The sequence below is a fragment of the Borostomias antarcticus genome, assembly GCF_949987555.1.
Source record: "Borostomias antarcticus genome assembly, chromosome: 12".
NCBI classification, from domain to species: domain Eukaryota; kingdom Metazoa; phylum Chordata; class Actinopteri; order Stomiiformes; family Stomiidae; genus Borostomias; species Borostomias antarcticus.
Window position 1 is genome coordinate 8,447,271 of NC_140245.1, and position 130,000 is coordinate 8,577,270.

The window sequence follows — 130,000 nt, forward strand, 5'->3', positions numbered from 1 at the left end:
CAATCAATTGTAATTAAATATGTGTGCATGAGCACTCCAACTACAGACAACAGCTTGGTAACATGACAGACACAGCTCGATGGGGATCACCAACAGCGTAGTTATTGACTGAACAACAACATTATTTCCTCTCTCTCTGGTTGAGCTGTCTCTTAATAACTCTCCTCCCTCCCTGGTTCTCTTTCCTGCCACAAACAACTCCACTATCGCTACGGAATCAAATCTGTCAAACGGCAGCTACTTACATAGTTGGACTGCACTCTCCGCCAGTGTCCCAGTCCACAGCAATACATCAAGACATCGGTGTGTCAGAGGGGAGCACAGGCCGCTGCCAGGAGAGCCACTGGATCTCTGGCCGGATCTCTCTCTTGTCTGTAACTGGATCACTGTGGATGCCTCATAGCTGCAGGGTTAGGGCTGGTTACCTCATAGCTCAGGTGATCTACTAGAGGGGAGAGCCACTGGATCACAGTTTTAGGTCCTACAGGTTTCCATCGCTGCTTGGTAAATAGATATCTAAGGGATCCTTTACAGAACTTTACAGATCCTTCACTGTATCTTCTGCTGTGTTCTCCTCTCCGGACTGAGACGGCGTTCCGCGGAGTGGCAGGTGATTCCGGAATGTCTCTCGGCTCCTTGAAATCCTCTGCTTTGCAGGGAGTCAGATCCGATCCCGTCTTATCCCAGAAGTACAGAAATGTGTGTGTGTGTGTTCAGCTCACCTGCCTCAGGGTGCCACATTGTCTCATCCCCTCTCCAGTATTAATTTACTGCCCCCCCCTTTCCCCCCCCCCCCTCCCTCCACACACACTCTGGCATTCACCTCCCTCCACCCCCCCCACCCCCCCTGCCCCCTTAAGCCTCCAATATGAGGATGTTACAACACAGTAAATGTCATCCTCCTCTCTGGCTCTCCCGCTCGCCTCTATCCAATCAGAGTTGTCGCTTTGTTCCACGTCTGTCTCACACTCTGTCCCTGCCAAGCCCACCCTTGGTGCGGCGGGAAGAGTCCATATGCTGAGATTTTAAGGGATGTGTATGTTCCTCTGAGCTCCTTCATCCTCCTCCTCTTTCTGTAGCTCATCCTAATCTCTCCCTCTCTCTCTCTCTCGCTCCTCCTTCTTGAGGGTTCCTCTCTCTCATCAGGGGTATTCTTGCTTACCTGTATCACTCTCTCTCCCTGCCTGTGGAGACTATGGCACGTGTGTGTGTGTGTGTGCTTGTGAGTGTGTGTTTACAGGCTGCAGCCGAATGATACTGCTGCTACCTCCCTGTTGCCATGCTAAAGCAGGTAGGATTCCGCTAGCGCAGGAGACACACCGCCTGAATTCAAATGTGCCTCTAGCCCCACCAATTTACAATGCCCCCCCCCTCCCCCCGAAACGATCTACAACACCCGCCCAGTACTTCATCTGTCTGCCCTTTATTTTGCCCTCTCTCTCTCTCTCAATTCACTTCAAAGGGCATTATTGGCATGAGAAACATATGTTTATATTACATTCTCTCTTTCTCTATCTCTTCACCTTTCTCTTTAATCCTAACCCTTCACCTGCTCTCTACCTCTTTCTCTCCCCTGTCTGCTTCTGTTCTGAGATCTGGGAAAAACACTGTTACTTTAAGCCAATCACAGCCATCTTGGGGGGCGCTAAGCTTTGTGTGTGTGTGTGTGTGTGTCTTGTGTCGGGGCTTGAATCTGATTGGTGCCACTGGAATTGAGCGGTGCCAATGGGAGGTTTATCTCAAAAACGTTGAGCCAGACTAACCTAAGAAGGTTTGCTTCTCTGTTTTACTACCCTTCGTTTTCACAATGGAGAACGAGAAACTATATCAAGATATCAGAAATAAAAAGAGCAAGTTGTCTTTATCATCGGCCATGATTGTCTTGCATCATTGCATCAGTAATATACTGTATGACCTGCAGTTCAGCATTCACTCAGTAAAATCTATAGAATTAATACAGAACAAAACAAGAACAAACATTTACTTATTATTTCATAGAGATCATACATCGAAGTAAAGCATTTTAACATCTCTGTTGTGAAACTAAAGAATAAACAATGTATTTATAAAAATATGTAAAAGGTGGTGCAAACTGAAAAAAAGAATATGTATTATATCAAAATTAATAAATACAGAAATTGCATTCAAACATATCTACAACGAAAGTGGGAGTATATGTCACATTATATACCAATACTTCCATATAGAGAGATGGTCTTTTGTTATATTGCATGAATTTGTAAAAATGCTTTGAAACCATTGACTAAATAGCCAATGCTCTCAAGCTTCAGTATCAACAACACTGAATTCCCCATGAACACAAACACATGTATTCAATTGTCCACAAAGGACCTGTGTAATTCTATCTATAACCGATTGCATCAACCTCATAACCTCAGAACATACTTCCCCTCCCAAATATTCTCAACTTTCTCAAGAAAGTGAAGTAAGCGTACGCCAGGCACACCAGTAGATTCTTCACAGCATACAGCACGGGGGTCACGTAGCCAAACACAATAATGAGGGCGATTCGGATGACAAGGAAGGGAAAGTCCTGGGTAGCGAAGCCTGCGGAGGCCAGCAAGGCATTGTGTGGTGCGATGACAATCCTCAGCGCGGACAGAGATGCCAGGATGTAGACGGGAAAGACCCAGCCTGAGTAGAAGACCGCGGGCTCCCCCGCCACACGCACCATCTCCACCGTGTCCACCCAGAACAGGAAGCTATGCACCAAGATCTCTGCCCTCATGTCCTGCGCCCACAGGAAGCGCAGCGGTCCTGAGTGGGAGTGAGAGGATGAGTACAGGTAGGCGGAGCTAGCTGCTCGTGAGCTGGCCACCGAGAGGCTGTACTGGTCTGGGTCCGCCCTTTGCGCCGTGCCGTTCCTGGTCTTTGCCCGGGCAGGCGACCCGTTCTGACCCCTGTCAGAGTACAGCTGGCCGGCCACGGTGCTGACCTGCTCCAGGTGGGTGAGGACCGGCCCGGACATGTCGACGTCCACCTCCAGACTGTCCACTGGCAAGGACAAGAGGACACAAGCTACGTCAGTCTCTCATCACAAGGTTACGGCAAACTCAGTCCTGCTGGGGCCGTTTTAAAGAGATATAGATTTAAAGAGAGATAACACACTCAAAAAAATCTAAGTTTGCCTGATGTGTGTTATAATTTCATAGGAAATAGCAGTATTGTTACTTAAAGAGCCTGTGGCTTGACTGGTTATGTGTGTGCCAAGACAGCGGTACAGTACCTTGTCCAGTGAGACGACACGGCCGAATCCTCTCGATGACGTCCACACAGATGAGGGAGAAGAGCACCAGAGAGACGGGCAGCTCACAGAAGTGGTCATATCTCATGTTCCTATCAACCTGCACCTGGAACAGCGACAATGACAGACACAAATGAGGAAGAACGAGAAAAAAAAACAATTATACTGACTAGTATTTTGCCCATGGATAAAACACAAGCAAATAAAATACAATTGATATGACCCCATGTCATTTTACTACCTTAGGCTTAGCAATAAAACACATTACAATGTCACTGAATGTCTTTAACACCAGCTTAAGAAGTGTATAAATGTGTCAGAAATGTTTTGCATCGAAGTCTGGGTTGTCAGTCACTGTTATGTATTCAGCTACTGTAGCACTAGTGTGGAAAAAAAATCACAGTGTGACAAGCTGAGTGTTAAAATTCCTTCTTCATTCCAGCGGATATCATTAAAGTCTCGGTTATTGACCAACTGATTGTTCTGAAGGTGGGTTACTGAGTATCTAAGACTCTGTCATGGTCCTGTGACCAAGTCTATTTCCCAGCAACCTTTACTCCATGCTGCTATGTGCTGTGTCCACAGTTCTCCTGCAGTTCTGACAAGACAATGTAATGAACTGATTGTCATCATGCCTTAGAGAATGATATTAAATAATGGTATGATATGAAATTCAATAGAATTCATTAATTAAATTATCTTTGCGACAAAATATGCCACAAAGGTGACATTACTGTACCTTAGAGCTGGCTATCAGAATAGCAAAACATGGTAATGTACATAACACCACATACGCCAATGCTGTTGGTCTCCTGAAAGAAAACATTACTTTTAGTTGTTGGTAAATTTCTCACTTTCTAGTGAGAGAAAATCCACACACACACACACACACACACACACACACACACACACACACACACACACACACACACACACACACACAGTATATTGCAGTACACTTGTATTCATACTACAAATCAACACATCAACATCCATACAGCCCATCTCTTTGTCTAAAAGCTTTTCTTCCCCACCAACCTCACTCACCACTGTGTGATCTCTGTGATGCACCTGTGCCGTTTCATGATGAGGTATTTGAGCGGGACCCACACCAGCAGGGTGACGGAGGTCACGTAGGCGATGGATGTCGCCACTACCAACCAGTAGGCCGTAATGTCACCTTTCACATGAGACATGAGCGACGCAAACCTCTCCATGAGCACGAACACTGGCACGCTGAGCGCCGCAAACTGCAGCGCCTCGTAAAGGATGAGCTTGATGGTCCGACCGGAGGGCATCGTGGTGAGTGTGAAAGCCCTCCTGTATCACTGTGTCCTCAGGGCTGATGGCGTCAAGTGTCCACTAGCATCTCCCTCGGGAACCAGCCAACCTTGCGCTGGACTCTGCACGTTCACACTGCTTAATGTGCGCTGGCACTCATATACTTTTACTGCCCAAGCAATGAGGCGGTAAGGCTCACCTTTTTATGGCGTCACAAAAAGTAGCACTCATGTTGTCAATTCTGAGGGGAACTTTCGATATAGAGCCTTGCCCTTGAGTTGTGAAAAACTCCCTAGTTAGTTCACCCATTATGTTAAACTAATCAAGTATTGTAGGCTACATTTGGTGTGTGATATTCAATGGTTTAGAGAAAAATATCAACATTTAGGAACATTTACTAGATTTACCAGATGCATCTATCTCCACCTAGTGGATAAAAATAAGCAAGACACTTCTATTACACTTAACATGATTTTATTTTATGATTTTATATGTGCCTATGTGCTCTCATTTTGTACTTGTGTTGTGTGTGCTCATGGTTATGTCTGTTTTTACCCTGTTTATTGTGATAATTATTGCATTTTTACCACCTGCTTTGACTTGTACAGCACTTAAGTCAATGCGAGTTGTTTTTAAATATGCTTTAGAACAAAATTTGACGACTTCAATTAGGGCTACCTCTAACCCCATCTTTTAACAATTACACTCCAACTTTAATCCTCCATGTAAATGTAAAAGAAAATTAAACTTTCAACAGAACTGTGTACATTTGGTTCTAGTTTTATTGTGAATACCAATTCATAAGTATAGTTAAAAGAGATACATACAAACAGGGTACGTTGAACAGAACCGTTACAATGTTTTACTGTACGATGCAGCATCTCATTCCTGTACATTAAGGTAACATCAGGGCTGCGTCAGACCCCATCTGGTGGTGCAAATAAGTGGCATCGTTATGATGACTTAAGAACTGGCTGATGGGCCGGAGGTCCCCAGGCTCCTCATTTCACCTGCTACATTACCAGTCGGACATTGGGTTTGACCCTCTGAACAGGTCGCACTGCAACTGAGTTTAGGTTACCGTGCAGCCAGGACCCCAGCGAGGACCTCAAACCTACACTTTCAGAACGGATTACTCAACCCGGCCTGTAATGCCACTCAACATCACTGTCTCCGCCCCAGTGCCTCAGCCAACAAAAACGAGGGCTACATTAGAAGGGGGGAACCATGAGCTTTTACAATGGAAGTTATTTTCCAGAATTTCAGGTAAATTGAAATGTCTACAGGCATATACTGAACTATACACACACCTGATGCCTTCCATTGCATTAAAATCTTTAGTGTGGAAATTAGTTCATAGTTGCTTCATTAAGAGTAATAAATATTCACTAGGGTTCACGGTTATGCATTTGCCTGAAAGGGTTTCGGGGGGACAACTGTGAAACGGGATGGAGATAATTCTCGCATTTCCATTGAACCCTTCTCTACAGTACAAGCAGCTCCTGGATAACACAAAGGAGACGGAGAGAACGCCTCTCACGGGGGCAATTTAAATATACAAGTTAATTAGGCAGAATATTACATTCCTTATTTTCCCTCTCATTACATATTCTGTAATGCACTGTGCATTTAAAATATCATAACAATAATCATCAAATATATAAATTAAAATGCACTACAAAAAACATAGTATCAATTTAACACTGACTTAAAAGAGACACTTCTTCATTGCAGCCAGTCCGGTGGATCCAGAGCTGTAGCAGTGTTTGGTAGTACAGGAGCCGCCCCCCCCCCCCCCTCTCCTGAGGTGGGAGCGTGAGCCAGACTAGTACCCTTGTTTCCCATCACCTCGGATGACGAAGGACATCATCATCTCAGCGTAGTGAAGGGAACTCCCTTTTGCCCCTGCTTAAGAGCCGTCCACAGCTTTCATGTCAATCAAGGTAGGAAGGCGGGAAATGAATGATGAGTTTGAGCTCGACCCTGCAACCTTCCAGGCCCTGTACTGTCAAACACCAGAACATGTGGAACTTAGAGGACTCACTAGTACAGTACAATATATACAACATGTGCATGCTTGAATTCTTCATTTCGCTTCTCTGGAAAGTGGCTCCAGTCTTAAGTACTTGTAAAGTTATGCGACAGTAACACTGAATGAAGTAGCTTAATGTTGCCGTCATCACTCGACCGAGTAGCGTCCTTTAAAAAAGCAAACCAAGTTGAAAGAAAGACCAACGATGTTGCACCCCTTCCTCTTGACTTGGGGACAGCACCCTTCTTGACTTGGGGACAGCACCCTTCTCGACTTGGTGACAGCCCTCCCGGTGGGTTGTCATGCTGTGGCGCACCCAGGGAACCCTCTGTTTTGTGTTGAGAATAAGGAACAAAGTTGAAAACGGGTCTGAATCAAAGTGTGTGTGCGACTGTGCGTATGTACAGAACCTGCGTGTGTGTGTGTGCTGTGTGCTGTGTGTGTGCATATATGTCTGTAGACTGTAAATCTTTGGAGTGTGTGTACTTTTTATGTATAGTGCTAACAGTAATGTGTGTGCGCATGTTTCGGGTGTGTGTGGACCTCAGGGGGTCCTATAGAAGGGCTTTCTCGGGGTGGGGGGTCTGCTGGGTGTCTGAGGGGGGCAGTAGACTCTGGCCAGGGGGGGCGCCGTAGCTGGGATGACTCTGGGCCATGCCGGCGGGTGCGTTGGCTGTGTTTTGGTAGGACTGGATGTCTGCCGGGGCCATGCTTCCTGGGGCCGGGCTGTAGAGGGGGGGCTGGCCCATGTACATGTGGACGTCACTGCCAGGAGGGAGACACAGTCACTAGCACCCGACTCTGACAACAATGGACTCATCTTTTAGATACCGATTCAAGCAAATATTATTTGTAATGACTGATTATTTATCAGTGACATTGTAATGTGTTTTATAGCTAAGCCTTATTATTTATATGTTAAAGCCCAAGTCTGCAATCGAAAAGTAAATACATTTCTTTTGTTTTTGTCAGACACTTGCGCAAGGAAAAATAATGATTGGAACTTGAGGAAATAAACATATATTTCTGTCTGTCTGTCTGTCTGTCTACCAATCAATCAATCAATCAATCAATCAATCATTGGATTCCTCTCGGCCTACATAATCTACCTAGCCAGTTTGCAGTACCTGTATGGGGAAACACTGACATGACTATAAAATGAAGCGCGGTGAGGAGAACACAGAACCCTAGGGGGCGCTGTTGTATGGTAAATAACCACGCAAAATTGTATTTACTTTTCAATCAGACTGGGGCTTTGAGATGCCAAGGCATTTTAATGTGGTAAAACAGAAAACCAAGAAAGATGTATAAAAATGGATATGTTTATACGTAGGTGTGATGCTAGAATGCCATAACAACAATGTAAGGCTAAGTGTACATGAGGGGCCAGTTGTGGTTGGACTGTAAATGTATTTACCACTTAGATAAGGTGTCACATTTAAGGCTCACATTTAAACCAAGAAGAGTTAGCAGAAGGAAACCTATGTATTTTGTAGTTTTAACTGGACACTAGACAGGCCCCTGTCTTGTCTGTCATACCTGCGGGACAGTTGTGTCTTACCTGGGGGCAGGCTGTCCTGCCATGGGACCTCCCTGGACCTGCTCCATAGGAACACTGTAGCCCTGCACCCCTGTGCTGCCGAGCGCATACGAGCCCCCTGCGGACTGGCCGGGATACACCTGGCCCGCCCAACACACGGGGAAATGCAGTTGTGCTAAAAAGCAAGTTACCGGTGGAGAGAGTGTGTCTGTGCTAAACCTGGCAACCGGTGGAGAGAGTGTGTGTGTGCTAAACCTGGCTACCGGTGGAGAGAGTGTCTGTGCTAAACCTGGCAACCGGTGGAGAGAGTGTGTGTGTGTTAAACCTGGCTACCAGTGGAGAGAGTGTGTGTGTGCTAAACCTGGCTACCAGTGGAGAGAGTGTGTGTGTGTGCTAAACCTGGCTACCAGTGGAGAGAGTGTGTGTGCATGCTAAACCTGGCTACCAGTGGAGAGTGTGTGTGCATGCTAAACCTGGCTACCGGTGGAGAGAGTGTGTGTGCTAAATCTGGCTACCAGTGGAGAGTGTGTGTGCATGCTAAACCTGGCTACCAGTGGAGAGAGTGTGTGTGGTAAATCTGGCTACCAGTGGAGAGAGTGTGTGTGCTAAACCTGGCTACCGGTGGAGAGAGTGTGTGTGCTAAACCTGGCTACCGGTGGAGAGAGTGTGTGTGTGCTTACCTGGCTACTGGTGGAGAGTGTGTGTGTGTGCTAAATCTAGCTACCGGTGGAGAGTGCGTGTGTGTGCGCGACCCACCTGCTGGGCCCCGTTGGCCGGCTGCTGCTGCTGCTGCTGGATGTAGTACTGCTGGCTCTGCAGCTTGGCGTACATGGCGTACACCGGGTCCTCGTTCATCAGCTTGGCGTACAGAGACATGGCCTCCATCACCTTTACGTTCAGGTCCGACAGCTCAGAGTGCTTCCTGGACACGCACACACACGCACGCACGCACGCACGCACGCACACATGCAGTGGGCAGGGGTCCTCAATTACCATTGTCTATAGATGATCTCATGAGTAGTGTGTGTGTGTGTGTGTGTGTGTGTGTGTGCGCGCGCGTGTGACTGACTACCCACAAATAGAATGCTGACATTTGACACTTTATGAGAAACCTAAGCATTATACTGTACTCCCACAAACATATCACAATATCACAAACAAGAGAAATCAACCTATTTGAACTACCTGTCGATGTCCTCCAGCTTCTGGTCAATGAGCGGTCCCATCTGGTTACAAGCACCTGAGCAAGCAAACAGCATCTATCAATATAATGGTGAGCAATGCTAGCAGTTCCCCTGCTACCGAGCCTCCATCCACCTCTCAGACCTGCAACATGATGTCTAAACCCTGACCCTCTCTCAACATGTCTAAAACCCTGACCCTCTCTAAACATGTCTAAAACCCTGACCCTCTCTCAACATGATGTCTAAAACCCTGACCCTCTCTCAACATGTCTAAAACCCTGACCTTCTCTCAACATGTCTAAAACCCTGACCCTCTCTAAACATGTCTAAAACCCTGACCCTCTCTCAACATGATGTCTAAAACCCTGACCCTCTCTCAACATGTCTAAACCCTGACCCTCTCTCAGCATGTCTAAACCTGACCCTCTCTCAACATGTCTAAAACCCTGACCCTCTCTCAACATGTCTAAAACCCTGACCCTCTCTCAACATGTCTAAAACCCTGACCCTCTCTAAACATGTCTAAAACCCTGACCCTCTCTCAACATGTCTAAACCCTGACCCTATCTCAACATGTCTAAACCCTGACCCTCTCTCAGCATGTCTAAACCCTGACTCTCTCTCAACATGTCTAAAACCCTGACCCTCTCTCAACATGTCTAAACCCTGACCCTCTCTCAACATGTCTAAAACCCTGACCCTCTCTCAACATGTCTAAAACCCTGACCCTCTCTCAACATGTCTAAACCCTGACCCTCTCTCAACATGTCTAAAACCCTGACCCTCTCTCAACATGTCTAAACCCTGACCAAACCCTGACCCTCTCTCAACATGTCTAAACCCTGACCCTCTCTAAACATGTCTAAAACCCTGACCCTCTCTCAGCATGTCTAAACCCTGACCCTCTCTCAACATGTCTAAAACCCTGACCCTCTCTCAATATGTCTAAACCCTGACCCTCTCTCAATATGTCTAAACCCTGACCCTCTCTCAATATGTCTAAACCCTGACCCTCTCTCAACATGTCTAAACCCTGACCCTCTCTCAACATGTCTAAACCCTAACCCTCTCTCAACATGTCTAAAACCCTGACCCTTTCTCAATATGTCTAAACCCTGACTCTCTCTCAATATATCTAAACCCTGACCCTCTCTCAACATGTCTAAACCCTGACCCTCTCTAAACATGTCTAAACCCTGACCCTCTCTCAACATGTCTAAACCCTGACCCTCTCTAAACATGTCTAAACCCTGACCCTCTCTCAACATGTCTAAACCCTGACCCTCTCTCAGCATGTCTAAACCCTAACCCTCTCTCAACATGTCTAAAACCCTGACCCTCTCTCAACATGTCTAAACCCTGACCCTCTCTAAACATGTCTAAAACCCTGACCCTCTCTAAACATGTCTAAAACCCTGACCCTCTCTCAACATGTCTAAACCCTGACCCTCTCTCAACATGTCTAAACCCTGACCCTCTCTCAACATGTCTAAAACCCTGACTCTCTCTCAACATGTCTAAACCCTGACCCTCTCTCAACATGTCTAAAACCCTGACCCTCTCTCAACATGTCTAAACCCTGACTCTCTCTCAACATGTCTAAACCCTGACTCTCTCTCAACATGTCTAAACCCTGACCCTCTCTCAACATGTCTAAACCCTGACCCTCTCTCAGCATGTCTAAACCCTAACCCTCTCTCAACATGTCTAAAACCCTGACCCTCTCTCAATATGTCTAAACCCTGACCCTCTCTCAATATGTCTAAACCCTGACCCTCTCTCAATATGTCTAAACCCTGACCCTCTCTCAATATGTCTAAACCCTGACCCTCTCTCAATATGTCTAAACCCTGACCCTCTCTCAACATGTCTAAACCCTGACCCTCCCTCAACATGTCTAAACCCTGACCCTCTCTCAGCATGTCTAAACCCTGACCCTCTCTCAACATGTCGAACCCTGAACCCATCTCAGACCTGCAGCATGACGTCCCTTGACTGACCTTCAAGCTGTAGGAGCTCACAGGCGTCTGACTGGTTGTCTGTGGGGTCTGCACTCTGGATCCTCTGCAGAAGCTGGTCCATCTTCTCCTGAATGGTAGTCAGAGGGCCAGGGTTAGGGTTTTGGACAGTCCACATTATATTAGAAGAGAGCTCGCTCGCTAGAAACCCAGTCAGTTTTAAGAACAAAGGCTGGGAGAATGTCCTCAGTCTCTCTAGTTGTGAGTGAAGCGTTTAGAGATTGACTTGTGAGTCTACAGATGTGCATATGTACAGGAGTTGGAGGAGGTTATAGCAGCAGTACATCGTCTATGTAGACTGGCTCAGGTGCAGTACATGGTGATAGTAACTTGTCTATGTAGACTGGCTCATGTGCAGTACATGGTGATAGTACATGGTGATAGTAAGTTGTCTATGTAGACTCACTGGCTCATGTGCAGTACATGGTGATAGTACCTCGTCTATGTAGACTCATTGGCTCAGGTGCAGTACATGGTGATAGTACCTCGTCTATGTAGACTGGCTCAGGTTCAGGCTCGATGGTCTCCACTTGGATGTCCTCACTAAACTGGACAGTCTTCTTTTCCGTCTTCACTAAGGATCCAGAATAGGCAGTAGACAAAAACATTAATAAATAAAGGACTGGGAGTGTGTGTGTGTGTGTGTGTGTGTGTGTGTGTGTGTGTGTGTGTGTGTGTGTGTGTGTGTGTGTGTGTGCGTGTGTACTTACTCATCTCAGGCTCCGCAGTGAGGTCTGCAGTCACAAAGTTAGAGGGGAACAACCCCACTCCCTGGTACGTTTCCCCCTTCCACCAGTTGGGGTCGCTGCAAACAAAACAACCACCACATTAGCTGCTGATTTGGGGCTAATCGCCTTAATATCTTTTCAAAACACAATGGAGGAGAAGGTTTTGGGGGAGGAGCCTCAGATCCCCTCCCTCCTACGTGGTGGGAGAAGGTGAGGAGAGACCGAGCCAGGGTTTGGGGAAAGACCACCAGGGGGTCACGCGGCTCCGGGACGAAGTTCACCTGTCGTCCAGGATGGTGATGATCTCGCCCGACTTGAAGGTGAGCTCGTTGTCCTCCGCCGCCTCGAAGTCGTAGATGGCGCGCACCTTCCTGCCGTCGGCCTTGTGGGAGGACAGGAGTCTGGAGGAGGCGCTGGGGTAGAGGCCGGAGAGAGAGGTCTGGGGCTGGGACCGCTGCTCCTTCAGAGACAGCTCAATGGCTGGGGAGAAAGAAGGGATGGAGGAGGACAGGGGGAGAGAGAGGGATGGAGGAGGACGGGGAGAGAGAGAGAGAGAGAGGGATGGAGGAGGACGGGGAGAGAGAGGGATGGAGGAGGACGAGGGGAGAGAGGGATGGAGGAGGATGGGAGAGAGAGAGGGATGGAGCAGGACGGGGAGAGAGAGGGATGGAGGACGACGGGGAGAGAGAGAGGGATGGAGGAGGATGGGGAGAGAGAGAGGGATGGAGGAGGATGGGGAGAGAGAGAGGGATGGAGTTGGACGGGGGGAGAGAGGGATGGAGTTGGACGGGGGGAGAGAGAGAGGGATGGAGGGGGATGGGGAGAGAGAGAGGGATGGAGGAGGATGGGGAGAGGGATGGAGGAGGACGAGGAGAGAGAGAGAGGGATGGAGGAGGATGGGGAGAGAGAGGGATGGAGGAGGATGGGGGAGAGGGATGGAGGAGGACGGGGGAGAGAGAGAGAGGGATGGAGGAGGACGGGGGGAGAGAGGGATGGAGGAGGGGAGAGAGAGGGATGGAGGAGGACAGGGGGGGGGAGAGAGAGGTATGGAGGAGGACGGGGGGAGAGAGAGGGATGGAGGAGGACGGGGGGAGAGAGAGGGATGGAGGAGGACGGGGGGAGAGAGAGAAGATGGAGGAGGACGGGGGAGAGAGAGGGATGGAGGAGGACGGGGGGAGAGAGAGGGATGGAGGAGGACGGGGGGAGAGAGAGAAGATGGAGGAGGATGGGAGGAGAGAGAGAGAGATGGAATGGAAAAGAGAGTAAGGTGAAAAGATTTTAATATCATCCATTGCGGATAATGACATGCTCAGTTTTATCGTCCAGATAATGGCGTGCTCAGAGCAAAAGATTACGTTTCAGTTAAAGATTTTTAAATCACCCATTGAGTTTAATGGCATGCTCTGAGGAAAGTGCCAGCTCATTAGGAAAGGGTGTTCATTTAACTGAAAACCAATCAACAGAGCACTCTCTTCACCTTTTGCCAGGTCCTCCTCCTCCTTCTTGTTTGTTGAGGTGGAGGGATCTTTAGCCACTAACGCAGGGCTGGCTTTGGCTTGCTCTGCAGCCTGCAAACAAACACACACACACTCACACATCAGAAGTTCAGAGCATTGAATAGCATGGTATAACATAAGACCAGCCTTGACCTTGCCCAGAGCTGTTCAAGCATCACTGAGCCCTGCAGAACATTGCCCAACCAAGTCGAAACCCTTATCCTATTAACCAACAAGTCTAATCCCTAACCCTAATAACTCTAATTTCCTTCGGGGATAAATAGAGTCCATATCTAACCAACCTGCATGCAGTCCAGCTTAGTTCTAACCTGATTAACCAACTAGGGCTGGCCCGAACACCATTTTATAGGCTTTGAATACTCATTGGTGTTAACGAATGGATACCCAAATCTACTTGTTAAAAATCCCCTAGGTGGAAGCATTGCATAGTCTATATTATTAAGCCTACCGGTGACAAGTGGAGCAATGGGCCCCTTGTTATCCAAACCAGCAACATTTGCCGCCTGCTATTCGTGGATTGTAAGTTTGCTAGATTGTTTAGCTTGCTAGCTGAGTATAGGTTCACGATTTAATCATGCGTGTGTTTATTTGATCATGTGTGTGTTTATTTGATCATGTGTGTGTTTATTTAATCATGCGTGTGTTTATTTGATCATGTGTGTGTTTATTTGATCATGTGTGTGTTTATTTGATCATGTGTGTGTTTATTTGATTATGTGTGTGTTTATTTGATCATGTGTGTGTTTACTTGATCATGTGTGTGTTTATTTGATTATGTGTAGGCTTGTGTCAAGCTGCCGGTATTGCGCAATAGCCTGCCACATGCATGCAAGGAGCCTGCTCTGAGATGGAGAGAGACGGAGAGAATGAGAAAGGCTTTTGCCCATGAGGGAGGAAACACAAGCAACCTTTTCAATCAAGCTGATTCCGAGTCACTCAGTGTAACGTTATGGCGACTTTGGTATCGGTACCAACGAGTACATGGGCGCAGTATCAGCCCCGATATCAATAGTATTGAAGTTTGAGCTACTATTGCAAGGTTTTGTTGCAAAAAAAACTAAACAAAAATGAAGCTCCGAATACTGAATTAAAGTCGCACTGAAACTGACGTTTGAGATCATCCAACTTCCTTAGTTTGACGTATTTCCGAAGCAAACAAGCTATGAGGGTGGGACATATGTTTAGAGGAATTTGATTGGAACATTAACAAGTGGACGGGTTTTAAGAACTTTAGACAGATTCGATAGAAGGATAGCGTTGATTGACGGTTGGATGTCGTGAGATTATTGGCCTAAAATCTAAGGTACCTGTCATTGCACGTGACGTTTTGGCATACATCGTTGAATAGGTGAACACTATGACCAATTATGTGAACCAAAATGGGACAGAATGCTTTTTTCATTTCAGTGCGATTTTAAGCTCAGCATACCAACCTACTGAACGAATAGCAGAATACTCGAATTACTCAGTCCAGCCCTATAACCAACCAAGTCTAAACCCTAACCATATTACTGTGCAATTTCCCCCCGGGGATTAATAAAGTACTACTACTACCTGGGGATTAATAAAGCACTACTACTACTGCTGCTGCCCTAGCCATGGTCCTGTCCCCCCTAGCCATGGTCCTGTCCCCCCTAGCCACGGTCCTGTCCCCCCTAGCCACGGTCCTGTCCCCCCTAGCCATGGTCCTGTCCCCCCTAGCCATGGTCCTGTCCCCCCTAGCCATGGTCCTGTCCCCCATCCCCCCTAGCCATGGTCCTGTCCCCAGCCACGCCCCAGAGCCAGCCAGCAGACCCACCTGGGAGCCCACAGCAGGGAAGGAGACCCCCTGCTCCCTCAGGTTCTTGATCATGGCTGAGATGAGGCTGAGCTGGGGGTCGTTACGGAAGTCCTCGGCCCACTCCACCATCAGGGCCTTGAGCTTCTCACACACCTTAGGGTGGCCCTGGGATGACACACACAACACACACACGCACACACACACGTTAACCCTAACTCATTGAACAACAACACCCCAACTGATACACTTTTCCAAGATTCACTTTGGCCTAACGAACATCATAAATAAATGATAAATAAATTGTGTGTATTATCCAGATTTGCACAATACAGGTACCATATACAATGAAATGCTTAGCTGTGCCCAATGAGGGTTCGTCCTATTTATAATTGCAATTATTTGTAATTTTTCTTAGAGCACATCAAGGAGCCGGTAGTAACATTTCACTGTACATTGTACATTGTACCATATACATGTACATGTAAATCTGCATCTGACCCTGAGACAATGCTGGACCGACTGAGCTAGTTGGGCAGCTTTGCTATGCACCAACAGAACATCCTATTAGCATATCAATATAGCCTAATACATTGGACAGTAAATACAGACCTTGTTTAAGACATTGCTGACTTCACTGGCAAATTCTCTGGAGCACACTTCCAAATGGAAGATTTTCCCACAGTTTGAAACGCAGGCACCCAGTAGCTGTGTGGAGTGAAATGGAATTTTTCTTATGAATAATGTGCTTGAAACACAGGGTACCATTGACCATTCAAAAGACTGGGTCAATTAAGACAAGCAATGATTTCAGAGAACATAATGACTCAGCCAGTCTGAGGTAAAGTGCCATTGCGGCTACAGGCCAGAACAGTAATGAGCAAAAGAAGCTCCTTCTGCTTACAGTCAGTGCCTGCATGGCCACATGTGGATCCTTGTGATTCACTCTTCTCATTATAGACCGGAGACATTCTTTAGGCCTGGAATAGAGGACGTCATAGGTCTATGTAAACAAGCCCTGAGCATGGGCCTATACACAAGACTAAACACAGTCTACAAAGAGTCTACGATGACAGCTCCATTTTGACCAGTCCCAGATATGGCTTGAACCCGAACCTAACCCTAACCCTGCAGATATGGCTGGGACACTATTTTGTATTGGAACTGTTTTTTTTGTATTGCATTTGCACTGTCCTGTCCTGCACCCTGTCCTATGTCGTCTACAACAGCGTATGCCATTACCCTAGACAAACTCGTAGTATGTGTGTACCATATACATGGCCAATGAAACGGATCTTGAATCTTGAATCTAAACCTAGCCATCAAGATAGGGCAGTTTGATATTCTTCCCTTGTCTGATGAAGAGCATGGTGCTCAAAACGGAGACTGTGCAATAAATCAGTGGAACTGGAGCATAGCAGTGTACAAGCTGTTCTTTCTTTTTATCTGATCACCTTTGGCTCAGTACCTGCCCTATCTGGTCGTGGATGTGTGTCTTACCTCCCACTCATTGATATTCTTATAGGGTTGAAAATTTCAAGGAATTTCATTCATCGATAACTGTTAACCTTAACAAACAACAGTCAATTAATTCATAAGAACGTCCTACGCTGGACTGCGCTTTGCTTGCTTCATTTTTCTGTCTTCTTCCCTTGTGTCGTTGAAATTTCCCGGCATCCCAATTAGCCTTCACTATGTGGCGTGGCGCCCTCATGTGCAGAGTCAGACCTTAAATCATGATTACATTTCACGCAACTCCCGTTGATAACGGGAAGTTCCGTTCCATTAACAAGTAATTAATCGAGTAACCAAATCTTACTCGAGAAAATTCTTATCAGCAATTAATCAAGAGTCGATTAACTGTTGACATCCCTAAATTCTTCTCTTCTTCCTCGTGGTTTACTCAGTTACATGACTGAATGGCTGACATACCTCACATACGTTCCTAATCAATGATCTATTATCTTCAAGTAAGGGTTAGGGGAGGAGAGGAGGTTGCATGTACATGTAGAGAGGTGTATTCAAACAGGGCTTAGACTTGGTGCCTCTTTGTGTCCTTGGGGAAACGAGGACTGTTACACTGGCTAACTGACGATAAAGCTGGTGTACGTCTGCCTCAGATAATGGCTCGGCCAACACCACTGTAACGAATTCAGTTGAACTGACCCTGTGCGTGACTGTCCTATCTTATCACAGATGTCCAGGATGAGGCCCCAGTCCTCAGCTGTGTTCATCTCACTGGTCGCTTTCTCTGAAAGGAAGACAGACATCACTGTCAATGTCCAAATCAACATACTGTTATTTTCCCATGTCAACATTTAAGTCTAACTGAAACAGTCACACAAACAGCTATCTCCTCTGAATATCATATCCTCTGAATCACTTACCACAAGAGGGGAAATGGTGCATAGCTCTGTGGTTTGACCTCAAACCACTTCCACATCCTAACATCCATATCCTAACGTCCACTAACGGTATTGCTCAATTATAGCTAACTCATACTGTGTGGATGCACAGATACCAATCTTCAGGCTCTTACACCAACCACTAAGGTCTTACACTACATAGCTCGGCTAGTTTTCTTTACGTTACTTTAGCTGACAACTTCAAGATAATGCCCCTGCTAGCAAAACAGCCTAGGCCATGGTTTGCCTAACAATCTATGCTAGCCAGTGATAATCTCTATACAAATTGTTCTCTATTTGGCTAACATTAGCTATAAGGGTAACTTGCTTAAGGTAAACATGCTCAGGTCTTCGTGATAGTAGCCATAGCGAGCCTGGATAGTTACTCGTATCAATTAAAATCACCTGGCAATAGCTGGTGCCTGAAGATACACAGCCAGCTAGCTAACGGTGCTGCACTAGGACCTAAATCATTATATCTCGCTAGCTTGCTACAATATACTAGCTATGCATATGTTAGTTAGCTAGCTAGCTAGTTGTTAGTGCTAGCATAGTCTAGACAGCAAACGGCTGTCAGTCAACGTCAGATGGGTACACATGGAGCTGCAAGAACAGATTAAAATTCAAGACAATAGTTACGATTAACGTTCATAATATAAGGTTATTACTAGAATATTAGCTAGCTGGCGTACTAACTGAAATGTTATTGACAACGCCTTTTGATTATAGACTTCTGACGGGCTTTAGCTAGCTAGACATAGCATAGAGCCCCCATAATCTAGCACTAACGGTACTGGCAAAACACAAACAAAGCTGGAGCAATGCTAGCTGGCTAAGCTATTTGGCTAACGTTTGATAGCATAGCAGGATAACATCAGTCCTAACTTACCAGCATCTTGGTCAAATGGATTAGACGTGAAGAGAGGCATTGCCAAATGTTGACTATCACCGAGTCCGCCTTGTTATTTTCTCTTCTTTGAAGTTCCCTTTCCGTCAGCACTTATTAACAGAATAAAAATGCATAGCATAAAATAGTGGCCGTAACGTTACAGGATGAATCTACACAGCCTGTCGAGGAGAATCGAGATGGCCGAGCATTGTGGGTAATTGGGGTAGACGCAGTAATCGCTTTGTGTTGGCCGATGATGATTTCTCTATCGTAACCATGTAAATATGATTGGCGTCCACTAACGTACAGCCGCTAATGAGGTCTGTGCAAGTCATCAAACTAGACTACTCTGTCATCAAATACCATTTTATTACCGTGTGATGATGATCACATGACATGTTGTGCTACAACCATGGAACTCTGACTGAACTCTGAACTGCCCCACGCCCACCACACTGTAACTCTGACTTATCCATAAAATAAAATAGAGTCGTACTTCTGACAGCACTGCTGGTTGTGTCTTTTATTTTACAGAACTATGGCAGTCTAAACTTGATCTCTATTGTATTAGAAATGTAAAATAAAATCCCAATAAATTAGAGAGTATGAGAGAGATTAGGACAACATCAACATGTTCAGCTTTCACTTAGGCTACACTCTCAGACTTGACCACTGGGCCCCAGAAATTATGGCATAAAAGCATTAAAGCACATTATTCCTTTGACCAGATAACGGTAGCCTACAGCTTTCTCTTCTAGACAACCCACCAATGCAGACAACCTGGCTTCATCAGGATTTCCCTATAGCTACTGTACCTCCTGGTGGTGAAAATAAATATCAGCTACCCTCACAAGCATAGTACTGAACACAAAGTTATTAAAACCCATGAGGAGCAGGGAGTGGTATTAAAGTTGTCTTTTTATTGAAATGTCATGGCATGAGTGACAATGTTTTAACAGTACATTAACTGGAATAGTAATAATTTAGTAGTAGTAGTAAGTAGTAGTATTAATACTACTACTTACTACTACTACTAAATTACTACTATTACTATTACTAGTAGTGGTGGTGGTGGTGGTGGTAGTAGTAGTAGTAGTACTAGTAGTAGTAGTAGTAGTAGCAGCAGCAGCAGTAGCCTAGTAGTGGTAATACTGTAGTAGTTCCTTATTGATCCCTGGGGGGGCTGCACTGTTACAGTAGGAATATACAATACAAAGGCAACAAAGAAGCACAATGAAGTCCAAATACATTTATAATAGATACAAAATATTACAAATAAATCCAAATATACATGAGTTCAAATAGCCTAAACAAGAGTCAAACAGTAAGTGCATGTTAGATAAATGAGCAGCCTGCTATGTTGGTACAGTACATGTCCTGTCCAAAAAGCCTTAAAGCACCCTCCGAGCTGACTCAGGTCCTGTCCAGCCAGTCATGGGATGCATTGGACACTCTGATCGAGGATGGTAAGGACATCCGGAAGCACTCCGTCGAGCACAGCGGCAGGAACAGTCTGTGACTGAATCAATCAATCAATCAATCAAAGCTTTATTTGTATAGCGCATTTCATACCCAGAGGCAACACAATGCGCTTTAAAGAGAACAAGGGAGGTGGGCATACGACCCAGCCCTAAATATTCCAGAGGGAAGCAAAAAATCCAGTATCACCCGAGGGCCAGATAAGTGAGCTGTAAAAAATTCTTCCCTGACCCCTCTCAACAAGGCTCCTGGAGTATGTTTGTCTACCGGCTAAGAACATTTATAAAGCAATAAATTACATTAAATTACATTTAGCATGAATGTGCTCCTCTGCCAGGGCAGGGCAGGGTGTCATGTACGTAAAGGGTGGGAGTCATTGTTCCATGATGGCCAGCAGCTGGTCCAGCATTCTTCTCTCCTCCACCACTCTCACTGAGTCCACTGCATAGAAGATAGCATTCGCTACAACACACTGGTAGAACATGTTCCGAAATGTTCTACATATCACTACACGCACCACTCAACAAAGTCCTCTACTAGGCCTCTGTAATTCTTCTCCTTTCCTCCTCTTACACATCCAATAATAGCATCTGATAACTTCTGCAGATGACATCCCTACTAGCACAGTACGTAAAGCCGACGGGACACATTGGTCGTAGTTTGGTTTGCGACGGTACCAACAGCGGACCTAGCTGACACGTGCCTATACAGTCGCAAAATAACCAAAATAACCGATCAGGGAGACGGCAACGTAGCTGCTGCTGAAATCCGTAACTACGATGTAATTAAATGACGTGACAATGCTGTTACATTACAGTCCCACCCTGACTTTATTGGAAATGTACATTTGTCACAGTGGTCAGAACATTTGTAAATTACTTAGGTTTTAAAATAAAGTCATAGTTACAGAATTGTAATAATGAGGAGCAATCCTGCATGTCTGTTTTGTGTGTAATTTCTAATTTACAGTTAATATTAACACTAAAGATTTACATTTGCATTACATCTTAAATGATGTTGAGAGACTCGCGTTGAGGTATCTGATTAGCGGGAGAACATTTACGCTGAATTATTAACTATGGCAAATGTTAAAATTTAAAACATGTAAATAAAACATGTAAATAATGTAATGTAATGTAATGCATCATCCCCAACATACGCGGCAGCAGTGAGTAGGCTAAACAAAGCGGAGAGCGCCGATGTCAAGATGGTATCTCCTTCTCCTCTCTCTCTCTCTCTGGACCACTGAGAGAGAGTCAGGGAGAGAGAGAGAGATGTCCTCTTCTCTCTCTCTCCTCTTCCCTGGCTCGGAGGAGGAGGCGGTGGTGGTGGCAAATTATAAAAACTAAATAAAATAAATTTTTAATAATAAAAACTGATTCTGATTCTAATTGTAAGCTATAGTGATAAGATAAGATATCCATGTTAGCATATAGGAGTAGGCTACTGTTACTATAGTTACTGTTAGCACTTCAAACTTCCACTGTGTCATCAGCTGCTGGCCCCTCTTCGCAGAGCAACCGACGTATTTTCAACTGGAGGTTTCGCGTCGCTCTGATTCAACCAGGTGTTATGCGGAATTCTGTGACCATCAGTGATCCGGTGGCATGGATGTATTAATAGAACTGGATACAGCCACTCCATTCACTGACCGCTATCAACAATGAAGCCCTATTGAACCGCGCCATCTTGGCAAATTTGTAGTCATTTGACCATTTCCGGTGACTTTTGTACTTGCGCAGTTGTGCTTTTCTGGCCTTCCGGTGACTTTTGTACTTGCGCAGTTGTACTTCTGTCCTACGCGCGTCCACGGTCAACGTTGGCACCGCTTCTAGCTATCGAATGGCCGACTGGTGTAAGATGGATAGCCTAACGTTAGAGAGATAAATGTAGGCTATGGTTATGTTAATAAAGCTAACAATGATGTTGTAACATGCATGCAGCACTGCCGATCTGAACGATTGATTCATTATTACCATGGATCGGTATTGGGATTGATCAAGGGCGAATGTGAAATAGCAGCCACGAACTCAGCGGGTTATCCGAGATGCGGTAGCAGCGGCCAAAGCTCCTGCTGGTGGGGAGTGAAGCTCTTCAACTCGCCGGTCACTGGCTCCCTGGAGGAATTTAGCCTGGCTGCAATAACGTTATCGCGAACGGAATGAATACCATCTACTAGCACACAAAACATGTTCAGTTAAATTTAACCTGTTAAAACTAAGATGCCTGGATGAAAAAATAATTTCTCCAATGGATATATTTTACAAAAACAGGTTAATATGATAGCCGGTTTTCATTGCTAAATCATAGCGGGGAGAGCCGGGAACGTGCGTGGACGCGCGTCGGACAGAAAAGCACAACTGCGCAAGTACAAAAGTCACCGGAAATAGCAAAATGACTACAAATCTAGCCAAGATGGCGCGATTCAATAGGCCTTCACTTTAGATTTCAGATCCTGGGGGCTTGGGTCCGGTGGTCACTGATTTCCGCATGTTAATACACCGACGTCTGTGATCACCGAAATGTGTGACCACCGGTCACAAAATCCGATGTTCACACATGTGCGTTAATACACAGAATACAAAGTGTTGCGCGTTGAACTCGGGCTTCGGATAGCGCAGCAGACGCTTTACCGCGCTGCGAAAGGATTTACTCGCAGCCTTTACTGAAGTCTGAAACGCTATCAAGTGTCCATTTTTCACATTCAGTGACAACATCCTTTTGGTGGTGCAATTCTTTCTCCTCTTTCTCGGGTTCAGATTCTACATTATCAGCATTAAACCAAAATGTAACATCACGTAGGAACTGCTTGAAACGCAACAGTTTAGGTTCGTACCAGTCGTTGTGGTCGAACTATTTTTCATCTTCGGGCAACAGTCACTTGCAATTCCATAAACTCAGCTAGGTAGCCTACCCATCTGTTCATGATGAAAGCCTCCCTGTCTAGCCTGTTTTCTTACAGTTATTAGCTATATTTGCGAACTGAAATCTCATAACTTTCCTTTCACAGTAGGCTATCGGCTGGAGGGTGTTTAAAAAAAAAGAAGAAGAAAAAAAAGTAGTGTATATACATACATACATATGTTGAAGTACATGGAGGATCGTGGAATTTCACTGCTGGTATTCACAACCAATGTCTGGTATTGTGACATCCCTAATAGACAGATATTTCAATTCATAGTTGAATGTCAGTCTAAAAATCGCATGAAAATCACAATTTTACTTAAATCATTGTTATGTAGGAAAAAAAGCAGCAGTCTGGAGAGAGTGAAGAAGCACAACAGCCTAGAGAGAGTGGAGGAACACAGCAGCACCCTATGTTTCACCATAGAGTGACTTTTTTTAGTGTTCCCCGTTATTTCAATTAAATTAAATGAATGGTGCATACAGATTTACAGACTAGGCTAAGCCAAACCGTTAACAACATCAGGTAGGCCTATTGATCAGTCCCTCCAGAAAAACGCGATTATGCGATCGCATAATTCATTAGGATAGCAGCCAGGTTATTACATTATTATACATTCGCTATATTTACTTATGTAGACCCTGCTGGCTGAGCTTTGAATGAGACATCACGACGTCCTCGCTACTCAGCAATGATTAGCCTACTAGCCGATTGGCTACAGCTGTGTCAAACCCAGGAATTGTCCGCCCTACCCGTGATGCTAATTTCCGCCATATTAAACTCCATTCACTTATGCTAAAACGTTAGCGATATTAAAGTCTTCCAGTTTTGGCAATAACACTAATATTTATTTTTGGACTGACGGGGGTTGTTACGTCACTCCAATTTTAGGAGACATTGAATATTCATATCTAGCCAGCCCGTGAGAGCCGTTGTAGGTAACGTTACTGCACCTGAACCTGAACGTAGGCTAGGCTACACTGTAGAGTGATAGAAGCTAGCTAACGAGATAACAGTTTGCTAGATAACCTCATCAGTTGACAATGTGCCACAATGGAAAGACGGGTGATGTTAGATAACATTGGCATTATTTGGTTTTCATGTGGCTTCTGCCTATAGCTTACTAGCTAACCCAATGTTACTTACAATAGCACTAGTCTGGAAAGAGAAACTGCTCCTGATGTCTCTTATTTTCTTCGGAGGAGGAGCTGGCATGATGGATGTAAACGTCTTACAGGGCTAGTGTGGCTAGCCTGTTCAACGGCTGAATCCTGTCCGCCTGTTAAGGCTGTTGCCTGTTGGTCTTCAGATACAGTGAATATTTGAAAAAATAACTCTATTTCAGCCAATCAAACGTGAGTATGCCTAAATTAAAAATTAAAAAAGACTGGATGGACAAATTACTTTGCATTTTATCAGTAGGTGTCTTCTGGTCCAGCTCATGTCCATGTAGGGTCTGGGGAACTGGGTCACATCTCAGTTCTGGTCCAGCTCATGTTCATGTAGGGACTGGGGAACTGGGTCACATCTGGGTTCTGATCCAACTCGTGTAAGAGAGGGGTCAGCATGGTACTGGTCCAACTTCATAAGGCTCTCTTTATACTCACAAACAGTGCCAATCGTTTGCGTTCAAACTACACTCTCCTGCTGTCGGTCCCTAAGACTGAATACTGATCTTCAATAATTATACTTCTTAGTCGCACAGAAATGAAAAAAGCATTCTGTCCCATTTTGGTTCACATAATTGGTCAGTGTTCACCTATTCAACGATGTTTGCCAAAAAAATACAAAATTATACTTTTGTTGTAATCTTATATCAAAGTATATAATTTCTTCAATTACGACACCAGGTACCTTAGATTTTAGGCCAATAATCTCACGACATCCACCCTGTCAATCAAAACGTCAACTACTCTGCAGCCTCAAGTGTTGAATATCCCGCCCGCTCGCTCGATAACGATCCAATGAAATTCATCTAAACGTATGTCCCGCCCTTGCAGCCCGTTTCAGGCGGAAATACGTCAAAGTACGGAAGCAAGATCTTCTCCAACTTCCCTTTCGGTGTATCTTTAAGATTCAAATCTAAGACCTGATACTGCTACGTGGCTAACAGCTGCTAACAGCATTCATGGGATTGGTTGTGGTCATGTTCACTGATGTTCCTGTCTCCTGCTTGAACCGTTACTGTATATTGACAGAAGTCAGTTTCAAACATTCCCAACTAAAGTGTGTTTTATAATAAAACAACTGCCACAATAAATGAAGCAGAAATACTTTTAATGAATACAATACAATACATGATAAATGAAAGGAAAGAAAAAAACAATTTGAAAAAAAATTGATAAGGAGAATTTTGTGCCAAAATTATATTTGCGCATGAAGGTACATTTTTGAGTGCATGGCCCTTGACCTGCTGGTTCCACACGTCTGCTCTGTGTGTTCCTGCTGGTGTCTCAAAGCTCTACCTCTGCTAGCAGGGGGACCAAGCTGCAGAAAACATGGCTGACCTCCACAAGAGGTACCTTCACAGTTGACAGGAAATCGCGTGATCTCAGCAACGGAAGTTGGTGTTCCTCGTGTCGTTTTTGTGTGAATCTGCATTGCGCATGTAAAATCTAAACTAGAAAGTACATTTCCTGCAGAAAAAGTGAGGTGGGCTAGCTGACCGCAGCCAGACTTACAAATTACTGCAAGTAGTACTACTGTATAACTACTAAGAACTATAAATATAAAAACTACTATACATATTACTGCTAACTACTTAATACAACTTCTGATAGTACTACTATAATGACAACTACTATATAAAAACTAGGCTACTACTATAAATAAAGTACTACTGCTAGTACTAAGCTACTAATACAACTATTGCTAGCACTACTATAACTACTAACTACTATTAATATAAAAACGACTATAGACTACTATAAATAATGCTAGTGCTATTATAACTACGAATACAACTACTGATAGTACTACTATAAATAGCAACTACTCCAAACTACTAATGCTTGTACTACTACTAATACTACTTCTGATGGTGCTAAAAAATAAATATAAAAACTACTATAAATACTACTGCTAGTATAACTACTACTACTACTACTCCACTGGATACTATATATATATATACATATATACATATATATATATATTATACGTGGGTGCCCCGTGCACAGCTCGCTCAGTTCTTGGTGCAGGTGAAATCAGGATAATCCGATAATTCAAGTAGGAAGGAGTCACCGCGACACAAGGCTGGTAATTCCGTACTTTTATTAATTAAAAGAAACGAACAACGCGTTTCGCCTATGGCTTCATCAGGTTCGTGCTGAGAGAAGAACACAGGTGCTTTTAAAAAAAGGATGATCTGGGTGTGGTCGGTCCAATCAGCCGAACACCATCTGGATGGCCACAGCAATCAGCCAATTAATTAACAAACAAGTAATACTACACACAATATTCATAATACATCACCATGTTAATCACGCCATAAGTGATTAACATTCATACAGTATACTAGAAACAGCCACCCTTATTCACAATCACAGTAATTTTCCTTGATTTCCTATACCGGACATCATTATCATAAGGACCAAAAAGTGACTGGAGTGACAGCATAGTCTATACCAATAACCTCTGCCAATAACCTATGTCTGGAGGGTGGGTGGTGAGCAGGGAAGAAGTGTCCCTGTCTCTCTTCTAACAAAGGAATATCTGCAGAGAAAGAAAGAAAAACAAACATTAGTGTCATTATAACAAAAATGAACTCAAATCTAATGTTTCATTGAGGCCATGTGGTTCCATAGAATTCAATGTAAAGATCCAAAATGCTTCTCTTTTTAATAATTTCTGAACCAAATTCCCTCCCCTTGGGTTAGGAGTGATCCTCTCTAACCCAATGAATTTCAGAGAGGCTGCAGAACCATGGTTTCTGTCCCTGTAATGTCTAGCAATGGCATAATCCATGTTCCCATTCCTGATAGCAGCTTTGTGTTCTGCTATTCTGAGCTTCAAGTTCCGTTTAGTCTGTCCTACATCCACCAACCCACATGGACACTTTAACATGTATATCACATGTGTCGACATACAGTTTATAAATTCTTTAATTCTGTATTTCTCTCCTGTCTGTGGGTGAAAAAAACTCTTGGTGTTGTGTGTGTGAGAACAATGAGTACATCTCCCACATCTGTAGTTCCCATATACTTCCTGGGACAACCAATTGGTGGGAGGGGTGGGCTCCCTGTACATAGAAGTAACAACACTGTCTTTAATATTTCTACCTCTCTTGAAACAGAAACTAGGGGTGGATTTGGCTATTTCTGTCAAATTGGGATCACAATTCAAAATATTCCAGTGTTTTTTGATAATAGTTTTTACTTCGTTGGAGACATTACTATATTCAGAAACAAATATCGGTTTCATGGAATTTTCTTTCTGTTCCTGGGGTCCCGGTGTCAGTAGGAGTTGTCTATCCTTTTCCTTAGCTCTATCGTATGCTTTATCAATGGTTTCTTTTCTGTACCCTCTACTAGCAAATCTGTCCTTCATTTCTATGGCACTAGTTTCAAAATCTGATTCCTTATTGCATATGCGCTTTAATCTAAGGAATTGTCCATAAGGAATATTCTCTACCATCGACTTAGGGTGGTGACTATTAGCATGTAAAAGGGTGTTTCTGTCAGTATCTTTTCGGAAGATGGAAGTGTCCAACGTCCCCTTCTCATTGACAGAAATTAGCAAATCTAAAAAATGTATTTTCTTTTTGTCATATTCCATGGTGAATCTTAGGGAGGGATGTGAGCTGTTAATGAAATCTTTAAAACCAAACATGGCTTCTTCCGGACCAGTGAACACTAACAGGATATCATCAATATATCTCTTATAAAACAGAATACTGTCTTTAAACGGGTTTCTAGGGTTGAAAAATGAAATTTTCTTCCCATAACCCCATAAATAGGTTGGCATAGTTGGGCGCAAAAGGAGAACCCATGGAGGTCCCTTCAATCTGTAGATAAAACTTCTTGTCAAACATAAAATAATTGGATTCCAATATGAATTTCGTAAGGGTCATCAAGAAGTCAACTGGAGCTTGTTCCATAGGTCTAAGGAAGTACTGTATGGCCTCAATGCCGCCCTCATGTGGTATATTAGTATATAAACTTTCAACATCAAATGATACCAGAAGAGCCTCTTTGGGTAAGGTTATCTCTGTCAGTTCTCTCAATACATCCCTGGTATCTGCCACATACGAGGGGATCAGATCATCCTTTTTTTAAAAGCACCTGTGTTCTTCTCTCAGCACGAACCTGATGAAGCCATAGGCGAAACGCGTTGTTCGTTTCTTTTAATTAATAAAAGTACGGAATTACCAGCCTTGTGTCGCGGTGACTCCTTCCTACTTGATATATATATATATATTTATATTAAACTCAGCTATTACGTTAAAATAAAATGTTGGCTTAGGTTGTTTTGATTAAATGGGTAGTGGGTTATTTTGGATATTTAGCCTTATTTGTGGTCTGTCTACCATGAACCCGAAACATAGAGACCATAATTTCACTGATCGTTACAGTATTTAGCTAGCTGCAGTTTCTATGCAGGCTCTCAATGGTCTACAATATCTGTCAATGGGGCATACATGAATGCATTGAAAAACTATGATGAGTGTGTTTTTTTGAGACGGGAAGCACAGGGTGTAGTCTTACTGACCTCAATATGCTCTCCTGTGAAATGTATCGCAATCCGAATATTTGTAGGTGTTTGGCATGACTTGCACATTGTCCTCTGTGGGCAGAGTGAAAACAAGCCCCAGGGGAGTTTTTATATCCAAGCCATGCCAAACATGTAAAAATATTCAGATTGCAGTACATTTCCAAAGGAGCACACTAACCCATTAAGTAAATAAGACTCCTCTACTTAATCAAAACAACCCGACTGCAATTTCATTGATATTTGATATTGATATTTGATTTTTAAAATGATTTATCAGAATGTATCAAAACGCGCACATCTGGTTTTCCAATATACTCTTATACACGTATGTGTGTATGTGTGTTGTGTGTGTGTGTAGCATATGCACATGTTTATTTTAACATAATAGCTGGGTTAATTTGGATTTTATATACGCAATACAGATGTTCAGACAAAAATGACAAGAAGAAGACCAGCTTACGCTGCTGAGGTCACATGATGTCCTGTCAACTGCGGAGGTGCCTCTTGTGGAGGTCAGCCATGTTTTCTGCAGCTCGGTCCCTCTCGCTAGCATAGGCCAAGCTTTGAGACACCATGGAACATGCAGAACAAAATTGTGTGGAGCCAGCAGGTCAGGCACCATGCATTCAAAATATCCCTTAATTTTGGCACAATAATAAGAGCATAAAAGAGAAGGTGAAGTGATGTTGGGGTAGGGAGGGTTAGACTGAGAGAGAGAGAAGATGGAGAGATGTGGAGTGGAGGGTAAGACTGAGATATAGAGTGGATGAAGTGTGTGTTGCTGTCTGTCCGCTCCGTTATCAGCCATGCCTCAACAAAACTCACAGCTTCGCCTGGCCAAGATCCAGTCTGGGAGACGCACACGCACGCATGCACAAACACACAGACACATGCACGCACAGAGACACATGCACACATACATGTGCACACATACACACAGATATGACCAAATTTAACACACAGTGATGTAGCCTACACACCTCTACCATTCCTATCTATATTACCTTGACAGTATTGTACCTAAATCTATGGGCTTGACACATCTGAGAGCCAGTCATGTAGGAGTATCTGCTCCAAGTCTGGCCTCCTGACTGGGTTTGGAGCCAGGCACCACCTAATCAGTTCCTTGCAAGCTACAGGATCAGACATTAGAGAGATGATGTTTGAAACCAACATGGGATTGCCCGGTTTTCAGTTCTATGATATACTATCTGTATTGATACAACGTAAGCTTGGCATTTGCTTAGTTTACGCTGTTCCATACTGTTCAAAAAGAGACATCTAAGCTCTCCTTCAAGCAACTCTTACATTTGGACACCCCTTTCTGGAAGCTCAGGCGTCCAGCCACAATCTCATCCTCTGTCTTGAATGGCAGATCCCCACACACCAGGTCAAAGAGCAGGACTCCCAGGGACCAGACGGTGGCTTCGCGGCCGTGGTATTTTCCATTCAGAACCCACTCAGGTGGGTAGAAGTCATCAGTGCCTGAAAGAGAGAGACGGAGAGAGAGAGTGATTATGCCATATCCCTATGTCCATGGTGCATCAGTCCAACACCGTTCAGTCTCCTGCTTCCCTCACCCCAAAACTCTCGGTAGAGTCCATTCTTCAGCCGATCCCCACAGCCAAAGTCAATGAGCTTGACCTTCATGGTGTCGATGTTAATGAGGAGGTTCTCCATCTTCACGTCCCGGTGGAGGACACGGCGGTCACGGCAGTGACGCACCGCCATTACCACCTGCTTCATGATTGTCTTGGCGAGGTGTTCGTCCACCCGGCCCCCTGTCTGCTTGGTGTACTCAGACAGGTCCATGCATGGGATCGGCCTCTCCAGGATCAGGATGAACATCTTGGGCTGCTCGAACCACTCAATGAGCTCCAGCACGTTCTCGCAGCTGGGAGGCTCGCTCACGATCTGCATGAGGGCCACCTCCAGGGGCAGTCTGTGTGATGCTCCAGGCTATGGGGGGGAGAGGGGGGGGGGGGGGAGTAGGGGTGACAGGTGAGGGGGGAGGTGGAGGGACGGTTGAGAGGTGGTGGACCAGGTGAGGGGTGAGGTGATGGGAGATGGGAGATGGGGGTCTACTTATGGATTGATCCCTTAGAAGCTACAGTGTGCATTTGAAGATGTATGGGTGGAACCTACTTCTATAGGTGGAACTCCAGCATATATTTGCTTGGAGAAGAATTTAAATTGCCAACTGGTTCTTGCTATGGTGCTATACGCAAAAATATACTGTACAGTGACCATACTTACGATTCTGATGAAGCGCTCCGATCTCTGCTTAGGAACGTATTTAATGGCCACCTGGTCGACGGGAGGAGGAGGGGCACATATTTGAATATTCAGCCCAAATCTAATGGGCCATACTGACCAGTTACCCAGTAGGGACTCTTTTACATTTCTGCGGACTTCTTCAGGCCAGGACATACTAGATGTACAGTATTTCCAGGTATGTTATTTAATGAAACAACTTATTTGCAAAGGGACTAAATCTGTTGTTATTTAGCAAATGGTTTTGACACTTTGACACCTCGTTTAAACACAAAAGCCGTGGTGTGGTGTGTTTGGGGCAGGGGGGTGAGCAGAAATGCAGAGGAGGAGGAGGAGAGGGTGAACCTGTTTGCCGTCTGCCGTGCGCGTTCCTGCGTAGACGGATCCAAACCCGCCTTCGCCCAGCAGCTTCCCCACAGAGTAGCGGGAGGTGAACCCGTCTGCAAGACACACCTCCCAAGATCACTCAATCTCCCCTTCAACCACTGTCATGTGACCTCACATTGATCATCTACTCATGGAGAGACCAGGATGGATGAGTCTCTCAACATGTGAGGGTCATGGATGGTTGAGGTCCTACCTGTGCATGGCAAGTTGCGCTGGGCCTGGGATGGCTGGTCTGAGCTCTGGTTTGTGGGGGCAGGGCCTCTCTTTCTCTTTTTGGAGCATTTGAAGGGTGTGTTCTCCTCCTCCCTGGCCCTCTTTTGACCTCTCTTGGCCTGGTTCTCCCTGAGGGGAGGCAAGATGGTCTGGTTCTCCCTGAGGGGAGGCAAGATGATCTGGTTCTCCCTGAGGGGACGCTGCAGAAGCTGGATCATGGCCATTGCTCTGGTCTGCACAGGTATATTTTAATGTTTGTTTTAATTAAAACAAAAATAAATATACACATTAGTGTTGATACTTCAGTTTTATATTTCTTCAGTTGTATATTTGTTAGTCATGTAATTAGCGTAGCATATTACACATTTTAATTTCCTTTTCAATACTATTAAACAAATGAACTCTGACTGATAATACATATTTGCTTTACATTTGTTTTAATCTAAACATGCAAGTTCTTCTTCGTTCAGACTCACTTTGATCTTAATCAACCTCCGCCGGATACAGTGTCCAATGTCCTTCAGCTTCCTAGCTACGGGCCAGTCAGGGCGAGCCTCTGTCTCTGTTATCCGAGGCTTTTTAGATGGACCTTCGCCATCGTCCTTTAATTGAGCTCTGCGCTTTCTCTTCATCCTGAACTATTCTACATTCATTAAAACAGACATGATTTTCACTAGAACATTCTGATGCCATGTTAGATCTGTCATTTGCCATTTCACACTAAGGCTGATCATCAAACATTTTAACTCAAGGTAGACTAAAGGAGTCTACAATTAAGTATTTCTGCAATTTCATATTTTCTTCTTTCTTTTTTTACTGTCATTATTCATCCCAGACATTTCCTCATATCACTAGTATATTTTTATTTCTGATTTACTGATGTCTTATTCAAATACATACAGAACCTACCATGAGCTGTAGATCTGGGAGGTCATATGATCATAACGTGTGCATGTCAAGTTAGACCATGATCATAGAATGTCCACTATTATGACGTCATAATAGCCATGCAGTTTGCGTCACCAGTGTCAATCAATCAGTCCCTCCAGAAAAACGCAGGCAAAAATCCTTGATTATGCAATGGAATATGCGGGGGTTTTATGTGATTTTATGCGTTGAAAATGCGGGGATTTTCTGAAGTTGCGGGAACTTGCGAATATTGCGAGAATATGAGAAAAATGCAAGAACCTGTCCTGTAATTCCGTACACACACCACTCTAATGCATATAGCCTACACTACGTCTTCGCATGCTTCACATGGAATGATACGAGAAATAACAAAACCATAGCCTATGCGAGAGCGCCGAGACCAGGTAGACGTATAGACTAGCGTCATGATTGAAGGCAGCCTAGGAAGCATTGGAATTTATAAACAACCCCCGATGTCTGGTCTCTGTGGTCGTCCAGGTCATTTGCTATTTCCAAGTTTATCAGACCAAACATTTTGCCCATGTCTATGATCTGATGTTTATTGATTTGATCTCAATATAATCGATGCAGCTGTACTTTAGCCTAGTACTCTTATTGGCTATTTATTTCCTTCATTCATGATGAGAATAGCAGAGGACTTTGAACTTGATGCATTAAACATAAATTGGTGCAATTCACTAGAATGCAGGAAATGAGATGTCTGACACTCATAATCTCATGGGAGAGGACCACCAGACCCCTGCTTTATTTGTGTTCCGTGAAAGTGGGACTGCTGGCAAGGTGTCCCTTAATTTTCCCCATTGAAGGTGGCAACCCTACAAACGAGGTGAAAAACATTAAAACTTGAAGCAGAAAAATGTGGGAAGTATGAAATCAAGCGAGCCCTGCATATTCCACGTTTTTTGCGCGGAGTTCAGTGATTATCGCAGTGAAAATGCGCTCTTTCTAAAATTATGTGACCCTTGCATAATCTGCGCCTTTACACCAATGATGGGATGATGGCTTGTCTATCTCGCATTATTAGAGGTAGCCTACTCATTAAAGATATCAACATGTTGTTTTACCAGTTCATTTGTGTTGGGCTGATTAGCCTCCATAAGCGCTTTTATTTCATTGCATTTACGAGTGAGAACACCCAACTTCCCTCGCCGCGTTGCCATGCGTTTATAAAGTTATTTTTCTCTCTCTACCACCATCTCACCAATAGTGAGACCAATGCTCCATAGTTTCTTTACTTATTTAGCACTTTAGGGTTAGTATCTGAGTATCTGAAGTCCTGTGTGTATTGTCTGAACAGGAAAGGAGACAGGAGACAGCCCCTTGGGAGGGCCATGTGTTGCTAACCGCTCGCTCTGACACAGCTCTGAAGCCTCACATATTGTGGTCAGTCAGGTAGTGGCCGGACAGGTTGTCCGTAATCCAGGTTACCAGGGGGGCATCCACCTGCACTGCCCATAGCTTGTCTCACAACAGTATGGGAGTGGGCCCTGTGTAGCGGGTACAGAAGACGATGGCGTCGTCCATGCTGATGTGAGCCTGGTGGGCAAACTGCAGAGGGTTCAGGTCTGTCTTCACCGGGGATCTTCTGAGGTGAGCCAGGACAAGCACTTCCAGGGTCTTCATTAGCCTGGTATGACCATCCCGATCTAGCAAGCTCACTGCTTCGCTCCGCAATATCGCGTTAGTGAAACAGAATGTGAGCTCGCGAGAACGGGATGGTCGTACCAGTCTTCATGGTCTATAGTCATTTAGGAATATCACCTGTCTCATCTTATTCATTACATTTCCCCCAAGGTAATCGATTAGATCAATATATAAACAGTAAAGGACACGCAGGTTTTGTGTTTCTCATTTTATTATTTTATTGTAGCCTATATTGAGTGATGTAGTGTGTTGTACCAAACCAGTGGCCAGTGTGGTCATTTATTGGAAGAGGTAAAGATTAGGGGGTGTCACTTGAGCACAGGAAAGACATTCAGTGGAGAACAGTCTGGGAATAGCATTAGAGAGGGAAATCATATATGTATGCTTATGATAACAATTGATTAACACTATGCAAATTAGAAAACATGATAACATTTGTAATCTGTTACAGATGTTTTTACATACGGTATATGGCTTAACATTGAACAGAACATGTTTCATGAGGGATATATACTATAAGTACATAAATATTGTACCTGTATCGCTAAAATATATCAAGCTTCATATTGGCAGTCTAAGGCCTAAGAAATTCCTCTGCATAAAACAGCAGCATTGCTAACATTGAGTGTGCATTCTCAATAAAGATTTCCCCTACAGACATTTGGCACTTCAACATTGACATGATAGAAATATACAGTAGCTTAATGATCAGAACAAAGAAAAAACTGTGACAAGCACTGGCACAGTCGTGGGCTCTGGTGCATCTCATAGGACACATGAACGGACGGAGGAGTGCCGTTTTAATAGCTCCCGACAAAAAGACAATAGGGTACTGGTTAACAACGAAAAGCAGAGGGAAATACTTTGTATTCAGCTTATGGGTTCAAATTCTAACATAATCTAAAACCTAATCTCAAACCAGGTGTTAATTAATAGTTTTGTATTCCAATATTATGATATAATGATATAGATTATTTTCTCTGATTTCCTGAATATATTGTGAAAAGTATTTACATATAACTTTACAACAATGGTTGCACCAAAAGTTGCCATCTACTGTAAGTGTGGGTATACTGTATATCCTCTTGGTCCTGTGCTTCATGCTTGTCTTCTTCTTGTGTTCAGGAAAACAGGAGGAGAATGGTAACAGTTATCTGTCTGTGTGGAAGACTGCAACCATGATACAAATGTCAGTCCAAGTTGTGGTCCCAAAGGAGAGGACTTCTCAGAGTCCTAGGGTAATGTCTGTCATCATGTTCTTCATCATCTCATCCCATCTTCTCAGAGTCCCAGGGTAATAGAGAGGTGAAGTCTGATGTCATTTTGTAGGTTGAAAAGTTAGCATCACCGCAATTTGGTTCTGAGTTCTAAATCCCTCTTGGAAAAATGAATGGGATTCATGAAAAATGCTGATAATAAGGTATGTTTAACAGAGACTCTCAGACTGGAGTACGTTTTGTTATAAAAGTTAAAATACATCACTGAAGATAGGTTTTGTGAATTTTGAAGCCTTTAGTTGGTTCTGAGATCAATGTTGCTAGTGCTATGCTAAACATTTTTTGGTATTTATTCAGTTTGGGTCGCCTCACGTCCTCTAGTGCTATGAAAAACATGGCTGCCATTTGACTGCTGTAGTCCAGTTTCAATTATGGTTAGCATATCTCAACAACATCAACATCGAAACTAAAGGCTTAAAAATTCACAAAAAACATCTTCAATTATGTATTTTAACTTTTATAACAAAACATACTCCAGTCTGGGAGTCTCTGTTAAACACATACCTTATTTTCAGCATTTTTCGCGAATCCCATTCATTTTTCCCATAGGGATTTAGAACTCAGAACCAAATGGCAGCGATGCTAACTTGTCAGCCTACAAAATGATGTCATCACCTCACCACTCCATGTCTGTCAGTTTATGTTCTTCATCATCTCATCACATCTTCTCCCATCTTGACTGGTGCTATAAAACTGGTACTGTCACTGTACAGAGAAATACAAAAAACAACTTGAAATTATCCATTTGCATGCCAGGCTAAAATCTGTCAAAAATAGTCATATATCATCAAGACAGAAGATAAAAAAGTCAACATTGCAAAAAGCAAACAAACATCCAATCCACAGCTACAGTACTGTACTTACACTCAGAGCTACGTTCACAGATGAAGCCGATACGGTCAGTGCAGTAGAAGTCGTTCCAGTTGGCCTCGTGGATGAGGCCAGCGCAGTCCTCCCCTTCCTCATGCCCGTGAGTCCAGTTGTCAGGCTGGCCCGGCTTCCACTTCCTACAAGGACCATCATACACCACAACTTCAACATTCTTGAAAAGATACAGTTGTATTTCCATACTGCCTCACTGTTTCAGGGTCTCCAAGTCACAACCTTGTGATTAGTCAGAACCTTTGTTACTCAGAAATTGTATGATTGACCAATTTATTGACTGAAGTCTTGTTTTACTGGTTGATTGATTAATTGATTAATTGATTAATTGATTGATCGATCAATTGTCCAACTGATGCACTCACGAGATGCTGGGCAGGGTTCCATCCACCCATCTCCACACATTCTCCTCCTCTCTGTCTGTCAGGCCCAGCCAGAAGTAGCCCTTTCCTGATATCTGCTCCCTCATCCACTCCTGAGGTAGACGAGGAGAAGGAACATACGCAGTTTCTAATATTCAATATCCTATTCAGAAAAACATATGCTGTACGAATATTCAATATGCTATTCATAAGTTTGCCTATAGCGTTTTGTAATGAAAGCATTGAGACTTTAGCATTTAAGTCAGAGATGACTCCTGGTCCTTCTCTACCTGCTCCTCCATGTCATTCATGATGACCATCAACGACGTCCTGTTGAGACAGAACTCCTCGGCCTCGTTGAAGTTCAGTCTCTGTGCGCCTGACGAGAAGTAGTAACATCTGTCCCTGTAATTTCTCCACTGTGATGGGCAGCCTGAAATATGAATAACAACAACTCTCACTATGCATGTTCACCAAGTAATGTTGCACTCAATGTTGTCTATCTAATATGTTGTTTTGTCTGTATAATGGCATTCCAATTTTAGCGTTAAGAGTTAGGGTTCATGACTTACCTGGGGTTGTGGTGGTGGCCAAAGGCGCCTGGATCTGCTTAGACACTGAGGGAAGTGGCTCTGGAGGGGGAGGGACAGTTGGAGGGACCACCACCTGACCCTTGAGTCCTGGTAACCCTGGAGGTCCTGGGGGGCCAATGGGCCCAACAGGCCCAGCAGGGCCCTCCACCCCTGGGGGCCCGGCTGGCCCTCTGGGCCCCTGAGGTCCCTGTGCTCCCTGAGGCCCGGGTAGTCCATCCCTGCCTATGAGTCCAGTGGCTCCAGGCTCTCCCTTCTCACCAGGGCTCCCTGCCCGGCCCCCTGATCCCCTGGAGCCTTTGGGGCCCGGGGTTCCCCGAGCTCCGGGTAGACCCTTCATCCCTGCGACCCCTAGTGGTCCTGCAGAACCCTTCTCTCCCTTAGGTCCCTGCACCCCTTCCACCCCCACGCCTCCTCTCTCACCCTTCTGGCCCTGCTGGCCCACTGGGCCCTGGGGGCCCTTGTCTCCTCTGGGGCCCCGAGGCCCCGGGGGACCTGAAACATAACGGGACAACAATTACTGAAACAATGCCAGTCTGAATATATATCATGAAGATGAATTATGTACATAATTAAGAGCACGAGTCTTTAAAGCCTCAGTCTGCGATTGAAAAGTAAATACAATTTATTTTGTTTTGGTCAGCCCCTTAGTGTTGGTGAGCAAGGAATCTATCTGTCTACTGTGTCTACAGTATCTACCTATCTACCAATCAATCAATCATTGGACTGCTCTTGGCCTACAGAATCTACTTATAGCTAGTTGGCGATTATCGTTATGGAGAATAACCGCCCATTGGGGAAACACTGACATGACTATAAAATGAAGCGCAGTGGTGTGAACGGCCGAGCCCTAGGGGGCGCTGTTGTATGGTAAATATCAATTGCAGACCGAGGCTTTAATGCGTGTATGCCCTTCCCATGTCCGGCCCCTTACCCTGCAGGATGGTGAAGTTGGTGATGAGCTGCGAGTGTTTACTGTCCACCAGCTTCATCTCCTCCATGACCACCGAGAGGCTGCTGACCTCTTTGTCCAGCCTGGCGGCCAGCTCATCCTGCTGGGCCCGCAGCTCGCCGGCGTCCGCCCTGGCCTCCGCCACGCTCCCGTTGAGCCCCAGGAGGAGGTCCGAGTGGCTCATGGCGGTCTCGGCGCACCAGCGCAGCCCGTTCAGGTCCGAGCTGATGGCGCCGAGCAGCTGCGTGGCGAAGCTCACGTTCCCCGTGACCCGGTCCATGACGGCCTCCTGGCGGTCCAGGCGGGCCTCCGTGTCGTCGAACCGGCCCGACGTGGCGTTGTCGTGGTCGCGCTGGCGGTCCATCAGCTCGCGCAGGCTCTGGTCGTGGCCCTCGGTCAGCGCCGAGGCGTTCTGGACCTGTCCCGTCAGGGCGCCGAGCTGGGACCCCATGTCCTCCAGGGCCTCGCCGTTGGCCCGGGCCAGCGCCGAGCTGTTGGCCGCCAGCACCTGCAGGTTCTGGACCTTCTCCCTCAGCCAGTCGGCGTCGGCCTGGCTCTGCCGCGCCATCTGCTGGAGACCCTGGTAGTCGTTCTTCAGCTTCTGCACCGCCTGCCCCGCGTCCTCCACCGTCCTCTGGAGGGCGCCGAGGAGGCCGCGCTGCTGCGCCTGCGTCAGGTTCAGGGCGTTGATGCTCACCTGGGCGCCGCCCTGCTCCTTCACCCACTCCTGGAGCTCCGTCTGGAGCTTGGCCGTGTCCGACTGCAAGCTGCCTATCTGGACTTCGTACGAGGCCAGGGTGCGGTTGACCCGCCTCAGGGAGGCGGCGTTGCCGTCCAGCACGCTCTGCAGGGAGAAGTGACCGCTCTGCATGTCCTCCCCCGTGGCCTGGAGCTGGTCCAGCACGGCCCGGTTGGTGCTGGCCCGCTGGGCGATGTCGTTCAGCTGGCTCTGTAACGTCTGGAGGTCCGATTTGAAGGACAGGATCTCACTGGTGGCGTTCTCAGACTTCTCACCCGACTGGTTGTCTAGGCGACGGAGACACAATACCAAACATTACGTATTTCTACAACAGAGCATGATATAATTTAATGACAGTGTCATGGTTGGAGCTGAAAATATATAAAAATGTAAAAATACATCTGATATTTAGTCATAATAACACGTGAGTAATAATATGACTCACCAAGTTTCTTCAAGTCCGTCTCCACAGCTGCGATCTTCCCTCCATAGTTCTGAACGCCCTCAGACACGCTGTCCATCCGCTGGACCACTGAGACACACACACACACACACACACACACACACACACAGGGACAGAACAGCTGAGTCACTGAGACACACACACACACACACACACACACACACACACACACACACACACACAGCTGAACCACTGAAACACACACACAGACACACACACAGGGACAGAACAGCTGAACCACTGGCACACACACACACACACACACACACACACACACACACACACACACACACACACACACACACACATAGGGACATAACAGCAAAATCACTGAGACACACATACATACATACACACACACACACTCACTCACACACACACACACACACACACACACACACACACACACACACACACACACGTTTGAAAGCACGACGTGAGAATGGTCCAGGAAGCAGGAACAGGACAGAAAGGGGGAGGTAACATGGAACCCTTTGCAAACTGCACAGCCTCTGTCATTGTGCTGAACAAGATCCTCCGTAAACTATACGATACGATAGTACTTTATTGTCAGCAAGCTGAAATTATTTTTGCATCCATGGCACCTTCGTACAAGAGTTACACACATGTGGAGGACACACCAAGACAGACATAAAACACATCCAGAACATATCCACAGAATACAAAAGGCAACCAGTTGGAAAGAGGTTGACCTATTCTGGTTAAGCAGACCAATAGACTGGTGTACAAAGGAATTCTTCAGTCTGTTGCATCAAAATTTTGGGACTCTAAAGTGGCTCCTGGAGGGTAACAGTTGGTATTCTCCGTTCAGAACATGCAAGGGGTCAGAGGATATACTAACAGCTAATCTAAGCATGCTTTTGGTCTGAGCTTCTGTGAAGGACTAGTAAAACACTCACGTTCCCCCCCACCCACCCCAATGGGTACAGACACTGACACAGGAAATGCATGACACTTAATTTCCTGTGGCATGTGGCAAGCCATAGGTGGGGTCATAGAGGGGTCTCTCCTATGGTTTTGTTGCATGTGTCCTGCAGGAATGCTGCCTGTCTGCCTTTGGTTACAAATCTGATCTCTTCCTTTCATAAATCGGTGCCCTACTGTGACGGAGGTCTCTAAATGGGGCTCATGGCGAAGAGGAAACCAAAGCCCAGCAACTTAAGAACTCATATAGCATGAGGACCCTATCTGAGCTAGTCTACACATTCTAGCCAGTCGAAAGGGGATGCACTGTGATTTTTGAACACTAGAGGGCGATAGTGCCCCTTACACCTCTTGTTAAGGAAACTGCAAGCAGAGATCTTCCAGCATAGCACTGCAAAACATCAATGCCTTTCAAAAGCATATCATTACAGCTTCTTTGCCCAAATCAATTATCACATTCAGCTGTGATTAATGAAAAATACATATCGACAAGTTTGATCACTTATAATAGTTAGGCTTAGCGACAATCATGGCGTTTCCTGAATGTGTGTTGTACAGCACAAAAACTCTAGGACATAACTATTCAACTCAGGTCAAATTCCCTTCTGCATCTGCCCATCTGTGCTTAGTGTATGATCCACATGTGTTGTTGTTATTCTGTCAGTATGGGGGCATCTCTCAAGCATGGAGAAACACAACTGAAAAACATCCAAGGCACTCATTGTTATCATTCCAGACATGTCTAGCATTAGCAAACAACAACAAACATGTCTAGCATTAACAAACAACAACAAACAAAAACACAGAGGTTCAGTTCAAAGGCCTTTTGGTCAGTATCAGCTGGGTCGGGCCAGTGTGGGGGAGCCAGTGTGGGGGAGGTCAGATGGACTTCTCTGTGTGTCTCTGTGTAGTCCAATTCAGTCCAAATGTTCCAATATATAGTCCTTATAAACAGTTCATTTTAACTCCTTCATCCATTCCCTCACGTTATAGCTCCCATATTATGATGAGACTTGAATATGACAAGACTTATTGAACGGGTTTATGTCAGCAGTCCTGACGCAGAAGTTTGTGCTTGTGAATAAATATTAGGGTGTGTGAATGTTTTTACAAATACGCCAACTATCTGTTCATGACCCGCATGCTGTCACTCTGTAACATCACCATCAAGAGACTAAGGCCTGGTTCATAGTCAACGCAAGCTACGCTGACGCGGCCGTGAAGAGGAACTTTAGGAAGATCCGTGGTGAGCCGAGAGCGGCAGGCCTATGGGCCGATGGAACGCTGCTCTCTCTCTCTCTCTCTGAAGCGAGAGCGGCAGGCCTATGGGCCTATGGAACGCTGCTCTCTCTCTCTTTCTCTCTCTCTCTCTGAAGGGAGAGCAGCAGGCCTATGGGCCTATGGAACGCTGCTCTCTCTCTCTCTCTCTGAAGGGAGAGCGGTAGGCCTATGGGCCGATGGAACGTTGCTCTCTCTCTCTCTTTCTCTCTCTTTCTCTCTCTCTCTCTCTCTCTGAAGGGAGAGCAGCAGGCCTATGGGTCTATGGAATGCTGCTCTCTCTCTCTCTCTCTCTCTCTCTCTCTCTCTCTCTCTCTCTCTCTCTCTCTCTGAAGCGAGAGCGGAAGGCCTATGGGCCGATGGAACGCTGCACTCCAGGACCAAGTTGGGTGAACGGATGGACTTAATTTTGTCCTCTTGGTTGAAGTTGATTGCGCTCTAAAAACATGAAATAATAAAACCAAAAATACAGCAACGCAAAGTAGATGAGATGGTGGTTGGGAAGCAAAGGGAACTGTTTAAAGGAATTCCAATATACTGTACCTGGCTGAGTTCATAGTTTACAACCATTCATCTCTTACAAAATAAATAAATACTGTAGATGAATAAATAAATAATAAGGTTAACAGTAGTAGCATAATAATATAACATTGTTATCACAGCAGTGCAGATTGAGATTAGCCTACAATTAGAGATTGGAATAAGTAGACTATCTTTTTGGATTCCAGATTATTTTAAAAGCAGGGAATGCACACCAGACATGGAACACAAACGGGGATGGAAATGTATTTAGTGGTGATTTTTGGCATTGGTTGGATGGCTGCATTTTAAACTCACAACATTTCTAGACTATGCTAGCCAAGAAAAATACACCCTTGATTGCTATAGCTCAAACTCGCAAATCACCTGTTTGATAGGCTCTTTAATGCTGGTGTGATATGCGTTTTCGTACGTTAGTGTGATAATTTGCCCGTTCGAAAACGTAGCCATGGACATCGGCGCTAGTGTAATCCAGGCCTGACATTCTCTCTCTCTGACTCTCTCTCTCTCTTACTCTCTCTCCCTCTGATACACTCTCTCTCCCTCTCTCTGTCACTCTCCCTTTCTTTTGACACTCTCTTACACTCTCTCTCCCTCATACACTCTGTCTCTCTGACCCTCTTTCTCTCTGCACACTCTCTTTCTCATCCTCTCTCTCTCTCTGACCCACGCTCAATTCAATTCAATTCAATTCAATTCAAGGGGCTTTATTGGCATGGGAAACATACATTTTCATTGCCAAAGCAAACATCACCCAAAAAAATCGCAAACATGTTTAAGTATAAACGTAAATACAAATAGGTGAAGTGAGTGAATAGGTAAGTGTAATATTTACAAATGTATTTAAATGGTAACTTTTCTGTTTGTATATAAAGTGTCTATGTATTGATCAGTGCAGTGATACATACTCTCTCTTTCTCTCTGACACGCTGTCTCTCCCTCGCTCCTCTCTCCCTCATGCTCTCCCTCTGTCTGTACGGTATTCTGGCTTGTATAAGACATATTACTATTCAGGGAATGACTTACTGTCTACTCTGAACCTGGTTATGAAACGTTTGCCAACTGGGAGGTTATCCAGACAGGAGGCTGACCCTGGAGTGGGATTGGGAGAGACTGTTCACATCACAACAGAGACAGCTTTTTCTGAAAACTTTGACCTATATTTTCAGGGAAGGATGAGCTTGAGACCTAAAGACTGAGATGTCATAAAATGGCCAGTGCTTGAGATTATAAAGAGTTTGCATTTACTTTTTTGAAACTGAAGTCTCAACACTTCTGCGAACCCACAGCAAGCCACAAATAACAAAACAAACGTTCAAACTGGACATGGCTTGGAAATGCAACTGTTTAGTATCGGAAATGTGAGATTCCATAGCGTTAAACAAACATATAGCCAGACCATGCAGAACAATCACTGCAGCAGAAGGCACAATGTGAACACAATGTGTTCTGGACACTTGCAGCCATTTGTGAGTCAACCTGTGGTTCACGGGACAACAAATTGCTACCAAGCCATAAAATTTCCTCTGGGGTAGTTAAGTTGAGCTAGGGTGGTCGCTCCCTGCAAACTCATCTGGGAGGCATTAGAGCCAAAACATCCAAATCACCAGGGGCTCTGGTACAATATCACAGGCTGTTCTGCTGAAAACCCTGACAGGATTGATGACAATTCAACCCCCCACCCACCCAGAACAACACAACCCACATGGATGTGTACTTCTTGTGATCTGTTGCATTCCATTGTGGGGGACATAATATTTGGAGATGTTTCCTGTGTCACTGGAACATGGTTGCATTGTGTCAAACAACTTGTGGCATGACTGAACTTTAAGGGAGGGCTCGGTTGTAAAGCACATCTTCTCTCAGACGATGGCTCATCTCTGTACAATATCGACTGGACACGAGAGTATACAGTGAATTCTGTTGAGGAAGTGTCAGTTCAAGAGGTGCATCCATCTCCGAATAACGAGGGCGGGTCAACCATGCACATCATGGCCTAGCCACCAGAGGGCGCTGCGCGGGATTGGAACGGCCATATCTCGACATAGGAAGGTCATAGAGACACACAGAGTTTAAGTACATGGCTCTAGACCTGTGTACTTTAACCTGTAACTGTTTTTAATTATTATTATTGTACATTGCATTTGTTTTGTTGATTTGTGTCTCTGTCTAAACTCGTCATCACTGTAAATGAGGGAAACCTCAGTGCTTCACGAGTATAAATAAAGGTTTGAAATTAAATTAAATGCAGTAAGACCAAACATGTCCCGTTCGCACGCACGTGCACACAGCCAAAACAGGGCACGGGATTGAAACGGCCATAACTCCATGTGGGAAGGTCACAGAGACACACGGTTTGGACTGGCAGAAAGGACGTAATGTACACAGCAATACCAAACATGTCCCGCCAAAACGAAACTTTGCGCGAAGCCAGCTCCCCTCCAGCCACGCAGTTTGGACTGGCGTGTGCGGGGGTAGAGCCCCGAGTGCACCGAACTACCCCCTGCCACCTTCAACCCAAGGGGGACGCCGGGGTAGAGCTGCTCGAACCCAGCCGGCCATTGACCTCCATTCATTTGAACTTGAGCTCAGGAGCCAAAATATCAGTTTTAGATAAATAGACACAATGTACAGCACACTGTACCACAAAGGCTCCTGTAATGGAATTAAATCTGATCGAAAGTAAAAAGATTTGCCAAGGTTCGCTTAAACAGGTTAAGTCTGGTTTATTGAGAAAACATATGAGCGCAAGGACTTCAGAGAGGAGACGCACGTAAGTGGTATCCAGCAGAAGTGCCGTAGTCTGGTCTTGAGCAGCCTTATATTCAAGCAATACACAGGTATGACGCTTCCAGGGATGTGATTGACTAACCTATCTGTACACGTCATAATAAATGGCGGACATCATCAACAGTGGTTGAGAATACAGACACGTGACATGAGAAAAGGCGGTAAATCTTGCAGGGACAATGGGACAAAGGATGGTTATTCTGGAGCAGACAACGTCTAGGTGTCTTGACCTCCTGGAGAGGTCATCCTGTCATAAATTATTAGCACAACTATGTGAAAGGTTGAGGGAGGTAGTGAGGTGGTGAAACTACAATTTCTATGACACTCCACAGGCACTGTGCACTAATACTATAAACATGGCAACGGTTGCAACGGACTCTGACAAGACTTCTCTGGTTTCTATTCCCCATCAGCGCTGCCATTATAAGACAACATCAGACTTACCTGATGCTTCCCCAACTGAGACTGAACCAAAAATACAATAAAGTTGTAATTGTATCCTGGAGAGTGATAGAAGGTAGTGTGCAACGCATATTAAAAGAGCTATTCCCCCTGTCTTCTGTGGCACACTTACCTTTGAATCCGAGGACGGCCACGGCTATGGTCAGCAGCGCACACAGGCCGTAGAGCAGCGCTATGGCAGCCCGCAAGGCCCAGTCGTTCTTACATCTGGAGCATTCTGTCCCCTCCTGGATCCCTGAGGAGAGCAGCAGACACGACAACACCTCTGTCACCAGGAGCTAGACGTTCAAGAGCACTGCTAAAAGGTACAGCTATATAATTAGGCATAGTTATTTTGAAAAGAGGCACTTCACTTTCTTATGAGTGTCGATAGAAACCATACACCCTCATTAATAGGCATAATGCTTCTCTTTATTCAAGTAGAATTTGTCTTTTTATTCCATTACACACCCGTGTTGGCTATACAGTTATAATCATAACCCAGTCTCTGTCATACTGTGTGATTTATGCTATGATTTATTTTTTAATGAGAAATGTGCTAACGGCTAACTAGCCACCAGTCATACTTTGACTACGTCACTTGCAGAGCTTGCCAGTGTGTTGCTGAGTTAGGTAGGTAGGTATAGGTAGGTAGGTAGCTTGCCAGTGTGTTGCTGAGTTAGGTAGGTAGGTATAGGTAGGTAGGTAGTTCGCCAGTGTGTTGCTGAGTTAGGTAGGTAGGTAGGTACAGTACATTAGGTAGATAGGCAAGTAGTACTTAACTGATCCCCAAGGGGAACTTCAGCCTACGCTACTGTATTTTAATGTTGGTGGTATGCGGTGTAAAAGGTTGGATAACTATTGACTTAGGCTACTTAAGTGATCATGTAAAAATGCTTAGAAGCAGAATCATAAGGGTTAGAAGCATTAGGCCTACTTGAGATAAAATAAAAACAACAACAACAACAAAACAGTCCAGATAGCCTACTGTGTCTTTCAAGCACATTCCCGTCTGCTTACGCAAGAACTATTACAAATAGAATGTCAAGACGTTGATGTCTGACGAGGGCAACAGAACAATTATATTGATTGAGCCTCTGTAGGTCAACGTATGGTGTCTTTGAACCTGCTGTATTCTTGGTAATGTGGTAAACAGACCTCCCCAGGCAGTAGTATCTCCCCCAGAGAGGCTCCAAACATTCCACAGCTTGTCTCACATCCTGGTTTGACTTCCTCCTCTTGAGGGCTCTTTCACACCTACCCTGTTCGGTCCGTTTTAATCGAACCATGGTACGTTTACTCCACAGTACGGTTTGTTTGGAGAGGTGAGAACATGCATTCAAACAATCCAAACATGGTCCGCCGGAAAAGACGGGCCTTTCCGGTTCCAAGTGAACCAGAGGTTCGGTTCATTTTAGGTGAGAATGTAATCGGACTTAATATAGGACCAGATACGGGAAGTAAACCAAAGTACAGTGCATTGTGGGTTGAAAACGAATGTTGACACTTGTCAGAGACAAACAGACAGACGCGCTGGTAACTAGCAGCAAATTGAGTTGAGGACAAATGTGGTGAATTCATGTAACGTTAAATAAATAGCCTACCTCACTCATCTTCCGTGTAATAAATAGGCTACACGGAGAACATATTGTAGGGATCCATTTTACTATTTCTACTTATGCAGAGTTGAGTTGGCTCTAAGACTAAGAATTTAATCACGGGTAACGATGCTTGCATTTTTATCATATAGTCTACATGACAATAAAACTTGAAACTAGGACTTGCTTTCCTTGGTCCTTTCTGTGTTTTCTGGTTTCTGTGGTCCTTTACCCTCTTCTACGTCGGTTCTGAATTGTGAAGCAATAAGCCGACATTGTTCACGCGTCTCGTGATGAGCTTCCACTGTTCTTATTTGATTGGAATACCAGATCATAACAATAAAAGCTATTATCACAATAGCAATACACTGCTGTTGAGCCATTAATGTCTGCCACAATGTGATTTTGTGACAGAAAGCGATTTTCCCTTGGACACTTTCTGTCTAATAGATGAATGACCTGTACGACTGCGTCTCATTTGTTTACAAATATCGGTTTGCTTAACACAGGACCGTGTGAACACTAAACTAATGAACAATGACCAAATGAAAATATTTGTAGCACTTGCAACTTGCTCTTGAATTGGACCAAGTTGATTGAACTATTGGGTGTGAAAGGTCCCTCAGAGACCTGGCTTTAGGTGGGAGTTTTGCACCAGCCTAGCCTATAGCCAGCCATGGCATCCATGTTGGGGCTGCAACTGAAGCCACAGGCATCTCCGTTCCCCTCTGGGAGGGTCGAGCGGACCACCGGGGAAACGGGAGAGGAGGGGGGGGCTCACAGCCTTGGACCTACAGTATACATCTGTGAAAACATCATGGCTAACCGCCTCAAAGGGGCCTGGCCGTGGCCCCGGACGTGGAAGGGGATGCTCCTGGTGGCTCTCTGTGTGAACTAAGGGTCCCACGTTGAGGCCAGAGCGGAGTCACCATCAGAGACCCCCCACTGGGTCTGACCACACACTATTGGCCTCAGGCTCGGGGTCAGGAACAGAGCTGACATCGTATTTCAGAAAGAGAGCCACTTTACGACAAATGCCTGCACTTTACATTAGGCTCCTCCCCTGCACCCAGCTGCTGAAAGTGATATCTCACCTCCAATGTGTATCTGGCTTGAAGGACAGGCCTTGAGAATCTGAGAATGCCTTGGCCTTGTCTATCTAATTCAATTTTCATCAAATGCATTACGAAATCCATGTCATCATCCATTGATAATTATAATATTGATGTGCATGAATTAAAACCTGTTGACATGTTGTAGGCTAAACAGACAAGCTTAGTCAAGTCTCCACACTCTAGTGTATACAGTAGCAGTCTTTACATCTCGCTTAGGTTGACTAGCTAATTAGATACAATTATATCTAATATCTCAACCTCTCTTGTCACACAGAAACTTGATAGAAGACCACAACTTCAAAATGTCACCCTTGTTTGTGCAGGACAGACAATTGTTTGACTGTTTTTGAGGAGGAATGTTGTTTAGAGGACCCATGATTGCTAGACTTTTATACTGAGGCTGGTCCTCAAACGTCGCCCCCACAGCGTTGGTCAGTTCCTCCCTCTATCCTCTCTGGACCAACCACGGCTGTTTACTGGGAACGTCATGCAGACATAGGCTCTTCAAACTCTCATTACTGCAAATGGAAAGACTTTTATGACTGGGGGGGAGAGTTGAATCGTTATTGTACTACAGGGCTGAATTATTATTGTACTATGGCACCTCAATCGATAACAGATACTGTAGTAGTAAAATGGAAAGTTTAAGATGATCGCTTAGGCCTTTATAATTATCTGTTTTACATGGGGATGAAATAAGAGTATCTGAAGTGTGCATTTAAGATATCCATAAATATACTGTATATAAATATACCGGATATGGTTTCATAGATATAACCCTACAGTAGGGTTGGATAGATACCCCTACATATACAGTATATGGTTTCATAGATATACATAGCTAAATAAACCAGAAGGCAAAGAAATGTATGAGCTTCCTGTGCTGGTCTTCTGTCCAATGTAAAGTAGACCGTCAGACAGCGAGCGTGTCATGTTCATAAAAACATCAGGCCCCCCGCTGCCTGTGTCTGTGTGTATAAAATACCACAGTACATAAACATGCTGACACATACAGATCATGAGCTAAATGAAAACACTCCGCTGCTAAACCAACTCGCAAGGCGGAGTGTGTGTGTGTGTGTGTGTGTGTGTGTGTGTGTGTGTGTGTGTGTGTGTGTGTGTGTGTGTGTGTGTGGAGGGGGGGTAGGGAGCTCAGGGTTTGTGAGCTCAGCCAGAGTGTTCCAATCAACAAGCTGGATTCTGGCCATACCAGCCCCGAGTGGTAAATAAATACCAGCAAACCCTGGAAGGACCAGAGAGGTATGGTGGAGAGGTGGATTCCACACATGTATCTGGCTAGCGGCCCTCTCCTCTGCTGCTTCAGTGGAGAACAGGCTGCATGACCAGATGCAGAGGAATTAGGCCTGCCAAAGTAAGCATCATTATGGAACACTGACAGAGAGTCCACTGTAAGGACACAAAAGCACTTGTGTGTATCAGAAATGTGAAGGTATGTTAAGCGTACAGTATGTGTATGTATATGAGGTATGGGTCCAGGCTTCCTCCAAACACTGTGAAATATTAGCAATATTAGCCCAGTTGATACTTCCCTCGCTGTGTCTGGTTCTCTTGTAGGCTACATATGTTAAAGGGGAACAAGGATGTAGAAAGAGAGAGAGAAATATGTCGGTAAAACAGCTGTATTTAATTTGGACTCAGGAAGTTGGTAAAAAAAAAGTCCTAACACTTTTTTTCTTCTCTTATTCCATGTACCTGGAATAGGACTCCCAAAACCTGCCTGGTCACTGGGACTGGAAATTTCCATGGCAACACAAAGAAAGCTTGTACAGTCTCAAGGGATTTTTGTGTGAAGAACTGTTGTGTAAGGAAGTAGCTCTGTGGTATACTGTACTGTAACTGGCTGTAAGATTGTCCACTGTCAGACATAGTGGAATTTATACCAGCTTAGCTTCATGTCCTGTGCACATTGGAAAAACCTGGGTCATTGAATGATGCAACATGTTTACAGTTGCAGGCAGTTCTACTTTTAATAGCATAAGACACAAACCATGGCATTGTGGTGCAGACTTCTGCCCAGAGAAAAGACTGTCAACAATGTAGAGTAATAACATTAAAAATATAGATTGCTTTTACAAGATTTCTGCTAGAATGTATTTTGTTTGCTATTAGTTCAGGAGAGTACAACAAAACAGAGTAGGATGGGGAATACATGATGGCATGGAAAGGAACTGTTTTCTACTGTGTTCTAGTGTGGAGAAGAATATGTCACTAAAACATTTCCAAAAATGTTGAATTTGATTCACTCCATGCTCAAATCATGTAGGCTTAACTTCACATCGTGGGAAAAATCATGTGACGGAACATTTCCAGAACTCTTGCGGATGGCAGCTTACCTCTGCTCAACACTGTCAAAAGGACACTAGACTAAAACTACCAAGATACTGTAGCAAGCTGACATTAGACCAGCGTTGATACAGATAGATAGATAGATACTGTAGATAGATAGATAGATAGATAGATACTGTAGATAGATACTGTAGATAGATAGATAGATAGATAGATAGATAGATAGATAGATAGATAGATAGATAGATAGATAGATAGATAGATAGGTAGGTAGGTAGGTAGGTAGGTAGGTAGGTAGGTAGGTAGGTAGGTAGATAGATAGATAGATAGATAGATAGATAGATAGATAGATAGATAGATAGATAGATAGATAGATAGATAGATAGATAGATAGATAGATAGATAGATAGATAGTTAGATAGATAGATAGATAGATAGATACTGTAGAACGGGGGTCAGCAGAGCCCACTTCCTCCTAAAGTCCACCTCTATTTCCCTGGTCTTCCCCACGTTGAGCTGCAAGTGGTTCAGCTCAACGCCACCCAACACATTCCTCCACTAGGCCTGTGTATTCCTCCTGCTGTCCTCCTCTCACACATCCAACAATAGCAGAGTCGTCCGAGGACTTCTGCAGGTGACATGTCTCTGAGTTGTAGCTGAAGTCCGAAGTGTAGAGTGTGAACAGGAAGGGGGACAGAACCGTCCCTTGGGGGGCTCCAGTGTTTCAGAGACCACTCTCTCTGACACACACTCTCACAAAAATTTGGTCTGCCAGTCAAGTAACCTGCCATCGGTGTTCTGCATTATTGACCGTAGCTTGTCCCAGGATTGGGAATACAGAATTCCAGGATACAGCCTATGTTGTTGTACTCAATCAATAAGAATTCCCAAGCAAATGTGACATTGTTCAACATCAGCTTGTGGTGTGGACACCTCTTAGCCATCATTACATTACAGCCATTTAATAGACACTTTTATCCAGTGACTTACAATAATTGCATTTAATATAGTAAGTCAGTGTAACTACTCGCCAGAACTCACAAGTGCATCTCCTTTCTAAACAAGTGACTAAGAGCTAGAGCTAAAGTCAAAGTGCAAGAGCAGCAAAATACAAATAGCATAGGTGCTTAAGAGGAAGGGTCCGGGTAGTACATCATGCTCCTAGCAGGTCTGTTTACCATCAATACCATCACCGGCAGATACCCTGTGGTCTCCATCTCTTATGGTTGTAATAACTACTCCATCTCACACTGGAATGTTAAAGTAAAAGGTAAACACTCTACAATAAGGGAAGTCGCCACTGAGACAAATTACTAACCCATTAGGGTGCTCAAATCGCTGAGCTAGCTTAGCATGCAACGCTAACATTTTTTTACTTGCTGCTAACAGGTTTACAACACTTCAAATAGGCCCAATTCTAGAGAGCATCTGGTGCTGTTTAAAACACAGGAAAATCAAAGGATGCATGTGCAACATTTGATACATCGCCCTTTTCGTGCCAGTCATGCAAAGAACAAACGTCTGAAATGTCAGATCTCTTTACAGTTACGATGCAATAGATGTTTTTGGGGGAAAATTCATAAAACTCTCTCCTTGTGATGTGTAACAAAGCTATGGCTGTGGTTAGAAGTGTGTGTGTGTGTGTGTGTGTGTGTACAGTATGTGTGTGTATGTGTGTGTGTGTGTGTGTGAGACTCTAAAGACCGTCCCAGTCCTTAATAGTGTCCCTGGCAGTAGACTATAAACTAAGAACCATACTGAGCCATACAACCCCCCGCCCCCCCCCCCCCCCGCCCACCCTCCCGAGAAACAAGCTAGAGAGCTCAACATCTACCTTCTCCAATCTAAGTCAAAGTCAGCTTTGAGTTTGTCTAGAATACTGTGGGCCATATTATGGTCTATTTCTACCAGGTCTTGGACTTGAGGCCATCTCAAAGAAAGCTGTTCTCTGTATTTGTAGAAAATCATTCCTTGGTTGAACTCTGTATTGTACCCTGTACTGTATTTGTCCTTCTCTCCTCCCCTGCTCTTCCTGCCATCAAATGACAACAGAAAACTGTTATTTTTCTGAAGAGTTAACAAGAAGTCAAACCAATTCTTGGACACTGGCACAGTTACACAGATGCACCTCTGTGCTGTATTGCATGAGGCGCAAATTCTATGGGATGTGAGAGAGAGAGAGACAGAGAGAGAGAGAGACATCTTGAACATATTTAGGTGCTTGTCTCTGGGACTGACACTGATATGTCCATTGGCTGTTAAGCTCAGCGAAGAACACGCAATCCTTTGAGGATCTTCGAGGGAGCACATCACGTCTGTCATGGAGAGCTTTATAGCTCGCTTGATGTTATCTGAGCAGTCCGTCTGTCTGTTCCATGTTAGGAAAGTGCCAAAAGGCAAAAACTGATTTTAAACACTAGATAAAACTGTTATGGACAGACCATTAGAGTAGCATTTAGGTCCTATGATGGGTTGAATGTGGACTTCATTATGCGGTGGTTTCTAACCCATCTGTGTTTTGTTAGAATGTGACAGACTATGACAAATAGGTGATTTATCTCAATCTGAAGAGACTGACTTGAAAGCATACAAGTGTGGATCACAAACACAGTTAGTCCACTGCAGTCGTGCTGCTTAGTGATGCAGGGTTACCAGGGGTACCAGGGTAGGTGTTTTCCAGTCAGCAGTTTCCTAGTCTGCTGTGACTTCCAGCAGTGTGTGGATCCACACACTCGTACAGTATATGATGTGACAAATAAAGCTGATTTTGACTTAGACTTTGACTCTCATCTGGACAGGGCTGGTAGCATTGTGATTGTCATGTTCTTTGATTTCTCCAGTGCCCTCAACAACATAGGCCCTTAAAGTCTAGTTATACTTTCCGCGTCCGCAAGTACGGAAAGGGTCCTCAAGGGTCCATGTGGTCTCGCGATACCAGACTTTTGAGATCTCCGCCTCCGAAAGTCTGGAGAGATCTCCATTGAAAGCCGTTGCTAGAAGCGCCAAAAACCGACGCTACCAATCAGAGCTACTGCCTACATCTCCAATAGGGTGAAAGACCCGCCTTCCTGGAAATGATATCCTCCAAACAAACTGGAGTGGAGAATTAAAGCAAAACATTCACCGCCCTAAAGGATTGGATTGTTTTTATTTTCAATCTCTTAAATTGTTTCCACCCACATTTAACAATGAAATCTGGACAAATGTCTTCACTCTCTAGTTGAGCGCAGTGTTTAGAGGCGGACTTGTGAGAACCACTTTCCATAGTTTGTCCCCCCCCTAATTAGCAACGGCCAAATGATGCCAAACATGATTTAGAGAAAGGCTATCTTAGTTACCAAACATGACTCATGCCGGGCTCAAATACAGGATTTTTGGGCCGATATTCCCCGATTCACCATTCCTGACAATCGGAGGAGAAATCTGGTTTGGAACGTTGGTCAGTACCGATGTTCGGCCCAGATTATCTTATAATGTGAGGGGTTTACAGATCCAATCTTATACTTCCTGATTGGCTTGCAGATTCATCAGGGCGGCCCCGATAATATCAAGCATGTTTGATATTTAGATTATTACATCACTACTTTACAGGCGAGATCGTTCGTAGCTCCCTCAGGCTCGATAATATCCTGTAGTGTGTGATGAGACATTATTTTAAAATCTTGTCATGTGTTGACAAGATTGTTTGAGATTCCAGAGAAGAAAATCTTAAGATTCTCCTTACTGTATGTGCATGATGCAACCCGATTTTGAAATAGGTTAGGATTTTTAAGATCCTGTAGTATGAGCCCAGCATTAGAGGAATACTCTCTTAAAAACATGACTTAGAATGCTCTCTTTAGTACTGGGGGGCCATGTTACCAAGGACTGGGGGGTTATGTTACCAAGTGCCTCATCAATACAATTATGCTGGGTTTCTACTCTAAAGGAAAATAGGAGTTTGAACCAAATGAATGCACTCCTCAGTTCAATAGAGTTGGAGTTTTATGTTGGAGGTTTAAGCTTCGGTTTAGCAGGTGTAAGCTCAGGTTTAAGATAAAGACTAGATAGATAGGTAGATAGATAGGTCTATCTACCTGTCTATTGATCTATCTATCTAGCTAGCTATCTACATTCAGTAGCTTCGACCTCCAACATGGCCGACTGATGACGGGCTGTGAAAACCCTCTATAGTGCTATAATGGCTGACAGCTTGTGTTCCTATGGGGCTAGCTAGCATAGTGATGTCACATGAAATATTCTAGAACTGAACATCAAGAGATGCTGACTCAAGCTCTAAGGCACAGCTCTTTCACTGAATTTCAACACAAAAGAGCAAGGTACTAATGCACTGTACAGTATGTGCTTACGTTTTCATTCCTGCACCTGGTCTTATGTCTTTATTCAGTGGAACAGAAGAAAACTCCCCTCGGTGATGGACTCCTTCACTCTGTTACCATCATTCACATGCATGCACTGTGAACAACATGGAGGCTATAAACTAGTTTTGTTGGCCTGTGTGCTGATAGGGGTTTAGACCCCCTCAAGCACTCTCTCTCTCTCTTTCTCTATCTCTCTCTCTCTCTCTCTGTCTCTCTCTCTCTCTCTCTCTCTCACACACACACGCACGCACGCACGCACACACACACACGCACGCACGCACACACACACTTCACAGAGAGAGAAAGAGAGAAGGGGGGGGGGGACTGACTACTCACCAGAACTCATAAGTGCATTTCCTTTCTATACAAGTGACTAAGACCTTAACCTAGTGCTTAAGTAAAAGTGAAAGAACAGCTGAATACAAATAAAATAGGTGCTAAGAGGAAGGGTCAGGGCAATACATTAATTCTTGAAGAGGTGAGTTTTCTCTCTGCAGCAAAAGATGACCGACTCCGCTATCCTGACCTCAGTGGGCAGTTCGTTCCACCAATGCGGGGCCAGGACCGAAAAGAGCCATGACAATCGGCCACAGAGGCAAGAAATCGGCTCGAGGCAGCTGAGCGAATTGGTTGGGCAGGGGTGTAGGGCTTGACCATGGCACTCAGTGTAGAGAACCGAGTAGGGAAGTTGTGTGGGACAACTTGGGGCAGTTGACCACCAGGCGAGCTGCAGCTTTCTGGACAAGCTCCAGAGGTCTGATGGCCAACGCCGGGTCCCCAGCAAGGAGGAAGTTGTAGTAGTAGTAGTTCAGGCGGGAGATGCCAAGAGGCTGGAGGGCACCTGCACCATTATGAATCTTCCTAATGTTGTAGAGCAGCAATCTGCAGGAGCGTGTAACCGATGCAACATTTGCCAAGAATGACAGTTGGTCATCCAGAGTCATACCCAGATTCCTTGCAGTCCGAGTTGACGTCACCACTGTATCGTCAATCGCCATCCCTTCCCTGGGAGGATCAGCAGCTCAGTCTTGTGCAGGGCTTAAGGTGGTGTGTCGCCATCCACTCCGAGAGTCAGCCAAGCATGCAGTAATGAAAGAATTGAGAGATGTCGTAGAGGTAAAAAAAAAGAAAAAAGAACCCAGAACTGACCCTTGTGGAACCCCTGTAGTCAGCCTATGAGGTTTCAATACAGATCCTCTCCATGACACCTGGCAGGAGCGGTCCATCAGGTAGGATGAAAACAGGAAGAGTGCTCCTTGAGGGTGGAGAGGAGGATCTGGTGGTCCACCATGTCCCACACTGCTGATAGGTCCAAGAGTATCAGGACAGAAGAGAGAGAGTTTGCTCTCCCGGTGTGAAGTGTCAATGTTAGTGCAAGGAGGGCTGTCTCTGTCGTGTGACCCACCTTGAACCCGGACTGGTGGGGGTCCAAGAGATTGTTCTGGTGGAGATACAAAGACAGTTGGTTAAAGATGGCACGTTCAAGTGTTTTAGATAGAAAGGATAGAAGAGAAACCACTCGGTACTTTTTGACATCAGAGGGGTCAAGTGATGGTTTCTTCAGGAGGGAGGTGACTCTGACAGTCTTGAAAGCAGAGGGAAAGCATCCTGATACGAGAGATTTGTTGATGAGCCGTGTTAGGAAGGGAAGGAGTTCAGGTGCAATAGACTGAAGAAGAGGGGAGGGGACCGGGTCAAGGGAGCACGTGGTGGGGCGGATTGTAGTAAGGTTGAGGGGAGGAAGATAGGGGGGACACGGAGAAGGGAGGGAGAGTGGAGAAGGAAGACATGGGGAGTAGGGATGCAAACAATTCATCCAAAATCGATTCATTGATCGTTAAGGATTTGTTCGAGCATGTGAAATTTACTTGATCTACTATCTTCATGATTTTGCCTGAAAGTGCCATGTGGTTGGAGGATTGGAGAGATACTGTAGAGAGAGAGAGCGAAGCAGCCATCTCGGGAGAAATGCAGAGAAATCAACAGCGGCATATTTTGAAAAATGAAGCGGGCCAAGCAAAGCATTGTGTGGGACTACTTTGAAAAGAAAGGACATGAAGGCACTTCCAAATATTGTGATGCCGTGTACACACAACAACACAACGTCAACAGCAATGCTTTATCACTTGAAGAACGTTCACTCGGATAAGTTGTCTCTCCTCCTCGTCTCACCTGCAGCAAACCCACCATTGGCTCAGTGTTTGCGAGGAGGAGCTGTGACGCGCAGCAGGCAGAAAAAAATAACCCAGTCCGTCCGTAATAGCGTTGTTTAAGAAAAAAAATGCGTTTGGTATTGTGTGGAAATGTTGGTATTTTAATTACAATTGATCGATTGATTGATCGTTAAGGGGTTCGGGTTAGGGGTTAGGGTTTTGCAACCCTAATGGGGAGGGCAGCGAGGGGGAAGGTGGACAGGTGTGGCTGGTGTGTGGAGCGTCGACCAGGGGCTGGGGAAGAGGATCTGATATTGTTAACCTTCTTTCAAAGAAGTTGGCAAATCGTCAGGGAGAAGGGAGGGGGGGGTGGGGGTTGAAGGAGTGAACACACAGAAAGTTTCACAGGTTTGTTTTAGGATTGGAAGCATAGCTCAGAGTTTTAGAACGGAGGAGCGCAGCTTTAACAGCAGATGGGGAGGAGGAAAAAGTGGAAAGATGAGATAGAAAGTTAAGAAGGTCCTCAGGGAGTTAGCCTTTTCTCCTTGTACAGTACGCCACTCTCACTCCCACCCTTCACGTGCTTCTAGACGTCTCTGGATTATCACTGTAAGACTAGTGCATTAGTATTGAGTTCCTGTGTGGGTCAGTGATTGATACTGCCTGTCAACGCTTGAGAAGATGATTGCTTTAAAAAAGAGATCCAGTTACAAATGATCTATTTACATGTACATTGGGGGCTTGTGAAGAGAGAGGATGTAATACACTCAAGTGTGTTTTATTCTAGGACCTATGTAGCAATGTAGGTGTGATGTCATGTTTCTCAAGCATCTATTTGTTCCACTTATTTATATCTTTTGGCATAAAAAATGACTGATTGTGAAACGTAAATGTCTTGTCTTTATTATTACATTCTGGTTCTAAAAAAAACATTTCCAAAACAAATATGGAATCGGTACACTGTTGTTGATGTTTGAGGGTTATCATTGATGACTTAAGGGTTGAGGCTACTGTACAGTACTTCCCAGAATTCACTAACACTGAGCACACTTCACTGAACACATTCTGTATAATCCAAGAACATTCTGGAACTTTAAATAACTGAAACTAATCCTGTTAGATCACAACAACATACTTACATAAACGACAAGTCTCAAAAGACAAGTTGTATTGCAGGGTTAATCTCTTAGGCCGTCACAGTGCAAACCACTGCTGTTGTTGTTGGAGAAGCTGTTTCAGTCTGCACAGGCCATCTGGGCTAGGTTGGTCGGTGTGGTCAGGCCTGCTGGGTGGCCCACCATAGTGGTTAGATACGGATTCAGCACACACACACAGACACACACACACATTCTACACACGCACACGCACACACACACACACACACACACACACACACACACACACACACATCGCTTCAACAGGTCCGATTATTGGCACTGAGTCTACACAAAGCACTGCTCTCCATCTCTTTATCCCACTCACTCCCTCAGTTTCCCTCTCTCTACCTTTCTCTCCCTCTCTCTTTCACCACCCCCCCCCTCTCTCTCTCCAATCCTCCTCCGCATGGCACTTTCAGACAAAATCACGAGGTGTATTTAAGAAGCCCCCAGGGTGCAGGTCCGGCCTGCCATGCCAGACTCAGTTGGTCAGGAGTGTTGGCCCAGGGGATATGAACCCAGGTTAGGGACATGGTGGGGTTGGGCGGGGGTGTTGACCCAGCGGATATGAACCCTGGTTAGGGACATGGTGGGGTTGGGCGGGGGTGTTGACCCAGGGGATATGAACCCAGGTTAGGGACATGGGGGGGTTGGGCGGGCGTGTTGGCCCAGGGGATATGAACCCAGGTTAGGGACATGGTGGGATTGAACCCGGTTTAGAGTAAGGGATGTGGTTTTCATACACACATGTGCCAACAGTACAATAGGGTAATGATGTAGGGTAGTGTTACGTGTGATACTGAAGTTCTGAGGTGTGTGTCGAACGCACAGGGCAGTTTCCCAACACACGCTCCCCGTACCGAGGCTTGTATCATTGACAAACGGAGCTTCAGTAGAACCGCGTGATCAGTTTGTTTTGAGATCCTTACTTTGTGGGCCTACAATATGGTGGCAGTAAGAAAGCATATGGATAGATCGGTGGAGGAGGAGCCTGTGTGTTCCTTATGCCGGGCTCAAACCACTATTTAAAGATTTTCGAAATCGGATTGCATCACGCACATAAGGAGAATCTTAACAGATGTTCTTCTTGTGAATCTTCTTGTGAACATGCGCACACTACGACGTTTGAAAATAACGGCTCATCACACACCACGGGATATTATCGTGCCCGAGGGAGCAACTCAGCAACGAACCACTGCCGTCTCTTGTAAAGTAGTGACTTAATAATCTAAATACCAAACAAGTTTGATATTATCGAGGCGGTCCCGATGGGTCTGCGAGCCGATCGGGAGGTATAAGATTAGATCTGTAAACCCCTCACATTACAAGATATTCTGGGCCGAACATCCGTACCGACCAACGTTCCAGCGTCCTCGTAGGAATGGCGGAACTAGGCGACCTACAGAGGCAGAAGAACAGAGTCCTCGAGCTGCAGATAGGTAGGGTCAGTTCCCTTTATTGCCCTGTAGGCGAGCATCAAGGTCTTGAATCTGATGCGAGCTGCAACTGTAAGCCAGTGAAGGGTGTGGAGGAGCGGGTCGCATGGGAAAATGTCGGTAGCTTGAACACCAGAGAGGCTGCAGCCTTCTGGATACAATGTTGGAGAGATCTGAAGTGAGTTGCAATAGTCAACCACACTCCCAAGTAGGTCCACACTCCCGTTCAAGATTGCCAAATCACTGATTCCAAATCAATTCCTAACTCATGCTATAGCCCATCCTACACACGGGTGTACTCTGGCTGGAAGAACTAGGGCCAGTATTTTCACTTTCAGCAGATGTGAATGACAAACACTTGACTTGACGTGAAATTATTGTAATAAGGCTAAAAGGCTGAATCGATGGAAAATCTATGTGGTGGGCTGATTTTCACAGCTCTAGCTTCCATTTGCATATCTCTTTGAATTAAATAAAAGGGATGAAACATAAGAAAGAATAATATTGAAAGGCCTCGTGGCAGTTAGCCAGTGTAATCACGGTGGGCGCAAGAGACGTAATCAGCCTCTGTGATCGTCAGTGGTACTCTGACTCTGAACAGAGCAAAGAAAAACATATCTTTCATTTTCACTTTCTGTCTCTTTTTTCACAGACAGGAAGCACAGAGTTGATTTTGGACATCTGCAGAGCCAAAAGACTTTCATTAATACCTCAGACAGCCATAGCGTTTCTCTAAGGCTGTGTTTTACTGGGAGGGCTAAAAGAAAATGGAGTCTGGCTAACATATCACTAGCATATGTGTTATTCTTGTGTCCCAGCCAACACCTACCGAGAAGGGACAGCACACCGTCAGTCTATCATTTGAGAGACACCCTATCGGATGACAGCTTGTTACATGGGTGTCATTTAGACTAGAGGGCCAATGAACCCTTTGGGTACAGTCATACCAACAAGTCATACACCATAGAATTGTGCGGTGTAGCCAGTTATGTCCAATGTCAGTTTTTCACCATTAACATGACTGAGCGATACCCTAGGCGCACTGAAACTTGGAAACGTCATGTTTCATTATTTTTGCTCCATCTACAGCGACTTCTACAGCATTGTTAATATCAGGCACTTCACTCATGTCTCTGACCCCTTCTCCACTTAGATAATAACGGTCAGTTAGGCGGATACGACGGAGGTAATAGCCACAGCTGGAACACATCTTGATTTGGGAGCCACATAACCGGCGAAGTCTGTAAAATCCACACTACTTAGTCTGCAATGTCTGGGAGGATAGTACACAGCCCTGGCCTGCTGCCAGTGTGCCATACACACAACAACGCAGAACTCAGCAGCGCTAACGCGTGCTAGGAGGGGGGGCGCCATGACTCACTCTCATCGCGATTCTTAAGTCACTCAATGTTATCGCTAGCTTCAAAACATGGGTTAAGTCAAAGAGCCCTGAGGGCAGGATCCCATGTGGTTGACCTAGGGTTGACCCTCCACTGCTGCCCTCAGCAGAGACCTCCTGGCTGCTCTAGGATGGCCGTCTATCATTCCCACAAACCAGGCTCTTTCCTAGCCCTAACCCTAACTCCTCGGGGTTAGGGAGAAAAACTCAGCACATCTGGGAGGAGATATGGGTTACGGTGAGACTCAAGGTCACGTGAGGAGATATGGGTTATGGTTAGGGTCATAGGAGGAGATATGGGTTATGGTTAGGCTCAGGGTCATGGGAGGAGATATGGGTTAAGGATTATTTCTCTACTGTAACTCTCCTTCTCATTGTCTCTCCCTCTCTCTTTCCTTGCTCTCCTCTCTCTCCACGTCTTTATTGAAAACACAACCGTATTATCTTTCATCCGAACGGCAAAACACAAACTCTGAGCATGCTTCCCCTAGGGGGTAGTTATAAGCGTCCGCTGGTAATAAACTCCATTTAAATTAAAACCACCCTCTGTTTCCACCCCCTACAAGCATCTGAATGCAACAGCTCAGCAAAGATTATAAAAAGAAGAATCCAAATAAAACTATGAAATGCTCTGGAGCAATACTTTTAATTAGATGACTGCCATTCATTGTTGTTTGTGGTTGGTTGGTTGGTTGGTTGCAATGGTTGTTGTAAGAACCCATTCATAAACATTCATCATGAGATTCAAAATAAACGGATGCTATACTGTACATCCAGTTAGTCATACTGTACCATCCAGCCTTCCTGCTGGGATCCCAGATAGCAAGCGGATGTGTAATAATACTGGGCCATATATGGGCCGGAACTAAGCCACAAAGGCCAGATCTGGCCTGTATATGGCCCAGATCCGCTTGCTATCTGGAATTATACACACTCTGGCCCGGCTTAGCCAGCCTGATCATGAGAGCTCTGATTCTGTTTCTCTCCGCAGATCCGCCCGGCCACGTTCTCCTACCACCGAGTTCCACCCGGCAGATATTCACTGTGCCGTTCATAGCCGTTTATCTAATATGGGGTGGGTTTGATACGACGACCATTCCCACTACGATGATAAGATGACTAGCCCACGTTGTGTTGCTTTGATTGGTTATAGGTCTGTCCAATTGCATCCAGAGGCATTTTGGTCTGCGGACGCTGATAACGACCCTTGGGAATCGAAAATAAACTCCAGACGATTTGCATTTTTGTGTCTGGCGAAGCAGGCTACCGTCTCTCCCTGTCTACTCAGGACGTCATCAGGTATCGTATAAGTACTCAGGATCTTAGTGATTTCTGGAGAACTAAGTCTAGGAGGAACCGTTTGGAATGCCTCTAGGAACACTCAACTCCCCCCCTCCAATTGAGGGGTTATTTCCAGGGGCCTCTTTACACCACCCTCCCATGTGGCAGCCCCAATGACCTTTACCCCCCCCGATACACTCCAACCCCCCCCCCACACACACACACACACACTCCAATCCCCCCAACACACACATTCCTACCCCCCATGCACAAACTCCAACTCCCCCACACCACAATCCAACCCCCCCCCCAACACACACACACTCCAAAATCCCCAATCAATACTGTCCAACACTCCCCACACACTCCAACCTCCCCAACACACACTGCAACCACCCCACGCACACAAAAACACACTCTAACCTCCCCAACACATACTGCAAGACCCCAACACGCAAAACTCCAACTCCTCACACACAATCCAGCACCCTCCCACACACACACACACACACACACACACACACATTCCCTGTGGTTGTGCTGACACAGCAGGGCCCAGGCAAAGCTCCCCTCCTCCTCTTACCTCCCTCCCACTCCACCCAGAGCCCTCTCCCTCCTCCTGCCCCTACCTCCGCGGAGCGTACAGGCTTCCTCTGAGTCAACCTTCCTCAGAAGAGGCGCCACAAGAGGCCGTTTGGCGGCTCCTCAGGTCGCCGGCGCTCCCTGACGGATAACGGACCTCTCGCGGCGAGCAGATGTTTAGCTTGGCCCTTAGCATAGGCTCCTGCGCTCCACCCTTTCCCTATACTGGTGCGGTAGTAGAGCGGAGCACACCCATAAAAACACTTCAACCGCTCCATAAATGTTCACTGCACACAAACCTGTCCCGCTCACACTGTGAGCGAATGAGGTGTCAGCAGGCGGATCGTTCACATTTCCCGATGACACCCATAACAAGAACTACTTGCGTGTTGACAGTGCACTCGGAGATGTATGACCAATCACACGCTGTCTGAGTTTGTCCCCCTACAGCTAAGAACACCCAGGATGCTGTGATTTCCTGTCCCACTGCCTTTTACTGGTGTTTTTTGGACAGCCAGACACAGTACATACTGTATACGTTCTTGACTGCAATAGCAAGTTAGTCTGGTTAGTCTTTCCCCAAGTCTTTTTGAAAACTCAAGGATGACACTACAGTGGATCAGTAGGAGCCGGTGGAATGTTAGATAGCATGTCTCAGTGTGGACTGATGCCCAGCGTCACACTGTGCAGTTAGATGGGGAAGAGGAAACCAAGACGACTTTCTATTGGCTAAAAGGTCATATCACGTGATAACTGAGGAACAGGGAGACCTCCTGTTGGTGGGATTCCTCTTGACTAAACAGTGAATGACTATTACTTACCAAACCTCTTGTAGCCAAAGGACTGCACCTCCTCCTCATCAGCAAAGTCGTCTGCGGGGAAAGAAAAAAGATCAGCCAGTTATCACACGTCTTAAAACAGCATGAGATGAAAACATGTCCAAATGACACTAGAAAGACTCCAGAAAGGGTTGTCCAGTGCATCTTTAAATTACACTAGATGTTTTGAAATATAAAATAGAGAAACCATTGTGAGATGAATGTTGTTGTTTTTTTATCAAAATGGATAGAAAACATGGATACCACAAAACTGTCAAATTATTTTGACAGCTTAATTTGACCAGCTGGATTGTTTCCTCAAACCACAATCTGGACAAACAAGCAATACATGTTTTATCGCCACACCGCAAGTGCTTTGTTAAGGTGTATTTTCCAGTGTGGTGTTTCTGTTTACACTCACACAATAAGTAAGTCGGTCTGTCTCACAGAAACGAGGAACGATTTGTTCCAGGAAGACCCTCCCTGGAGTTCTGTTTGGCTCTCATGGTCTCACAGACCCCCGACAGAGGGTTCTTTTATGTGGCTGCCATGCTCGTGGGAAAGGAGAGGGTTTCTATGTCACTGTCCAAGGCCAGTGAAAATAAAGAAAGACCACATGTCCCAGAATTCTTCAGACTCTGTCATACCAAAAGCATCTGTGGGATGGTTGCGGCAGAGCAGGTCCATAACAGACCCCAACAGCTGCTGACATCAGGACCACCTGACCCTGTAACAGGGGTCCATAACACCTAATATTTCTAAAACTCAATGTTACTGTGTAGGACTGAAACACCCCACAGCGGTAGTCACAATCGTTTTTGTACCAATCATCATTGATAAAAAATGTGGTAACTGCACTCTCGTTCCACAAGTGTTTCCTGTTTATTTTCTTGTCTCTCATTGAAGCAATAATGGAATCACAAGAATGCCTGGCCATCTGAAAGCCCTTCTCAGGGGATGATTTCAACACAGTTCACAAGACTAAAATGAACTAGATGGATTATCCTCCAAGACTGAAGTCAGTTTCCGGTCTGGAAACAAATTGCGAAAAGCCCTATAGAACTGTAAAGAGGCTTTACCTGTGCTATATCATGAATATACAACAGCTCTTAACAAGACTAGATCAGATTGCGAATACCCGTTATAATTGTTGTATAACCTGCAGTCAAAAGGGATATCTGTATGACTACTGTGGTCATGTTGATTGTGACACTAGACGTACAGTAATGCCGGGCTCACACTACAGGATATTTAAAATCCTAACCAATTTCAGTTCGGGTTACAGTACATCACGCACATAAGGAGAATCTTAACAGATATTCTTCTTGCGCATCTCAAACAAGCACACACAACAAGATTTGAAAATAACGGCTCATCACACACTACAGGATCTTATCGTGCCCGAGGGAGCAAAGAACCACTGGTCTCGCCGTCTCACTTGTAAAGTCGGGACGTAATAATCTTAAATATCATTTATATGTTTGATATTATCGGGGCTGCCCCGATGGGTCTGCGAGCTGATCGGGAGGTATAAGATTGGATCTGTTAACCCCTCACATTACAAGATATTCTGGGCCGATCATCGGCCCCAACCAACGTTCCAGACCAGATTTCTCCTCCGATTGTCGGGAGGGGTGAATCGGGGATAAATCGGCCCAAAAATCCTGTAGTCTGAGCCCGGCTTAAAACAACCCTGGAACAGACTGTTGGCTTGCTAACTATGCAAACTGTTAAAATATCAGATACGCTTTAGTCAAATGAACACAATGGTTGTGCTTGAGACCACTTCCACAGGGTGGCAGTTGAGAAACAATTAGTTTACCCTTTTACCTTTCTGCCCTGTACACCACAATGAATTTAGTTCCTGTAAAAGACCAGGCCTATGAACTGTGGACCATACTACCCAATGGCTCTGCACTGGTGATAAGCAGTTAAAGAAATGGAATTAGGCCATCTGCTCAAGCTTTAAAGGATCAGTGTGTAGAATTCTGAGGCAGAATTTTGTGCAGACTTGGCAGAAATTCCATCCATCTTCATCTGTTTATCTGGAGTCGGGTCGCGGAGGCAGCAGTTCCAGCAGGGGGCCCCAGACATCCCTTTCCCTGGCAGCATCAACCAGCTCTGCCTGGGGAATCTTTAGCCGCTCCCAGGCCAGTGCGGAGATGTAGTCCCGCCACCTATTCCTGGGTGTACCCCGTGGCCTCCTCCCAGCTGGACACGCCTGGAACACCTCCCTAGGGAGGCGCCCAGGAGGCATCCTCACTAGATGCCCGAACCACCTCAACTGCCCCTTTTCGACACAAAGGAGCAGCGGCTCTACTCCGAGTCTCTACCGGATGACTGAACTTCTCACCAGATCTCTCAGGGAGACCCCATCCACCCTCCGGAGAAAACTCATTTCGGCCACTTGTATCCGTGATCTTGTTCTTTCGGTCATGACCCATCCTTCATGACCATAGGTGAGGGTGGGGACGAAGATAGACCGGTAAATAGAGAGCATTGCCTTTTGGCTCAGCTCTCTTTTCGTCCCAACAGTGCGATAAAGCGACTGCAGAACCGCACCAGCTGCTCCGAATCTCCGGCCAAACTCCCTCTCCATGGCTCCCTCACTCGTGAACAAGACCCCCAGATACTTGAACTCCTTCACTTGGGGTAAGGACTTTCCTGCTGAGAACCATGGCCTCAGACTTAGAAGTGCTGATTCTCATCCCAGCCGCTTCACACTCAGTTGCAAACCTATCCAGAGAGTGCTGGAGGTCGCAGGCAGATGATGCCATCAGGACCACATCATCTGCAAATAGCAGCGACGCGATCCCCAGCTCACCAAACTTCAAACACACCTCCGCATGACTACGCCTCGATATCCTGTCCATGAAAATCACAAACAGGATTGTTGACAAAGCGCAGCCCTGGCGGAGGCCAACCCCCACCGGAAAGGAAGACGACTTACTGCAGAGGACACGGACACAGCTCTCGCTCTGGGTGTACAGAGATTGGATGGCCCTAAGTAGGGATCCCCTCACCCCATACTCCCGCATAACCCTCCAGACAGGGGCGGACTGGGGACATAATTCAGGTCGGGCAACGCAGCCCCAGCCGGCCCACTGAACGGGCTTTCCGATTTGTTGAGCAGGGGGGGGGGGGTTTCAGTGGCGCGTGTGCGTTTGTTAGCAGGATTACGCAAAAACTACTGAACCGATTTTCACAGAACTCAGTGGAAGGGTGTAGCATGGTCCAACTTAGAACTCATTCAAATTTGGTGGAGATCTGATGCACTGGTCAGGTCCACGGGCTGCCCAAACATGGCCGGCCATTCACCTCCATTCATTTTTTAAACCAGGATTACGCAAAAACTACCTGACCGATGTTCATGAAACTTGGTGGAGGGTGCAGCATGGGCCAACTTACAAGCTCCAATGGAGTGGATCCAATTCACTGGTCGGGTCCACAGGCCGCTCAAAAACACAGCTGGACTGCCCATTCACTTCCATTCATTTTTTGCGCAAAAATTGTGCATGATTATGCAAAAACGACCTAACCAATTTTTATTAAACTCGGTGCAGGGGTGTATCATGGGCCACCTTAGAATACATTCAATTTTGGCGTGCACAGAGCCAGAAATGCATTCAGGGGAAGAGGTCTGTGCTCTCCACCATTTCTAGTCATATGTATGTTTTAATTTGTGTATAATCCCATGAAAATAAGAATTCTTATTTTTTCGTTACCTTAGAATGAGCCGCTCATATCTACATAGGGAGCGGGTCCTTCTACGGAGGCTGCCATTGTGCATCATGTAATTGTATTCGGTTGGTTGCAATCTGCAACCTCACCACTAGAGGCCAAAAATCACACACTGCACATTTAATGAGGGAGGGTACAGCTTAATTTCTGACTGGTGCAAATCCTAACCCCCCCAGTCGATAGGATGAGGGATTCTTCAACCAGTTTGACGCAGCCCCCCCACCGCCACCCCTGTGAGTTGAGAACGCAGCCCAACGCCTCCGCCCCTGACCCCCTCCACCCCCCTACCCCTAGCCCCACCAGACCACTCAACTGAGAGATCCAGGTAAGGGGTGAGGACATGGTGGCCTGGATCACGGACTACCACACAACTGCAGGGCTGCCTGTCTGATGTGGTGATAAGCAACACGGGCGCCCCCAAAGGAACCGGTTTGGCACCTATCCCGTTCACCCTCTACACCATCTGTGCCACCTCCAGAGGTTCTCGGATGACCCCTCGATTGTGGGCTGCATCAGGGCAGACAATGAGGAGGAGTACAGGGACGAGATTCGTCGAATGGTCTGAGGAGCACCAGCTCCAGCAACATCAGCTGGTGGTGGACTTCAGAAGGAACAAGAAGCCCCCAACCCCCATTACCATCCAGGGGGGGGGAAGTTGAGATGGTGGACTCATACAAGTTCCTGGGAGTGCACCTGAACAACAAACTGGACTGGACTGACAACACTGAGGCCCTCTACAGGAAAGGACAGAGCAGACTGTTCTTCCTCAGGAGGCTCAGGTCCTTTGATGTTGTGGACGTTCTACGTAGTGTACTAGTCTGTGGTAGCCGGCAGACTGTTCTTTGTCGTCGTCTGCTGGGGTGGTAGCACCAGCTGAACAAGCTGGTGAGGAAGGCCAGCTCTGTCGTGGGGCAACAACTGTATAGCCTGGAGACTGTGGTGGATGAGGGACAAACTGAAGTCTATTCTGGACAACTCTCTCATCCCCTCTATGGTGAGCTGTGGCAGATGGGGAGTACTTTCAGCCACAGGCTCATCCCAGCCAGGTGCAAAACAGAGCGGTTCAGGCATTCCTTTGTGCCAGTAGCCATCAGACTCAAACAGTATAACAGTGCCTGAGCATTTCTGAGTGTTGTGGAGGGCGCATGTATGTATGTATGTATGTATGTATGTATGTATGTATGTATGTATGTATGTATGTATGTATGTATGTATGCATGAGTATACTAGACATATATATAGTCTGGTTGTATGTACATGTGCTATACTTTACATATGCAATATGTACTGTATATATTCCATGTTCTATTTATGCTTATTGCTACTATGTAGGCCTATATTCTATATTCTACATTTCCAACCTTTTTGCTGTAATTTTCTACTGCTGAAACGCTAAATTTCATCCTACAGGGGTCATTAAAGTTCATATCTATCTATCTAATTACATACACCTGAGTCATTATTCCCATGTATAGCCAACTTGAAATAAAAGCCTTATTGTAAAACAGTGTATGCTACAGTAGTAGGCGAAGCATTGTTTTGTACTACTAGTTCTACTCTAGTTATGTAGTGGTTATGGAAGGGTTAGGGTCCATATAAGCCAGTTGTTGCTCCATGAAACGCAATTGTTTGATGTGCTGCAGCAGCAGACAGATTCAAAGCTATTCCAAAGCCTAGTCCCCACGAGCGGCTAATAGTATCCAGATGTAGCACACGCAAGTTCTACACATTCCTCCTGTCTAGGGCCGGGGTGAGGGTGAGGGTTGGAGCTGTCTATGAGACGAAAGAGCGGAGAGTGCAGAACTCCGTGTTCAAGTACAAAAAAGGTGCTTTCCAACTCGGTGAACTCATATTCAATCATCAACATTGCAATACTTTTGTTGTTGACAACTTGATAATTCGCATCATGTCATGCAGCATAGCCTACCTTTCATGGTGTTTTATAGAACTGTACGGTTAAACGGCACTGACGTTTGAAGTCACATCCACTGCATTGCATAATAGCATTTGCTCAAAATATCATTTGAGCGCCTCTGTAATTCGCGCACTGAATATCCAAAAATCCACGGTCACCCCAAAGGTGACAACTCACAGCTCCATTTAAACCAGTGATGCGAACGCTTCCTCAGGTGTCCCGATGTTAACGTTCAGATGCTGAGGGGGGAAAAAGGCGAATTTTAAAGAAATGCTGCAAGTTGCATTCCAAAATGAAAACTGTAGTGAAGTCTTCTACCTCAAAGGAAAGAAAGTTGGGAAAGTGCTGAGGTGAGAATGTGCTCTGTCTTGCTCACTGGCATCCGTTGTAACTGGAGAAACAAAAAAAAAACACCAAAATGTGAGAGGAAGTCGCGCGCCCGCAAGGTTTAGGAAAGACCACGTGCTTTCCACATCTGTGCGCACCCGAGTCTGAAGTGCCCGTGAAGGGGGGCAGGTATGCTGTAGCCTACTGTCTGTACATAGCTCTCTGATTTGTGCTTGCACATCAATACACCATAGACGGTTCCTAAGTCGGAGATATTAAATTGACCTTGTCCATTTTTGATATAGAATGACTCCATTGCCAAACTTGGACATATTATTTTCCAATTCGACCAGAATATTGACTCTCTCTATAGTTCAAAGGAATAAATAACTGGTAACACTTTCTATGAAGGTCATGTTTATAAAGCCTCATAGCACATCCATAACACATTTTAATATAGGCTACTTATAAGGCTTTATACGTGTTTATAGTCATGCATGGCACCTTATAATGAGGTTTATAAAATATCATAAGTGGTAGATATAATTTATTATACCTTCATGCTACACAGCACATTATAACTACCAAACTTAAGCCAGTTATAAAGACACATAGAGAACAGCTCTAAAATACAGATTATAAATTCTAAGTTTCTAAAATGTCTTACAAACATCAATAATACGCTATAGCATGACTTTGTGAGCTTTAAGTAAAGTGACTGCAATTGTATCATAGTATAACACAATTATGATGTCTTATGAGTTATGGGCAGTATTTGTTGGCTGTAAGTAAAGTGTAAGACAAAAATATTCACAATTGTGTTATTGTATGATACAATTGCGAATAACCTTATATAGTGTTGTCACTTTACTTAAAGCTCACAAAGTCATGCTAAAGCGTATTATTGATATTTTAAGACATTATTTCAATACATTATATCTACTATTTATAATAATTCATAAACCTTATTATAGGTGTCATGCATGACTGCAAACATTTATATATATATTTTTATATATAAATCCTTATAAGTGCATTATAATGTGTAATGAATGTGCTTGTGATGCATTATAAACATGATCTTAATAGAAAGTGTTACCATATTTTGATTTCATGCATAATTAATGCTTGATTAGGCTTTATCTTTTCATCAGAGAGAAGTGAAGGCACAATTTTAGTTCTGTCCTACAGAATATTTCTAGTAAGGATTTTATTTGGACGACTTCAAACACGGTTAAATGGGCTTTATCCCATAGGTCACTGTTTTTGCCAAATTTGAAGTGTATTTGTTCTCAACATCTGGTGTTAGCTAAGTAACAACAAGATTTGCCAAGTGAAAATTCTATCTCCATCCATTGGATTGGCTGACATGTTTCCCAAAATAGCCCATTACTCATTCACTGCTGGATCCAATCAGGCCAACTTTCTCTATGACTCTTTGTTTCTTTCGCTTTGTGTCTTTTGTTGGAAACAATGTCAGTCCGAAGTGACCAAATCAACAGTCACAGATGTTGAACAACAAGACTCTAACTGAATCTTCTACACTAAATGATCTGCTCAAAGCCAGCTGTTCCCATCATCCCAAGTTCCCATCATCCCAAGTTCTCACCAGCAAGTAGCAACACAAATCACCTGGTTATTCCTACAGATTCACCTGGTGATCTCTTCACACCAGAACTGTGACAGAAATCACCTGGTGATCTCTTCACACCAGAACTGTGACAGAAATCACCTGGTGATCTCTTCACACCAGAACTGTGACAGTATGTGTGAAATCATTGTGAATTTATGGACTAACAGCAACACCATTAAGATATTTACGATGGCCTCTAAAACACATGCCTGGCCTGCATGTCTATTCACCCAGACCCAGGCCTGATGAAGCTCAGCTGAAGTCAAAACATAACACTAAATCTTACCATCATTACACTCTAAACAACTATGAATCCACACTTTTCTCATTCCCTAGAAATGCATATCAGCTTCTAATGTTACGTAGCGGGCCCCCTCTCTCACCCTGACCGCTAAGGCAGAGAGCTTTCATGGTTGATCCAAGGCAGTGGTCAGCCATGGGAGAGCAGGAGATCAGCAGGGATGGGGTGATAGAAACCAGGTGTGTGTGTGTGTGTGTGTGTGTGTGTGTGTGTGTGTGTGTGTGTGTGGGTGGGTGGGTGGTTGTGTGTGTGTGTGTGTGTGTGACACAAGGTTGGGCTGGGGGAGCCCGGGGGGGGGCCGGGGGGGTCTGGGGATGGCGTTAGCTGTTTCTGATTACTAGGCAGAGAGGAGCACATTTTCTGGGTCAGAGGATGCAAAGAGGGCAGATTTTTATAGGGAGCCAGGTCACCGCTGGGGGGGAGCGGAGGACTGAAGAACTGGTGCAGAGTGCCGATGGAAGAATCGGAGCGGGGAATTGAAAAAAAACAGCGGCGGTTGTTTGAAAAACCGGACCGGATGGCTGGACGACTCCCTCACCTCTGCTCACATTCCACCAGCACCGATGAGGTCACGCACCAGGGCCGTCCCCGAGGGCGGGGCCACACACTCGCTCGCTCTGGTAGCTGCATCAGACAACACTGTTAGTATGATAGAAATGTTTACATGTGACAAATGCATTTTTAAAGACTCTGGGCCTGAAGGTAATTTTACTGTGAGAGCTATGATTCAGTTTGACCTACAGCTGAAGGGTCAATTTAGGAGATTCAGTCGGTCTGAAAAGTGAACACAAGGGGATCATTGCAGCTCTTCTACTGTATATACCAGAGTTCTAAATATATTTGAATTTGAGATTTGAATATGAATATATCTGAATTTGAGATTCTAGTCACATGTCTGATTGCCTGTGCTAGTGACCTGACCTACCTCATGGCTAAGTTATCAACATTATACATCAAGATATCAACATAATTACTTTATGATATATTTAACTTTGTATTCTAAGTTTATTATCTAGTTTATCTGGACAGCAATGCAAAGCAAAGGCCTATCCGTGTGTGTGTGTGTGTGTGTGTGTGTGTGTGTGTGTGGGCTCGGCGGATGTGTTGTGTTGACTGTGGGCTTAGCGGTCACCACCGGACAGAGATTGTAATTGGATAAGATCAGTTTGGAAGCAACATAAATAGAAGCCAGCAGCCTGCAGGTAAAGATAACCACACGCCTTCCTGCACATTTACCTGCGGTCACAAGTGGAGACGTCCCCATACTGGTGAGTTTTTTTTGTGTTTTTAGAAATATTTTGTTTGTTTATACTTTTATATGCATATATTTTTAAGTGCAGTACATATGCTTTACTGGATAAATTGGTTGCTAATGTTTTTTTTGAGGACTCTGACTAAGCCTTGATGCATATCCTCTTTCACATGAGATATTATGATCTATGGTCATGGTGTTTTAACTGATTAAGCCAATTGCATATTGAAAACAGAGCAGGTGTGCTTCCTCTAATTGCCTGCTTGGCTGTGGGTGCTCAACTAATCTTTACTTCGTAAAAAATAAAATGTTTAAAAATGTTTGGGAAAAAAAACACCAGTTGTGGACCAAATGTGGAAATACTGAAGCAGCACTCCAAGAACAATATAGAGAGGCAAGACTTTTTTAACTGCATAATTTGTAGCGTCTATGCAAGCTTATAATGATGGTACCACAGACGTGTAATTACAAGTAATTATTTAACAAACAACAATAAACAGCATGATCAGTCATAATATGTTTAGTGAGATGTAATGATAGTGTGCTTAAAACATAGGACTGACTGTATCACCAATTTCCTAAACTAGGGCATAGTCATGGTTTCCAGCAAGGAGAGGTACTGTGGGAAACGTTAGATAACTGGTTAAACTGTAAAGGGAATTATGACGTTGGGGGCTCAGGGACCTCTTGAGATGCTGTTGAGACAGAGAGGTTGTTGACCTGCTGGTCCGGGACATCTGATACTACTGGCATTAGCACCAAGTCACCAGATGGTCTAACAACCCTTCTAAAGACAAAGCTAGCCAAGTTGTCAAGTTGAGATGGGTCTCTGAAGTTTTAACTGCACTGTTAGTCCAATAGTGACATGGGACACAGTTAGCTGCCTGTCTCATTATGTCAGAGAATAGAACAGAGGCATGGGAGGATGTTGTTAAATGCTTTAGAGCATTTTAAGATAAATCAACCATCAACTGCTTCCAACCTCATCCAAGCATAATATGTGTACTGAAGCAATAATAGCAGTACAATAGATTGATGTACAGATGAAGTGCAATGTAGTCATAAGAGATCGGGAGGCTATGAGAGGCAGCCGTCTGTGGACTCGGGATAGCTGTTACCTCACACCATCTGAACTGTTACCTCACTCTCTGAGCTGTTACCTCACACCCTCTGAACTGTTACCTCACACCCTCTGAGCTGTTACCTCACAACATCTGAGCTGTTACCTCACTCTCTCTGAGCTGTTACCTCACACCCTCTGAACTGTTACCTCACACCCTCTGAGCTGTTACCTCACACCATCTGAGCTATTACCTCACACCATTTGAGCTGTTACCTCACTCTCTCTGAACTGCTACCTCACGCCATCTGAACTGTTACCTCACACCATCTGAGCTGTTACCTCACACCATATGAACTGTTACCTCACACCATATGAACTGTTACCTCACGCCACCAGCACGTTCTTCATGTGTTGCAGACTAACTACACAGTAACAGTGTGACTTTATGTAAGATGATCAATCCAGTTTATGGTTTATGGTTTGCACTGTCACCTCACAGCAAAGTCCTGGGTTCGATTCCCGCTTGAGATGCTGTTGACACTGCGGGGCAAGTTGTCCCCAGGGCTGTCAGGTGCCCAGGTGGGATATCTCCATGTTCTCCCTGTGCTCACAAGAGTTCCCTCCACAAATACAAAAACAGATCGTTCTCTCTCTCCGTTCCTGACCAAGATGGACAAGAGATTGAATTTCATCAGCTGATCGTGTGTGTGTGTGTGTGTGTGTGTGTGTGTGTGTGTGTGTGTGTGTGCATGCATGTGCGTGCGTGTGTTTCTGGTCATCACTTCCTGCACCTGTGTGGGTGTGTAAATTGCTGTGTGATTGTAAAGTGGATTTTCATCTTAATCTTAATCTGAATTTCTTTCATCGTGAATATAAGCTTTGACACATATAACTGGTTAGCCTTAAACTGGGCATTGTGTAATGATTACCCATGCATATGGAATACAAGTAGATTTAAATCAATAGCTCTCAAAGTTTCATCCAACAGTGTTGTAGTGCCCCCTAGTGGTAGCTGTGTGTTATCGACGTCAACCATCTTACTCAAGTGCAAATCCTCTTAGCTCTCAGGCTCACCACTTATTTATAGGCTTTGTGCCTCTTTTTACATATTGTGTGAGAATAGCAGCTCACATATTTCAGGAGTGAGGTTAGCCAAAAGTGCAGGATTTGATGAAAGCATCACTAATATGATATGTTTATACTGTCTTTCCTTTCAGAGTTTTCTTTGGTGAGACTGAGCCTGCAGTTCAAAGATGAGGTTCATGATTGGCTCGGCTGTATTGATGGTGACTCTGGGTGTCCTTCACTGCTCGCTGGAGGACAAGCCAACAGGCATCTCAGAGGACGCCTTGAAACGTGAGTTTGTACCAAAAATTTTAGTTTTCCTGGATAATGCTGCACTCAAATGTCCCCACATACTGTACACAACAGTGTGTGGGACATATGTTACTATGATAGAATATAGGATTTGTAGATCCTTAGGATATTATTTCTTCTACTTTCCAGTTCATCTTCAGTCACCTTGTAGGCCTATGGAAGGTTTGTAAGCATGTCTTATTCTCTCTCTCTCTCTCTCTCTCTCTCTCTCTCTCTCTCTCTCTCTCTCTCTCTCTCTCTCTCTCTCTCTCAGAGCTGTCTCTGAGTGGAGAGAGGCTGGTGGATGAGGCAGTGAGGAAGGCTCTCTATGGGGTGAAGCAGATGAGAGAGGTGATGGTGAAGAATGCGGAGAAGCACGAGAACCTCATGAAGTCTCTCCGACGCAGCAGCGACAAGAAGAAGGTCCGCAACTCTGTCTCTGTTTGATTCGAGTTTTAATCATGGGGTTCTTTAAAAAGGCACCCCAAACTAGCCAAAGTACCATTAATAGATCCCCAAAAGATCTGCAAAGGGCTTCAAAAAGTGTTGAATGGTGTCCACCATGTGTGTGATTTTCTGTAGTTAAGGGGTTGACTGCCTATGGTCTATCTCAACTCAGAATCCAAACTAGCACTACCTCTGTTCTTGTCTGTTATTAGAGATTAGACTGTGGCGTGTGTGAAAGTGATTATGCCACGGCTAATAAAACTGATTCTGATTATTTGTCCACCAGGGGGCAGCCCAGCTGACCCAGGAGGTGACGGGGAAGCTGGAGGAGGCTGAGGAGCAATGCAAGATGTCCCTACAGTCTGAGTGGGAGGAGTGCCGGCCCTGTCTGGAAGACGCCTGCAAGACCTTCTACACCTCCACCTGCCGCAGAGGCTTCTCAACCTTCCACGCCAAGGTACGGGACAGCAGTCTAGTCCATACTACATACTGTACATATACTAACCCTGGTCTAGTCTGTACTACACATATACCAACCCTGGTCTAGTCTGTACTATATACACCCCTGGTCTAGTCTGTACTACACATATACCGACCCTGGTCTAGTCTGTACTATATACTATCCCTGTTAGTTTGTACTATATAACATCCCTTGTCTAGTCCGTACTATATATATACCAACCCTGTTCTAGTCCGTACAGCAGTATATAACATCCCTGGTCTAATCCCTACTAAGCGCATTGTGTTGCCTCTGGGTATGAAATGCGCTATATAAATAAAGCTTTGATTGATTGACTATACAACATTCATGGTCTAATCCCTACTATATTATAACATCCCAGGTCTAATCCCTACTATATAACATCCCTGGTCTAATCCCTACTATATAACATCCCTGGTCTAATCCCTACTATATAACATCCCTGGTCTAATCCCTACTATACAACATTCATGGTCTAATCCCTACTATATTATAACATCCCAGGTCTAATCCCTACTATATAACACCCTGGTCTAATCCCTACTATGTAACACCCTGGTCTAGTCCCTACTATATAACACCCTGGTCTAGTCCCTACTATATACCAACCCTGGTCTAGTCCATACTATATACCGTCCCCGGTCTAGTCCATACTATATAACGGTCCTGGTCTAGTCCATACTATATACCAACCCCGGTCTAGTCTGTACTATATACCGTCCCCGGTCTAGTCCGTACTATATACCATCCCCGGTCTAGTCCGTACTATATACCGTCCCCGGGCTAGTCCGTACGATATACCGTCCCCGGTCTACTCCGTTCTATGTACCGTCCCCGGTCTAGTCTGTACTATATACCACCCCTGGTCTAGTCTGTACTATATACCATCCCTGGTCTAGTCCATACTATATACCGCCCCTGGTCTAGTCCGTACTATATACCGTCCCTGGTCTAGTCCGTACTATATACCGTCCCTGGTCTAGTCCGTACTATATACCGTCCCTGGTCTGACCTCTTGCATCCCTACTCCTTTGCTTCTCATCTCCAGGTGGAGCGCTTCTTCCACAGGGTGTCTTCTCGCTTCGGCCCCCGCAACCAGGACCCCCCGCCAGCGCCGGGCGGCGAGGACGTGCTGGTCAACCAGAGCCCAGAGACCCCTGACCTGGAGGTGGTCCTCATCGAGGACTCCTTCAATCGGCTGCTCGCCAAGGTGGGCACCCTCTTCAGCCGTAGCGCCGAGCTGGTCTCTCGGATCCGGAGCAAGCTGGACGCAGCCCTGCAGAAGGCCTTTACCCCCGGGGGGGCCGGGGAACGGGCGGAGCCCACCTCGGACCCCTTCTCCCCGTCGCGCGACTCCGCCTTCCTCCAGGGGGTGGGGCTGGAGGAGGTGCTGGACTCCTTCTTCGACTTTGGGAGGAGCGTGGTGGAAGAGTTTGGGGCGGTGGTCACCCAGGTGTTTGATGACCAGAATGAAGCTGAAGAGGAGGAGAAGGAGAGAGGTGAGCAGGGAGAGACTGGATGAACTTCATAAAAATAAAAAAAATCATGATCAAACCATATCTAATAGTATGCATCTAATAGTATCGAACTATACTATTTATAAAGCAAATATCATACATAAAGAGTAATGCGAGAGAGAGAGAGAGAGAGAGAGAGAGAGAGAGAGAGAGAGAGAGAGAGAGGGCGAGAGACGAGAGACGAGAGAGAGAAGGACGAGAATGAGTGCATGCGTCAGGGATGGCTAAAGTCCTTGGTCAGAATAGACTAAAGACTCTACTAGCCCCAGCCCCTGGGGATGCTGAAGACTCTATTCTGTGTTTCTTTGATCCAGAGAGGGGCCTGTTCCCCCATTTCCTGCGGAACAGGAAGCTGTGCAGAGACCTGCGCAGACAGACCTCAGAGTGCTGGCAGCTGCAGGACCAGTGTGAGGCCTGCCAGGGAGCCCTGCTCACAGGTGAGGATGGGACACACACACACACACACACACTATGGCGTTGGAAAAGTGCCGCGTCAAAGCTAACCAAGCAGACAAACGTGACGAACGTCGCCATGGCAGAAACGCGTCTACAAACGTGACCCCGTCACCCCGTCAGCTACATACTTGACCCCGTCAGCCTCTTAACTGCAAAGGTAGGTAAGCTTAAGGTTTGGTAGCCTAGTTGTCTTGTTAGCTATGTAGCTAGCCGGCGTCGGGCCACTAATCACTTAAGATGACGGGGCTGACGGGGTTACGTTTGTAGACATGTAGCTAACTTGGCTGACGGGGTGACGGGGTCACGTTTTTAGACATGTAGCTGCCATAGTGACGTTCGTAACGTTTGTCTGCTTGGTTAGCTTTGATGTGGCACTTTTCCAACGCCATACTAATGCCATATTCCAACGCCATAACACAAACACACACACACACACACACACACTCAAATGAACAAAACAGCACTATCATCCATACTGAACCCGCGGCGCCTCCTCCTCCTCCTCCTCAGAGTGTCCCACTGTGCGGGAGCTTCACGTGGAGCTGGAGGAGGTGTCCCAGCTCCTGGACGTCTCTAAGGAGCAGTACGACGAGATCCTGGCTGTCGCACAGCGCCACACGGACGACACGGTCAGCTGGCTCTCCAACATGGCCGGCGAGTTCAGCTGGGTAGCAGGGCTGGCTGACTCCGCCCTCACACCCGAGACAGTGTTCCGCATCACCCGGGTGAGATATGGGGGGGGGACTTTTAGGAGAACAAAATGTCAGACTCTGTGATTGGGCGGGAGGGAGAAACAATGGCGTATATTAGGTTGAAGCTTAATGCTTAATGATGATGTTTATGATCCCGGGGGCCGCTGAGGGTAATGCTCGTCCCTCCATCTCCAGGTGGCACAGGGCAGCGATGGGGACGCCATGTCCGGAGCGGAGACCAAGGTGGAGCTGAACATCCTGAACTCTCCCCCCCTGGTACTGTCTGTCCCCGCCGAGCTGGAGCTGCAGGACCCCGCCTTCATCCAGTACGTGGCCCACGAGGCCCTGGGAGTGTACAAGCAGACAGTCAGGTGAGAGGTCTCAGCATCACATCACACTCTCTCAGTATCACATCACACTCTCTCAGTATCACATCACACTCTCTCAGCATCACACCACACTCTCTCAGTATCACACCGCACTCTCTCAGTATCACACCGCACCCTCTCAGTATCACATCACACTCTCTCAGTCTCACATCACACTCTCTCAGCATCACACCGCACTCTCTCAGTATCACATCACACTCTCTCAGTATCACATCACACTCTCTCAGTATCACATAACACTCTCTCAGTATCACACCACACTCTCTCAGTATCACAACACACTATCTCAGTATCACATCACTCTCAGTATCACATCACATTCTCTCAGTCTCACATCACACTCTCTCAGTATCACATCATACTCTCTCAGTATCCCACCACACTCTCTCAGTATCACACCACACTCTCTCAGTATCACATAACACTCTCTCAGTATCACATCACATTCTCTCAGTATCACATCACACTCTCTCAGTATCACACCACATTCTCTCAGTATCACACCACATTCTCTCAGTATCACATCACACTCTCTCAGTATCACACCACATTCTCTCAGTATCACATCACATTCTCATTCATTTCATTTGCAAATTTCCTCCCTTCTTTTCTTTGAGAAACCCCTGACCTGACATGATTAGACTGATGACAGCTACTGGCTACTGGATGTAGAAGCGCATATTTTTACTACCCAGGGTAAAATTATGTCATTAGCAATACTTTGTCTAGACCTTTTATTTATAAATCATCTCTCTCCCTGTTTGCAGGAAGGATGATGAATAAGCCAGTGGGAGGCTGTCTTACTGTCACGGAAGCCAAGCTGTCCATCATGTTTCCTTATTTAACGTATAGAGAGCAGTCTGTGAGGATACTAACCTAAGCACAATGGTGTGACTGTTTTTTGTAGGTGAAATGTATTTATCTATTAAACTATTTATTGTACATCATGAACTGAATGTAAAATTGAGCCAATTTACCTCATTTACCCTTTTCTACAAGAGAAATTTCAAATAAAGCCGACAATGTTGAATGTCCTTCAGAAGAATATCCTTAATGTTCTGTCGTAATCCTCAATAGATTATTATTTTAAAATGCTGGTAGTATTTGTTTTTGTTTTTTTATATATATAGGCTATATATTTTAATAGAGTGAGTCTTGATACTGAATCTACTGACAAGGCAGACAAATATCCAGATACTGTACAAAAATGTTGGTAAAAGATTTTATTTTTCACTGTACAATATAATGAGATTAAAATCTATCAACAATTTCATATTACAATCGTCTTCCATACAGTCTTCAAACTCATCATCCAGACATCACACACAGTAGCATATCTAAAAATAGCAAAACAATGAAACAAATATTTTTTTAAAAGAGGTTCACATCTTTTTCCCAAAGCCCTGGGTTTACCCACTATAAAAGAAAGACTACAATATTGAGTTGAGTTGTTTATCTTATAGTACCTTTGGATAAACCAAAACAGATCAGTCTCAAAGTCACTGGATATAAGGTCTCACTCCATATTTAGCCGACACCAGTTTAGATTCAAACAGTCAAGTGAGATACAGACCGGGCTCTTGACTTGGGTTTCAAGGTCTTGGGTTGTTAGCAGTGTGTGATCTCATCATCAGATCATCCTGTACTAGACATGCAGTACCTTCTATGCACCGAGCGCCTGTGCATTCGGTATGGCAGCCCTGCTCATTACCTCATTACAGTTCAGGGCAGAATGAGTCGTTTTCGGTGGCGTGTGTTGGTTCGTTAGCAGGATTACGCAAAAACTACCCGGACGATTTTCATGAATCTCGGCGGAGGGGTGTAACTAGCCCTAACCGTATCCCACACCTAAAAACTGGTTCCCCACTACCCTACCCTAACAGGAGGCTGGGTGCGTCAACAAGCCAAATGATAGCATAACAACTTCAGGTGTAAACCAATCAGAGGGCTAAGTTATCTAGCCTAGCTAGCTGTAGGCCTATAATGTCATTAAAAAACTTGTCTGGTGAAGTGATAGTTCTTGTAGAGTTCGGGAATTTTCGACAAGCATACACTCGTTTTTCTTTTCAAGAGACACATATTTCTGCTTGAAGAGAATAGGCCTACACCGCTGGGGTCCAGAATTCTTAGATTTGGATCTGCAAACATCAAAGCAAAGTCTGGTAGTCATCCAGGATAATATGAAATGTTGTCCTTGGCCTCGCGAGCTGACATTTCTCTCCGTGGAGAAATAATGTGAGCTTGTGAGATCAGGACGGCCTCAAGGTGAATCGACTGCATCCTCTTTCAAAGAACGGAACATCACTGTGATTTAATCCTTAGTGAACTGCGAGCAGCAGTCTTGCCACTGAGATCCATACCACACAACAAGACCAGCGACATCTAACTCTGATGCTTTTTACCCATGAAGCATGTATGCACAAACACCCGCCGGACCGTTGCTCATCTGCTGATGAGCTGATTGGCTGAGAGGAAAGACTGGTGATGGCGTGTCTGGAGTTAAACACCAGTCCTTGATTCGGGTTGAAATAAAGAAACAATACAAAGCTCACATTCACCATTTGTAGTGTATTTCTAGGACTAGGAAATTACAATTTGCCCCAAACCATGATTTAAACATTGCAGAAGCATGTGGGCATTGGCCAATGGGGGTTTATCAAAAAACACCTCTAATCAATATGATTTCAAGTTCACTTTTCAAAACCCCCTCAATGGCATGAAAATAAAACTCTCCATAAAACCACACCAGTGGTTCAAGTCGCCTCATTTGAAAGAAACATACAAATCACTTATTACTTACTGATTCTCTCCCTGTGAACTCTGCCTGTCACTCTCACACCATACATTCTCAGTTTCATACTGTCATAAATTTATCATTCTTCACATTTCTATACTGTATGCCCTAACTTTATCATTCTTTACATTTCTGCCTCTTTCTTTCTCTTTAAACCTGCAATCACAGCACATGCTTTAAGATTCATCAACCACAGTTCTTGGTCACTTTAATGAAACGTTTCTACCAAAACTAAAATAAGACAAATCAATCGGTACAAAATATCTTGATTTTGAAAATATCACAAAAGTCAAACGGGGAAAATAAAGACACTTAATCTGAAACGAAAGCAGAAGTGTGCGCTGCTGCGATTCACAACAATTCAAAACGCATTGCTCTGAGAAACGCCGCCTTGTACGCGTCACAGTTGTCTAGCCAATCCACGACAGACTGGATAACGAGCGAGCCCGTCTCAAACCGCCCCGCTGCGCTCGTCCCGAACGTCCTTGGCTCTGTAGCCAAACAGACCTTGACGTGCTGCTTCTCTGGAGCTCTGCATGGTGCCCAAAGCAGGCGGCCGATGGTTCAAGTCCCTACAGGTTATGCCTAGGTTGGTACCGTGGCTCTCTATCGCACACTGGGAGATCAGTAGTTCCAATTCCAAGTCCGACGTTGGGTGCTGTGGCCGTACGCGGTGGCCGACGGTTGGCGTCCCTACAGGTTGTCCCCGGGCTGGTACTGGGGCTCCGTGGCGGTGAAGTAGTCCTCCAGGAAGGACTGGATGTACTCGAAGGTGGGCCTCTCGTCCGCGTCCTTCTTCCAGCAGACCCTCATCATCTCGTGGAGGGACTCGGGGCAGCCCTGGGGACAGGCCATCCGGTACCCCCGTTCCACCTGCTCCAGAACCTCCCGGTTCACCATGCCTGGAACCCGGAGCACAAGAACATGTTCCTTTATTACAGTTCTACTTTATCAATACAGATAAGTCCATTCAAAAACATTTTGTATTTGTTATAACACAGTAAGGAGAGGAGAGTTAATTTCCTTGTTGATTGACTGTGTTAAAAAATAAACACGGTCAATAAATAGAGTGCTTCAATACCTTCTATTGCAAGAAAATGCAATTCTGGCTAGATGTAGAGTTGAGATGAAATCCTGAACTAAGTAGCATGTGATAACAGGAAGGCTAGATGAGAGCCACGATTACCTATCCTATCAGAACTGAAATGGCGCTTGTCATAGTGTATAGTGTATCTGTAGATGCCAGTGGTTTGGCATTAGGCCTAAAACAATCTCTTACATTCTGCCCTGCTCAGCTATAGCTGTGTAGTCTTGTCTGGTCTCTAGTAAACTGCAGGAAGACATTTGTTATGTAGCCAGCGACACAACACAACTGGGCTAGCCAACGTTGGCATCGGGAACTGGGTTGTAGCTAAAACGGGTTATGAAAGAGAGCTGGTGGTATGGTGGATACCCCCCACTCTCTCTCTCTCTCTCTCTCTTTCTCTCTCTCTCAAGGATCAGTTTCTCACACCCCCGAAAGATGAGGGGGGGCTGAACAGCTGTTAGTGGTCGTGTCTAGGGCCGTGTGCTTGTGACGTGACATGTTGACATGCTGCCAAGGTTCATGTCTTAGAATGATTATGTTCTCATACAGTACCGGATACAAATGTTTATACAGTACCTAAACTAGAACAGAGCATGAGATGGAACATCTGAAGTAGGAAGTCTCTTCTGTCAAAAAATCTGGAACTCTAACCTTCATCCATTCATCTTTAGCCATTATCCATTCATCTTTAGCCATTATCCATATATCTTTAGCCATTATCCATATATCTCTTGCTTGCCCAATGGACAGGTTTATGGTACCAGCAGTGGAGCCAGTAACAAAGCCTGTAGCCCGAGATGACCGTGGATTTATACCCCTTTGTATGTAAATCCCGCAGAGTACAGTCATGTCTCTTACTGGACAATGGACAGGTGCACAACGGTGGGAGACACCATTGGTTGACAGAGTATCTTGGAATCCCCCCTGCGTTAGACCGAAGAGCTTGCCAACCAAGAGGCAGACTATAAAAGTGGGGCGCGTTCCATTCCAGAACCTTCCCTTCGATGACGTCTCCCCATTTCCTTTCTTCTACTATTCTGATAGGACCGAGTAGCTCAGCCAAGGTGGAGAGTAGGAGGAGCTATGCCCAAATAAGGTCAACTGACAACTTCCTGGAATGGAACACAGCCCGGTAGGTGAGCCTGCTAAAACGGCTCCCTCTCTGACCCGTGCCCCCCTCTCTGCATGCAAGGCAGGGCCTCTCACACCCAGGACACCGCAGGGCCATACTGAGACAGCAGGGGGCAGCGGCGAGGCGACAGACAGGAGATGGAACATACGCGCCATGTCCTTACAACGACCATCTTTACCAAATCCGCATCGCGTACCTGGGTACGGCACTCTGCCCTTGGTCACCAGCTCCGTCAGCAGGATGCCGAAGGACCAGACGTCCGACTTGATGGTGAACTTTCCGTAGAGGGCCGCCTCCGGCGCCGTCCACTTGATGGGGAACTTGGCTCCTGCGTGGACAAGAGGGAACCAGACTTGTTGAAGAACAGGACTTAACATGCTGAAGAGCCTGGGGGTGGTGGAAAGCAATTTATGCTGGCAAACACTACTGGGATTAGGAAAAACGACATTTAGAAAAGAAACAAGACCCGATAGTGTGTGTGTTTCTCGAAGTCAGCGATGTGTTTGTCTTTGTATAGCATGTGTCCAATGTACAGCATATATACGCACGCACACACACACCTTGTCTGGCCGTGTACTCGTTGTCCTCGATGAGGCGGGCCAGGCCGAAGTCAGCGATCTTGCACACCAGGTTGTCTCCCACCAGGATGTTGGCCGCCCGCAGATCTCGGTGGATGTAATTCATCCTCTCAATGAACGCCATGCCGTCTGCTACCTGGGACAGACAGAGGGACGGACACAGGGCAGACAGACAGACACAGGACAGACAGACAGACGGACAGACAGACAGAGACACAGGGCAGACAGACAGACACAGGGCAGACAGACGGACACAGGGCAGACAGACATACACAGGACAGACAGACAGACACAGGGCAGACAGACAGACACAGGACAGACAGACAGACAGAGACAGACGGACACAGGGCAGACAGAAAGACACAGGGCAGACAGACAGACACAGGGCAGACAGAGACACAGGACGGACAGACAGACACAGGGCAGACAGACAGACACAGGGCAGACAGACGGAAACAGGGCATACAGACGGAAACAGGGCAGACAGACAGACACAGGACAGACAGACAGACAGACAGACAGACAGACAGACAGACAGACAGACAGACAGACAGACAGACAGACAGACAGACAGACAGACAGAGCAGGTAAGGAGCTGAGTAACAGTGAGGTCTTTCTTAAGCTGTATTAACAGTGAGGTCTCTCTACCTGGAGCTGCAGTAACAGTGAGGTCTCTCAAGAGCTGTAGTAACAGAGAGCTCTCTCTATCTAGAGCTATAGTAACAGTGAGGTCTCTCTATCTAGAGCTATAGTAACAGTGAGGTCTCTCTATCTAGAGCTGCAGTAACAGTGAGGTCTCTCTACCTGGAGCTGCAGTAACAGTGAGGTCTCTCAAGAGCTGTAGTAACAGTGAGGTATCTCTAACTAGAGCTGCAGTAACAGTGAGGTATCTCTATCTAGAGCTATAGTAACAGAGAGCTCTCTCTACCTAAAGCTGCAGTAACAGTGAGGTCTCTCTAACTAGAGCTGCAGTAACAGTGAGGTATCTCTAACTAGAGCTGTAGTAACAGTGAGGTCTCTCTAACTAGAGCTGCAGTAACAGTGAGGTCTCTCTAACTAGAGCTGCAGTAACAGTGAGGTATCTCTAACTAGAACTGCAGTAACAGTGAGGTCTCTCTAACTAGAGCTGCAGTAACAGTGAGGTATCTCTAACTAGAGCTGTAGTAACAGTGAGGTCTCTCTATCTAGAGCTGCAGTAACAGTGAGGTCTCTCTACCTGGAACTGAATAACAGTGCGGTCTCTCTACCTGTGCAGCCATGTCAACAAGCTGGGGCAGTTTCAGGAATTTGCCCTCCCCTTCTTTCAGGAAGTCCAGCAAACTCCCTGTGAAATTGATACAACAGTTATGACCATGGAAAGCAGATTGATTTGAAAAGCAGCATTGTACTTTTTAGTGTGTTCTTCCCTTTTCCTTTTTAGTGTGTGCCTTCTCATGTTTCATCACGTGTGTGTGTGTGTGTGTGTGTGTGTGTGTGTGTGACTACCTTGTCCCATGTACTCAGTGACGATGTAGATGGGTTCCTCGGACACCACGGCGTAGAGGGGCACCAGCTTGTCGTGTCTCAGCTTCTTCATGATCTGGGCCTCCTGGAGGAAGGCTTCAGGGGACATGGTGCCCGGCTTCAGGGTCTTGATCGCCACCTTCGTGGTGCCATTCCACGTGCCTGAACAAAAAGACTGTTAAAGCCCAGTGCTTTTAAGCGCTTCTGTATGTGGCATGTGAGACCGCCTGTCTGTGTGTGTGTCCGTTCGTAGCAAGAGATCTAGATGTTTTAAGATGTTTACTGCTTCTATTATTTTGTTATGCTTCCATTCATATTTTGCCACTTTATTTGGCAAAGTAAACATGTCAGTACAGCCCTCTGAATTGAAACACAGAGATAAATAGAGAGAGGGAGAGAGAGAAAGGGAGAGACGGAGAAAAAGGGAGGGAGAGAGAGAAAGGGAGGGAGAAAGAGAAAGGGAGGGAGAGAGAGAAAGGGAGGGAGGGGGAGAGAGAGAGAGAGAGAGAGAGAGAGAAAGGGAGGGAGGGAGAGAGAGAGAGAGAGAGAGAGAGAGAGAAAGAGAGAGAGAGAGAGAGAGAGAGAGAAAGGGAGGGAGAGAGAGAGAGAGAAAGAGAGAGAGAGAGAAAGAGAGAGAGAGAGAGAAAGGGAGGGAGGGAGAGAGAGAGAGGGAGAGAGATCCCCAGGGTTGCATAGTGGGAGCAGGCAGGCTGGGGCTTGCTGCTGTCTGAGCCGTGGTGAGAGTGAATGTGACAAAACGGGAGAGCGCCGCTCACCAAAACAATCGTCTGACAGGCGTGCAAAGTGGGGAAGCTAACCTATGACTGCCGTATGAACAGCCTAGTGTGTGTGTGCGTGCGCATGTCTGTGTGTGTGTGTGCGTGCGTGCGTCTTACCCATCCAGACCTCTCCGAAGCAGCCCTGGCCCAGCTTGAGCTCCAGGCGGAGGGACTCTCGGGGGATCTCCCAGGCGTCCTTGGCCAGGCCCTGGGTCTGGGGCTTCACCGTGGGACACACCGCCGTCAGCCGGTAGCACAGCCCGTCCGCATGCTCTGCAGCCAGGGAGGGACACGGGGGAGAGACGCGCACCGGGGAGAAGCATGTTAATGAGGATGATTAACACCTACTGCACACCACAAATAATATGATTTAGACCTACTGTACACCACAAATACAGTAGATGATTTAGACCTGCTACACACCACAAATACATGATTTAGACCTCCTGTACACCACAAATAGTGTTTAGGGAACGATGAGTCACTGGCTGAACGAGACCGATCAAACAAACAAACGCACGGAAGCCAGGATGACAGCGTGGCTTTGCATGAGACCTTATGATTGTGGTGGTAATTTGTATTTGCGTCGATATCTTTATGAGCTCAGGCCAGCTGCTGGGGTCACTGGTCTGAGGCTCTACCCACTGGGCCAGCCACCACCACCCGCACGCTTAGATGATTCTGGCGGGAATTACGGCGGGAAACAGGAAGTCGGACGTTTCCAGCTCATCTTCTTGGTGTGATCTCTGCCGTTCTAACAGGGTTAGGGTTGGACTCTATCCCTAGCCTGCTGCGGTCTGGTCTGACTTTAGTGTTGCTTCTTGGCGGTGACTAAACAAGGCTCTACTGTAGGTCTAGGAGAATATTACACACCGAGTATGACCACACCGTATAATCTTGTGTCTGGAACAACACACGTAGCGTGCATGCTACCAACCACACTAATGATGAGGTTCCATGTGAGCGTTCAGCGGTGGAATGTCCACGCGTTGTCGCTAGCAATTTCTTCCGAGTGCTAACTGTACCTGCACAACTGTGACCGTCACGCCGGCCAAGGGGACGTACGTAACGTACCTGCGTAGTGTTTAACCAGCTTCTGCAGCGTCTCGAACTGGGCCCGCGTGGTGATGTAGTAGCCGCCGTTATCCAGTTTCCTGATCTTGTAGTGTTTCACGTTGTCTCCCTTCATGTCGTCCCAGTCACGGATAGACAGGGAGTAGGCACCTGACAGAGAACAAGGTATAAGGCTCGCACATCCAGGTACTGGACAGAGAAACGCCAGCAAAAAAAAAGAGATTGTCCGCATCACTGGTATAGCTCCCGATTGATTTATTAGGTTAACACCCTAGCGGTGTGTGAGGATGTCTCGGAGTGTGAGGAAGGTGAAACGTTACACACACTAGGGTGTTAACCTAATAAATCAATTGGGAGCTATACCAGTGATGCGGACAATCTCTTTTTTATACCCGATAGAGAACCCCAGCAGGGTTAGGCCTGACAGCGTATACTGTGTGTGTGTGTGTGTTGTAGGCACCTGACGGGGAATGCCAGCAGGGTTAGGGCTGACAGCGTTTACTGTGTGTGTTCTTAAGATAGAGAGAGAGTAGCCACCTGACAGGGAACCCTTAGGGTTGACATTGCTTACTGTGTGTGTGTGTGTGTGTGTGTGTGTGTGTGTGTTTGTGTTTGTGTTTGTGTTTGTGAGTGAGTGAGTGAGTGAGAGAGAGAGAGAGAGAGAGTGTGTGTTCGTGTATATGTGTGTATTCTCAGGATAGACAGAGCAGACACCTGACAGAAAACCCCAGCAAGGTTAGGTAGGGTAAGACACCGTTTACTACGTGTGTGTTCTTCAGATGAATCATCCACAGTATACTGTACTGCTACTGTACATGCCCAGTAGGGACGTCCCCCCCCCCCTCACCCTTGGTGGTCTCGCTCTCCCGGGCCAGGTAGGTGCCTCGCTGGTTTCCCGGGACAAGGAGAAGCCGCTCCGCATCTTTGCGACCCATTTTACCGAAGTACCATCTGCCGAAGAGTAACACAAGCGCGCACTTCTGTCAAACATTCAAGTCAAGTCAAGTCATCGCATGCCACATCACACCGGTACAACGAGCGGTGCAATGTGATTTCGTCACCCTGGTCATGAGTCATAAGCTAAGGTCAGGCGCTGGTGAAATCTTCGGCTCAAAGAGAGCATGTGTAGCGCACGTACCAATACCACACCGCACTCTTCTAAACAGCATTGACTACAACTGGCGTGACGTGTCACCGCCATAACTACATTAGTTAACATGATGTCAAATGCCTCCCCATAGTGTACAGTAGGTTATCAACACCAAGCGAGCATCTGGCGGCCATCATTAGCCGGCTGGCCACGCCGCCGGGAACGAGAGCGAAAACCAGTCTTAAAACACCACCGCCCGCTAAACCAGGGCTACCCAGGCCGTGTGGGAGCAGGAATGTCATCCGTTCTCGGAGACAATGCTGGCCTGTCGTGTGTAGGAGGCGGGGTGGTCTGTGTGTGTGACCCACCGTCACGCTGTCTTCATTAGTTCAGCTGGCAGAGCGACATGAGTTAGTCTAGAATGAGCTTCTGTGTCGGAGAGAGAGAGGGGAGGAGAGAGAGGGGGAGAGAGGGGGGAGAGAGGGGAGGAGAGAGGGGGGAGAGAGGGGAATTATGTCTTACTCTTCTGCTTGGATGGAGTCGGCCGGAGCGACGTAGTTACTGGGGATGTAGCCTTTCTTCCCTGTGTTGATGGAGCGAGCTTCCCACCAGTCACCCTCCCTGAGGAGAGAGACGGAGAGACATCCTGGTCTGAGTACAGAGAGAGAGACCCTGGTCTGAGTACAGAGAGAGAGAGACCCTGATCTGAGTACAGAGAGACACCCTGTTACACATGGCAAATACACTTTATATTCTATTCTAGAGAGAGAGAGAGAAAAGAAAGAAGAAGAAGAAGAAGAATCCTGTCCTGTCCGTCTTCATCAGGGACGGACAGCGTTGGCGATCTGTTCTTCTGCGTGCTTTTCATTTATTTGGGAGGAAACCCTTGTAAACACGGGGAGAATGCAAACTGCACAGAATGGCCCAGAACCTTCTGACTGAGGCGATAGTACTGGGTCTAGTACTGGGTGTCTTACTCAAGGACACTTCGGCACTGCCGGGAGCTGGGATCGAACCGGGGACCTCGCGATCCCCAGCCGCACGCTCTACCTTCTGAGCTACGTCCGCGAGGAACATCCCGGTCTGAGTATGGTTTGGCCTGTCCAATCAGTGTACAGTTCCGCTGATGATGAAAATCAAAACGACAGCACGGCCCCGAGGAGGTCGGTATCGACGCTTGTGTGTAATTGCCGAATAAACGACCCATGAGGTCCTGTAACTATTATTCATTTTGAACGAAGCCTTTGTCAAACTGTGCAGTCGTGACTGCAGCCCGAGTCTAACTGGCACACAAACACACAACCGACACACACAGCTGGTAGAAACACACGGCCGTTCACACATATACTCACGTGTTGTTGATGATCTGAAAGCGGTCCCCTTTCTGGAACGACAGGTCATCCGAGGTCCTCGCTTCATAGTCGTACAGGGCCACGAAAAAAGTCACGCCACCTAGTAGGAAAATAGCACGTTAGGATTAAATGAGTAGGCATTGTACATCGACTCTGCTACAGTACACTGACCAGATACCAAATCCTATACTGACGTGATAGCCTGACTGACTGAGGCAACGCACATCCTCATACTATATAGATCTGCTTTTCAGAGATGAGAATCACCCAATTGAATGGTAGGAATCACAAGCCAGCTGGCTAAACCAATGTGACTCAAGCACTTAGAAAATGAACTAGATAATGAAGTGTTTTGCTTGGCCTGAGGGACAGAGTGAAGAAATACTGGCCACGTCGGATAAGTTGATCTGGATATTGAACAGGCAGGATGCCAGGATCAGATTATCCCTCGGAAAGAAAGCAGGTCTGGATTTAATGGAATAGAAGGATATTCCTATAGGCTATTGAAAGATTGTTTTACATTAAATGAAAACGTGATTCATTTTGTCAGTTCATGATTTATAGTGAAGGTACTTTCGTTTTTAGTCAGAATCAAAAAAGTCACCCAAAAAAAAGGTTTAGAAGCCTGACTGCCTGGCTCTACTAACAGGCTCAGAACTAACCGTCCAGAAGTGTGATGGACTGTTGGGATGGTGTGAATGACCCTAACCCTCACCCCCTCAGCGTGATAATGACTCTGTGTTAACTCCTGTCCGACACCAGCTAAAGAGTGGTGGGGAGCGGTCAGGAGTACTCGTCCATCCACTGGGTCCGTGTGACCTGCGCTTCGGGGTTAGAGTTACGAGATCGTTAGGGACGGCGAACTCACCCGTGACGACGCCCGGAAACGGACTGCTGACGGCGACCGAGGTGAAGGAGGAGGAGGCGCCGCCGAACGGCGTCATGACGGAAGACGCCCCTCCGAAGGGCGTGAGCGAGGAGGCGTGGCTGTTGGCCGGCCCCTTGAAGCCGGGCGACCCGCCCATGTGCGTGGGGTCCGGCCCATAGTGGCCCAGGTGGGCGTTAACCGGCGTGGAGGCGGCGTTCTCTGGACGGTACTTGAGCGTGGGGCCTTTGTCTTCCTTGCTCTTGACACAACCCATCGCCGAGCCTGGAGGACATGAACAGGATTTCCGTTTAGCTCGGCCAGAGCCGTGTTAGAGATCGCTTTGGTGAGCCTGAACCGTTCATGGCAGCAGACCTGGGCTGTACTTGAACAAGCAGCAATCAGGTCTATTTTAACATCAGACCTAACAACTGAATATTATAATCACAAGCTTCATGTATCTGGTTTAGTATTATCGATTGATTTAGTTACATGGATTCTATGGATTGGTTTAGTACGGTGGTTATTATCTATTGCAGGGATTGAACATATCAACAGTCAGATAAGACCAGAGACAGAACCACTCGCTAATTCACTGCACTGAAGCATTTTCTGATCTTGAAGAGTCGACCATGCTGAAACAAAGACTGCTGCAAGACTACTCAGGACTTCCGTGACTCAAATTACCATGAACAATAGGTCTAACCCGACCGCGAAGATCATATTCCACCCTCCAGTAATCTGCCCTCCCACTTATATGGCTGTCTAGGACGGAGACAAGCCCCTCAGTGTTCAATAGATGATGCCCCCCCCACCCACCCAAGAAAGCTCAGTTTCATCTAATACTCGTGCGTGTGTGTGTGTGTGTTTGCGTGTGTGTGCGCGTGTTACCCACTGTCCAGGCCTAAGAGATCAAAACATAATCTGCATGCCTGCTGTGCTCAATCCTGTTTGTAGACAGGGGAGCCTCCTTACATGCCCAGTGCTTTGTGTGTGTGTGTGTGGGGAGGGGGGGGGGGGGGGGGGGGGGGCATGTTAGAGAGAGAGATCACAGAGGCATGTGTGACCAGGGAGGAACAGGTGTTTGATACCCAGGAGAAGGACACCCTGCAGAAGCCTGAGGAACAGCGGCCGCATCAGACAGAGAGAGAGAGCGTGTGTGTGTGTGAGAGAGTGTGTGTGTGAGAGTGAGTGTGTGTGTGTGCGTGTGTTTTGTGTGTGTGTGTGTGTGTGAGAGAGAGAGAGTGTGTTTGTGTGTGAGAGAGAGAGAGAGAGAGCGAGAGTGTGTGTGTGTGTGTGTGAGAGAGAGTGAGTGTGTGTGTGTGCGTGTTTTGTGTGTGTGTGTGTGAGAGAGAGAGAGAGAGTGTGTGTGTGTGTGAGAGAGTGAGCGTGTGTGTGTGCGTGTGTTGTGTGTGTGTTTGTGTACGTGTTTGTGTGTACAGACTGACGAGGAAAGATGAAGTGGTGAAGGGAGATACCAGAGCAGAAGCCAGACTCCAGATGAGCCTGGTTTAGGAGCGTGTTTAAACACACACAGCTAACCTCTCTGTCTGCTACGAGCATGATTAAACACACACAGCTAACCTCTCCGTCTGCTTCACAGGACATCATTTAGTCCTCCACACATCAAAGGCTCAAACAAGCACAAATCAGCAGATATCTGCTCACAGACCGGCCTTTATTGAACCCAGGGCCGATAGATGGACAGCCAGTGAAATGATATGGCATGGGGGGCGGATATTCACTTCCTCTTCGAGGGCCATCTGCAACACAAACCTAACTAAGCCTAACCACTCTAACCTTAACACACTAACCCTAACCACACCAACCTTAACCCAACACAAGTAGAGACGGTGTTCAGGAGGAAGACAGGAAACGGATTTCATTCAAACACGGTGTTATAGGTGCACCTCTGAAGCGCTGGCTCCATGTCCCACAGCCCAGACCAGCCGACTCGTGTCATGGTTGAACGTGTCTGTGCTCTGACGGTCCCTCTGCTTGTTTGAGACGGGTGGGTTAGGGTTAGGGTCATGGTTAGGGTTAGGGTTAGGACGGGACACTGACTCTCTACCTGTCGAAACAGGTAACATCAAGGAGAGGAGCGGACCTCAGGAAAGAGGGAGGGTACAACAGAAAGAGAGAATCAATAACGAGGTAAAAAGAGAGGGATGATGGAGATTAACATAGAATAATATAGATATAGAATAGTATAGAATATAGAAGCTGCAGAGAAAAGTGACAATTCTGAATGATACTGAAACTGTGTGAAACAGAATGGAATTGGAACTTATCTGTTTTCCCGCAAATGTAAAGTGCATTACCAATAAAATGTATTATAATAATAATAATAATAATTATTAATGATACTAATAATGTATGAGAAACAGAGTGATACTGAGACGTTGTGAGAAAGAGACAGCGAGAGAGAGAGAAAAGAGCGAGAGAGCAAGAGAGAGAATGAGAGAATGAGAGAGAGAGAGAGAGAGAGAGGCGCCGGCAGACTGATGGCCGTTGTGTGGATTGTTGGCAGGACAAAAGCAGCCTTGTCTCCGGGGAGCGCAGAGAGCGTTAACAGTGTGAACACACGGGCGTCACAGACAGATGAGACCCTCGCTTCCACACAGCGAACCGCAGGGGTCGCCGCCTGCTTGAACACACAACCAAACCCTCCAAAACATACACAACACGCTCATATCCAACATATATCAAACACACACATACTGTACACACAAAACATACACAGCCTGGAGACATGCGTGTATTGAACATAATACAATACACTAAGGCCACACACAGACTATGCAGTCTATTCAGTCAGGGGGGGCGCTGCATCAGCCACTGATAAGACATCCACATTCTACATCATCAATCATCTATTCAGGCACATTAATACTAACTGCAACCCTAACCCTAAACCCTGGTGTCACGCTGGACAGTCTTCAAAGGGTTACCACTCGGACGGCATCGTGTCCTGAGCGACCTATGACCTTTTCCCGTCCTGAACAAGTTCAAGAGATTCCCTCTGTCCAAGTCGTCAAACTTATTCCGATCCTTTGCTCATCTGTGATGAATGCCTGCTATTTAGTGTGTAACCCCCCCCCCCCCCCCCCCCCCTCGCCTGTCCACTAAAGACAACCTCACCAGGCCTGTCCATTAAAGACAACCTCACCAGGCCTGTCCACTAAAGACAACCTCACCAGGCCTGTCCACTAAAGACAACCTCACCAGGCTTGTCCATTAAAGACAACCTCACCAGGCCTGTCCACTAAAGACAACCTCACCAGGCCTGTCCACTAAAGACAACCTCACCAGGCCTGTCCATTAAAGACAACCTCACCAGGCTTGTCCATTAAAGACAACCTCACCAGGCCTGTCCACTAAAGACAACCTCATCAGGCCTGTCCACTAAAGACAGCTTCATCAGGCCTGTCCACTAAAGACAACCTCACCAGGCCTGTCCACTAAAGACAACCTCATCAGGCCTGTCCACTAAAGACAGCCTCATCAGGCCTGTCCACTAAAGACAACCTCACCAGGCCTGTCCACTAAAGACAACCTCATCAGGCCTGTCCACTAAAGACAGCCTCATCAGGCCTGTCCATTAAAAATAGCCTCAGGGTGATGTGGCATCAGGCCAGGGATATTACATTATAAAGAAAAATAATTTATTCATGACATAATGCTTCCATTGATGAGGAGCAACCCAAGCTTTTTTTTTTTTCTTCCAATTTTCCCTCAAATGCTGCAGCTCAGTTGTACATGGAAGCTGAGAACAAGGTCCTTTGAAAAGATCCAGGGAGGATACAAAGCTGACATTTGTCAGTGTCATTATGGGATGTATGGCTTCCCACGGCCTGAGCCCCTTCCCATACCGTGACCATGGCAACCGTTCACATTTCTGATGCCACAGTTGCTAATTTCTGGCTTTTCTCCGCATTGCTTCAAGTCTCATGAACTAAATAGTGACTAGATGGGGGGGGGGGCATTCGCTGGTCAGTCGAGCACATGCCAGGATCAGAACGATTTTTTCTATAGCATTGATGGTATGGACACATACATGACCTAGCCTCTTTCTGCCATCCCTAGCCCAGCCATGACCTACCCGTCTCTCTCTAGGTCATCCTCGGACGAGCCCTCCATCTGCGCGTCCAGTCATCCCGATACTCTGTGTATCTGGCTAGCTCACCAGTACGGCATCTTTCTAAATGTCCACGTACGTTAGCGTGGGACGCCGTCGTGATCGATGTCCGTGTGTCGGCTCCCCCAGCTCCAGTTTGCTGGCTGGAAGCTCCTAGTGTCTCTGGCAGTGACCAGCCAGCCTCATGGACAAGCGAACACCGTTTTACTAACAGGCTAGCACTCCTAGTGGTGGGCTCTGGTACATCTCATAGGACAGATGAACGAACGAAAGGACCAACGCCGTTTTAAAACAACCAGGTAAGGAGAGGATTTGAGATCCACCATGTAGAGAGGTAGAGAGGTATGGACGAGGGAAGGGGAGGGGTGGAAATGATAATCCAACTACAGGCCCTCATGTGATCCCTCTTTTAGGGTCCTGGTTAAACGAGACACCCCCGTCTCTGACTCCACGGTAGAAACATGCTCAGTGAAACTCATTCTAATCTCCATCTGAAAATGTATTGGAGGAAAAAGCTCAAAGCTTGTTGAGTTTGGGGAGGCACGTGTGTTCCGTGATTATTGGCAATGACCGTGTGAGTACACTAACACACCTGTGTCTCTGCCGCTGCTGATTATGCATCAGACACAGCAGGCTAAACACAGAGTCCGTCTATAGCCTGATGAATGAGATGCACTCAACTCCACAGGGAGAAGCATGTGATATGAGCCACAGGCCCGTTCTGGTGAATCAGATAAGGTGCAGCCCGGGAGTGTACTTAGAGAGGGTTAGGTCCTGGAAACCTTTGAGTCGTTGCATAACACCTTCAGCAGGGCACAGAACACTTGACACTGCCTAGTATAGGTGATTAAAGCTTTTCTTACATATAAAACAAGTATAACTTGGCAAAACCCGGTCTTCATATCTGTGAATGAAATATATGAATGGTAAAAATGCTGATAAAATAACTTTTAGTGTGAAGACTAGACAGGCACGAAACTAGACTGTAAGCGGAGTAAGGAAATGGGATTGGCTCGGTCTGCTTGTGAGGACAGATTTCCTTAGTAAACAGTCAGCACAGGGTAGGGTTGGTGTTAGCTGGCAGACTTTACCAAAATGTAACTGTAATCGCCCTGGCTCACTCTACGTGGTGCGGTACGGTCTTATCGCCATGGCAGCCAGCCACCAATGCCAATCACAGTGAGTAGAGAGAGGGGGATGGTGTGTGTGTGTGTGGGGGGGGGGGGGGGGGACTTCCTTCCGAATCCATTCATGGCACTCAAACCACCTGCTGTGCTTGTCAGAGGCTAGAACGAGGAGGCATCTTCCCCGTGCCAAGAGGGGCTCTCTCTCTCTCTCCGTCCATTCAAACTTCACTAGCACCTCAAAGGAGCGGGGTGAACTTTGAAATCTGATATCTTGAAATCAGTGGTCATTGTTCTCTTCTTGTCCCTTTGTCTTCTCAAGTTTATGGTGCCAGTTGTCTTTTCTGAGATGCGATTCCCACATTTCATGTGAGATTAAACTCAACCATAACTCCTCGAGCAATTAAATTACATTTCCTAAAACGGTAATGTCATTATCATCATAAGTCCGCGCATGTCATTCCTGTGCCTTTAAAGTGTGCTGCTCAGCAAACGGCACCTGTTATTGAGTCTCACTCCTCTGCCAACAGCCGTTTGTGTGTGTTCAGTTCAGCCCGCGTGCATTCCACTAACCCAACAGCCCTCTGTACAAGCCTAACCTTCTGTGTTCAGTTCAACCTGCGTCCATTCTACTAACCCAACAGCCCTCTGTACAACCCTAACCTTCTGTGTTCAGTTCAGCCCGCGTGCATTCCACTAACCCTACTAACCCTACAGCCCTCTGTACAAGCCTAACCCCTAACCCTCTATGTACATTTCAGCCTTCGTCCATTCCAGCTGTGTAGCACACGTGGGTTTCTCTGTACAACCCAACCCTAATCCCCCATATACAGTTCAACCTGCGTCCATTCTACTAACCCTACTAACTCACCAGCCCTCTGCACAACCCTAACCCTATATGTGCAGTTCAGCCTTCATCCATTCCAGCTGTGTAGCAGACATGGTTTTCTTTCTGCCTCGAGGGAGACGGTGACTGTCCTGTAGACTGTCCTGAAGAAGAAAATGTGACCGTCTTGACTTATTAGACTATGTTTGTCCAGTAGACTGCTTAGGGTTAGACTGCACTGTCAATAAACAGTACTAACAAACCCTAACCTCACAAGGATTGCCATGGGTAGATTACTGTGGGCTGCTGTCTGTATGCACGCACACACGCGCGCGCGCACACACACACACACACACACACACACACACACACACACACACACACACACACACAGTATTAATTCACTTCACAATGCTTGCCCACCAACTCTACCGTACTCTGTTTCATGAAGAGCTGCATAATCTGTTGACTGATCTGAAGTAAGGTGGATGTTTACAATCACAGGGAGATTTTCATTACCGGAAGTGAACATAGTCATCTGTTAGAACTTGTCACAAAACCTCACAGAATTCATACAATGTGGCGCTCTGGGAGAGACCATTTTGAAACAAACCACCGATTAATAAACATGTTGGGTCTGGTTTGGTAAAGGCAGACAAACGGCCAAAGTGCACACAATTCTTGCCTCTTTGCACATTCACTTCACAGGCCTGTTCGACCACGCTTAATGCAAGGACGCCAGACCATACAAATTACATTGAGAATAGATCCTGTCTTTGAATAAGCCACTCCGGCTCCATGTAAGGGCAAGAAAGTAGCCTATAATATGCCAATTTATATTTTGAGTAATTGACAGGGCAAAAAATCAAGCCAACAGTTTCACCACGTCGACTGAATCGTGTAGTTGCAACCAAACCTACCGACAAATGATCTCATGACTATATTGCATTGAACCACTCTTTGTACTGACCTGTCTCTATTCGCGCAACTATCCTTCCTTCAACCTCAAGTAGCAGCTTACAAAGGGTCTGCCACTATACTTAAGCGGACAATAGCCAATGATTATATATTTTAAAAGTGTTACCTGAAAAAGCAACTTTTGTTGCAGTTACATACGTCTCCCGTTCCTTACTCCAAACGATTTCATGTAGCCCAAACAGGAGCAGAAGACGCCTCCAGTTTCCCAAGTAAAAATCTCAGTCCTCGGTCTGTCCCATTCCGAGTGCTTACAACTCTACTACAATCTTCAGTTAAAACAATACAAATCTCTAGAATAGAAGTCCAGTGTAAGGCCTTTAAAATAACATTTGACAGAGAAATCTGGGATGAATCGGAAATCACCGCCAACAGACAACCTGGGAACCGGAACCGGTGAAAATTGCAGCCACAAAACAATAGATAAGCCCAGTTGACGAGGGCCGGGGGGAGAGTCTTCAGTCCCACGCCTGAATGCTGCTCCCAGGCTAGTAACTGACCCACAGCGCAATATGGCTGCCTCAGTCAAGAGTCAGCTGTCCAAGTCGGCTCCAAGCTCTACCCGGCTGTTTCACTTGTCCAGGTAATTTTTCTAAGGTTTGGGCGAATGAGTGTCTCACAAACCTACTAGAATTCGGCTAATTTGACTTTTCCTCACGTATCCATGAAACACGATGTTGCTGGCCCCACATGTAGCCCTTTCCACAGTGTGTAACTGCGAACATTAGTTATGTGAGTCTGACCAACACAGTAGAGCCCGTGTCCAACCGTAATCATTAGGGGCCAGGCAGCGTAGCTGCCGGAACCCTATTGTATTTGCCTATATTATTATTATTATTATTCTCCATCTTCCACTGAAGTCTAACTTCCCATGGACAAAAAATCGCCAAAATTTGCACAAAGCTCCAGTCCTATACCCAAAGTCCTCAACCTGCATTGAAGGTCAATAAACCTGAAGGTGGCGCTACAGCAACAGTCTAAAGTTTAAAACTTAAAAAAAATCATAACAAATCAGCCATAGGTGCTATCACTGTAAAACCACCACGTGAATGTAGTCCCAAGTGAGACAAAACCTTCATACGCTTTGACCTTGCAGGAATTTTGAAGTCCATCACTCTGATTTCTTCATAAACTGTAAAACCTATCAAACCTATCTCCTCCCACATTTTTTGTTCAATTGACACCAAAATCGATCTACTGTATCTTCAGACTGTCCTTACCAAACGATCCTCACAGATTTTTGAAATATGAAAAATAGAGCCCACAGTACTTCAAAAAGTTTTACTGTTAACAGTTCTGTATAGTTCCTATTAATTCTCGCCAAATCAATGTCTGATCATCCTCATAAAGAGTGACAACATTGGCCACATATCCAAGATGTAGTATGATTTTTTTCAGAATTTTATCTCAAAAATTGAATTTTTAAAAATATGTTTAATTCTGTCCTCTGAAACCAACACTTCATACAGAGTAAACTACATTACCCACAATCCAACGCAAGCTCCACGAATCTGAGACATCGCTGTTGGCAACCCTACCCAACCCCCGCCGAGGATTACAATGACTAAATTGATTGATTGGCAACTGACTGAGTACACAGCTGCTGAAGTTAATGTTCAATTATGAAAAAAAAAAGCTAACAAAACCTGTAACCCACATTTTTCAATCAATTAATACTAAAGTTGCTACACTGGATCTTCAAACTGTCATTCACAAACTCATTGACCAGATTATTGAATTATCAAAATTGAGCTTACAATGCATTAAAATGTTTTACTTATTATTATTATTCTCCATCTTCCACTGAAGTCTAACTTCCTGTGGACAAAAAATCACAAAAATGTGCACATAGCTCCAGTACTAAACCCAAAGTCCTCAACCTGCATTGTAGGTCAATAAAGCTGAAGGTGGCGCTACAGCAAAAGTCTAAAGTTTAAAACTTTAAAAAATCATAACAAATCAGCCATAGGTGCCATCACAGTAAAACCACCACGTGAATGTAGGCCCAAGTGAGACAAAACTTTCATACACTCTGACCTTGCAGGAATCTTGATTATTATTATTATTCTCCCATCTTCCACTGAAGTCTAACTTCCCGTGGACAAAAAATCACCAAGATTTGCACATAGCTCCAGTAGTATACCCAAAGTCCTCAACCTGCATTGTAGGTCAATAAACCTGAAGGTGGCGCTACAGCAACAGTCTAAAGTTTAAAACTTAAAAAAATCATAACAAATCAGCCATAGGTGCTATCACTGTAAAACCACCACGTGAATGTAGGCCCAAGTGAGACAAAACTTTCATACGCTTTGACCTTGCAGGAATTTTGAAGTCCATCACTCTGATTTCTTCATAAACTGTAAAACCTATCAAACCTATCTCCTCCCACATTTTTAGTTCAATTGACACCAAAATTGATCTACTGTATCTTCAGACTGTCCTCACCAAACGATCCTCACAGATTTTTGAAATATGAAAAATTGAGCCCACAGCACATCAAAAAGTTTTACTGTTAACAGTTCTGTATATAGTTCCTATTAATTCTCGCCAAATCAATGTCTGATTGTCCTCATAAAAAGTGACAACATTAGCCACATATCCAAGATGTAGTATGATTTTTTTTGAGAATTTTATCTCAAAAATTGATTTTTTTAAAATATGTTTAATTCTGTCCTCTGAAACCAACACTTCATACAGAGAAAACTACGTTACCCATAATCCAACACAAGCTCCACGAATCGGAGACATCGCTGTTGGCAACCCTACCCAACCCCCGCCGAGGATTACAATGACTAAATCGATTGATTGGCAACTGACTGAGTACACAGCTGCTGAAGTTAATGTTCAATTATGAAGAAAAGCAAACAAAACCTGTAAAAATTAATAAACATATCTCATCCCACATTTTTCAATCAATTAACACCAAACTTGCTACACTGGATCTTCAGACTGTAATTCACAAACTCATTGACCAGATTGTTGAATTATCAAAATCGAGCTTACAACGCATCAAAATGTTTTACAAATGTTTTACGATACGAATGTACAAAATGAACATTGGAATGTCAACTTTCTTTTTGTCCTATTCTCTCGCTTATTGCTCCTAAACTTGTCGGAAATTGCCTGGCCCCGCCTCATCGCTGCGAAGCAGCTTTAATTTAGTGTTACTTTTGTTCTTTAATTGATCAGCTCCTCTAAATTGCGACTAAAAAGTGCAATACTGACACCTAGTGTTCTGTGTTGCCAAATACAACACAGATAATTAAAACAATACAAGGTCTAGTAGGCCAAGGCCAAGCTGATTCGCTACAGTCACACTTTTGGGGTTTATTTTAGATTTTATTTTCACTGGTAAAAAAAAAGAAGAAAAAAGAATACATTTGGCGCAGAATTTTAAATCTTTATATCTAAAATGTTAATTTCGGACCCTGCAGTGTGTCTGTGAGAGTGTGTGATATAGTGAGAGATGGGATTTGTGTGTGTGTGTGTACACGTGTAACACATTGTATTGTGGCCAACCACTCACGTGGGCCTAATGAAACCGCTTATGGCAATTTAATTCAGACCGTCTTAACCATGGGGTCTTTACTGAAATAAGATCACATTCAAGACATCAGATCACATTCACACTCTAACCCGTCATAGTGCTGCCACCTAGTGGACGCGTCGCTGCACAACATGCCAGCCTCTCTAACCCCAGTAGCTCGCCTCCTCCTATTGGCTTATGAGGGGCGACGTAAGCGTGCACTCAAAACAAGGAAATGAAATATCCTTGCAAGACAACAGCTGTGGCAAAAGAACACTTTCGTTTTCAATTTCATATTAATCTTCCAACAAGGTAACGCCTACCATAAGAGGTGAGTGTACTAATAGCAAGCTGTAAGTTGTTCAGTAGTTGATCTTAGTTGGGTGGTCAGGTGGCATTCACGTATACAATCATGCTTTGATATAATGTTTTCATTACAGAGAGGGACGATGAGCGACTTTCTAATCAGTCCCCTGGTTGTGATCGGAGCGGGGTCAAGCTTTGCGCTCTCTGGCTTGTTTTATCACCTCTATAAAGAAAAGAAAGACGAGATTCAAAAGCTGAAGGCAAGTGCTTCAGTCACATGAGCAAATAGCCTACAAACATACAATGCAAGAGGTAGACTACCTACAATAATAATTTCAATAATTTTTATTTATTCTTTCCTCTTCTGAACCCAGGAGATACCCATATTTAGACCAGATCAACAATTGGTAAGAATTCTCAAGTCATCCCCCCACAAAAGACTGCAGTATGTTGCAATAGAAGGTAAGATTGAAGCAAATATGAAGACAAACTAAATCGTAATTGGACTGTTGGTCTACAGAGACGCTTTAAGAGGAGGATGTAGGCTGAGACCTGTTGTTCCTGTTTCAGGGCTTGTCCAGGCAGATGGCGAGCCTCTGGCCAGCAAGTTTGTGCCGCGCTGCTTCGGGGTGATCCAGAGGATTACTGTCCATGAAAACTGGAAAGTGTTGAACTCCGTCACCAGAACATGGTTTGTCCTAAATATGACACTGTTTCAGCCATGTCTTTATGACATAGTTACTAAAGGCCTTCCCAAGGCAATTCAGCACCAACTGTTTGGAAAATGGAAACTAGATAGAGCCAGTATTTACAGTTTATGACCGTAATAAGACTATTATAATGGCCACTTGCTCTCTTGTCCCAGGAACTCCAAAGAGGTGAATAAGAAGGAGACCAACAACGCCGTGGCCTTCAGCCTGGTGCCGCCTGGCGCCTACGTCAGCGACCTGTACGTGAAGGTGCAGGCTCCGCTCGAGGCCTCCGGCTGCTACCTGGAACGGGTCCACCACCACGTCCGGCCCGCGCAGGAGGGTCTGGTGAACGTGGCGCTCCAGGGCCTCAGCGGCGAGAGGCCCGTGGCGCAGGTGGAGACGGAGGAGCTGCTGCGCGTGGGGACCACGCTGACGGGGTTCGGGGAGGTGGTGCTGGAAGGGGGGGAGGGCATGAGGCTGCAGGCTCCGCAAGATGGCCGCCGCTACGTCCTGGTGCCCGGCGACCACCGGAGCTTCATGGACAGACACGAGAGCTCGGCCACGTTGTGGAAGGCGCTGACGGCGGCGTGCGGGATCACCGGGACCTCGCTGTTGGCGGGGGCCGTCTTCAGCGTGTTTGGAGGGGAGGGCGGTCGGAGGAGGGAGTAGGAGGATGTGGACGTATGTGTGGTGACTGACTACTGCAGTTGTGACGATTAGTCGACGAGTCATTCTGAGCCAAGGTGATACCAAATAGATTTGATCCGAGTCCTTGGGCCATAGCCTCACATTCAGCAGTGTGAAGGAGACACAGAAGCCTCACTAGTCTGTGTCTATACTATAGGCCTACTACTGTACTGTATGTGTTTCCTACTGTCTGGATGACACACCGCACATTGTTGTAAAAGACAACAGGCATAAAGGGCCATATTGTGTTAATTATGTTGTGACATTGCTATGATGTAAACTTTATTTTCAGTAACAAATACTGGAGCGTGTAGAGCAATTATTTTCATTTTGAAATTCAGAATTGTTCCTTTACTTTTGTGTCATTCTTATAACATTCCTTGTAAGATAACCAACCAATCCAAGTATAACATTAGAGAAACACAAAAAAGGTGCTTAGATCACTGTGAAGTTGAGAACACGATATACTTCGCTACTAATCAGTATATCCAAACATTGGATTATGAACTTAAATGAACAGCCAATCATCTTCTCCGACTTCCTCTGACAGTGCTGTGCAGTGAGGAGACACAGGGAAGAAATGTGACGCACTCTGGTGTCCATCTTTTATTCATGGTGATGGTATTACTCTTGGTGTCTGCCTTTCAAATCAATAAACCCCTTTTTAAAACCCTGGCCTCAAATATAGTCCAGCCAAACCATATGGGTAAATCTGAGTTTCATTAAGCTGCACTCTCCATGCTGTAACATCCTCAATGTATCCTACTTTATTTACTGCAGGTGTTGACATTTAAGGTAGCCCTTCATATACGTGGCACAGCGTAGTACACCAAGTCAGTTAACGTTAGTCTACAAGACCAATGGCCAACGGAGAAGCTATACAGGGAGCTGCCACAGGAAGAAGCAACTGTCCACCACAGAGGAAATGCAGATTCAAACTCAAAACTAGAGTCTTTGTATCCCCCTTGTCCTTCCTCGCCGGCGTTTCCTCGTCACTTGTCCTCGTCCTGGGACGACTCGTCCTCGGCCTCCTCCAGCCACTTGATGAACTTCTGAAGCTGCGTGCGACCGGAGAAACAACGTTTGGTGCTCAAACACAGAAGGTACAGGATGTAAAACCATTACAAACACACTTATCCTTTTTCCTGCATTCCCCCCCCCTCTTCTGTAATTGCAGACTCACTTCTACGTCGCATCGATATGACTTAGAATGCAGTGGTGTAAAAACCTTAAAAGAGGACGTCCTGCCGAAAACGGACTGAATGCAGTGTTGGCCTCTGAAGCCGGGTTCACACACACACAACAGCCACGAAGAGACGCTAGTCTCAGAAGCTCTCCATCACATTGCCAGCCTTTCTATTTGACAGGGTGAATCTTTAAAACGCCAGTTTTTGAACGTTTGATGCTCCAAGTGCCACTCAAAAAAAACATTTCATTCTGAAACCGTAAAATCTGTTGCGATGTGAACCCGTCTCGAGGGCCCCCCGTGCTCCTCCCCCCGCGCCGCGGCACTCACCCCCTGGTTCTTGCGCAGCCGTCTGCTCTGGTCTGACGAGGCTCCCTGGGAGAACCAGCGCAGGATGGCCTCCTCCTCCAGGATCTCCAGCTGGTACATGTTCATCAGAACCTGACAGGGAACCGCCACCGCAACACAGCTTACTGCATCACACCCCCTTCAAGTTCCCCTCCTCCAACCTGGAGGTTCTGCACTTACGGTTCATGCTATACCCAGACCGCACACATTACAGTACGAGGATAAAATATGGATTTGTGGGATGTCTATATACAGAACCATATAATGAAGAAGATAAAGAGGAGGTGAATATTCTACGAAGACAGGGCTCGTCTTGGTCCAGACGCTAACCTTCACCATGGCGCCCCAGTGTGAGTCCTGCTCCAGGAACAGCTCCTCCAGGGCCGACAAGCAGTCCAGGTGGTCCTGCGCCCTCTTCACGTAGTTCTTAAACACCGGCGCCCACTTCTTCAACAGCTGAGAGGAAAGACCCCCCAAAAAAAAACACGGTTTTGATTTCTACCTACAGTACATCCTGCTCTGTCTCTCTCAGGGACATATTTGGACGGCGGACAGAGAAGTTTGAGCGTACGGGCAGGAGGAGAGAGCTGTACTGGGGCGTGGTGATCTGCGGACCCTGCTGTTGGAAGGGGAACTCCAGGACCACCCTGGTCAGGATCTGCATCACCTCCTTCAGAGTGATGTTGTAGGCGTACCTGGGGGGAGGAGCACACATCTGCTGATACGACAAATTCGAATACGGAAAAGTGTTTTGAAAATTACACCGGGGACATCGAAAGCTCATCAGAAACTGGCTTCGAAAAGCATCGCGTTCTTTTTCAGTCACAACATTTGTGCCGGGTAGCTGCAGCCGCTCACTTTAGAGAGTTGATCTCTAGGACAAGATTGTCACAGCCGATGTTCTCTTCCAGTCCCCTCTGCAGGGTCCCCAAGACCTCCATCTGGAAAACTATGACACGCACAGAGTGGGAGTCAGAGAGGGAGACGTCTCTGTTTCTGTGTGTACAGTGCAGCAGGTGGTAGGACAAAGGTCGTGACCCCCTCACCTTTGACATCGTCCATCTCCGGGGACATGCTGTGGCTGCCAGGGTCCTGGGATCCCTCGCTGGCCTCGCTCTCGCTGTCACTCTCTGGGTCAGGGTTCAACACCAGCCCTGGGACACGAGGACCAGAACACACACACACACATATACACACACACATATACACACACACACATATTCATTCACTCAGGCGCCGCCTCTCTTTGGACTGTGGGAAGTGTAGTTCTTAAATGTGAATCGAACGCTACATCGTATTTCATGCCAAAGGCTAGCCTGGCTAGCCAGTCATGCCAAATGACTGGGCAAGGCCTCACCCCACAGACACTGGGCCAGTTCATCATCCTCCGTGTCGTCCAAACTGCTGACCTTCCAGATGTAGCCTTCGCCCTCTGCCCCCACTTCTGCAGGGTTGAACGCTGAGCGGGAGAGGGTGGCGTTAGTACAGGCGGACCTTGAATAGTAAAGTAAAGCCAGGTTCGTGCACAACAGCCAAGACGCTTTCAAGCAGTTCTTGCAGATTCAACCTGTTGAATCTTATGGAAAGTGAAAGTCTCACGACAACGTTCTAAAGCTAGCATCTCATTCCTGGCCGGCTGCTGTACGCAGGGTTCGAAATTAACACCCGGCAAGCACCAAATGCAGGTATATTTTTCATTTGGCGTGTATGTTTTGGAAGTGAGCGCACAAGTGAATGAATGGTGCTTAAAAAGAGCACTCTCGGTGGATCTGCTTGTTGTTGTGCATCAAACAAAACGAGCTGTAAAATCATTTGGGGGCCTATCTCTAGCGTGCAAGGTACAGTTACTAGGCTAACTGGCTAACATTTCTGTTGTGTTGACAGGTGAACCAACATATGTAGGCTATTCACAGCAAGCAAACTTGTGATCTAAAGCTATGCTACGTTAGCTGACTGGGACTCGTGACTATCTAACGTTAGCTAGCTAATGTAGCTAACCATATTGTGCCAGACAGCCAAACAAGCGTCACATTTATTTGGGATTGCTGGCTAGAATAACCAGTGTTGTGAAATATGTATTAACAACTTGTCAGTTGCTATGTTGCACAGCAAACGAGCAGTACAATATCATTAGGGCTAGGTTAGGTAGCTAGCAAAGTCAGCTTGCCTAGCTGGTATAGTTATAGGGCTCATTCCTATAATGGAACATCTTAGTAGTTTGTTATTTAACAATGGGTTGACTACTCACTAGATCAATATTTTCAGTTGGGGACAGGACACACCACCTGTGCTGTGGAATTGTGGAATCTGCTCTGACCACTGTTTTTATTCACCACCATAACATGTTATTATGCTGATTAAATGTACTGTATGTCTATGTGACACAAAAAGGCTTCATATAAATTAATTTTTTTGGCTGGGGGAAAAATAAGATTTGGCGGGTACAATTTTTCATCTCCCAGACATTTGGCGAGCTAAAAAGTGAACTTTGACCCCTGGCTGCATGTGAACGCGGCTCAACTGGCGTCAATGGCGGCGGGGTGCCGTACCCTTCTGCTTGGCCTTGTCTTTGCTGGCGCCCGCCTCGCCCTCGTCACTCAGGAACTCGTCGTCGTCGTCGTCGTCCACCTCCTCCGGGTGGTGCATGGACACCACAGTGCATTCTGGGAGAGAGATACTCGGTCCTATCACCACCTGCGGACAGGACACAATGTGCATAGCGGGTTTAAGCGCATAACATTTAAATGGACAGTGGGAATCACACTGAGACTTTGTAAGAAGCGTCGCCGCTGTAAACGTGGTCTTCTATCCGGTATCATGGAGGTACAGTAATCTGTCTTCGTTAGCACTGTGCACATACTTGAAACTGAGCGGGAAGCTTTGCTTACATTATACGCCAGGACGCACTGCTTGCTGAGCCGGACGCCCTCTCTGACCTGGACGCCGTCACACACCACAGACTGGCTGATCTCCACGTGGTCGGCGATGTGGACGTTGTTCCAGATGTAGGCGCGGTCCAGCACCACGTTGTCCCCTGGCAGAGGGAAGGACAGGGGTTTCTCAACTTTGACAAGGTCATACAGGCTGACATCATTCATTTAAACAAGGCAGAAGTAGATTAAAATCCACATCTGGACACTGTGGGTAAGGTTAGGGTCAATGTGGGTAGGGTTAGGGTTAGGATTAGGGTCAATGTCGTTAGGATTAGGGTCAACGTGGGTAGGGTTAAGGTCAATGTAGGTAGGGTCAGGGTCAACGTGGGTACGCCACCTATGGTGCAGTTGTTGCCGATGACACTGTTGGAGATGTGACAGTTGGCCCCGATGCTGGTGTCGCAGCCAATCAGAATGTTCTCCTCCATCTGACTCCCGTGGCCCAGGCTGACCCCTGACCCCCGGTACACGTTGTGGCGGGAGTGCGTGCAGCCGCGCCCCTCCTGGTCGGTGAAGTTGGCCTCGGGGGTGATGGGGTAGACCCAGCGCCGCACCATGTCCGAGGACACAGAGTCATACATGAGCAGGTTGGACACGCGGGCGCCATAGCCGTCCTTAGTCACGTACATGTGGATCTGGTTACCCAGGATCTGCAGAGGGAGGGGATAACATATTATAATAATATAACATATTTCAACTATTTCCCCTCAGGGATAAAAACTAAAGTATCCATATATCTTTCTATTCAGCATTATATGGTAAAACTACATTATTTAATTAATGCAGATTTGATGAATGATTCATGATGAATCAATATGGAACATGTCAATCGATTTTGAATGGGACTGTTTTAACATACCTCCTCATTAACCAGAATTCCTCTTACAAAGTCGTTCCTTGTCTGGTAGTCAAAGTTGTCTGTGAAGAGCTCGGCAACCTAAAAATGCAACACACACACACACACACACACACACACAAAAGCAATTTCCCATTGTCCTTTTTCACACAATTTGGTCAATTACACCCGAGCTATTGTCCAATTGTCCCGTCGCTGCTGAGGGTCCGTCACACAACCCAGCGGCCGTGACTCCGACACCAGACGCCGTAGAGCGGCGGACCCTCGCGCCGAAATCAAACTAACCCCCGATACGCCACTCGCCTGTGGGCTCCGGTGAGACCAGGGCTCGAGCCCCGGTCCTCGGTGCGCAGCTGCGCCGGAACCCGATGCTTAGACCGCTAACACCGCCGCGGACCCCAGTCCGTTGCTCATTAGTCGTACGTGGGTTACAGCATCATGCTGCGTGTTGAGAGTCTCGACAGCGCTTTACCTGAGGACAGCGCTTTACCTGAGGACAGCGCTTTACCTGAGGACAGCGCTTTACCTGAGGCGAGCAGATGCTGATGTGACAGTCCAGCAGGTCATGTCTGATTTCAAACTCATCACTTCCGCTGTGGAAAATGTTCTGCGTAACAAAGGGACAGAATACAATAGTTATTACTAAATCTACGCAGGGCTTTTCGTAGCCGTATTAGCATTTGTCCAAAGAATACATAGAGGTCAAGAACGAAATGCTGGTGAGCAGTGCGGGTCAGTGCTTACCATGGGGAACTGTAGCTTCTTCAGCCCTTGAGTCTTCTGATAATGTAGAACGCGTTTGCTCTTGCTGTCCATGGCGACGATGATGTCGTCCTCCTCACAGCGTGACTTGTGTCCCGGCGAAGACTCTTTGAAGATCATGGTCATCACGGAGATGTTCTTCTCCATTTTACGACGATGCCTTCGAGGACACAAACAGAAGCCAAAGCGGTGAAAACAAAGCATTCCCTAGGACAGCAGAGGGGGTCGTATCGTTACACCGTGTCCTAACTACACGCGACGCGAGTGAGCGTCAGCGACAAAATGCTTTGTTTTCTGTTGTTATGTCCTAACTGGACGCGAGCAACGCATCGCGAAGCGGCGCAATGTTTTAACTGCCCTTTTGACGCTCGCCCTGTTCCTATTTTCCTCCTGTCGCTCGCGTTGACAGGCGTTCGTTCTTTAACTGTCTTCAGTTGGGAATATAGACAAATGACGTAATAGAACAGGAAATTTAACGGTTTCAGTTAGGACAGCAAGCATGCGATGTCGCGCTCTGTTGCTCGCGTCGCAAGCAGTTAGGACACAGTGTTAGTGATTATGTCAACATGAGAAGAGCCCACAGGCCTGACGTTACGTGAGAGAGCAAGTGTGTGGAGTTCCTCACCTGTGCTCCTGCAGGGCCTGACTGACGTCGATGTTTGACACCACGTCTCCGTAGACGAGCACAAAGTCGGAGCGGACCAGATTCTTGGCATCTACGTCCCTCAGTACGTCGCCTAGGGAACGGTACAGGTCAGAGGTGATGATGTGGACTACATTGGGAGACGTCGGTCGGCACCATTTCGATTTACTGTGAAGAAAAAAAACAAAACAAGAGTCAACATAAAAGATGTTACCACTTTCAGGAAAAGTGAGACGTTAAGGGTTAGACGTTAAGAGATGTGACAAGAACGAGGATGCTTACAGCAAGTGTTCCTTGATCTTATTGGACATCCAACAGCAGAAGACAAATGTTTCCTGTACACCGGTGGAAGTCAGGAACTCAAGGGTGTAGTCTATCATGGCCACATTGCCAAGTGGCAGTAGAGCCTAGATAACACAAACACAGCAGCCAGGGAGCGGCACAACACTCTTGTTATTAGTCATTGTATTCAGAAGGATTAGCTAGGAGGGAAGGACACGTGTGACATCAATATTATTATGAAACTTCGTTGGTCTTTGTATTTATAAAGAGGCATAAATCTAATGGCAGGTCTGTCTTTTATTGTGTCAATTCATCAATTCATTTTTTTTTAAATTCCAGACCCATCTTAGAGGTCCATATTAAAAATCGATATCAATGAGGTGGTATTTTTCAGTCTTCTTACTAACGCGCTGATGGATAGCTACTGGATAAACAGCAGTGTGAATTGACACCTGTGCTGTTCACTAGCTCGCTGGTGGTCGTAGTGTTGGCTCTCGCTCCTAGCTAGCAAGCGCAACTTGCATCCTTCTTCGCTCACTCTGGATCTGTCACTCTGTCTATAGTTTCAAATCGATGTTTTCACATGTTCATTATGTAGCTAACTGCTACTAGCTAGCAAAGCATACACATGTCTGCTGTATTGATGCTAATCAGCTAGCTGGCTAACATTAGCTGCCACTAGCCACAACCTCGCTCATGCAGCGCTGTCATTCCGACATGCATACGTACTCTGGGCTGGTCTTTGGAGATGGGGAAAAATCTCCGGTTGAAGCTGTCAGCGATCAGCACAGCCCGAAGAGGTTGCTCCTCTTCCTCCTGGTCACCTGCTCCTTTCCTACCGGGAAGGCCACCGCCGGAGCGGCTCTGCTTCGCCCCTCTACCTGCCATGTTATCCCCGTGTTTCCACAAGCTTTCGTCAGATAGAACAACTACGGCGTCCGGTTGAGTACAAATAGCTTTGGTTACAGCAATTACCCAAACGCAAAATGTATTATCATAGTGATACATTTAAAATGATTTTTAATAATAATAATAATAATAATAATAAAATTCTTATGTGTGTGTGTATATACACACATACACACACATATATATACATAGATAGATAGATAGATAGATAGATACACACACACATACGATTAATAATAATTATATAATTATAAATATATATATATATATTAGACATAGATATGACATTTCATGATGTATTTTAGGGATGGCTTTATTTTATAAATGCCGTCATTACAACAAGAAGCAACATCTTCAGTAGAGCATATTGTGACTTAGCATAAGCACACGCATCTAGTTCCAGCCCTACTGTGTAGTTTATGCAGGATCCTTCATTTAGTGTTCTGACAAAGCTCAACAGTCGCTGAAGATGTTCTAGTTTCACTAGATTGTTACACCCTTAGTTATGCTAACTAAACACATGAATATACTTGGTGGCGCTCAGTGACTTTCTTTGCGTGTTCTAGTAGAGCGTTGTAGCGAAGCGTCTTGGTCTTCCATGAGTTCGGGATTCCCTGAAGCCCAATCTGTGAAAATCAAAAAGCAACACATCTTCAGAATGTCTTTCTTTTCAGCTCATGGACACCGATTCAGGCAAGTATTACTGTATTGCATTTACTACAATACAGTCATTCTGCTTGCTTTCAATGAAGTCAGCCTTGCCGCAATAGCTGATGAAGACTTAACATGGTCATTCATTATTAACACAAATCAAAGAGATCCCTGGTAGTGTCCACACCTGAGCCCCGAGACAGGCCCCAATGAAGGAGCCCCTGCTGGATGTGCACCCTCCACAGCGCATGGTGTCCCTGATGGCCTGGTCGTACTCCTTGGCCGTCAGGACTCCATGCAGTGCTGCCTGGAAGGCACCAGGCAAAACTAGGGGCCCACAGAGGAGAGAGTAAGAGCAAGATGTAATGGTATCTTTCAGATGGGTTCACACACAACCAAGACGCTTTAAGCAGTTTTAGAATTGTTGTTCTAGAATGTCTCTCTGTCCTCAAACTGGAGTCTTGAAGATTTGACATGTCAAATATTTAGAAGTGCAGTTTGAGAACTGTTTAAAACAGTCTTGGCTGTGGTAAAGTACTTGTATGTAAACCCAGCTTGAAGACTTATCGTCCTCTGTTTCCTCAAATTACAAACTACTGACACCGTTCTGTAAAAGGCGTGTCACAAGAACAGACTGATCCTGCCTGCTGATGTAGAGAGCAAAGAGAGGTGATCATCTTACTGTACCTCAGTGGTTCGCAAACACAGTGGGGATCACTTCCTGTGGAGTCTTGGATAAATTCTCCTTCACTTGATAAAGGTGTCCTGAATGAGCAACATTGATAAGAAATGTGTTATATTCTCACTATAATTCTGCACTTTTGTGTTTTTTTTTAATGCAAAATCATTTAAAATACCAGATAATCAACACTAGCTTATTTTTATATTAAAAAAAAAGTATATGATATATATAAAATATCAAAAATTTGATATACAAGTTTAACATGCGAAAGCACACCCTGAGAAGACTGATGTCTGTGGCCAGTTGTCCTACAGGAATGCAAAAGGCCTTGCGCTCCATGACTGACCATGTCACATGACACGAGTGTTGTAAAGCTACAGTGCTGCGTGCCTCACATACCAGCCACGGCTTTGTCCAGCTCCTGGGGCTGCTTTCTCTCCGGGTCAGTGAGCTGATCAAGCACAGAATCCAAGGCTTTTGGATCGGGACCATTCAGGATAAAATGCTCCAGGATCCTTCCAGAAAAATCAAGCCATGTTGCTTTTACTGTACATGATGCTATATCGAACTCTACACCTTGCTATTCTGGTCCTGTCACTTTGAGTGCCATTTCCTCACAGGAACACAATGGATAGGTGGATAGATAGACAGAAAGTTGACTTCATTAATCTTCAAAGGGAACTGGAATCATTGCACAATTCAAAACAGCACAATGGCGTAACTATGTACAGGCTGCGGCATACTAACCTGGCTGCTGCCAGGGTCTCTGCCACACAGTCATCACTGTTCTGGGTGACGCGGATGGCCTCCTCAACCTTCTCCAGCATGCAAGGCTTCCCAGCATAGAAAGCCACAATAGGAGCCAGTTTAGTTATCCCGTCCATCTGAAAGTCTGCATCACAGCCTGTAAGTGACATTACGTTTACTTTAATACGCTAGGAAATAAGATATAAGTCGTACATATTGATGAAGCATAAAATTGTTTACCTGTCTCCTCTTTGCCTGCGTCCACATTTTTTATGAAGCTCTTTAAACTTGCATGTCTCCACGGTCCCTCGATGGGCAATTGGGGTCTAGGTCCTTATACGCAATATGATAAAAAAAAACGCAATTCTTACAGAAATTCTGTCCGGTAAATGAAGAGTGTACAATACATCTTTCATTAGTAGACTTTACTCACCTCCTTTATCTTTGTAGGGGTCATTGAAAGCGGTGTCATACTCTGACCCAGGTCCAAAGAACTTGTATGTCCGCTTCCTCAAGTCATCGACATTCAGACCTGGTTAGTTAACACCAGGAGATTCACGCAAATAGTCATGCAATCTGTGAGATCATCAAAGATAGTATCAAACTGTATCAAACATAAAGTAACTGACATAGCCTATGCTATAGTCATAGTATAAAAATACTACCTCCACATTCCGACAGGGACTCCAGGAGCACGTAGGCTTGGTCTCCATAACAGGTCTGCATGCCTGTATCCCTCCTGTAGAAGGGGTTCGCGGACTGAGGACGGAACTCGGGCTGAGGGTCCTGGGCCAGAAGGCCTGCCAGTTTCTCTAGGTCGTACACCCAGTGGAGCGGCTGGGCTAACAGCGGGGGAATGAGTTCAGAGATAAGTAGGCTACTGTAGGCTTCATTATGGTCCCGAAGTGGAGGAACACGCTCCTCTGTAGCTACAGGTGTGACGCTATCCCGTCTGCAGGATGCCTGGATTAGCTAAATATTGTATATATATGAACCTACATTTTACAATATTTCGCAATATGCTTTTCAGTTCGTTTCGGTTTCTGACTTTGAAAGTGTCCATTACCTGCTGCATCCGCAACAGCTGATCCAATGATGGCTCCTAAAGCTCTGTCGGCCAGAGCCAAGGCCATCTAGAACAGACAGAATAACTTCTCATCAGGCATTAGAGCTTAATGTCCTACATTAAAATCACGGCCTACAGGCTACATTCAATAGGCGACAATGGAGATACACTTCAGATCAAGAAGCATACAGAACTGTCATACAGGGCTACACTACCATTGATGCAAAGATGTTATGGACATTCAACGATTACCTTGCCTTGCCTTACCTTGAAATTCTCTAGAATCTATATGTTAAATCGTTATCATGAAACGCTTCGATCGAATTAGGCTTCAGAAATATTGTGCGTAAAGAACGCCTCCGTACTTCATGGAGTCGAATCTCTTGGACAAGCGCACTGCGAGGATCACTGAGATGTAAGCATACTGCCAACACCATGGCTAACGTGCCTGGCGCATCTCTCTATCCTGCTACCAGAGAGATCTGTTGTAGCGATGACGTGTTAGCCAGTCAGGAGGAACGCCTGCTGATGAGGAGGAGGAGGAGGAGAACACGCCCCTGCTGAGACCCAAGCTTTGGATTGGTCGAACGTGAGCAGCAGAGGCGAGGACTACAAGAGAGAAACGTTTTCTGCGAGAGAAACCTCGCAACGTGAAGTAGGCTAGTTAGAGTTCTGACGAAATTTCCACTCAATTGACCATTGTAAAACGAAGAAAAATAATAACAAAAAGGACATAATAAATATGATTGACTTAGAAAGGTAGGTTACATTTTGTGACACCTTGCACACATATAGTGCAAAGTGCACACCTTTACTGACGACTTAAGGCTTCTGTCACCTTCAACGTTATATGTCACAATACTTCCCATGGCCCGATGGATGCAAATACATGCGTTCACGCTCTACCTTTGATGAAAGGGTCTGTAGGCTATATTCTTGGGCTGTACGAGGTAGTGAATAAATTTGAGTTTTCAAAAGACTTCAGACACAGATTCCCAGATGGTCGTATTGATCTGTTGACTAGGGTGCCCCTTGAAAATCTCTCCATGCACGATAAGAAACTCGTTATCCTCTTTGAGATATTTCCTAATTATTTTGAAACAAAGAGACCAGTCTTTTACAAAATCCTTCAGATTAAAAATTCGGCTAACAGTCACCCATACTCTTCAAAGCTGTTAAATCCATATGGAATGTCTGCAAGACATTCGGCTGAAAATACATATTCACTTCTGGATTAAAAATAAACCAACTAACTGATTTTTTATGTATATAAATCTGGTAGAATTGCAGCACTGCTATTTAATTGTTTGTGTGGACAATTAACCTAGTGGACAACTATTCTATCTGCAATATCAGTGCTATCTTCATCCGTGCTTCAGAGTCAAATTTGCCTTTTCTATGACTCAAGTTGAGCCTCACTAGGTTCCTATCAGTATAGGTTCACTTGTCAGTCATATTTACAGCCTATTTGGTTTAGAATCTGTAAAGAAGGAAGAGGAAGTTGCTGTGATGCATATAACGTGCGTGAGACAAGTTTTGCTGCCAAAGGTCCAAAGCACGAGCGCACACACTGCAGCTGCACTGACGCGCGCGCCTCATCCACGACGCTCGAGAAGGACATCGCTTTAGATTACTTTAGTTTGAATGCATATTCTTTAGTTTGCCATGTTGTAACACCCGTTTTAAGATTTGACAGAGTAGTTTAATTCATTTTCAAAATCACTGTCTATCATTATGGAGTACTGGAGGCAGTGCGCTCTGTGGCTGATTAGTTGCAAGGTGCTCCCTGCGAACCACCGGGTTACGGGGGAACGGGCGCAAGCGTTCGACCTGGCGCAGACCCTGCGCGACGGGGTGCTGCTGTGTCAGCTGCTCAACAACCTGAGACCCCACACCATCAACCTGAAGGAGATCAACCTCAGACCGCAGATGTCACAGGTAAGGTTTCTGTTACCGTTACAGGCCTGCCGGATCAAAGAAAACTAGTGGCCAGATCTTAAACTTGGAAGTTCCACACACTGCGTTATTTAAACTATGTAATCCACGAGGTTGCACACACAATCCATGCTACATTAACCCAGTTGCCTAATTTACGTTTATTCTGAGACACCCTGACATTAATGAGTCAATTGAAGGCTTCCTGCTTCTCCACCTTCTCCGTATGTAGGCGACAGAAGCTAGAATTCATGCCTAGGCTAGCTATAGCCTATGAATACAGGCTAATATAAGGAATGTATTTGAGACATCTTCTCAAGCCAGTCCTGTAAACCATTTCAGGCTCTGCAGCCATAAAAGGGTTAATTTTCTGATTATCCATCAATCGATGATATTAGAATCACAGAATATACATAACCGTTATCTCTTTTTTGTCTAATGCACTTCATCTTATCATGCTGAGGAAGTTCTTAAAGTCTGGGACCCTTCGGAAGTTCTGTCCCATGGCTAGACTGAGTAGCTACCCAGAATCCCCTGGGGAGCCTAGATAACATCTTAACTTTGATCCACCCATTGCACACGATGTTTATACAGCCAAACCAAGGTTTGCTTAGCACTTAGTAAGTAACATTATGAGCAACTTGGAGACTCAGACTATGTTTTAACAATAAGTAGGCTAGAATTGTATTGAATATGAAAGCCTATATAGTATAGTTGGGTTGATATTTCCTCTGTCCTCAGTAAAATGTAGTCCTCTAGTTCTCTCAGTTAAAATGCTGTTGAATTAATGATATGTGTGATTTGACATTGTGATCCCATCCATCCCAGCATCTGGCTGAGAGTGAATGGGGAGCCAGTAACTTAAATGGACAATGAATGAGTTGTAGCCTGCAGTTATAGGCCATCTGGCCATCGCTGAGAAAGCCATGTGGATCAGTGCCGGACAGATTTTAAATGGCTGTTTCATTGTGCACTTCTAACCCTGAGAACTGAGTGGCAGTTTAGGCAAGAAGGTAATGGATTAGAGGCCCCTGGAGTGCAGTGCACTGTGATTAATTGGCCTTGAATAGAATTTTTTTTACCCCTGCATTTTAATCTAGGTCTAGCTGTAGGAGCAGACATGTAAATGTGAAATATTGAAAATCCCTTCCTTTCAACTCAAATGCAACATTTGTATATCCCTGTGTGTGTGTGTGTGTGCGTGTGTGTGCGTGTGTGTGTGCGTGTGTGCGTGTGTGTGAGTGTGTGTGTGTGCGTGTGTGTGTGTGTGTGTGTGTGTGTGTGTGTGTGCGTGTGTGTGTCCACTTCCTCCTCAGACAGATAGGCCCACTGAGAGAGTGGGGAGCTAGTAGGCGTCTCTGTGATGAGCTGTTGTGATAAAGACAAGCCTTTCTTCACATCTTCAAATATATAGTAAATGAGGGCCACGGCATGGCACCGGTAATGATAAATACTAGCTAGCCACATTCTGAGTTCCACTGTGCTCATGAGTAGCCTGTGTCTTTCTACTTTGACATGACATTTTCATTTGTTTAGTAACAAACTGTACACTGTATTTGTCCCTGGTTCATTTTGTAAATTTGACGTCAGGATGGCGCTGCACACTCCCCCAACCTACGGCAACCAACTCCCAACAACCAACATTCTAAATTTGGCAGTTTTTGTTAGAATGTTCAGTTTTTAAAAAATCCGTCCAACCAAAGCCAACAGTCACCAACAAACATGGCACACCAATCCAACGTTGGTGCTGGTTGGCGTTGGTTGAGGCAGTGTGCAGGCACCTTTAAAGACCGATACAATTCCACTGACGTGATGTGAGCACATGTCACAGATAACCTTTTATGGGAGCTATGCCTCAGAACAGTAGGCTAGGCTATTTAAATTTTTTCTTTCCTAATATAGGCTACATGTAATTAATAAGCTGCAGTTTTCACTGCCACATTAAATAACTCACCCCTGCTGAGAAAGTTAATTGTTCCACTCCATATACCATTAACCCTTTGTAACCCTAGGCATTGTAGCAAAATATAGATAGCCTACTTTGTTTTAGCTGTGAGCCAGATTGTTCATGCCTCCATCTTAAATGATTATAGGCTACCATGTGTTTCAATAACCAAATCAAAAGCTTTTCAAATTATTTTAACATCAATTTTTTAGATCATTGAAACGTAAATGTTGTCTTTCCTAGTTCCTGTGCTTGAAGAATATCAGGACGTTCCTGGTCTCATGTTGCGAGGTGTTTGGGATGAAGAAGAGTGACTTATTCGAGGCCTTCGACCTCTTCGATGTCCGTGACTTTGGCAAGGTAGGCTGATAACTGCACAATCTGTTGTGTAATCACAAAGTAATTAAGCAAGTTCTTACAAACCAATCAAACTAATGTAATGTATTCTATTCTATTCTATTATATTCTATTCTACTCTACTCTACTCCACTCTACTCTACTCTACTCTACTCTACTCTACTCTACTCTACTCTACTCTATTCTATTGTGTCAGAATCCTCTGTCACTATCTATCTATCTATCTATCTATCTATCTATCTATCTATCTATCTATCTATCTATCTATCTATCTATCTATCTGTCTGTCTGTCTGTCTGTCTGTCTGTCTGTCTGTCTGTCTGTCTGTCTGTCTCTGTCTGTCTATGTTTGTAATAATCAGAGAAACATTAATGGAGAACAATCTAACAGTGTTTAGATGAGCCATACATGATTTTGGGGATTCTCATCTCATCTTTTATTTCCTGCATTTTAGGCAATGTTAGAGGTATCGCTAGCAAGTTAGCAGTTCATTGGCAAATCTCCCACAGAGCTTCCATGTCATAGGCTATCCTTGGTTACGACCATGGAGAATATCATGGTCCTCATGATGTCTTTCAAATCGACGCCGTATAGGCCACAGCTCTGGTCGGGGTCGGGGTCTCCCCCACCTGGAGGAGGAGAGCTCTGTCTGGGGCTCTGCTCTGTGGGGGCCTGTCTGGCTGGCTGGCAGGCAGCCCTCTCAAGGTCAACTCTAATCAATAGCTCATTCTAACAGCCCCTATTCCGTCTCCACGCCCGGTCAGATATCACTCTGAATGTAGGAAGAGCTTTCCTCCCTCTGGTGTGGAATATGATTGGCCCCGTGTTCTCCAGGGCCCACAGTACAGTAAAATTCCATTTCTTCTTTTCGATTGATGGAGGTTTCATGAAACAAAGCTTGTTTGGTGATAATGGAGGATGGAATTTTGCAGTCCAGTTTAGTATTAATTGACAACAACAGAAATATAAAAAGGGAAAATATTGCTCACCTGTTTTCTTGTTTTCTCCCATTCGGAATTTGTCTTAGGCCAAACGGACAAAAACGTGATTTTTTTTACTATGAGATTTGTGCAGGTTGCAGAATTTGAACTCACAATCATTTTAATTTTAAGCCCCTGCAGTGTGACGTGGTCGAATCCCCCTCTTCCTGTTCACTGCTGAGCCCCCAGAGGAAGCAGGTGGGTTGGGGGAGGGGGGGGGGGTCGTCGAAGCCCTCGCCTCCTGGCTACTGTTAACCTGAAGAAGCCGGCTGTTGGAGCGTGCTGCTGTGAGTTGACGCCTACAGCGTGCTCGCTCAACGGCATCTCATCGGTCCCAGTGCTCTCTGCTTCAAGCCATCTCTGGATTTCGCTCTTTAGTTGAGCAGCCGAGTTAAGAACGTGTTTTTCACACAGGCCAAAGCCCTGATCAAGCGCAGCCTATAACGGGTATGTACTTATGCCTAAGACTAGAAGGATATACTTTACGTTTATATGTGGAGTCAGATAATATTAATTTATCCCCTGCCGTCATGGCAACAGACCAGTACTGTAACTGTACCTTCTTTACAGTGGTTCAACCATTTACCAAAGGCAGACCTAACTGTGCGTTCTAGTTTCAAGCACATCTAATGATGCCGTGTGTGAACGTACTCTCCTCTTTAACCTCAACACAAAGAACATTGCAAAGGGATGCATCTTGTGGCTCCTTCTCCTGGTGTGCTACTTCATTCTGACCACAAATGCACTTTGTACTGTTCTCCTGCATACAACGGTACCCACAAAGGATTTACAGTATATCTACACTCTTCATTCAGATCACAGTGTTAATCTGAACACAAGTAATTCAAATGAACCTGCACAGATAATCCCAGATAATCATGTTCAAAAGTACAGTTTAATAATCGCTGATGTTGAAAAGTCTTTCATTTATATTTGTCTAGATAGGACATATATAAGATAAGATACAACTTTATTGATCCCCATGAGGGGAAAGTTAGCAGCAGAAAGAGGTACAGTACAGAATAAAATAAAGAACCAATGGGTACAAAATATGTGCTAGAACTATCAATAAATAACGGCTCTAAAAACCTATAAATATCAGTAAAAAGCCTAGCCAGTGTAAAAGGGAGAAGTAAAGTGACAATGACAAGTGGCGGGGGGGCTGGGGGTGGCTCAGGCACTGTTGTCATGAACCAGAGAACATTATCTATCTCCAGTTCGATTAGATGACATCATTTCCTGCTACGGCTGAGGCTGTGGATGAGTAGGGCTGAAGCCGAGGGTGTGGATGAGTAGGGGCGAGGCCGAGGCTGGAATGGACAGGAGGTGACCCTGAAATGAAGAGTCTCGCGCTCCACTGATTAAACTCAACGAGGAAATGGAGGAAGGACCCAGCTATGGTCCTGGGGCTCGTTAGGAAGAACACGTTACGCAATCCCAGACAGTCTATCCCGGCTGCCCTCAGACGGAACATTAGCACTCTGCAGGTCAAATGAGGGAGTTCTAACCTAAATTTCTCCCCTGAGTTGCTCATATATGTTACAAACTCAGTGCTAGTAGCAGAGCAGGCCTCTCCCCAGTGGTCACACTGCTGACCGAACGGACTGACCGGTCCCTGGCCCAGGATAGATCTAGCATGCTGGAAGAAACTCGCCAGTTCAAGACTTTTCTCCGTCCCTTTCAGCCTCTTGATTCATGTCAAAATGTTGGATTTCAAAGCCATTCAATCCATAAAAAGCCTACAGTAGCAAACTTGCAGATACTCTATTCACCAATAAACCATCTTTCATGTGAATCCAGTAGTTGTGGACTAAATGCGTGGCTGCTCTGCCATGTCGTATATATTCCCTTCCAGTTTCCATGGTGACAGTGCTCAGGTGAACAGAGAAGCTGACATGGACGGCCTCTATCGATCCTATCTCTGACCACGTGTGTTTTGATGGTTTGACCTTTTCGCTGGCTGCTCACACCTCGCCTGTGGCTCGCTGCTCATCTCGCCTCGGACCAGACCAGGTGCTTCCTGTGAAACCAATCGAGTGTGTTCTGACTCAGAGCGAAAGCCCGGAAGACGGCTCACACTACCGCGCAACTTCCCCGCAGGGATCGATAAAAGTACCTACCTACGTACCTACAGTACCTACCTACTTAGATTACTACCTACCTACCTAATAAAAGGTGAAAGCCACATGAAGAAATCGACGGCAACCGCTCTGTTCATTTATAACGAGGAGATTTAATAACGTAGAATGTGCGTATTAGCTGGAGTGCTGGAACACTTCTTTAACAGAACTTCCCTCAGAGCTGCATGGCGTTTCCCGATCTCGCCGGGTTAGACAGACTGCGCTCCGATCCAACAGATCCGATATCCGCAGGCAGCATCGCCGCTGGCGGTCCCGATCATCGCCCGACGGTTCTGAAACAGAACTACGAAAGTTCTAAAGATTCTTATCAAAGCACCTAAAGAGGATGTTGTAAACGGGGTTATTTAAAGAGACGGGTACACCTGGTAGAGGCCAAGCCACACAGGAAATGACATCTCTCACACACACACAAAAAAAACAGTACACACTTCACTTCACAAACTTTGTTGTGAAAGAATGCTCTGAATGTTATTATAACTCTCAAAGAGTTGGGTTTACATGTAGAGGAACCGGAGAAGGAACCGACCTCAGAAGAGGGAAGAGGTCCTAATTTACAGAACTTCTGGGATGAGTTGTCATGTCATCACCATCAGCCAGCCTGTTGCCCATGGCTTGCCCAAGGCTAATGCTGCCCAGACATTGATAACTGTCAGGTAGAGCTTTTAGATCACGCTCTCTCAAACAGAGACACACACATACACATACAGATTTTGTCTCTCTGATTTATTAGAGACCCATGTTGATGCCAACAGATGTTGACAAGCCCAGTCATATGTTCATGCCTACCAGGCAGAGATGGGCACCCACGTTCTGGTTTGAAAATAGCTAAGGGTGTGTAGGTTGACTGCGATTTGTTCTAGGTTACTTCAGGACAGGTTGTTCTCATCTGAACTAATCTGATACATTTCTAGTTGTGGTAGTGTGTTTCTGTTTGTCCTTTGATACAGGAATACCCTAGTGTAATTAACCTAGATTCCAACTCTGTTAACTAGAATCAATATTCGTCCCAATTTAAATTTATGCGAACAGACGCCTCAGGCAATTGGTTTAGTTTTTGAACGTGAAAGACATGTTAGATGAGGTTATTCTATGAATAAATCATTCTGGTAGAATTGCTGCTTCTCAGATTAACATTTAAGAGCTGCACATTTTGTATATATTCAACACTATATGTTGACACTATCGAAGACAGTGCCACACTGATGTTGTAAACAATTAAGCTTGTATGACATGCTGATATAGATTAGTATAGCTACTGTAGGTATCTTGTTTAATGAAGTGGTGGATGGTTGGATACATTTGAACCCTCAAAGATAACAAAGAGTTAGGACAGTAAAGTTTCAACTCAAGGTTGTAGATGTTATAGCACCTCTACACCACACTCTCTCACACACACACCACACACGCACGCACGCACACACACACACCCACACACACACACACACACACACACACACACACACACACACACACACACACACACACACACACACACACACACACACACACACACACTTCCTGAGCTGTGAGTATAACCTGGGATAAGAACATGACCACTTCCTCTAGTGAGGCTCAGTGAGGGGCTGCAGCATATCACACACACACACACACACACACACACACACACACACACACACACACACACACACACACACACACACACACACACCTCAACCTCTTTCACAGATTGCAGGCTTGATATACACGCAGTAGCTGTTTCGTGAACCAGAATATACCGTAGCCTTCTCAAAAACATTTTCAGCATCATTCCTGTTGCCATCAGGAAAGCTGAATTAACGGCAAAAGCCAAGCGCTCAACATGATCGTACACTCCTTTCGCCACATTCCATGGCGCTCCTACATTAAACCTGGCCACCATACATTAGTCATTTCATTTGGCTCCCCCAGGTGATGGACACACTGTCCAAGCTGTCCTACTCAGCAATCGCCCAGCAGAGCGGATTCCGGTAAGTCTAACGTGTCGTCGGAAGACCGCTCCACCGAATACACAAATAACCATTGTCCTTTTGAAAAAAAAAGAGACAAATAGAAAAAAAACAAAAAAACATCACAATGTCATCCAGTCGCAAAGCAAGTAACGTACGTCACATACTTGTTCCGGCTCTTTCCACAGGCCGTTCCCCACCGAGGAGGCCTTGCTTGACGAGGACGTGTACAGCCACCTGGAAGACCTGCTCGAGTGAGTACAGTACAGTTTGGCTGGCAGTGTAACCTAGCGGCTAGAGCGTCTGACCGCCGGTCACCGCACGGTCAGAGGTTCATGACCGGGCCCGGGGACTACTATTCTGCAACGGAGCGAGGAACTTACAGTAAACCCCAACGCCAGCTCCAAAAAAAACAACCTCTTAAGTCAATAGGGGCTGACGATCTTTCCTTTAGTACGGGCGCGATCGTCAATATTGCCTCACACACACCCCGGCAGTGTGTGTTTCCCCTCTCTTGGGCTGAGGCTGGTGTGTGTTTTTTTGGGCGAAGGCCGCGCTCCGTCTCTCGGTTAACTGTCAGGGGAAACGCATGAGTCATTCTGCGCTGCTGTGCTTGGCTGCATCCCACCCACCTGACGCTGCAGGACCGGGGCTGTCGTCAGCCCTGGGACCCACAGCGGCTGCTCCAGACACAACCAGGGGCCTCATTTATCATTGTGGATACATAAATAATGTGATGTATCATGACAAAACTCAATGGGAAATATTGTGAGATATATACACAATATTTCCCATCGAGTTTTGTCATGATACATCACATTGTTTGCGGAGAAAAGCAAGTACAAAAATCAGGTGTAAATGAAAAAGGGTGTATCCACAATGATAAATCAGGCCCCAGGATGTGATGATCACAATCACAATCAGATGTTGTTGTTTTTTGCCAGGTAGGTTTTGAACATTATTTTGAAGTGTTGTTGTGCTACTGTAGGGTTTATGCTCACCGTGTGTGCGTGTGTGTGCGTGCGTGCGTGTGTGTTTGTGCGTGTGTGTGTGTGTGCGTTTGTGCGTGTGTGTTTGTGTGTGCATTTGTGCATGTGTGTGTGTGTGCATGTGTGTGTTCTTGTGCGCACGTGTGTGTGTGTGTGTGTGCCACCACAGTGAGACGGTCCCAGAGGATGAGGAGGACCTGTATGCGTCTGTATACGGCATGGAGGACGAGGATGTAGGAGGAGAGATCTACGAGGATCTGATGAGGACCGAGCTGCAGCCTCCACCGGTACACACACACACACACACACACACACACACACACACACACACACACACACACACACACACACACACACACACACACACATACACACACATATACCTCCATTACATTAACCCTGAATTACTAAGGCAACCTTATAGTTCTTTGTAATGACATTTGGATGTTCCTGTCGCCACGACAGAGACAAGCTGAGCTTGATGTGCGGAGCTGCTGCCTGTCTGAGATCAAGCAGACGGAGGAGAAATACACAGAGACCCTGGAGTCCATTGAGAAGGTAAGCAGCCTCTTCGATACTCCGGTTATTGGACTGCACAGCAGCTTTATAACCTTCATAGACTTCATAGACGCTAAATCTGACATGAAGTGAATCTTTTCAAAAAGACTTTTGACTGGTTTCCACAGTACTTCCTGAATCCACTCACAAAATTCTTCTCCGCTGATGAAATCGACAAGGTTTTTGTCAACATTCCAGTAAGTACCACAGACCTCTCACTTCCTGTATGCTACGTGCATCCCTAGACCTGCCTCTGTAACTACAGAAGTCAGTATGAAGTTTATATAAATATAGAGCAACCGCTCCTCTCCTTTCCGTAATGCAGGACCTGGTGAAACTCCACAAGAGCCTAATGGTGGATATGCTGGACTCCATCGTCAATAAGAATGCCTTAAATCTTCACCAGATCTTTCTCTCTTACAAGGACAGGTATACAGAACCATTCACTGTTAATCTGAAATACGGCTCACATATATCGTTCCCTCCGTTTTCTCAGTGCAGCGTTTGCTTGTATGTTGCTTCTTGCGTAGGTTGCTCATCTATGGGATATACTGCAGTAGCGTTGAGACAGCCATTGCAGCGTTGGACCTGATCTGTAAGGAGAAAGAGGACGTACGACTGAAACTTGAGGTAAGACAGATAAAGTCACAGTACATGGCTTTTACCTGATAGTGAATTTGTGATTTCTGGCGACCCCCTGTGGCCAATATATGTACTACAGCTACGCATCCACTGACTGGAGGAGTAACTGTTGTGATTTTGTCAAAGGAATGCTCCAAAAGAGCAAACAATGGCAAGTTCACGCTGAGGGATCTCCTGGTCGTCCCAATGCAGAGAGTTCTGAAGTACCACCTCCTGCTACAGGTGCAGTACATCATACACTCACATGCAAACGCACACACTCTGTCATGTGACATGTCTCAAGCCCCTGGACAATATCTTTCCTTTTAAGGCTGCTTCTTTTCGATGAACGACGTCGATTCATCTCATTCGTTAGCGACCGCTCCACTTTTCACAAACGTTTATGGACGTGCAATAATGGAAACGACCACACGGGGGCGACGTGCTCCACGTCTTTTCCTCTGTGTGCTTCCTCTGTGTCCGAGCACGCATACATTCACTCCAGGCAATTCTGTATGTATCTATATTTCAGTCAGTGTGTAACTGCCTCTGGTTGATGTGAGTGAGAGGTTACAGCCCTGGTGGGCAGGAAAAGATGATGGAGGGAGGGAGGGAGGGAGGGAGAGAAAAGGATATTAGGGAGGGGTTACAGAGTAACCGAGCACATTTCAGCTGCTCTTGTTTCTAATCATAAACAGATTTTTAGTTCTATTTTATCTCATTGTTCTCACATTGGTTCAAATACGAGGCTTGTTGGCCCTTGATTGGTCACATTCTTGGGTGGAAAAAATGCTGAAGCAAAACACTTCACTCGTGTAAACACGATTGGTCAGGGTAGGTTTAGTCATGTAAATTCACTCTGTTGTCTCGTGATCCTGAGGCAAGCCTGTTTAAAGGTCCAACGGCAGCTTAGCTCCTGTCCTTTCCTTCCTGTCCCAATAGGAGCTAGTCAAACACACCGATGATACCGCGCACAAGAGCAACCTGAGAACGGCCCTCGACGCCATGAAAGTAAGTGTTATGGTAAACACTGTGATTTTGTGCTCGTTGAATGGGCAATACCATTTGTAGCTCTCACCCCTCTCATTCAAGAGACCCTGGAAGCGACACAACCGCTCTGTCCCTCTCCCAGCAGTCAGTGCAGTCAGGACTGTACACTAATCACCTAATAAGTGTGGATCAATAATTGAGTACCACTTCCTGTAGCGCAGCAGATTATTGCATATTTCAAGAGAATCGTTCAAATGGTGATGCAAGCATGAAATTTGGCACAGATACTCTCTAAGGGCCACTCTTTTGGAAAAGGGCGTTAGCCACTCAAAGATTCAAGATGCTGACCATTTTTCAAGATGGACGCCATTTCTGTCGAATGTTCATTATGTCAATCGTTCAAATGGTGATGCAAGTATACAATTTGGCACAAATGCTCTCTAAGGGCCACTCTTCTGGAAAAAGGCAACAAGAATAAAGTCCCATTAAATTGGTGCAATTTCCTCAGACATAATGACAACAAAACAGACCTCTTCCGCTTTCTGGCTGACAAGATCGCTCACATGACTGTGACCAACATAGTTGTTGTAACCAAGGGAACCGATGTCTTGAGTGCCTATGAAACCTGTCTGGATAGTCTGGATAAATGTTTCCATGAGGAAGCTGATAGCCGGATCTTTGTACATGCCAAACATGCCACAGAGGAGGGTAGCAAAACCATGATGATCAAAGCCAATGACATTGATATTCTTGTCATAACACTAAGCATCTTCCCATCGCTTCAGGAACTTGGTCTCCAGCAGCTATGGGTTGCATTTGGGCATGGTGTGAACCTAAGGTGGATTGGTGTTCATGACCTGTACCGTGTTATTGGACCTGTTAAGACCAAAGGCATACTGTTCTTTCACGCCTTCACAGGTTGTGATACTGTATCAGCCTTTCACAACAAAGACAAAAAGACTGCCTGGCAAACCTAGGACATTTGCCCTGAGGCCTCTCCCATCTTCAGCAAACTAAGTCAATACCCTCCTGTACTGACTGATGGTGACCTGGAGATCCTGGAGATGTTTGTGGTCCTGATGTACGATAGATCGAGCACAGCTGTTAGTGTGGATGAGGCTAGACTTGACATGTTTGCCCGAAAGCAGAGGCCGTATGAAGCCATTCCTCCAACAAGAGCAGATCTGCTTCAACACACTAAACATGCTGCATATCAGACAGGCTGCATATGGGGTCAGGCAACCCAGCGCCAACCAGACGCAGAGAGTCCTGCTGACTGGTGATGGAAAAAGCTTGGTGAACAATGGTGGGTCTTCTGGACAGCGAATACACCAGTTGCACTAAGTTGTCAACAACTGGCCAAGTGTGGCTGTAAATCAGAGTTCTGTGGAAGGTGCAAATGTTTCAGATTAGGTTTCATCTGCACAGCACTGTACAGTTGCAAATGTGAAAAGTAAGCAAGTAGCCTTTGAGAAGCCTGCGGTCCATGAATCTCCTGATGCTGTACAGTGAGGCAGCTTGATGTAGAAGTACACCTCCCTGGACATGACGCCCCCAATACAACCCTTGATGCTGAGTCTTTTTTAAAATCCTTCCCTTGAACTCATTCCCCAACAGAATCCACTATTAAAGTAACATCCCTAATATATTCTTTGACCACAAAGATCTGGATTCTGACAAACATTGACTTATTTGAAATTTACACAGACAAAATGAACATTCGACAAAAATGACGGCCATCTTGGAAAGGGTCCCCCTCTTGAATTTTTACTGGCCATCCACTGTTTCCAAAAGAGTGGCCCTTAGAGAGTATTTGTGGCACATTTTATGCTTGCATCACCATTTGAACACAGTGACAAGAACATACGACAGGAATGGCAGCCACTTTAAAAAATGGTCGCCATCTTGAATTTTTACTGGCCATTGCCTTTTTCCAAAAGAGTGGCCCTTAGAGAGTATTTTCGCCAAAATGTATGCTTGCATCACCATTTCAACGACTGACATAAGCAACACTCGAAGGTAATGGCGGCCATCTTGAAAAATGGTCGCCATCTTGAATTTTTGAGTGGCTAATGCCTTTTTCCAAAAGAGTGGCCCTTAGAGAGTATTTGTGCCAAATGTCATGCTTGCATCACCATGTGAATGATTTTTTCAGTTATCCGCTGCACTACTGCCTCTCTTCCTGCAGTCAGGTGGCTGAAGCTTTCATTTGAGGAGATGACTGAGCGTGGTTGAAGCTCAGATTTGACAGACGGGGCTCAGTAGCTGAACCGAATTACTTTGGGAAGAAACAGGAAATCTGCCGTTTCTTCCTCTTAATTCCGATTAGGGAAGTCGAGAGACGAGACGAGGCTTAGCATGGAGTATAGAGTATTATCGTGGTAGGATAGGGAGTATAAGGGTGGTACTGTAGACCTACACTTCTTAGCATCGAGTATAGAGTATTAGGGTGGTACCCCATACACTTCTTTATGCTCCAAAATGTCTGTTTATCTAGCAGGGAACCCTACATTACAAAAGCTTATTCATTTCCAGAATACCACAGCATCATGTTGAGTAACTCCAGTATTCAGTATAGTGTCATGGCTTCCCAATAGTGTGATGCAGAGGTGTGTCATGGTGTACTGTGTTGGTCAGGACTTGGCCCAGTATGTAAACGAGGTGAAGAGAGACAACGAGACGCTGAGGGAGATCGACCAGTACCAGCGATCCATAGAGAACCTGGTAAG

At 45.7% G+C, this 130,000-nt stretch overlaps 10 protein-coding genes across 11 annotated transcripts in view; 3 read left to right on the plus strand and 7 right to left on the minus strand.

Annotated features, from left to right (window-relative positions):
- The window catches only part of cacnb2b (calcium channel, voltage-dependent, beta 2b), a gene marked incomplete at both ends in the record, with an annotated part of 21,710 nt that extends 21,417 nt beyond the window's left edge, over nucleotides 1-293 (minus strand). Inside the window, one exon of the mRNA XM_084446381.1 lies at nucleotides 246-293. Coding sequence (XP_084302507.1) covers nucleotides 246-293 — 48 coding nt within the window. The remainder of the gene's footprint in view (nucleotides 1-245) is intronic.
- A 2,102-nt stretch (nucleotides 294-2,395) lies between these two features.
- tmem236 (transmembrane protein 236) lies at nucleotides 2,396-4,563 on the minus strand (the record flags this gene model as incomplete). Its single annotated transcript, XM_084447080.1, has 4 exons — nucleotides 2,396-3,015; nucleotides 3,248-3,371; nucleotides 4,005-4,077; nucleotides 4,313-4,563. 4 exons carry the CDS (start codon nucleotides 4,561-4,563, stop codon nucleotides 2,396-2,398), a joined length of 1,068 nt encoding a protein of 355 aa, XP_084303206.1.
- A 521-nt stretch (nucleotides 4,564-5,084) lies between these two features.
- Nucleotides 5,085-18,787, minus strand: stam (signal transducing adaptor molecule (SH3 domain and ITAM motif) 1). Its single transcript, XM_084447077.1, has 14 exons — nucleotides 18,637-18,787; nucleotides 17,509-17,593; nucleotides 16,247-16,322; nucleotides 15,955-16,050; nucleotides 15,364-15,510; nucleotides 13,526-13,616; nucleotides 12,330-12,528; nucleotides 12,031-12,125; nucleotides 11,806-11,894; nucleotides 11,303-11,390; nucleotides 9,304-9,358; nucleotides 8,875-9,040; nucleotides 8,140-8,258; nucleotides 5,085-7,343 (listed from the first exon to the last, which is right to left on the minus strand). The coding sequence occupies exons 1-14, from the start codon at nucleotides 18,674-18,676 to the stop codon at nucleotides 7,133-7,135; spliced, it is 1,557 nt and encodes a 518-aa protein (XP_084303203.1). The 5' UTR covers nucleotides 18,677-18,787; the 3' UTR covers nucleotides 5,085-7,132.
- A 1,701-nt stretch (nucleotides 18,788-20,488) lies between these two features.
- LOC311315678 (collectin-12-like) lies at nucleotides 20,489-72,827 on the minus strand (the record flags this gene model as incomplete). The annotated part of the gene is made up of 19 exons (XM_084446382.1): nucleotides 20,489-20,556; nucleotides 29,558-29,581; nucleotides 30,041-30,217; nucleotides 30,313-30,691; nucleotides 30,989-31,039; nucleotides 31,352-31,446; nucleotides 31,587-31,735; nucleotides 34,005-34,121; nucleotides 36,318-36,464; nucleotides 36,705-36,814; nucleotides 36,992-37,134; nucleotides 37,274-37,786; nucleotides 38,226-39,269; nucleotides 39,428-39,514; nucleotides 45,573-45,695; nucleotides 63,650-63,700; nucleotides 71,284-71,345; nucleotides 72,112-72,187; nucleotides 72,800-72,827. 19 exons carry the CDS (start codon nucleotides 72,825-72,827, stop codon nucleotides 20,489-20,491), a joined length of 3,444 nt encoding a protein of 1,147 aa, XP_084302508.1.
- Nucleotides 72,828-75,131: 2,304 nt separating this feature from the next.
- clul1 (clusterin-like 1 (retinal)) lies at nucleotides 75,132-79,202 on the plus strand (the record flags this gene model as incomplete). The annotated part of the gene is made up of 7 exons (XM_084446383.1): nucleotides 75,132-75,234; nucleotides 75,509-75,657; nucleotides 75,968-76,138; nucleotides 77,211-77,661; nucleotides 77,994-78,116; nucleotides 78,646-78,860; nucleotides 79,023-79,202. 7 exons carry the CDS (start codon nucleotides 75,132-75,134, stop codon nucleotides 79,200-79,202), a joined length of 1,392 nt encoding a protein of 463 aa, XP_084302509.1.
- Nucleotides 79,203-82,072: 2,870 nt separating this feature from the next.
- yes1 (YES proto-oncogene 1, Src family tyrosine kinase) lies at nucleotides 82,073-98,773 on the minus strand. 2 transcript variants are annotated; one of them, XM_084447075.1, is made up of 12 exons: nucleotides 98,643-98,773; nucleotides 91,474-91,755; nucleotides 90,606-90,705; nucleotides 89,776-89,874; nucleotides 89,011-89,114; nucleotides 88,164-88,313; nucleotides 87,207-87,362; nucleotides 86,293-86,472; nucleotides 86,055-86,131; nucleotides 84,790-84,943; nucleotides 84,426-84,557; nucleotides 82,073-82,912 (listed from the first exon to the last, which is right to left on the minus strand). In XM_084447075.1, the coding sequence occupies exons 2-12, from the start codon at nucleotides 91,745-91,747 to the stop codon at nucleotides 82,704-82,706; spliced, it is 1,635 nt and encodes a 544-aa protein (XP_084303201.1). In that variant the 5' UTR covers nucleotides 91,748-91,755; nucleotides 98,643-98,773; the 3' UTR covers nucleotides 82,073-82,703. The 2 variants fall into 2 exon arrangements, with proteins under 2 accessions (XP_084303201.1, XP_084303202.1); XM_084447076.1 differs by having other exon boundaries at nucleotides 98,671-98,675.
- Nucleotides 98,774-102,297: 3,524 nt separating this feature from the next.
- mul3 (mitochondrial E3 ubiquitin protein ligase 3) lies at nucleotides 102,298-103,726 on the plus strand (the record flags this gene model as incomplete). The annotated part of the gene is made up of 5 exons (XM_084446384.1): nucleotides 102,298-102,390; nucleotides 102,500-102,625; nucleotides 102,740-102,827; nucleotides 102,936-103,056; nucleotides 103,231-103,726. Exons 2-5 carry the CDS (start codon nucleotides 102,509-102,511, stop codon nucleotides 103,724-103,726), a joined length of 822 nt encoding a protein of 273 aa, XP_084302510.1. The 5' UTR covers nucleotides 102,298-102,390; nucleotides 102,500-102,508.
- eif2b5 (eukaryotic translation initiation factor 2B, subunit 5 epsilon) lies at nucleotides 103,703-111,652 on the minus strand. The gene is made up of 16 exons (XM_084447071.1): nucleotides 111,484-111,652; nucleotides 110,755-110,879; nucleotides 110,455-110,640; nucleotides 109,812-109,989; nucleotides 109,594-109,674; nucleotides 109,071-109,148; nucleotides 108,549-108,861; nucleotides 108,167-108,312; nucleotides 107,828-107,972; nucleotides 106,636-106,737; nucleotides 106,325-106,432; nucleotides 106,137-106,227; nucleotides 105,850-105,973; nucleotides 105,609-105,734; nucleotides 105,261-105,371; nucleotides 103,703-104,802 (listed from the first exon to the last, which is right to left on the minus strand). Exons 1-16 carry the CDS (start codon nucleotides 111,640-111,642, stop codon nucleotides 104,737-104,739), a joined length of 2,139 nt encoding a protein of 712 aa, XP_084303197.1. The 5' UTR covers nucleotides 111,643-111,652; the 3' UTR covers nucleotides 103,703-104,736.
- A 308-nt stretch (nucleotides 111,653-111,960) lies between these two features.
- Nucleotides 111,961-115,234, minus strand: selenoj (selenoprotein J). The gene is made up of 10 exons (XM_084447079.1): nucleotides 115,077-115,234; nucleotides 114,810-114,876; nucleotides 114,409-114,585; nucleotides 114,177-114,275; nucleotides 113,984-114,076; nucleotides 113,744-113,900; nucleotides 113,396-113,511; nucleotides 113,002-113,079; nucleotides 112,502-112,641; nucleotides 111,961-112,289 (listed from the first exon to the last, which is right to left on the minus strand). Exons 2-10 carry the CDS (start codon nucleotides 114,874-114,876, stop codon nucleotides 112,176-112,178), a joined length of 1,041 nt encoding a protein of 346 aa, XP_084303205.1. The 5' UTR covers nucleotides 115,077-115,234; the 3' UTR covers nucleotides 111,961-112,175.
- A 1,284-nt stretch (nucleotides 115,235-116,518) lies between these two features.
- LOC311316244 (guanine nucleotide exchange factor VAV3-like) overlaps nucleotides 116,519-130,000 on the plus strand; it is a 35,917-nt gene continuing 22,435 nt past the window's right edge. Inside the window, exons 1-12 of the mRNA XM_084447070.1 lie at nucleotides 116,519-116,747; nucleotides 118,933-119,049; nucleotides 124,076-124,134; nucleotides 124,302-124,367; nucleotides 125,272-125,389; nucleotides 125,568-125,660; nucleotides 125,789-125,857; nucleotides 125,986-126,089; nucleotides 126,191-126,290; nucleotides 126,429-126,524; nucleotides 127,224-127,292; nucleotides 129,909-129,995. Of these exons, the coding sequence (XP_084303196.1) occupies nucleotides 116,544-116,747; nucleotides 118,933-119,049; nucleotides 124,076-124,134; nucleotides 124,302-124,367; nucleotides 125,272-125,389; nucleotides 125,568-125,660; nucleotides 125,789-125,857; nucleotides 125,986-126,089; nucleotides 126,191-126,290; nucleotides 126,429-126,524; nucleotides 127,224-127,292; nucleotides 129,909-129,995 (1,182 nt within the window). The 5' untranslated portion in view covers nucleotides 116,519-116,543. The remainder of the gene's footprint in view (nucleotides 116,748-118,932; nucleotides 119,050-124,075; nucleotides 124,135-124,301; nucleotides 124,368-125,271; nucleotides 125,390-125,567; nucleotides 125,661-125,788; nucleotides 125,858-125,985; nucleotides 126,090-126,190; nucleotides 126,291-126,428; nucleotides 126,525-127,223; nucleotides 127,293-129,908; nucleotides 129,996-130,000) is intronic.

Excerpts from the sequence above, each read along its gene's own strand:
- stam (XM_084447077.1), bottom strand. The coding sequence starts at position 18,676 with ATGCCTCTCTTCACGTCTAATCCATTTGACCAAGATGCTG. Across the intron at positions 17,594-18,636 it reads TCCATTTGACCAAGATGCTG|AGAAAGCGACCAGTGAGATG; the intron begins GTAAGTTAGGAC and ends TCTTCCTTTCAG. Across the intron at positions 15,511-15,954 it reads TCAGCAATGTCTTAAACAAG|GGCCACCCTAAGGTGTGTGA; the intron begins GTCTGTATTTAC and ends GTGTCATCCCAG.
- eif2b5 (XM_084447071.1), bottom strand. The coding sequence starts at position 111,642 with ATGGCAGGTAGAGGGGCGAAGCAGAGCCGCTCCGGCGGTGGCCTTCCC. Across the intron at positions 109,675-109,811 it reads AGAAGCTACAGTTCCCCATG|AACATTTTCCACAGCGGAAG; the intron begins GTAAGCACTGAC and ends TTTGTTACGCAG. Across the intron at positions 105,974-106,136 it reads CTAGAGATCAACTCTCTAAA|GTACGCCTACAACATCACTC; the intron begins GTGAGCGGCTGC and ends TCCTCCCCCCAG.
- yes1 (XM_084447075.1), bottom strand. The coding sequence starts at position 91,747 with ATGGGTTGTGTCAAGAGCAAGGAAGACAAAGGCCCCACGCTCAAGTAC. Across the intron at positions 86,473-87,206 it reads CTTCGGAGAGGTCTGGATGG|GCACGTGGAATGGCACCACG; the intron begins GTAAGACGCACG and ends CTTTTTGTTCAG. Across the intron at positions 86,132-86,292 it reads CACTGAGTACATGGGACAAG|GGAGTTTGCTGGACTTCCTG; the intron begins GTAGTCACACAC and ends TCAATTTCACAG.